Below are 144,179 nucleotides of genomic sequence, written 5' to 3'. Positions count from 1 at the left end.
CATCCCTAGCCAGATTAAGGCCACCCCATTGTGCCTTAGGCTGAAAACGGAGTCTAAAGAGCAACAGCAGGTGGAGGTGGAGTGCAAAAATCGTTACTACTGATGGCTGGCCACCTGTGCAGCTGGGCTGCTGGAGGAATTTTAAAGATGAAAGGATTCTGGGAGGGAGGGAAGGAGAGAGAGAGAGGGAAAAAAAATCTGGCTGTGAAAATGTGCAAGACTTGGACATGTTGAGGATTGATTCCCCCCTAGTGTGTATGCGACAATACAGTTAAGTGCTTCCTCTGATGTCTTCCATTAGCTTCAGGCTGCAATCCTAAGCATATTTACTTGGAGACAAATCCCACAGAACTCAATGTGATGTATGTCTGAAGAAACGTGGTCAGGATCAGGCTATGCACCGAATACAGCCGGACTTACTTCAGGCTGAACACACAAAGGACTGAGCTGTCCTTCTTGCTTGTTTCATTCATTTATTTATGCAGATTATAAAACTTCACTCTGCCCTCCTGATGCATATGCATTATTCGAGGCAATTTACATAGGTTCGAATTGCAACCTCGCAACAGAACGTCGACATCAATAAAATATAACAAATAAAGTCATGAGATTTTTTTTAAAAAATCAAATGTTATCTACACAGCAAGGATTTTTTTTTTTAAAAAAATAATAATTATGGTAGGTGTTCTGAAGTTGGTTTCAGGACTTATTCCCACTGGCCCCATATTATTGACTGACTAAGCAAAACTTAAATAATAAAAAGATGGAGCGACACGTCTGATCAGTCTGAGGAACTTTTGAAACTTGGACTTCCTGACATTCTGCTGCAATCACTTCTCAGGAAATAACCTGAGCGGCTGTTGGGGATGCAATTACTGCGAGCGAAATACTTGTGACGAAAGGAATGCCTTGGGGATGTGTGACTTTGGGCGCTGGGCACTGGCAGCAAAAATGCTCCCCAGCTGCCAGAGCACAAGCGGATTGTCTCACAGTGTAACAGAGGACTGAAGTGTGTCATCTGTCCCTCCCTCCCTCCCTCCCTCCCTCTGTGTGTGTTTCTGCACTAACACACAGCTGTACAGAGAAGACAGCACAGCACTGACATACTGTGTAAGAAGTCAGAATTTAAACAAACAGCATCTTGCTTGCTTTTTTGTCAAAAAAAAATTTAATAACTACATTTGTCAAATTTTGGCAATAGGACCCAGCTGTACAATAGAGATCTGGATTTCCCACAGTTGCAGTTTTGTTGGAGTAAAGGTTCAGTGATGCAGTGCGCAGCTGTTGCTCCTTGCATTTTGCAAATGGCAGCTTTCGTAACCGGCTAATTGGTGCACGAGGAAGAAGGCTAATCGAGTGGCATCACTTTCTCTGAGCTTGTGGCCCCCGCCCTTTTGTTGCATCAAATGGTACATAGTGGCAAAATAATATTCCACAAGATGTGCCTTTGAGATACGTGACTTTCAACATGGGGGCACTGACAGTATTGCTTTACAGCTGCCAGAACACAAACAGGACTTCTCACAGGGTAGCAGAGGGCTGAAGTGTGCCGTATGTTCTGCGTGGCCAGGGCTGGCAGGGACCTTTCTGGGCAGCCAGCTTGGCATCAGCTCTGAATCAGAAGCAGAGTCATAGCACTTGGTAACAGAGGGCATCATGTTAACACATGCTGATGAGCAACCTCCTTCTATGTGGGCCTTTGGCAGACACACACACACACACACACACACACACACCATGAAGAGCAGCAGAGAGAAATCTGCAACTCCACTGGTGTTGGGGGTGAACAGATGGAATCAATACAGTCGCTGGGTGACTTGCACAGAATAGATGCTCTAATCCAATATATCTCGCCCCTGACAAAACCCTGTTCCAGAAAAAGAAGGCCCTGCTGGCACTATTTGGTCTTCCTCTTGATTCACTTGATATCCAGTTATGGAAACCACTATTTACAATGAGAGGAGTAATAGCTACACAAGGCAGCATGTGCTCACTGAGCCAAGGTCTCCCCCTAAGAGGCTATGGCCATATGAAATCTTCATCCGTCACGCACTGACAATTTGATAAGTAGAAAGCTAATGTGATTTTTAATCTGTATTTACTCTATTGTTATTTTAACTTTTGGAATGTCTTAAATTATTGCTGTTACAATTTCTTATTGATAACTTTATTGCTTTTTTTTTGCAAACCACTTTGAGGGTTTTATTTTTACAATCAGGTCGTATATAAATCTTAAGAAATAAATAAATTTATGAAATAGAAAGCAAGGATGCTCTTCCTTGTTTAAATCTATGTAACCCTGCCCACTGTTCGCCACACAAAATGCACATCTCAGGCGAACAGCACTAACACTTTATAGTTTTTTATCTTGAAAAACTTTACTGCTTTTTATAATAATACAAAAATAATACAATAATACAAAAATGATGCAGGTGTGGATGGCAGGAAAGCAATAATAATAATAATAATAATAATAATAATAATAATAATAATAATAATAATAATAATTTTATTTATACCCCACCCATCTGGCTGGGTTTCCCCAGCCACTCTGGGTGGCTTCCAACAAAAGATTAAAAATACATTAAAACATCAGTCATTAAAAACTTCCCTAAACAGGGCTGCCTTCAGATGTCTTCAAAACGTCTGATGGTATAGAAAAGGAAAAGGGGGGAAACAGTTAAATAAATAAATAAATAAATAAATAAATAGGTGCAATGCATCTTTTGTAATGGAAGTCCAAATTAAGATAGAAAGTTTCTGTCTTAGGTTATTAGCAACATACCTTCCCTACAGAACACACACACATCAGACTGAACCAGCAGAGGCCGGTGGACTTTTGCTGCTGGCACCACTAACGCTTATGAGGCATCACCCCAATCATGCATCAGATACACATGCCCAACTCCACTTCTCTTCTCACTGCTACTATCTTCTCCTTGGGCTGGAAGAACATCAGTGAGGAAAAGAACTTTGAATCCTAGCATGGCACTTTCATAATCCTAATAGCCTAACACAGGAAGAAACTAATGGGATTAAAAAGAACATCATTGTCAGATCATGCTTTTCAGCTCATGGGTAAGTACAGAAGTCAACAGAGGTGGAGATGTCTCACATTGACATAGTTTCTAGTTTAGGACTCTGCCTGGAATTTTCAAGGTGACCTTCTGAATTCCTATTGGTTCATGCACATTTGTGTCATCCCATAGAATTCTGGCATGTGGATAGTGCTAATCCAGTCCTAAGTTTTCCATGAGCAGAGGTAGAATCATGTTGACCTGTTCTTGCCATACATGACATCTCCCTAGGGGTCACATGCAGAAGTTGTCAGCAAAGCCATCATAGGACCTTATCATGACTGTGACACAAACTCCTCTGCAGCCTCTCCAGTCTTCAGGAGCCAGGAAAGAATAACCTCTCTATTCTTAATCTGACGGAGTCCTGAAAAAGCAAGGCAGGAAGGCCCAGCACTACAAATAAGGGCTCTTGGAAATAAGAGGAAACAAGTGGAACTTGCAGCAAAGTATTGCAGCATGGAGTGCTCTTGTTAGTTAGTTATGCCTCCTTCACCACCACCCATCATTTTCCACTACAGCCACCACACATGCTCAGCCATCACTGGATTCCCCACCTCAAGGTATTTCTTCTGCTAAATATATTTTGGCACTGCTGCTACCCTGAGGATTCCTCAAAGCCTTCCTTCCCCTTGTGTGGTGTTATTTTTTGCTAATAAGGAGCAGCACTCAAAGTCTGAGCATTGGCTATGTATGAGATGTAGCTGATTGAGATAGCTATGTTCATCTCAAACATATTTCAAGGTCGCAGGAGCAGATTAGAGATCTTCACCCCACTTTGCCCCAGTTGAACCTAGTGCTGTTTCAGAAACCACCAGTTTCAGCAAACAGATGTGGTCAGCATATAAAACGCAGTTCTGCTCTTTCTTGGGGAACTTCCCAGCTGAAAAGCTAAGTTGGCATCAGTTCCGCTGGACCCAAAGCACAGCTTACTCCTGGTTGCCATCACTAAAAACAGTAGAAATGGGAAGCCTATAACAGCTTTGCAAGGACTGCAAATGAGCTGTTTTTCCCAAAATAGCAACACTGCCGTTCATGTGGCATCAGTCCAATTTACCGTACTGAAATCAGCTTGTATGGAGGAGAAAGCAAACATTTCTGCTGGCAAATAAGTTAGTTTCATTTTTTAAAAAGGAACAAGCCACCCTAACGTGTAACAAACATATGGAGAACTACAAGACATGTCCCCCTGCTGTCTGGAACCCAGGTCCACTTGATCTAAAGACCTCCTGTTTCATCCAAGATGCGTAAGAGTTGGCAGCGGCTGCTCAGGAATAAGGAAAAGGTACACAGCTATTGAGAGGCAGTGCAAGCTACACTACGTGTTGAGAAAAACAATCCAAGCTAACAGGAAATTCAGGACTTCCAGGATGACTATGTTAAACCACCAATGTTCTCTCCCACCCACCCTGCTTGGGATTGGATTCTAGATTCCCGAGCTGCTGGATTCTAGATTCCAAAGCTTTCAGGTCAGGAGAAACCAAACTTACCTGCAACAGCACCCTGACTCTGTAGCAGGAACGGGGTACCAGTGGTTGCTCAACCACAATATTCATCATCCTTAACCACTGGCCATGCAGGAAGGAGATCATGCAAGCTGGAGTGCAACAACATTGGGGACAAGGGCCTGATCCTATGCATGTTTACTCAGGAAAGTCCACTGAATTCAGATTCCTAAGTAAATAGGCACAAGACTACAGCCTCATGCTGCGTGTGTTTATTCAGAAGTGAGTCCCACTGAATTCAGCCTGAAGCATTCCTGAGTTCATCGCCAAGCAAGCCTGCCCAAGGGTTCGGCCTAAGACGGGCTTTCGCCACCCAGCTTCCCTAATAATGCCAAATGCTCAGTGCATTATTTTCTTCTCCCGTTTGTCTAGGTAATCTGAGCTGGATGATCACCTTATCCCACCAACATGTGGCCGCCTAGAATATTTCATTATTGCAGAGTGACAAAAATAGTTCTTAATTTTATTAATCATATGGATTGAATTCCTTCCCCTCAGACACAAGCACTGGGCATGAACTTAATCTGAAGTGACTGATTTAGCTTTAATGCTGCTTCTGTTTCCCACATTGATCCATCAGTGGAATAAATGACATGGATAATTGCTTTTTTAGAGCAGGCTTTTCTGCTGCTATGGCTGAGCCCACTGTTAAGCTTGTGCTTTTACAGAGCACTGTGTCTATTTGTTGGCTCAATAATGAGGAGGGGGGAAGACTCTGGTGCACCATTGTGCCATCTTACTGCTCTGTGGATGTGCAAAGCTATTTGCAAAGCCCGGATAGCAAATACAAAGTCATATACAGCTCTAGATGCAGCAGCAGCAGTAATTACATCTATAGATCAAAGGCACAATAGGGCTCAGCTGTTTTATGGGCCTCGGCAATTACAAAATTGACAACAGTAGCAAGCAATTGTAGAGCTGCCTCTATTGATGAAATTACATTAAATGACACTTCCATATGAAATCTCACATAGACAGGCCTTGCACCTTAGTCCCAGTTAAGAGAATTCCTACCAGACGCCGGAAGAAGCTTTATATAGCATCCCCAGATCTGCTATAGCAGCCTTTACGAGGGAGAACATTTCCCTGCATCAACACCATAAAGGTGCATTTTCATGTTTTGTCAACTAGACTCCGTTGGCCTCTCTCTCATTATGAAACTGGCCCTGGGTTGCCTTACACAAAAGATTCCCACCGATTTCATCAAGTGCGAGTTCACAATGGCAGCCACTGGTAACAATTGGATGCAAGGCAGGGAAGCTGCTTCTCAGATGTTAAAAGTCTCCAGGGAGATAAACAGAGAAGGGCTCAAGACCTATGGAAAAAAGCTTGCCTGGCATTGATTGAGCTCTAAAGCGCCAAGTCAAACCTTTGCCACCAACTTATATTAGCAGTTTTCAAGGCCACTAAGGGCCCCCTCCATACCAGGCTTGTATTTTTTCCAGGGAGGGAGGTATTCTGCAACATGTCCTTGGTGCAGTTAGAGTGCCCCAGTGATGGATTTATTCTGGACCATCCACACATCCTTCTGCTTTGTTGGTTGTGCACTGATGCTTCCCCAACGTTATCTCTTGACTGCCATCTGGAGGGGCACTCTTGCATTATAGCTCAACAAAAGAGGAATTGCAAATAAACGGGAACATTGTGGTATGAAAGGTTGCAGGATTTCAGACCAGTTTACCAACTGGGAACAAAGCAGTAGGTCCGCCCTGAAACATTTGCAGGCGCAGGCAGTAGCGAAAGTGGGATCATGTATAACATTCCTGATACCATCATGAGCACATGTGTCATGAGTGCACAGTGGAAAAGATATTTGGAAGGGCCTTTGCTATGTCAACTCCTGCAAAATGGGGACAATCAAACTGACTGAGACAATAGATGTATAAAGCACTAGACATCTGCTAAATATTATTTTAAGTGGTCTGACTTTTCCAACATTCAGAGTATATTATCGTTAAAAAGACAAGACTGTAATTTAGCCTGCTCAGCCTTAGCAGAGGAACATAACTGTGTCCTATAATACAGGAGATGGCTGAAAGAGAAGGGAATGGCTCCACCCACTGTCTGCACAGGACCTCTAAGGGAACACCCCAAGGTTATGTAGCCCTTGATAGGAAAAAAAGCCCCCACCCCTGGAGTATAAGATCAGAAGTCTGGAGCAGCCTTCCTGGCTGGCCTTTGATGCTCACATTTGACTCTTGCAACATATCACAGGCTTGGATCTTTCACCGCTTCCTGCTTTGAAAAATGTAGGTAGGCAACATTTCATTGCTATCTTGCTATTTCTCCACTGCTTGCCCATGCAATTTGTTTAGTTAGCAAGATTTCTATACAGCATAATCAACAAAAAGAAAACTTTGAGGTGTTTGTATAATATAAAATATCAATTTTAAAAATATAAAAGAAAGCAAATGTTAAAAACAGTAGACATAGTGTTATCAAAGTATAGATTTAAAACCATGCAAAATCAGGTTACAGCCCTGTGCAAGGCTGTACATTAAAAGCACATGACATCCCCCCAAAGAATTATGGGAAGTGTAGTTTACCTCTCACAGAGCTATGATTTCAAGCACCCTTAGCAAAATACTTCCCAGGGGAAGCTGTGTACTTTAAATGTATGGTGTGTGCACAGCCAAAATATATGGGTAGTCTTGCCTAATCAAAAAGCTCGAGTCGAACCCGAAACAATGAATAATTTCATCACATTGTCTAACAAATGTTATGCAATGTTAAACTAAGCAGTGGTGGTATGGTGCAAGTCGTTAGAAGATATGCGTTCCAATAATTACCTCACATGCAAATCAATTTGAGCTGTGCACTTGGGAGAAAACTGTGCCAATGTCACAAAGCTGGAGGTGCAGCTGTCAAGTACCACCATTCAAGTGCTTAAGATTTCTCTGAAGTTAAGCAACAGCTGTATGCTAGGAGGCCTATGCAGCTGCATAGCATCACAGAAAAAAACCTATGACTTTAAAATTTTGATATTTTAATCTTTTGAAAGCTTATTTGTATAGTAACCTGGTGTTCGGGTTTGTTTTTTTAATATAAGACTTGATGATATTTGCATTTTTGTAGGCTCAAAATGAGATACTTGCAAATGAAAAAAACTGTAGCTCTCCGTTCTGCTACTGCCATTCTGTTCTGAAATACTTTGGTTTTTAGTACATTTAGTTTTAGTAAGGTAGGAAATGGCTTCGTTGAAAGCAGGTCTGAAAATACATCCATCTAGCCAATTTCAGGTGTTCAGCCTGAGGGTGGGGAGGGGGGGCAGGACATCAGATGCATGCCCCACCCCAAACATCCCCACACATACGAGCTCAACTTCAGACTTACCTGTGCTGGGCATGAAAGCATGAAGGGGCCTTGTAAGTAAGTTCAACTCAGCCCCCTTAGAAGCACTGTCAAGTGCTTGTCCTTGTAGCCACACTGACGGGAATATTGCATTTCTTCACAGCCAGCGCTCATAACCTTCTACAGCGCAGGTGGAGAGCTGTGTTTCTTTGGCTAAGAGCGTTGCTTCTGTGCTGTGCACAGACTCCAAGAACAGAGGTTGCCGACTGTGGAACAGTACCAAGACCAGGGAAAAGCAGGGGGAACTATGTCTATGCAAGTCGTAGGAACATAGGAAGCTGTCTTTTACCAAGACAGTTCTCTGGGGTCTATCTCCCTCGGTGTTTTCCAACCTTGGGTGCCCAGATGTACCTAAACTACAATTCCCATCATCCCTGGCAATTGGGTAAGCTCACTGGGGATGGTGGCAGTTGCAGTCCAACAACATCTGGGGATCCAAGATTGAAGAACAGTGATTCTTGCTCAGAAAATTTTTAGTAGTAGTAGTAATAAGAAGTTACTACTTGTATTCCTCCCATTGCCCCAATTATTCTTGGAGGCTTCCAACAACAATAATAATTAAAAACACAGCAAGACATTCATCATTAAAAGCTTCCCAATACTTGCATAGGCTGGCAGCAGCTCTCCTGGAGATGCAATTCATTGAGTCTGCAGCCTTCTGCATGCAAGGCAGATGCTCCACCACTGAGCTGCAGCCCTTCGTCAAGTCATACTTGGGCACGGTAAGCCACACAAACGCCAGTGATGTTAGATCAAAGTTACACAATAACCTAGGGCTCAAGAAATGCAATGTGCTGGATGAGAAACAGAAAGCTGTAGCCATTTATCACCGAAAGGCTCCAGCAAGAAAAGATCCAAGTCATTTAAGGACAGATACATTCATGAAAAAATGGGAGTATAAGAAACCAAAGATTCATTAATGCCCAGTTTACTCTTAGCCAGATCACATCATTAGATGTTAAGAGTCAAGCAGACCTGGAATCCTCTACCTCTGCAGCTGAATTTACATCTCCAGCACAGAATGGGGAAAAGCCCAAGTGTCATGTTTGATTATGAAAGACAACCATTATCATGTATATTTCAGATTATTTATGATGTACTTCACTTTGCACTTACATTACGGCTCAAGTGTGTGCGCACATACGTTTTAATCTTCAATTTAGAACCCCAAGTGTGATTTGCGCTATATATATATTTGCCCACACAAGCTGTCCAAAATTTTACAAATGCACACTCAGACGGACTGACATAATGGATTAACTGGGGGCCAAATGAGACACAGCAGATTTATTAGGGTTTTTTTGTTTGTTTGTTTTACCAATTAGAATCTACAGGCTTTGAAAAACTGTGAAGAGGCGCTCTGGGAGAAAGTGTTGAATCCTTTCCCTGGTGTAAATCTCCCACCGCCAGCTGCTACTAGCCCAACTGGGATGGATGAGAGAGACCAGAAAGAGCATATTTATCTGTCTTCCCTTCCCTTCCCCTCCCCTCCTCTCCTCTCCCCAGAGGAGAGAACATGGAAAATCTGGATCACAGATTTGGGCCGGCTGTGCGCAGTCCACTCTTATAGTATGCAGCAATTCTGGTGATTTAGCCTGCTAAAGAATCTGCGGCTGCTTTTAACATAACCTTTTATGGACTTGTAAGCATAGCCTTGCAAAATACACAATGAATTGAACTGATCTGGTTAAGAAGGCACCTAATCATCCAAGCAACACATGCTTACAGGTTTTCTGCTCAAAATTCATTTTTTCTATATAGGGTGAGATTTGGTATTCAGAATACCTAAGCAATCACTAATAATATATAAGAATAAGAAGAATCATCATCATCTAGCACTAGTGATTAAGGAGAATGGCTGGAAAGAGGTGCACAGCTGGTCTTAGAGCATCCAGTGACTGCGAGGAAGTTAGTCAGTATGTCATGGGGTAGAAATCACCAGAGCCCCATCAGCAGCTACTATTTCCCCCTAAGACTTGCCATTTACCGTAATTTTCGCTCTATAGGATGCACCTGACCATAGGACGCACCTTGTTTTAGAGGGGGAGAACAAGGGGGGAAAAATTCTCCCCCTCTCTGCTCAGCGCCCCTTCAGTGAAGTGGCAGGAGAAACGGAGCCCCTTCCATTTCTCCTCCCGCTTGGCTGAAGGGGCGCTGCGCAGCTCTGCCTCTCTGCTGAAGCCAGAAGAGTCTTGCTCTCCCGGCTTCAGCAAAAGGAATCCCAAGCCTTTGGAGCACAGTGGGAACTCGCGCTGCGCTCCAAAGGCTTCAGGCGGCTATCCCTGAAGCCTGGAGAGCGAGAAGGGTCGGTGCACACCGACCCCTCTCGCTCTCCAGGCTTCAGCGAAAGCAACACGAAGCGTCCGGAGCGTGGAGGGAGCACTCCCTCTGCGCTTTGGAGGCTTCGCATTGCTATCGCTGAAGCCAAGGAGCCTGCATTCGCTCCATAAGACACACACACATTTCCCCTTCATTTTTGGAGGGGGGAAAGTGCATCCTATAGAGCGAAAAATATGGTAATTCTTGTTGCTCAACCAAGTTTGGGAATAGTAATAGTAGTAGTAGTAGTAGTACCCTGCCCATCTGATTGGGTTGCCCTAGCCACTCTGGGCAGGGACCACTGAAACAAGCTATAGTTGGCTTTAGTTTAGAAAAATGCACCATGATCCATACATCAGCTATTAAGGTACCTTAGCTCTACTTCATTCTATTGTGTAGAGATATTTTAAGCTTGGAGTGGCACACCTCTGCACATTCAAGTACGGCAGAGGAAGGAGAGATGCTTCCTTACAAGGAACTTTTTTTAATCATCAAATAATTCTCCAAACTCATTAAGAAACTTCTTTCTGACAGTAAAATACAACCACATTTAATGCAGATACGTGGCAGCAACGTTAGTCTAAATACAATAGAGCTCAAGAGTGAACGTAATGAGTAAGTTTGTGTAATGAAAGTGGGAGGATTTAAGTAGGCAGCAAAAAAAGAAGTTTGAAAATTAATTCCTGAAATTAATTCAATTACTTAGCATGTATTGTGGGTTAATCCACAAAAGTTTTAATACAAGCAATGGAGGGGAGAGACTGAACGAAGGCACCAAAGCGGTAAATGACTTGCCAAGCAACACACACCCTGAATGGATTGATATGGCTGTGGCCTCACTGCATCCCAGTTTAGGAAACAGCCCAAGACATTTAGATACCAAATCAGAAAATCACAATAGACCCTCTTATGTGGATGAAGATGTAGACTAAACCATTGTCAATCTGCTGCCCTTTAATGGTTTCCAAAATCTGTTGTTTGACACAGGCAGCCTGCCTGTTGTTAAGGCCAGCCTTGCACCAATTGTGTTTGACCAGATGAGCTACTTGGCCACGTTAGGAACATCTGATGCACATGATTCACCACTTCACTGTCTATTGCCACAGAAGGAGTGAGGACATAGAGAGCCCACGCCCTGCAGTTCATACAAAATGTTTCATTGTAGGAAATGGCCTTCACATATGTTGCTTTTATCATTATGTGATAGTATTATTGGGTGGGAAAGTTTGCATGCTGAGAACTCGCTTAATGATCACCAGAGAACTAGTCATGCGAATTCAGCCCCAAGTCATTGCTGACCTACACTTGGCACCATTTAAACTCTACTGAAGTCAGCTGAGCTACACTCCAAAGAGATGTGACCTAAGCACTGAAGCAAAGGATTGCTTGTAGTCCAGAAACTACCTCTTTTTTAAGCGCTACATTAACAAGAATGCATTCTTGCTTCAATCTTCAACCAATGATTGCTTAAAAGAACAGGACATGGGACTTTCAACTGAGCAACTATAAGAGACTAGGAAAATCAACAGCAGCTGGATGATGTCAGTTTTCCTGGAAACCTCGTGGTAAAAAACAAAAACAAAACCCAGACAGAAGAATGTGTTGGGGAAAACCCACTATCGGAAACGATCCAGGAAGCAAAATTATAAATGGCTAACAATGAAGCACATTGTTTCAGTGGACACACCTCACTGTTAGGCAAGTCACCTGAATTTCAGTTACTTTGGAAGTGTTCATTTGTTCTGAACACTTGCAGCCGCTACACAACCTCCTACACCAATCCTAAAACTCTTCTTGCTGCAAGGATGTAATCTATATAAGTGAAATAGGTTTTCTAGAAAGTACACACAGCACCCTGCCCAAATTGATTAAGGAAGCTATTGCAAGGTTAAGACAAGTTCCCAGCAATGTCAGAATTTGCATGCAGATAATCAAGAGAAATTTGAATTTTTTACTGTATATAAGGGTTTAAAAAGAAGCCTTTAGTGCATTAAAAAGGCCTTTAAGATAGCAATGCTGAGCACACTTAGCTGGAAGCCCAACTGCAAAAATGTCTGCCTACATTCAGGGGGGGGGGGGGATGACAGCAGCCTAAAATCACCAATAATATTACATTAATAAATCAAGTGCAAAATACATCACAAATCAGTATATCAGATAAATACATTGACAGAAACGACTCACCTCTCAGTGAAAGCTTGAGTTTTAATGGATGAGTTTTAAGCAGGCGTCTAAATGTTTATACCAGTGTTCTTCAACCTCAGGTCTCTGGGTGTTGGATTAAAACTCCCACCATATCCACCCATCGTAGCTGTGATGGCCTGAGACTCGGGCTCGGTGCCAGAGGAGTCTCAGTCCGCACCGGATCCTGGGCCACAGGCGGCATCTGAACCTAGTCTGGGGCCTGATTCTGAAGAGCCCCAGTCTGCACAAGTTTCCCTGCAACAAGCACCAGCTGGGCCGAGTCAGGGGCCTGAGCCTGCTCTGGTTCCAGATGCAAGGATTACCTCGTTGCCTTTAGCTGGGCAATCACTTACAGCTGCTCCACTACCAACTGGGTTAGGAGAGGCTGAGGCGGCTTCTGGGTCTAGTAACCCACCGACATCTCCCGAGCTGCAGAGACTAAGGTATGAGAAAAGGAGAGACCTTAGTACTCGCAGGAGGAGTGCTCGCCTTTAGGCGAGACAGGGAGGTGAGTCACCGGGAGATCAGGACCGACCGTTACCCCGATAGAGATAAAAGGCTGCTGGACCCCGCCCCAGGCTGCGGGAGCAACATTGCTGTTTGCCAGAACCTGCCTGTGATCCTGTGCCTGACCTTGCCTGGTTTCCTGCCTTGGCCCTGTCGGACTGACTCCTTGCGTAACCCTTGGACTCGGGACCGGACCTGGACCACATTTCTCGGGTTACCCCTGGGCCCAGCACAGTAGCCAAAGGTCAAGAACAAAGGGAGCTGAATTCCTGCAACATCTAGACACACTGGCCTATAATGTAGGCGCCTTCCTAATGTTCATTGGGAGAATATTCCAAAAGGCTAAAACTTCTAAACTAGGGGTCAGCAACCTTTTTCAGCTGTGGGCCAGTCCACCGTCCCTCATACCATGTGGTGGGCCGGATTATATTTTGGGAAAAAATAATAATGAACGAATTCCTTGTTGTTTAGTCATTTAGCCGTGTCCGACTCTTCGTGACCCCATGGACCAGAGCATGCCAGGTACTCCTGTCTTCCACTGCCTCCCGCAGTTTGGTCAGACTCATGTTTGTAGCTTCGAGAACACTGTCCAACCATTCCTATGCCCCACAAATGAATTCCTATGTCCCACAAATAACCCAGAGATGCATTTTAAATAAAAGCACACATTCTACTCATGTAAAAACACCAGGCAGGCCCCACAAATCACCCAGAGATGCATTTTAAATAAAAGGACACATTCTACTCATGCAAAAACACAGATTCCCGGACCGTCCGTGGGCCGGATTGAGAAGGTGATTGGGCCGCATCCAGCCCATGGGCCTTAGGTTATCTACCCCTGTTCTAAACGGACACGTATAGGATTGCACTGTAAGCGTTAGGCGAATTTGCCAGGTGGGTGCCAGGCATCTGCCATGGCCTGCCTTTTTCAGCCAGCCACTCTAGAGCAGGTGAAACTGGGCAGCTGATGGGGGAACCAAAAGGGAGCAATCAACAGACCCCTTCTCACTGCTTTCAAACAAGCAGTGTGGACTCAGATAGGAGGAAAAACAGCAGCAAGCTCAAGTGAGTTTAATGACATGTCTCTCTCACGTAAGGACATACCCAAGATCGAAACGTTGCAACGCAACGCTCTGCATGTTTGCTGAAAATCAAATCCCACTGACTCCCAAGTGAGCTTCTGTAAGATTGCAGGTTTAATGTATGTTGCTGAAGAGCCAGCAAGGAGTTTCTCAACAGAGCCCAAGGTTATCTTGGACACAGCGGGAGGGATGCTACAGTGTTACATTCATTATCCTCCACAGCTACAGATGCACATTTCATGGTTCTGCTGACAAATCCCATACAAATCAGCCCAGGCATTGCTTCAGAGTCTCTACTTACGTGCCTATCTGTGAAGTCAATTTAGTTGACGAGCACAAGAGATAGGGTCACTTTTGCAGCGGCTCCCCAGCTGTGGAACCCTCCCCCTCAAAGGTGTACATGGCTTTTATGCTGCAGATTAATAATTGTTTAATAATAATAAGCAGCTTTTAAAACATCTTTTTCAAACTGTCTTTTGCTAAATGCTTTTTCTGCAGAACTATGTTACAAAATATAGTTTTTCAGTTGTTTTATTAGTCTCTGAGACTGTTTTAACTGACCTTTATAATAATTTTGATTTATTTCAGACCATTGTATTTATTGTTTTTTATTATATCATGAACTGCCCTGGGTGGGCTATGTCCAAAAATGCAACATATAAATTTTATAAAGAAAGAAAATGAGCAACATTCTTTATTAGTGGGCAAGGATGTTTCGACTTCGCTGGTCACTGTTTGAAGAAGGATGCTACAATTAACTGGGCAGTTTCCCAAATTCTTTTTGTAGAGATGTGAGAACCTCAATCAAGATGCACTACACCTTTGACTCCGCATTATTTTTGTCCACTCACCCATTCTTTATCAGTTTTTTGTTAGAACTATGTGGGGGTTTTTTTCCTCTCTCTCTGTATAGTTTATTATCCTAATATTTTAGAAGCCGAACATACACGGCTTTCTTTTATCTTTTCTTGATAGTGTGCACAAAAATTAGTATGTCTATTTTATTTACCAACCTACAATTTATTAGTAAGTGAATTTGAATGATTCTATCTACCAAGTGACTAAGCATGACAATAAATTAAAATGTGTTTAATCAGGTTAACAGCTGCATTTAAAACCCATTAGACTAATGGGGCTTGTGCACAAAAGGCATGTCAGCTCAAGCTACAACCCCTTCACTCTGAACAGGAGAGATTTAGGATCTATTCTGTAGACAAGTTCCTGGGAATAGGCATTCAACTCAAGGCAGAATACAGTGTGCTTTAATTCTGAGCAGACTGCATAGGATTGCTCTGAGTTTATTAGTCACCTAATCAATGAGATCTGAGAAATGCTTGACTGGACAGTGGCATAATTTTTGAGGGCTCATTGCTAAACCAGCTCCTTTATACTAACTAGGTAACTAACCCTGAAGATAGTTCAGTACTCTGTGTAAAGTAGACTACAGCAGGTCTCAAAAGGCTTAATACAGTCCCTGGGCCTTATAGTTTGATAGCCCTGATCTGTAGCCTATGAAAGAGAAAAGACATCATCTGCCTTACTGATTGCTTAGTTTTGCAACACTGCATTTTCACACCAGGTTTTTGTTTCCCAATACATCCACCAAGTTCAATCCAAGTCCTTTGGCCTAACATACTAGAAGCTTGTGATTAATTTTTTAATAATACTTTTTATTTTTTTACAAAAAGTGTTGTGTAATAAATCTTAAGACACAAAATGCAATATGACTGCATTTATACAGACAGAATTAACAGATATGTAACATTCTATGCAACATGAGATACATAATGTAATATAAATGTACAAAATCAGATCTGCGTAGAATAAAAAAGAAAATCAAATAAATTTAATAGGTACCAACAATGGAAGAATCTGGAATTATAGTAGCATGCATATCTCTAGTCATATTTGATTTTTCTTTCAGCTTTGACTGGAGTAACGTGTGTTCCACCACGCCAATTCGTATGTCCATCTGAATAGTTTCTTGCTTCAGTTTGGTTAAAGCTTGTTTAATTTTTACTAAGGGAGCTGTTAAAAAAGAAAATGCAAAACAGTAGAGTTTCCTGTTCGCTTTCCACACAAAGAAAGGTATTGTTTTTTCTTCCTAATTTGCTCTCTTTGTTAATCGGAAGAGAGACTTAAAATGAACAAAAGAATGACAATACTCTGGAGGCATGACTTTATGGATTCATAATTTCACATGGAAGCTATATTAAAATAAGGTTATCAAATTTTTGACATTTTGGATCTCAAAATGTGCATTAAAGGGTACATACATTTTTTAAACATAGTTATAGTGACAGTTTTACATTTTGCACTGGGGAAGGAATATATCTTCTACAGATTTATTTTTCTGTATATGCTAGTACAGATTCAATCAGTTTCTCAAGAGTACCAGATGCAGCAGCCTTACAAATCCTGAGGCTAAAGCTATACACAATAAGTTTTTTCCTCAAGAATGTGATGCAAGCCCAGGTAAGGGTTTAGGCTTATGCGGATTTTAAAATGGAATTAAGCCACAACTGACAAGTCCTATATGCTTTATCTTTTTCCTAGCTGTGAGCATACCTCTCCCCATATGAATGATAGAAAATGCTCAATTAATCACTCCCTGTCTTCACAAAGGCCCCAGCACAGGGTTTCAAGGCCCAATAGGGCAGGAAATCTTTTGCAAACCTGCCATTCTGGTTTTGTTGCTCTGCATTAAGAGTTTTTGCTTACTAAGCTGCTCAGAAGGTGGGAGCTTTGTCTGAGGAAGGACCTGAAAGGCGAGCTTACCTCCATCAGTCATACTGCTTCCCTTTTCTTCCATTTCCTGCTTTATCTTCTCTAATTCTTCGGTAATCTTAAGAGAAACGTAAGCAATGAATCATTTGCAAAATCTAGAACACTCTGAAACCAAAGATATCACCACTGGTTTTACAAGGAACAACCTGAATTTAAGTGCTCACAGACATAAAAAGGTGAGAGATGGGAGGGTTCATTGTTCTGTGTGTGGAGTAAGGGTTAAGACAGGCATAGGCATAGACTACAATTCCCATCATCCCTGACCACTGGTCCTGTTAGCTGGGGATGATGGGAATTGTAGTTCCAAAACATCTGGAGGGCCAGAGTTTGCCTATGCCTGGGTTAAGATGTAATTGTGACAGAGGGCCTTTTATTCTTCTCTTCTTATGTATCCATTTCTCTACTTTCTTCCTGTTTTTCCCACTAGATTATTTTGGCTTTTATTGTATTTTATGTTGAAAACGTTTAATAAAAATCGATAATATTTTTTTAAAAGGTTTCCCGCAATGCCACAACCCTAATTTTTTAGTCTCATGGCTTTTGTAAAAGGAAGGTACCCATGCAGATTTTAATACTATGAGCCTTAGAATAATTTAAATACAAGCCCCAAAGTACAGTGACCAAAGAGAGGATTCCTATAGCGTCATTGCACATGGATAGCTCAGCTGGCTAGAGTGTGGTGCTGATAATGCCAAGGTTTCAGGTTCAATCCCTGTATGAGGAAGCTGCATATTCATAGCATGCAGGGGGGTGGTGGACTAGATGATCCTCAGGGTCCCTGCCAACTCCACAATTCAATGATTAATTGATTAATCTCTCTAGGCTACTAGTTGCTGATTGTTAAGTGCATGTCTGAAATGAAGAATGGCTAAACTCAATGTAGCCTCAGGATTAGTATCATTTTGCCATATTAATTATATATCAAGGTTTGCATAACTGAGGTGGATCTATCCAGGATTCTGTAAAAGTGAACTAAACTTGGTGGAAGTTGCCCTCCCAGCCCTGCGAGAAGTGGAGAAGGGAATGGGAGAGCACAATGTTTCTCCTGGGCTTGTCTGGGCCTGCCCTTGTATTGGAACACAGCCAAAGAGAGAAGGTTATTTGGCTCTCACAAGGCCATTTTGCTTCATCTTAAGACACAAACGCTAATAAATATTTGTCTGAACTGTGAAAAGTAAGGGTCATTTTCCATCCTCACATTTTGTGAAATAAACCTCAAGCACCCAGTCTCAATGTGTGCCCTAAGCTAAATGAACTAACAAATTATTATCAGCCCAAGGAGATCACTTTCAAAGATACTGTTGCCAGTGATGTGTGTTTACTCAATACAGTGGTACCTCGGGTTACAAACACCTCAGGTTACAAACACTTCGGGTTACAGACTCCGCTAACCTGGATGTAGTACCTCGGGTTAAGAACTTTGCCTCAGGATGAGAACAGAAATTGTGGCACGGCAGCAGCAGGAGGCCCCATTAGCTAAAGTGGTACCTCAGGTTAAGAACGGTTTCAGGTTAAGAACGAACCTCCAGAACGAATTAAGTTTGTAATCAGAGATACCACTGTACTATCCCAGCTGGATTTGTTTCACATACAGCCAAAATTTTCATTTACTCATTCCATAATGGTTAAAGGCAAGAGCAGAAAAGAAAATATAAATGTTCACGAAATCATGACAGTAGTGCAACCAAACCACTATTTTGTAGTTTAACTGGAGGTCTTGAATTGGATTCTGTTACTTTAATTACCTGCTCTTACAGGAGCCCTGGTTAAATTAAGGCTTCATACCTATCATTTCTTTATTGTGCCAGGTCTGGCATGCAGCCAAGATGAATATGCATGCTTATTCACTTTTCCATCCAGTATCATCAAGAATGCAAAATGGATTAAGGGAACAAATTCCATTAACTGTGATTTGGTGCAGATGAAAACACTCATCTGTGGCCCATCTTGTCATACAAAGTTATGCACTCCTGTCATTTAATATTAGTCATCTCATAAAAATAAAGATTAAAGCTTAGTGCTTATAAAAAAGTAATTTGAAAAGGAACGGTAACTCATTCAGCCTGAAAAACTTTACAGAAGTCAGCAAAGTAAACCACTTAACTAAGGAGTTAAGTGATATTACCTCAAATGAGAGAAATGCCTGATGAACTAGACTGATTAAGTCTTTGCTCTCAGTTTGTTTACGATTTCAAAAATACAACTTCTAAAATACCGAGTCTGTGTCCCTACTTGGGAGTAAGCCTTAGAACTAATTGCATCACAAACGTACTAACACATTAGATGAAGACTGAAATGTTTGTCTTGTCATTATTTTAAGATTTTCAGATTCTGGAGAGAAAACACACACAAAACATCTGGACTGTAAAATACCACCGAGAAAAGTTCTACCTCAGAAAGAACTCTAGCCCGCTCTGTTACTCCTCCACTTCCTTGTTGGTATTTCTCTTTGGCCTGTGAATAAAAGAAACAACCTTTTTTACCTTGAGAGGAAAATGAAGAACCCCTGAGATATGTCCTATTCCACACAAGCAACTTAAATGAAAGACTTGTATGATCTGATCTATAATTAAAAGGCCATGAGAGCAACCTAGAGAATTCTTTATGTTTACATCATTAATAGCACATGAGTAAAAGTCACAGCTTGAGCTTTAACAGTAGAAACCTAGAGTTAATGGTGGAAGAGGCAACACTACAGCCTCTTAACATCAATCCAAGACTACAGAAAAACAAAGAGACAGTCAGCTTGTTACCTCACTCAGAAGTGCCTGTGCAGAACGATACTCCTGAACCAAATGCTCCAGCTGGTTGTTGATATACTTTTCTCGACTGCTCACTTTTTCCAGAGTTCTGCTTATTTCATTGTGAAGTTTGTCGAGGTAACCCTGTCAGAGTTTGAAACGGGTCAGTTCTCACTGAAGGCTAGCAAGGATCTAAAGATCTACTCAAGAGCTTGGGCATGCCCAGTAGGACTTCAGACTCTCTTTTCCATTGACCATCAGGTTCTGATCCTATATGCAAGCAATCTTTTGGAAGTCCTCTCACTTTCAAAACTAGCTTGCATAGTTCTTTGGACCATGCCAATGTATAACTGAAGGAACATAGAGAGTTGGCAGGGAAAATATTTCAATTGCTCCTCCAAAACTAGATCCAAAGTTCTTAAGCAACAGCACTTCTGTTACAATTCAAGCTTGCATGTACCCCAAACTTCTACTGTATAAGAGGAGTGGCAGCTAACAGAGAAAGTCTAGCACAGGAGGAAACCAAATGCCTAGCAGCAGTTCATTTTACTAACTAGTGAATCAGAGGCACTTGAGACCGCACATACACACAAAGGGGAAGTTCTCCAATGAGAATTCCCTGTGTGGTCACAAACTCATAACCACCTCCATTGTCAATCAATCAATTTCCTTTATTCGACCGATAGTCAGAAATAAAACACAGAAATAAAACACAATACAGAATTATGAACTAAAACATCATGAACTAAAACATCATAGGGGTACATGAATAAGGTAGGGCCACAGCACTAAACCTCTCACAGATAACCCACATCAAGGCATTCAATTGTACGTTTCCGACGCTTGAGTGCCAGGAAAAGGAATTTAGCCACTGACAAAGTTGTTTTCCTAGAAGACTTATTTAGCAGATATGCTGTCTGCTTTCCTCTTTGTCGGGGACTAAGCTGGGGTAAGTATGGGGTTATAAGATACTGTCTTAAATCGTTGTAGAAGGGACAGCTCATTAAAATGTGCTCTGTGGATTCTACCTCACCCAACGCACAATGGCATAATCTCTGGTCATATGGGACTCCTCCATATCTTCCCTTCAGAACCGCCGAGTCAAGAACATTCAGCCTAGCCGCGGTAAATAGTCTGCGGTATTCCATGTAGTGGATATCCGCCAGGTAGCGAGCTGGAGCAGCTCGGTACATCTGCTCCCCCAGAAACAGCCCAGGTTTCACACGGGCTATGCCCTCCTGTCTCGCAATATCCCTTAATCTTTGGGCGATCACCGCCTTTGCGTGGCTATACGTCATGGACTCTATATAAAGGGAGGACAACCCGCACTTCTGCACTTCCTCCACTATCTCCCCTTCCCATGGAGATTTAAAGTTATCCCTCAGAATCAAGGGGGCCAAACCCACCGGTCTGAAGCAAAGCTTAAGCCAAAGCCATAACTTCGCTTTCAGGGCCACATACCTAAAGGCTTGGCAACCGGTTTCCAATCTCATGATCGCACCTGCCACGGAGGGGGGGATCTTGAGTATGGCCCTGAGGAATTGGGTTTGGATAGATTCCAATTTTTCAAAGTCCCTACGTGAGCCCAAGGCAATGCCCACCAGTAGAAGAGGGAGGACTTTCATTTTAAAGAGTCGCAAGGCAACTTTGACAGTTTGTGCCTGTTTCTTAGAGTACAGGGTCCTAATCACCAAGGCTGCTTTCGATGCGTTCGAGGCTATGTATTCTCTGTGCGCCAAGAAGGACCTATTTGATCTAACAACCTGACCCGGGTATTTGAAGCAGCTGACCTGCTCTAAAGGAATACCATTAATTGACCATAAATTAGGTTTCAGTCGAGCGGCAAAGACCATTATTTTGGTCTTGGCATAATTTAGTTGGAGCTCATGTTGGGTCACATATTCATGAAGAGCTCGAAGCATCCTCCTTAATCCGATGGGGGACGTAGCTAATAGGGCGGCATCGTCCGCATACAGCAGGACATTCAAGGCTCGTCCTGCCAGTTTTGGTGGATGGAAATCAGTATTTGCCATATGCACCACTAGCGAATTAATATAGAAATTAAACAGGGCAGGGGCAAGCAAACAGCCTTGTCTTACCCCCCTAGTGGTGGCAACCGGATTGGAGACTAGCCCCTTGCTATCTAGCCTAATCCTCAGGAAGGTATTTGTATGCAAATTAATAATCAGCAGGAGAAGGCGGCGGTCGATAGATGTCGCTGCCAATTTTGCCCATAGCTGGTTCCTGGGAATTAGATCAAAAGCCTGCTTAAAGTCTATAAAGGCGACGTGGAGGGCTTTTAGGCCATTGTCAGCATACTTGGTGGCCAAGTGATTTAGGATCAAGATTTGGTCTGTTGTTGATCTTCCAGGGCGGAAACCCGCCTGTTCCTCTGCGATGATGTTGTTGCTTTCCATCCAGGTCATTAATTTGTTAAGTAGAAATCTTGAATAGATCTTCCCGATAACATTTAGCAGGCTAATTGGTCTAAAATTGGCCGGGTCTGTGCGTGGCCCTTTTTTGTGGATTAACACAATCAGTGCAGAGTTCCAGCTTGGAGGAAATTGTGCTGTTTTGTTTATATAAGTAAAAAGAGCTGCTAAGGGTGGACAACACCAATCCTTATTGGCTTTAATAACATCTATGGAGATAAGATCGTCTCCGGGTGCCTTGCCCGCCTCAAATTGGCCTATAAGTGTTTCCACTTCAGAGCAGGTAACAGGATCCCACTCAGGCAAGGGGGCCAATTCTATCCTTTCTCCGCTGGCAGCGTGAGCTGCATATAAATCGGAGAAGAAGCTTTCCCAGGTGTCAGCTGAAATTTGGGGTTCTATCCTTGACCACGGTCTACCCAGGTATTGAGAAATTTGGTGCCAAAAGGAGGAGGGATTTCTATTTTCTGCAGCTTTTAGAAGGTTGTTCCAATCATTTCTTTCTGCCGCAAGCTTCTTTTCCTTTAATAGTGCTTTATACCTTCACATACACCTCCATTGTATGTGAATTACTTATACGTATCAGAGACTCACCCTGGTATCCTTTAAAGCATATTCAATCCCATCTTGGTGCTGGTGCATTTGATCTACATGGATTCGCCAGTCCTGCAAGTTAAATAAAAAGGCTTTATACAAGTGATATGCAAGCTTGTAATTTACTTCAGACCTGTCAAATCATGGCTTAGCAAGTTTGTGGCATACTTGTCTGCAGATTGTTGTTTGTGACGATTCTTGTTCCAGAAATAATTCTAGCCGAGTTCTCTGAACACTGACATTGATTCCAGCTCCACTCCTTCTGATACAAGAGGTTGAGATTGCATTTACTATGCAATCAAAACCTTCATTACAGCCTTCACTACAGAATAGTTCAAGTTTAGCACTGGCAGAATTTTAATCACTTTAAAACAAAATACTATTGTATGTTGTACCAGCACCAAGAGATCTCTGAAGGGAAAAGGACTGGCCAAGAGTAACACACAGCAGGCAGCATAAGAGAAGCTCTCCCAGACATAGGAGATGGATGCATATGGACAATCGTCAGATCAAAATAACCAGATAGAACTATGCTGTGTTGGAGATATCCGAATGTACTAGCTAGAGAAGTGAGAGAAGAAGAATAAAGGGGTTGCACAGCTTCTCTAAGAAGCCTCAATGTGTATTACAACACTTTAGTCTTACAACAAGTCATCACATTAAGATAGAGACAGACTGCTAGTGCCCTCCATAGATCAGTGGAAATATGAACCTAGATTTCTTATCTCCAAGCTCAACACTCTAGTCATTGTGCCACAATAGATGAACTTGTGTGAAACACAAAAAACAAGAAGCTTACACCTCTCTTAAACAGCAGATGAGGCGTATAAGTCTGTGTCAAAGCTGAATACTCATTGACTGTAAAGAAAATTTCTCTATACCTAGGTAGAAGGCTAGCTAAACCTAGAGATTTTTTGTATTTAGCAGCATTCAATCATGCTCACACACCCCTGTACACCATCCTGCACTCCTAAGTGGGACAGGTCAAACACAGGTTGACCACCTCATGTCCTGTTTATGAAAACAAGGTCTCTCAGGAGGAAGCGGAGACTGAGGGAAATAACTCAAGGTAAAAAGGAGTCATTTCAGGCTTAAGAGGAGGAATCCTTATAGCAACAGGGAAGCTACCAGATTTTAGCAGATGTACTTCGGAGAGAATGTGGAAGAAAGAAGAGCAAGACAAGAACTGTATTTGTTGAAAGAGTGAGGTGAAATTAGAGAATAATCCCTTTAAAATCTGAAATTTTTACTCTGCTGCTGTCATAGTTTTGTATAGACTGTGAGAAGATGTAAACTGATTTCAGCACTTTTAATTTGGTTATTTTATCTCTATTTTTTCTATCTACATTAATTGCAGCAACCATGAAAACTGTAGAGGTGCATGCTAAGAAGTAAGCTTGTATTTTTATATGTTTGAGAAACAGCATCAATCGCCTGGCATCATATAGGATATGAGAGGAGTATCTAAAGACAATCCCAAGGTTTTGATGCCTTCCAGACAGGATGTGGGGGGAAAGATGGAGGAAAACAATTTGGATAAGAAGAGCTCCATCTTCAGAAAGTTCAGTTTGGAAAAACCCATCAAGGAATCATGAGTAAATGTTAGCAATACATTTAAACGTAGCTAGATAGAAGTGAAAAGTTACATGTAGGTGGATAAATGACGGTAATTATACTCATGTATATGGATGAATACAGCCAGAGTGTTCGTGTTGAAGAAGGAGAGTAGAACCCTGACAGATTCCAATGAAGTCTTACAAGTGTGAACAGAAGAATTCAGTCACATGTGTGTGTGTATAATACACAAACTGCAGAGCGATCAATACTACTAAAGACAGCTGAATCCAAAAAGAATACAGATGAAAAAGAGGCCCTAAGATTTGGCAGTAATAAAATCAACAGGAATCCCTGATGGCTTACACTTTGCTTCAAGCAAAACAGATGCTATAAGCAGAGAACTAGATGGAGACTGGAGGGCTACACTGGGAGAAAGCTGATATAGCAAAATGGGGGCAGTAGAGCTCACCACAAAATGCAGAAGTCAAAGATGGTTTGATGCCAACTGTCCAACAGTGGGACTAATTTGAAGACAGTATCATTAAAAGCTGCTCTCCTCAGGAGAGGCTTAACCAACATAGATCTGAACATCCAAAGCATGGGTAGTCAACATTGTGCTCACCAGATGTGGACAACTCCCTTCGTCTCTGATTAGTGGCTATGCTGGCTGAGATTAATGTGGTTTGTGGTCCACAACACCTGGAGGGCACTACATTAGCTACCCCAATCTAATGTTTAGGTAGTTGAGGGAATCCATTTAATGCCCTCCTAAAAACTATTTGTTTATACATCTGCACCACTTTCAACAGGATCATTACATCTAAAAACTGTACAAACATGTTTATGCTGGGTTTCAAGTACTTTGCTTGTAGACACTAATCTATTTTAAGTGCTCAGATGTCAAGTAGCTTTAAAATAGCACTTCACATCGAACTGTGAAATTTTGCAGAAGAAAAGGCAACTAGGATCTCTAAATCAGATTTGGAAATGACTGTTTATAGTCATTTATAATGTGCTGATTACAGTCTTGGCCTTTAAAAACACACAAGGGAAGGTCATTCCAGGAATTTGGGTTACTGCATTAGCAGCAGCACTATAGATATTTATCTATCTATTGCATTTATATCCCACCTTTTCCTCCAACGAGTTCTCTCCACCCTTATTTAACCCCCACAACAACATGAAGCAAGTTAGGCTGAGAGGCAAGGTCACCCAGTGCGCTTCAAGGCTGAGAGGGGATTTAGCACTAGTCTTCCAAGTCCTAGTCTGACACTCCAACCACTACAAAACACTGTCGTTACTCACCTTATTATCAGTTCTGATTGTGACTTTCAACTGTGGTAGTACCCGTTCCACTTCAAGGTTCCACTCAGCTGCATCTACTGTGGATTCTAAAATCTCTTCTTGCTTTGATTCAATCATATCCTATCAATAAGTTTACATTATGCACATCAGCAAATGATGAAACTGCAAAATGCAGTAATACCAGAGAGAACACAAATTTCAAAACCTGCAGTGCCAGCACAAACATTGAAGATGATGCATACCAACATTTAAATAACTACTAATTCACATTATCATTATATTAATTATTATTATTATTATTATTATTATTATTATTATTATTATTATTCCACCCATCTGACTGGGTTGCCCTGACCACTCTGGGTGGCTCTCAACAAAATATTTCAAACACAATAAAACCTCAAACATTTAAAACCTCCCTGTACAGATGTCTCCTTTGCCACTGCTTGTAAAAGCCATCAAATAATTAACATGAGAAAACTCCTGAAATTAACTTTTGTATTACTTAAGCACAAATTATAATGCTAGTTTGATAAGTTAGCATGTGTATACTTGATTTGTAAGAAAGTAAACATAAGAGTAATACTACAATGATGTCTTTAAAGACTCTATGTGATGTGCATTCTATTATTATAGTCAAATTAAACATTGACTGAAATTGTTAACACAGTCAAGATGCAATTCATAACTACTACTGAGAAGTTGTAGAATTTATGGTACATAGAATTAATGGTATATTGTAGAATTTATGGTATATGGTAGATGGACTAAGCTGTCATGTGTGCTTCCAACAATGCATTACCGGTAAGTGAAACTCAAATTGCATGCTGAGGCTTTCCACATCTACTAACTCTTGTGCTACACACACACACACACACACACACACACACACGCAAATGGCTTGAAGAGTGTGGACATCCTTCAAAGGATTGTGAAAAGCTGTACACAGCGATGCAGCAGCAATGGGCACCATGAATAAGCAGAAGTGTCTTTCACTTGCACAACAGCACAATGTGAATTGAAGAGCAAGAACACTTACTGATTTGTAAGTTTGTGCCTTCAAAACGTTCAGATCAATGTAGTTTTCTTCATTATCTGTCTCTTCTTCCTTAAGAACATAAAAAATATTGTTCAGCAAGAAATGCAGAATTGTGTTTTAAAAACAGTTTCTGAACTGCATCACAACCGTTGCCAAAGGAAAAATGAAAAATGGTATTATGTACTGACCCAGGGATAGCTCAATCAGTACAGCATGAGACTAAATCACAGGGTTGTGGGGTCAAGCCCCACGCTGGGCAAAAAGATTCTTGCATTGCAGTGCACTAAATGACACTTGTGGTCTCTTCCAACTCAACAATTCTGTGATTCTACTACCCATGGAGCTTTTTAGGAGAACCACTCTTTTGGCACTAGCTACCACAACTGCATTGCCCCCCTTGCGTTAAAACATCGCTGGTGGTTGGCTCACACAATAAATTTTGCTCCATGTATGAGCAATTCTGGACACCCACCGTACATGTATTTACATGAACAAGGCAACATGGCAAGGAAACTGAGCAATCATGGAGGCAGCAGGCAGAAATTCCTATGATTATGACAGCTGGAAAATTGCTGCCACATTAACACGAACTGTTGCAAGCTGTATCAGTCCTTTTCATTCTATATACTAGCTTTTGGTTCATGCAAGCACGTGCCACAGAATGGTGTGGACTGCTAATATACAGTACAAAACATATAGCGCATTGAACCCTTTGATTTGCAGCAATTTAAACTAGAATTTTCACAATTGTTTAGGCAACAATTCTAGCCTACTCTGCTAGGTTCTAAAGGTTTCCACCCCCCTCTGGGGCAACATGAAAAAAGGGGATCATCCAGAATGAACACTACTACCACACTCTGCCGCCATATGTAGACAAGCCTAACTGGCTTTCTAAGTGACAAATCTACTAAGCATATGTTATATCAAGAAAATATTCAGACTAGACTGCTGCTTTCTCAGACTGACTATTTACACTTCTTAATTCAAGACAGTACTACAGAGCTAACCATACTCATAAGCCTTTCATGTGGAACACAAAATTATTCCTTTATCTCATTTCCACTTCGTAAGAAAAGTGTCTTCACATTTAACAATAAAATTAATGTCAACAAAAAATTACCTATACCTACCGCAAATACTTCTTCCACTTTATTAAGGGTCAGTTCAGCATCATCTTCTGTTATTGCTTCTTCTTCTAGCTCCTCTGTTGGATATGTTGCTCTAAAACAATGAATGCAAGCCTCTGAGAATGTTACGACAGATATAGACAGACAGACAGACAGACAGCTAATGTAAAAATGCAGCTGTTTTGAAAGCAATACTAGGCAGTGATATGGGATAGAAAAATCTTCTGCTGCTATATTTTTCTGTGGAAAGTTTCTAAAAATACATTGTTTCATAAAAGGAATTTGAAAAATATGATATCCATCAAATAGGGCAATTTAAAAGTTGTAATTAAGTTTTTCAGATGTTTATGCCTAGGAAGCATCTATGCAAATACAATAAACATAAATGTATGGCTCTTTTGAGTGTACTAAAATTAGTATGTTAATAGCTCCAGTGCTTTAATTTCTTTTACTTAGAAATCTAAATAATATAAGAAAAGTGTATGCTATTGAATGGTCATGCCTTAAATTTTTTACAAGCATGGGGGGGGGGGGATTACCAAGCAAAGCATTGAGTTGGTTTGAATATAATGTTTAAACTAAATTGGTTTCTTCTCTTAATCAAATACCTCAGTTCAAATACATGGGGCTATTGGAAAGCTCCAAGATATTTATGCAGAATGTAAAATTAAAGTAATATGCTATAGTTTTATATTAATTATAAGTCAAACACGCCAGCCAAGCAACGCTAACTCCCAATCCGCATTGCCAGAGGGGTGTGTGTGTGTGTAGGTTTGCCCTTAGCTATCTCTGCTGGGCTCAAATGTGTGTGTGTGTGTGTGTGTGTGTGTGTGTGCACATGCTCCCCCAGTGCACAGGGTTCCCTGCATTCATTAAAAGCACGGGCTGCTGACAGGCTACTACTGGTGTAAGGGCCTGAAACAGGCTGTGAGGGGGTAGAGCAGGGCCAGCCATGGATCTGCTGGATCCTAAGCTACTCCAGCCCTGTCTGCTGCGTCAGCCTGGACCCGGTGAAGCAAAATCTGGGTATAATACTCCCCGCTTTGCACTCTGGCTGGTGGGAGCAATAGGGCTTTGGATGCAGCTGTGGGTCTGCCACTCCTCATAGCCCACTGTTCTCTGGTTAGGAGTTAGGATTGCTCCCTAAATCATATTCTGATTTAGAGCATTGGGAGGCCCATTATTTTTTTTTTTAAACATGCCTGCCTACTGCTGGCCTGCTTTGGGCCATGGTGTTGAACCAGGACCTTTCAAAGGCTGAGTCCTCCAACCACTGCAGTTCTGAGGAAGAGACTGATTTATTCCCATGTAGGTCTGTTGACACCAGAGCCTTCCTTAGCCCTGAGAAGAGACCTTTGCCACCAGATTTGGATGGCAAGACTGTAGATTCCCATGGGATCAAGAGAGTCTTGGAAGATCACCACAGCTGGAAATTCTGTTACCCCAAAGGAAGAATCGGCTGCAGCAAAAGGCACCAATCTTTTAACTAGCCGGTAGGCAGCACTCGTGGGGGTGGAGCCTCCAGTCAATGACTACCTAGCCCTGCTGTAAAACCCAGCCAGTTGCTTCAGGGTATCAGTGAAACAGCTTGGAGGTTTTGGTTTCACTGGCAAGAGCGCTATCCATGATATTGAACCCACACTTTGGATTAACTCCAAGGTGGCTTTGGAACAGGAGACTACTGACCTTCCCTTGCTTAGGCCATCACCTTAGTGGTGGGTTTCCATTTTAGAATAACAGTGATTAACTTTTTGTGCTTCTGAACGCTCACAGGGAAAAGGGAAACAAAAGCAGCTAGTTTGAAATCCGCATATAAATATTTCTATGCAATGCTCAACATTGCTCTTTTGCTATGAGTCACTGTTATTTTGAGAGGTGACAGAGACACCTGTTGTTGGGGGGGGGAGAGAAATCCAGCCCATGTCATGTTAATTTTCATCAAATTCAAGTAAAGGTAAAGGTAAAGGTACCCCTGACCATTAGGTCCAGTCGTGGACGACTCTGGGGTTGCAGCGCTCATCTCGCTCTATAGGCCGAGGGAGCCGGCGTTTGTCCGCAGACAGCTTCCGGGTCATGTGGCCAGCATGACTAAACCGCTTCTGGCAAACCACAGCAGCGCACGGAAACACCGTTTACCTTCCTGCCTATTTATCTACTTGCACTTGACATGCTTTCGAACTGCTAGGTAGGCAGGAGCTAGGTCCAAACAATGGGAGCTCACTCCGTCGCGGGGATTCGAACCGCCGACCTTTGGATCGGCAAGCCCTAGGCTCTGTGGTTTAGACCACAGCGCCACCCACGTCCCTAAATTCAAGTACAATCCATTAAAAGCAACATTTGTGGGATATCTGTTAGCCAAAACCATCAACCAATCTACACGGTGGATCATGGGAATATCTGCTTCTTGGTTTTGGGGTTTATTTAAGTTTGCAATATTTGCAGTTGCCAATAAAATATTGAAAATTTAAACCAATTTGTTCATGTTTGGTATATTTGACTTCTTCTGCATGCACCTTTAAATGATACTTTGTTTTCCCCCCTCTTTTTTAATGTGTACACCACTTTCACTGTCTCTGCATGGCCTGGTATACATTGCCTGGTATGTATTGCTGCAGCTTGCCTTTAACTATTATAGTATTGTAGCTATTTTGTATTTTAATGGCACTTGTACTGCAATCTTTTTGTAAATGGTTTTTTATACTGTAGTTTAAATGCTTTGTACATCATTTTTACTACCCTGGTATGAAAGAGGCAAAGAAACATATTAAATAAGATCTGGGGTGTGTGTGTGTGTGTTTGTGTGTGTGTGTGTATCTGTAACTGAATGAGGCTGACAAATGTTATCATTTCCCCAGAGAAGGAAGGGAGAAGACATCGAGAAACAGTGTGACCTGCCCAGTAAGCTTGGCACTGAGCAGAGATTTGAAATCAGAACCTACAACTCATGTTCTTAAGCACTGCCTTACACCAGCACTTGTGATGCTATGAGCACTAGTTGTTTGTTTGCAGAGCTGTGGCTACAGTGTGTGTGGGTCTTGGGCATGGACATGCCAGATTCAAGTCTCTGCTCAATATTTCCACATGAAGGTATTGAAGCAAGCAAGTCTAGCTCAGCCCTAACCTATTCCACTGGGTTATTGAGACAATAAAATGAGACAACCCAATATGCTCCACTTAAAGTTCCTTGAAGGAAGGGTGGGCTAAAAATTTGAGAGATAAGACAGTCGTGGAAATAGGTGTTCTTGCTAGGGAGAGCACTACAGTTTACCAGCATCAAAAATACTATGATTCACATGGTAGGAAAACAAAACATATATGTAATAGAGCCTCCATCATGAGAAGGACATCTGGGTCTCACACAACAACTGAGTAAAAAGTGCAGACTGACTGTGAAAACATACAAGAACAAAAACTAAAGTGGTGTGGAAACATAGGCATGTATCTCAAAAGACAGCATTAGAAGATGATAGTTGGAAATGACCTGCTTGCATTGCTCTGGCTCTCTCATTTTATACAATTAATGCCTGAATTCCCGGAAAAGAAGAAATGTAAGAGATTATCTTGTTAGGATACCTTTTCCATGCAAAGGATGTGTATTTTAAGGCTTCTTCAGCTAAACAATCAAGAACATAGCATGCCTGCTCTCCATAACCTGCCTTTAACTTTGAAGGAGGAAAATCCACAGATCTGCCCTAAAACAAAGATAGATATCATTACCAGAAATGCAAAATCATTACATCTACTAACTACATTTCTTCATTCACAAAGGAATTGTTTGAGTGTGTGTGTGGACACAGCACCAAGAAGCAAAAGTTTATGTGAGTGAGTCATCACATATGGAGTCAGTTCATACATTCAGCTGGAAATATCAGGTGATGAGAAATCAATTGTTGTACATATATGTGTGAACCAGACCTCTGATTGCTGCAATCATGATCCATACTGGCTTACATCTGAGTTTTCTATTTGGATGTACAGTCTAAATGTGAGCATGACAGCCAAAACATATAATAGTTTCTCATTGGCTTTTAAGAGACCTTTCCTGGCAATAATCCATAGCTACACTACTTGGATTGGTGCTTATTCAGTTTCATCTTTGATTCCTGGAATTACTAAAATAGCAATTTATTCAGAAACTAGGTGAACATTTTTCTCTCAGTACTAGTCAATTTACATACCACATCAAACGGTAGTTACATCAACTTAACTATGACTGGTAGGATGTCCAAGCTGAGAAATTATGGTTCTGAATTGGTTGGCAAACCAAAATTAGAAATAATAGTTTGCAGTGGGTTTCCCAACTACGGGTAGTGCTAACTATGATTTGGTGTGATGTCCGAATTGACACATCATAGTTATGGCCATCACTGTGCCTCCAGAAGCTTGCTGCACGATAAAAGAAAATTAAAACATAGTTCTAAAGTATGTTTGTCTGCTGTACATTTGGAATTGCAACGCATGATCTCAGTTTCAAGCTATGGTTAATTCCAACCACATTTTGATATATTGTTTACATGTAGCCAGAGGATCACTTAACACATGAAAAAGCGTCTGCTCGGGCTTTGTTTCGAAGAACTGAAAACAGCATGAGAATAAAAAATTATATTCAGAACCAACTCCCCCACTCACTTATTAGAAGCAACACTGAAATGAACTGGTGTTAATCACTCCCATACAAAGCAACTGCTGTTGCATCCACCCACCTGCTCCAGCAGAGAGACAGAATCACTCTTGTTCAGGAGGAGGCGGATGACAAGGCCCTGTCACTTTTTCCACCCTGCAACTCTATGATATGACAAATTGCACCTGCTGAGGTTCCCTCTTCCACACAACTATTCAAGGAACAGGAACTAGTCCTATCTTCCAACTAGTTGTCCTAACAGTAATAGTGTGGTTTGGGTCTATTTTCTAAGAAAACTTCTCATTTAGTCAAACTCTGTATCAGAACAAGCACACACATTAGTGGAAAAGCTTTCAAGAAACGAAGTAAGAGAAGAGAAGCGCAATTCTTAGTCACCTTCCTTTTAAAAATATAAATTCAACTGCAGTATACAAGCATCTCTGCCATGTTTTCATTTCCACTTGATCCTTAAAAACAATTCCATTTTTCTCTCCTCCTCTTTTTATTTCCAAAATCTTCAGTAATCCAAAATGCAGCCGACCCAATAGAAACTCAGCATGATTACTTCCAAGTAAGTGAAAAGATGGGAAATGGAGTGTCAATCACAGAGCACATACAGTATGACACTTGGGTTGTACTGATGAACTTGGGTGTTTGACAATCCAGTATGACACTTGGGTTGTACTGATGAACTTGGGTGTTTGACAATCATGATTTAAAATCAGCCCAACCACACATGATAAGAGTGACAAAACATATCCCTGATCCTAGACCATGGTCTGCAAAACCATTGCAGCTGTTTAAAAATCAATATAGTTCTACTTAAGGATCAGTTAGAAAGAAGTAGCATATAAGTCACCTACAAAGTGATTATGATAGACCAAAAAATTTCAGATACACACAAAATATGATCCACTTACAAATGACCGCAGTTCTGATAGTATGCTAGATATTGTTGCATTTGGGTCATCGTATTCCTGTGGCTGCTCAAAAGGATGCCCTGCTTTATTAATTAGCCAGGCAGCAAGGGTGCAGAACATGTAGAATTGTTCACCTGGGTTAATGGGCAATGCAAAGTAGTGCCTGTTTTAAAAGGGAAAAAACAAAAAACAAAGATTAGCCTCCCTATCTTGAAAAATCTTGTCCTTCTAGCTAACAGAACGTATCTGTATTACTATAACCCTCAATGCCCCCAAATTGCTTTTCTCAAGGATGACATTAGGGCTGGTATTTCACTGACAAGCAATTTCCCCGAAAGATGTGCTATTTTCTTTGCAGTACATTCAAAATGTTATGCCATAACGAGCCATGACTTCCATTGTGTGTGTACACCCTGCAGATAATTAATTTGAGTCAAAAGCTGTAAATGCAATTCTCAAGAGTATTAAAGCTGCACTTGAGAGTTCAAAAGGGATTTGATTATCAGGTAGTTTATAAAACTTTTTGCAGCTTGACCTTCTATGGAAGTACACAGCAGTTCAGACAAACGCACAATACTTCATATCGTCAATAAAACAGAAATTTACTTTAGAAATATTGTTACAAATAAGAAATGTTCAAATTGGGGCATGAGGGGCACATTTGTTGGCATCCGTCTGTCTTGAGAGACAGAGAATGTGCCCCTGGTGGTAAAGGCAAGCCACTGTGTTAAAAGCACCAAAGTGACCTTCCTGGACAGTACTGTGTATGGAGGTCCTGGGCTGCCCCAATGACAAGACTTCCCTCTCAGCCTTGCCGATGTGGTCCAAAAGAAAGTAGAGTTATACATCTGGCACCAACTTGATGGCAGGAGTTGCCAGAAGGAGGCGTACAAGGTGCCATTCAACCATCTTAGGGACTCCACTCAGATCTGTGTAGGGTCTATTCCTCAGCCTTTTCTTCTCCCGAAGATATCCCACAAGGCAGCAGAGGTTTAGGATGAGAATTTTCCTTCTCCTAGATGGGCTACACTCCCAGGCTGATGAGCCCCATCTGTCCAACATTTCCCTCTGCAGCACATGCAGAGACTGCCTTCTTGACCACTGGACCCACTATTGATCTTGTCCGCTCGATCCACCAGAGGCCTGTGTTTGCATGCAGAGAAAGGTCCTAACTCACTGAGGGTTTGAGACCCTTCGGGTTCCCCCACCTGGTTTAGTTGGCCAGTCAAAAGCATTCTCAGGGTGTGGCCACTGTCGCATGTTGACAGATTCTAAGAGCCACAAGTGAGAGCTGAGTGCAGGGTGGGGACCAAAGGTGGACAAGCTATTCCCAAAGCAGCATTTTCTACCCTTCCCCTAAGACCCCATACAGGTATCATTTCCTAAACTATAGTGTCCACAATTTACAAAGCAAAAAGAGATTAAATTTGGCCAACAAACCGTGCTATCTTAAAATGAAGTTCTATCTGCTAAGTTCAAACAGCAGCTTTGGAAGTATTTTGAAAAACCTGTTATTTTAGCTCACTTATGGATGCCAAGGTGATGGACAGTTGATTAATTTAGTACTAGTGACTATTTAAGGTATTCATTTAATGTTAACAGAGTATTTATATTTGTTTTAAAAATCTACTGTTACCAAGTCTAGGCCTTCAACATGGAGGATCCTAGAAACTTAAACAAGCAGAATGAAAAAAAGAACAACATATTAAAACTCTTTAACAAAAATGAGGAAACAAAAGATATCACACACAGGGAACATTAATATTAACAGAAAGCCCTGCTAATGGAATGTTTGGAGACAGCATACCAGAGGCTACGGATCTATAGATCCAAAGCTCTCAGGTCCCCTGAGGTCCAATAATCAAACTCCTTAGCTGTGCCACCTTGGAACTAGCACAGCAAACAATTAAACCACCAAGTGACCTTCCACCATCTGCCCTGGCCTGCATGGTTTTGAATAAGATAGTGCAGCTACTGCTTTTATTAAATAAAATGTAGTCAATACAGTGGTACCTCGGGTTAAGAACTTAATTCGTTTTGGAGGTCCATTCTTAACCTGAAACTGTTCTTAACCTGAGGTACCACTCTAGCTAATGGGGCCTCCCACTGCTGCTGCGCAGCCGCCGCGAGATTTCTGTTCTCATCCTGAAGCAAATTTCTTAACCCGAGGTACTATTTCTGGGTTAGCAGAGTCTGTAACCTGAAGCATCTGTAAACCAAGGTACCACTGTATCATATAATATAGTGGTACCTCGGTTCTCAAACGTCATCTGTTCAGGAAGCCTGTTTGGCTTCTGAAACGTTTGAAAACCAAGGCATGGCTTCCCATCAATTGCAAGAGCTTCTTGCACTCAGCGGAAGCCGCATCGTACGTTTGGGTTCCGAAAAACGTTCAAAAAGAGAAGCATTTGCTTCCGGGTTTCGGCGTCTGAGAACCGAAACGTATGACAATGGAGGTGTTTGGGAACCGAGGTACCACTGTATAAGCAAGTGACACCTTTGAACATGCCAGTGTTTTTCTTTTGGGGCAAGTATAAAGAGTTCTATCAACTATAATAACAATATGTACTTCTGCAGTGACATTCTTCCCAAGAAACAGAAACAATGACTTGTCTCTTTAGGCAATACTTTAAACTCCAAACTCCCAAATCCTGCCAGTATCTTGAGAACAGGATACTGTATAGCAATCAGTAGTATTAGGGGGCTGTATTACTTGAATCTGATTTATTCACGTGCAACAATATTGATTCAATTCTCATATTCTGAGTGTCTTAAATCTGCAATAAAAATGGATTATAATTTATTTCAAAGAACATCCAATTCGGAAAAAGAAAGTGTTTAATAACTTCACCATTTCATTAAAAGCATTTCCAAATGAATGCAAGTTTTCTATTTAAACTGAAGTAATGAAACTGTGCGACATATCTCAGAACTGTTAATTGGTAGATCTGCCATTTTTGCCCGCAACAAACCAAGTCTGCAAATCAGCTACACCAATATGCTAGTGAATAATATTCTTTTGAAAATCTGCTATTTTTTGGCACAATCCAAACCCTGGTTTCTGCCTGGTGGGGCTTAATGGACCAGCAGGGCCATCCATCCCTGCTGTGCAAGCTGGCTGGGGCAGAAAGGTAAGGGAGGGCAGGCACATATCTGTGCCAGCCTGGAGTTGGTGCAGCAATTAATCCCAGATGGGGGCTGATGCCATTACACAGACAGCAGTGAGACTGCCTTGAGATCCAAGGAATCTGGCTCAGCCCCATGCCACCCCAACACCCTATGGGGGGGGGAACTTTCCAGTCACCCACCCAGTAGACAGGCAGAAAGAGGAGCTCTGAGCCAGCTGAGTGACACTGGCATGACTCTGCAGGCAGATGCTTGCAGGGCTGAGCAGAGGGACACCTCTCCACAATTCAAACCCCTCCTATTCTGGGGGCCTGGACTGCCCCTTGCGTGTATGTGTGCATGATGTGGTGCAACATCAATGCTGATGCGAAATCATATTTTCTTCTGTGAGCCAGAATTTTTTTATTTCACAGAAGAGAATAGTTGATTTGATCTGGGTGTTATAACCTGGACTGAAGGGAGTGCATAAAGTGCAGTTTACTAGTTCAGACACCACAGGAAACTGTAGTCTTAAGAATCAAAGACAGCTTTGACAGAAGTGGACATGGGAGGGGAGGTGGGAAGGGGCAAAAGGAGGACTACACAGCTCATTTCAAAACAAACAACTATGGTTTGTTTATCAAGTGAAGGATAATGATGTCTGGAACAAGCCAGCATCTTATTTTGCATTTTCATCAACTATGCTTTGAAAAGCCAACATGTAAAATGTAGTTGGAAGAATATAGCTCAGCAAGGTGAGAACAAAGGTTTTACCTTCCACAACTCAGAAAACATTTTAATTATAGCTGAGTAGTCCTAGAAGTTGTAAGTTTGATATGGATTACACTGATGAACAAAAAAGGACTAAAATGTGCGCAACAATAATCAACTGATGCAACGAGGTGCTTTGAAGAGCTGTTCAAGATAAAGCATCGTCTTCTTCTTAACCTAAAACCTCATTCAGATAACAATTAGTTTCCGGCAGTGCAATTCCTTGTGTGTCTACACAGAAGTTCTGAGTTCAATGGGATACTCCTAGGTAAGTATGTATAAGTCAAGTGTACTACATATATCCTCAGGTATAAGGCCTAGGAACATTTAAAAAGAAATCATGAACACAGAAACTGCAAAAATTCTACTCTGCACAGCATTTGAGCAACATACACAAGTTCTCTGAACACAGCTTTCATCCAAACTGCAAAAGGATTGACACTAACAGTCAAGCTGGCAAAAAGCCTAATTGGCCACGCTTAAATTAAATTATTCCATGTTTACAGCCACTCTGCTAGAGTTACAAGAACAATAGGAACAAATCAGGCTGATTAATGAATGAATACTATTTTGTATTTTCTTTTATCTGTAGATGAAAAGAGTGCCACAATTTGAGGATGAAAATAAAACCCCTAAAACATGGCTTTGGTACTTCAAATATGTAACAGACTCTAGTCAGAGCTAGAGCTTAAATTCCTGCAAAACTTTCACCAGTCACAGCACAAACAATTCTGAGCAACAGTTACCCTTAAGGAGTGATCAGTAAGCCACAGTCTGATAAAGTTCACCTTTTATAACTTAAGACAATTAATTTAAGATCCATTAACAGTGTCTCCCACTAGGACCTACTATCTTTGGTGCACTTTGGAGCACTAGAATTTAAGGTGTATTACAGAGCAGAACAAAGAACAGGTCCAACGTTGTCTAAGGATCAGTCTTAGGGCTACAGATGAGGAAAGCGGAACAAAACAAATGGAAGCAGGGTACACCAAAGGTATAAGACTGCAATGAACAAGCAAGTTCTCTCCTCATAAATATGACCAATTCTGCTGACTCTCACAGAGAATCTGTGCCTGATGCACATCCAATGTACAACCTCAACACCACTCCCAAACACTAGGCAAATTTAGGTCACTGACATTACAGGATTGAGCACTGTAAATGGAACACCTCAATGTCTAAAAACCACTTATTCACCTAATAAAAAAATGACATTGTTTATTTATCAGTCTGAGAGGAAAGATTTTTCCTCACCAAGCAAAATCTCAAAAGTTCATCTAGAAAAGTCCCATCTTAATACTGGTTGGATCACAACCCCCTGCTGCACTAGATGGCACACTTTTATGAACAGATTCCTCCAAAGAAAAAGTTCTTCGCCTTCTAAAATTTAGAAGGGCACTAATGTCTCAAAACGCATACGTATAGGGGGGGGGGGTATATAAATTCAATAAATAATAATAACAATAAGACATCCAACATGTTAAAAACAAAAATCACCAACTCTTGCAGCATAACCATGTTCCATCAGAAGGAAGATCCACCAAGTTTAACAACATTTTAAGAAAACGTGCAGCCCTCACAGTCCTAACTCATCCAAAATGTAAGTTTTTAATCACTTAGCTTCTCAGGGGCTGCAGAAGAAAACGCGTGCCCTGGAAAACGGACGAAGCATGCAGACATGCAGCACAAAGCCTATGCACGTTTTATCTAGTTCTCTTCTGCTCCGGCGGAGTTGCTCACCCCGAAGTGAGCGAGGGCACAGAGACAAAGCACCCGGCGGCCCCGCTCTCCAAACAACATTACCCGTCCTGCACAAACTTCAGCGTGCGCCGCGGTCACCAACCGACTCACCTGCAGGGGGGAATCGCAAACCACCAGAGTTCCCAAGAGACAAACTCAACTGCCAGCCACCAAGAGGAGACCAACCAGGGGCAGGGCTGACCCAGCAGGGCGCGCGCACGTGGGAACCATCCCTTGCCGCGGACACGTGTACGCCTCGCGGGCAGGGCTGAGACTTTCGCTCTTCGGCCGGGAGCTTCCTCACCACCCCTTCCGCGCCGGCGCCCAGGCTGCTGGACGGGAGTTAGGCCCGCTTTTACCTGGAGGGCGGCCTCATGTTGTGGCTCCGCAGCGCCGCCTCCTCCTCGTAGTTGAGCAGCTTCAGCTTCTCCAGAAGGTCCTCCATCATGACGAACATGTGGTAAACCGCGCCGGGGCCCCGCTCCACGGCCCCCGCCGCTGCCGCGGCGTCGCCTTCCTCAGCGGCCGCCATGACCATCCCTCAGCCAGCCCGGAGTTGCCCAGCACAACAACACGCAAGCGGTGAGGCCGGCGGCGGCGTAGCCGGGGAAACAAACCCCGCCCATCCGAACACTCGCCCGCCAATCGCTTCTCCCCTGGTGCTTCGGACCCAATCGTTTCGTCGCCGCCTCATTGCGCGTGCGTAAAGCGGCAGGGCGCTCCCCTCCCTCAGTCGCCTCGCGCGCACGTCTCCCTCCGCTTCGCCTCCTTACCTCCCTTTCACGTCTCGGCTGAGGTTCCATCGTTGCCAGGATTCGCGAAAGGGGCGTGTCCCCGGAGGCGGATACGTGCGTTGAGTCCGCTTCGCCGACTCCCTGCAGAAGGAGAGGGAGGCTGCGATGTCCGCGGCCAAAGGGCAGCGCCGAGGCGGAGGCAGGCAGAGGCGCCGTGGCATTAAAGGGGCCGAAGGCAGGAGCCGTTTCTTTTCAGTCACGGCTGAAGGGAACTGGTTAAGCCCTTTGCGCGTTTATAACGGCTGGAGACGTGTATACGCATCGCCTTAAAAAGAGGGAACGCATCAAGCACACGCGAACCCCGCAAAAATTAAAAAAGCGGGTGCACAGATTTGATGTGCGGGGTAGAAATAAAATTATTATTATTATTATTATTACTTATTATTTGCACGAGCTGCATTTTATTCCCATATGCAGATTTAGAAGTCATGACTGTAATTTAAATAGATGTATTATAGTTCATGGTAATAGGTCTGCTGTCCAGGCAGGCACTGTTAGTGTGCAGCTTTCAAATGCCCCTGCTCTCCTCCCTTCTTATTATGCTTCTCTTTCCGCATTTCCTCTCTGCCTATGGAATGTTGCAACTGAAATGCCCTGTAGTTTTGAAGGAAGACTGACAGTTGAAATAAAAAGTTCAAGGTAGCTATTTTCTTATAATGCCTTTATGGGCACACTTAAACCATAGGAATATAATTTTACATGTTTTAGACTGCACTTAGACTGCACAGTGAGCTAGCCTGTAAGTTCCATCGAACAAAGTGGGACTCCTTTCTGAGTAAACTTGCATAACATTGCCCTATTAAAAATAGTCCCGATTTGCGGACAAAAATGGAGATACATCAAAATCAAGGCTTAAGCCCATGCTTTTTAGTGAATATCAACAGTGAGTAGGCTAATACAATTAAATTGGCATTGGACTGAATACCACTCCAACACTACCAGCATTGTTGTAAAAGGTAAAGGTACCCCTGCCCGTACAGGCCAATCTTGCCAGACTCTAGGGTTGTGCGCTCATCTCACTCTATAGGCCGGGAGCCAGCGCTGTCCATAGACACTTCCGGGTCACGTGGCGAGCGTGACAAGCTGCATCTGGCGAGCCAGCGCAGCACACGGAACGCCGTTTACCTTCCTGCTGGTAAGCGGTCCCTATTTATCTACTTGCACCCGGAGGTGCTTTCGAACTGCTAGGTTGGCAGGCGCTGGGACCGAATGACGGGAGCGCACCCGCCTCGGGGATTCGAACCACCGACCATGCGATCGGCAAGTCCTAGGCGCTGAGGTTTTACCCACAGCGCCACCCGCGTCCCTCAAGCATTGTTGTAGTAGATGTCAATTAAAAAAGCTAGTTGTACATTTTTCTCATCATTAGTGTCAGCACTCAGAGAATTTTAGGAACTCTTCAGCCCAATTGAATGCCATTCTCAATTCTAAACATAAATTTCCATCTGGGACTTGGATGCACATTCTTTCTGCAGTTGACTTGTCAGAACATGACAGTGCTGGTTGGCATGGTGTCAAATGACTTGGTTCAGTTTCTTCATTGCTGGAAAATGATGGACCACATCCTCTGCCAAATTTCTTCCTGGCCAAGTCAGTGACATTTGTTGGCCATCTGCATATGATAGCTAAACTGGCAGATAGCAAACTTCTGACTGCCTTCAAGAATAGTGTTCTTTTGTCAAGTCTCCATGAGCAAAGGATGCTTATCTAAGATCATATTATGAATACTGCTGAATACAAGCTGTTCATAGGTTTTGTTTTATATAGGAACATATATATAGGAACTTATACTAAGTCAGACCATTGTTCCATCTTGTTCTGACTGGCAGTGGCTCTCCAGGGTTTCAGACAGACATGTCTCCCAGCCCTGCCTGGAAATATTGGAGATTGAACTCACGACCTGCATACACAGCAGATGCTCTACCACTGAGCTATGTACCCTTGTTAAGGATACAACTTTTCTCAAGAAAACTAATGGCTTGGGATGGCTGGTAGATGTTTCACTAATGGGAGCTAATTGTTGTAAGATGGCTTAATGAGAATGATGGCATTACAGAGAAAACTGTAATGAATCCCCCAGCAGCCATTCAAACGGGGCTGAGATCTTTATCAGAGCCAAAAATAGTCTTCTTCCAATGACAACCTGGGCAGAACTAACAGCTACAAACATCAGAAAGGAAAGTGAAACTAAATAAATGTAGCTGCTTTGCCCCTATGGGATAATGTCATCGCTATTAAACTGTTTAGTTAGGCTTAGAGAACATTCCCAGATGTCAAGGATATGTCAGGATGCAACAAAAGGCATCACTTTGGAGAAGTCGTCACCCGCTCCAACTAAAGGAAAATATCTGTGGTTCAGTTCAGGGTAACAACAGAAGCAGTTTTCAAAGCAGAGTGAGCTTAAGTGTGAGAATAAACTGAAGGCACCTTGGGATGCAGGTACACCTCACATCCACACACTCATACAGGCAGATATACCTTTTTGTACACACACACCCCGTCCTTAGCTTAGCTGTTCAGATCAGCTGGAGGGCACACCATCCCCTTAACACTCCTTAAATGCTCAATCTAATGCACAGGGGTGCATTGCAGCCCTGGGCTCAGCCTACTCCAGTGCTCTGTGTACTTTACTTTTATTTCATTTCAACCTTTTCACTGCCACTGTTAAAACATGGTTGGGTCTTTCATGCCAGAAAGGTTTGCTTGGGGCATATTAGACCTCCAAACTACCCCTGTTCTACATACATATTCAGAAATAAATCAAATAGTTTGAACATGTCTAAAGTCTCCAACGATCTCTTCTCCCAAAGGAAGAACTGCTGCCCCTGGAAGTTTTCCCAAATTTGGGAAAGTGGGAACTTTGGGGCAGAGGGGAGGCACAACATTTACTGATATTTCATCCCCTGTCCTGGGCAAACAAGAAACCAGGGCCAAACTGGACAAGACAATCTGAGATTTATGATTTATTTGTTTTTTAAATGGTTGGGGCAGTGACTCGGGGCGAGACCTTGACCATACCTTTTCCTCATGCTATTTTCCACTTCAAAATACTGCTCTCCAGCACTTGTATGTTTCTATATATAGGTCAAGTAGCAGCAGCGGGGGCGGGCAATTTCGATTTGGAAAATGACATAGGGCGAAAGAGGTTTGAAAAACCCACCTCGCTTTGCGCTATGGCCTCCCGGGGCTGCTTTTAACTCAAAACAATTGATGGCAGGAGATTGAATCACAGATCTCTCACCATTTTGTCTAGTTGAGCCCTGAGAATGAGTATGTGATGCAACTGAAGCAAGGATGATGCAGCTGCCCGTCTCTTCCCCTTAATAATGTATTTTTAAAAGATGGAATGAAAAACATTATCAGAGCACCAACATTTAAGCGAACAAACAGTTCTTCCTCTGCACCATCGCATCCAGACGAATGGTTCTACTGGCAGGTTGCATTTGCAATTTGGGAAAGAAATGCACCATTTCTCTCTCTAAATATTTATATCTTTCTACATTGCCTTTTAAAGGCTGTAGGAAAGTAACAGGGCAATTGTCTGGAGACTATATGCTGCCTTGGTCTATTCTGGTAATGACAAAAGCAATTCACTGGAAGAAATGTGTCCCGCCACCATTACAAGCAAGATCAGCTCCTGGATCAAAACCCCAAGTACAAAAATTGAACAGCCCTTTTTCATGCAGAAATCCCTGAGGAAATGTACGTGCAAGCACATTAAAATTGCATGGCCCTCGGCTGAGTGACAGCAGCTTGTACAGCTGTTATTGGAACACAACTCTGGATACAACAGAAGCAATGGTTAAGCTGGGAAAACTGATAGCAGGCTGAATACACCTTAACTGCATTATACGTGTTGGCAATCGCTGCCACACACCTTGGGCCGTACATATCGCAGCATTTCAGGCATTCGGATAAAAAGAATGTAACTGGGGGGGGGTAGTGATACAGGAAGCACAGTGCACGGATTTTGGAAGGAATCCAATCTGCAAGGAATCCAACCGTGGACTTCCTGCTAGAATGTCATAGGTAGGGCTATTCTATGTAGAGAGTAGCCAAAATGTATGCAGAACTGCCTCACAGCCCTCTGTTGCAGCCATGTCTATGGAATGAGTGTAGGTTGGAGGTGTCTCTGAATGGATGCTCATTCATAAAAGAGCCCTGTTGGGTCAGGCCAAAGGCCAACATCACAGGGCCCAACCAGAAGCCTTTAGGGATTCTCCAAGCAAGACCTGTTGTAGTTCTCAGCCTCTGAATAAGGCTGGTAGCTGTTGATACTTATCTGCCACAGAATTGTCTAATCCTCTTAAAGCCATCCATATTGGTGACCATCTCGTGGGAGTGAATTTCATAATGCAACTATGTGCCATGCGAAGTACAGTGGTACCTTGGGTTACATATGCTTCAGGTTACAGACTCCGCTAACCCAGAAATAGTACCTCGGGTTAAGAACTTTGCTTCAGGATGAGAACAGAAATTGTGCTCTGGCGGCGTGGCAGCAGCAGGAGGCCCCATTAGCTAAAGTGATGCTTCAGGTTAAGAACAGACCTCCGGAATGAATTAAGTACTTAACTTGAGGTACCACTGCAGTGCTTTGTTTTGTTTCTTTCTTTCAGCATTCAGTTTCATTGGATGTCCATGGGTTCTCAAATATTATGAGAGAGAGAGAATAATCGTCTGCGCTTCTATTGTATTCTTCCCTACATTTTCTCCAATCTGAAAAACCTGAAACGTCACGACTTTTCCCCATAGGGGAGTTGCTGCTCCAGATCCTTGATCATTTTGGTTGATCTTTCCCACACCGTTTCCAGCTCTACAGTATTTTTTTGAAGTGAGGCGACCAGAATTGACCACAGCATTCCAAGTGTGGTCTCACCATAGATTTGTAAAATGATATTGCCGGTTTTATTTTCAATCCCACAGTAATATGGAATTCACTTTTCCACTGCTGCCTCACACTGGGTCAACATCTTCATCAAGCTGTTATCCACTGTGACCCCAATGGCCAGTTTTTGGTCAGTTACCCCCACTTCAAACCCCATGGACATAGATGTTAAATTTGGGGTTGGTTTGTTTACCCACTGTGCATCGCTTTAGACTTGTTTACATTGAATTGCATTTGCCATTCCACTGCTTATCCACTCAGTCTGGAGAGAGCCTTTTGGAGCTCTTTGTGATCGTTTTGTTTCAACCACCGTGAATGATTCGGTAACTCTGGGAAATGTGCCTACCCCAGTGCTAACCCCTAGCTCTAAATCTAAACGAACAAGTTAAAAAGCACAGGTCTGGATACTAATCCTTGAGGGGCTCCACATAATGTGCATCTTAATTCACATTAATGTGTTTTAAATGTGCATCTCTTTACACTACATTTTTCTTGGTGTTCATCCTAATGTGCGTGCAGCAGAGCCTCTGTATCCTCCACTGGCAGATAGAAGGGCCACAGCTTAGCTTTCCATACAGGCAATCCTAGATTTGATTCCTGGTCGGCTGGGCTCGAAGAGACCTGGAGGGCCACCGCCAGTTCATAAAACATTACTGTTCAATGGCCTGACTTGGTGTAAGGCACCTCTTATGTTCACATTGTATTTAATGCTTAGAATTAAGATGACCAGGAAAGTTCATTTCAAATAGGGATCTCTCACATGAAGAGATGTGTGATAATTGCATGGATCTAATGCCAAAACTAATATTACTGAAAATCCTCTATTACAACATTTTAAACAAAATTGGTTTAAATATATATTTATTTTTTTAAAATATATCCCATACTTGTGCATGCAAAGTTTGTTTCTTTTCCTTGTGCTGAACGCTGGCAATCTAGGTGTTTCTAAATGTAAAACAGACCCTAACAACATATATAGTGCAATTTTTGAGAAAAATAAACTGTGATTGAATTTTTTTGAATGCAACCTTAATGCTCCAACCTCTGCTGTATTTGCCAGATACTTTCGTTTTCTTTTTTGCCATTGATTTGCAATGAACTTTTATAGCTCGAGCACAGCTGGCTGAAATTTTTCGGAACATGCAGTACAGAAGTTTTCAATTAAAATGTCCCTGGGGGTATGTCCTATAGTACTAGCTCTAACAGCTCTTACTTTGTATTTGAGGGAAATGATCAGATGGAACAACATCCCTTGAATGAAAACAGGCAGGGAACTTCTTCAGGAAGCAGAATGACATTTTGAAGCCATTGGGGGAAAACACATTGCTTTCCAATTGTCATAGACAAAAGAAAATGCAGCCAAACTTCAATCATCCTGATATAATAGAGACCGCTACTACTTGTATATATCATATCATATCATATCATATCATATCATATCATATCATATCATATTATATCATATTGGCATTAATTATGTGAGATACTGAATATTAGATCATAGAATAGACTAATTGAAATCAATAGACCTATATAGCAGTGCATGGTCAGTAACCTTGTGGCCAGGCCCTAGTCTTCCCCTTGATTCTGGTAATTCGGTGGTATTATGCAACTTCCAGGTTCCCCTGAAGAAAAATCATCAGTCTTTATCAGAATAAGACAGATAACCCAGGCAGTACAGGTCACCAGTGCTCAGCCAAAGTTCAAATCCAACTCTGATCTACTTTTGCAAAAAAATGTTTTCAGCTACCCTTTATACATTTACAAGGGACTATAGCGAGGCAGATTATTCTCCTGCCACAAGGATCCATAATATAGGGCTGCCATACATCTGGAATTTCCTGGATATAGCCGGGATTCGTCTGTCAAAAATGGTGTCTGGGCAGAATTTTCAAAAAGCAGTTAAAATGTCTGGCCATATCAGAAGTGTCAGAAATGTCATTTTTTTTTGCCCAATTTCCTTTAAAAATAGCTTAAAAACAACTACTTTTGTGTCTGGTGTAGATGAGTGAACAACAATAATAACTACCTATACAGAGGAATAGCCATGATTGATTTATGTGCTTATTAGTCCCTTTGCATGAAGGAAGATTGGTGCAAGTTCATATAGAACCTAGGAATTCCCTAGTCTTTCTGGAAGTAGACACCCATTTTAACTCCTAAACCCTTAACTGCTTTGTCAGTCATTAAGAGCAGCCTTCCCAAACTAGGTGTCTTCCATATTTTTTGGACTACAACTCCCATGATCCCCAGACTATGACTGATGTAAGTTGTAACTGAAATCATCTGGAGGACACCAGTTTTGGGAATGCTAGTTAAGAGAAATGCTCTAAATTCTTTGCCATGGTGTGGAAATGTTGTCAGTGTGCGGTGTGCAACTCTGAAGTGACAGAGTGCTAGTTGAGTGCTGGCTCATATTTCAATGCAAAGCTTTAAAATCCCTCGTGGCCATTAGATTATGCATTCAAGCCACTTTGTCTACTGTCAAGGAAGAATGGAACGCAGTGACAGAGGTACACTTTCCAAAATGAAAGACTATGCTTTCTCTTTTGTCACTCACTCTCCAAAGAATCCACTAATAGTCTGAAATCATTAGTACATAATTACTTCCTCATGTCTTGTCAGAAGGCACACCTGACTTATGTTTGACAAAGTGGGTGGAAGAGCATTGATGCTGTCACGGCAAATCTGGCAAAACCAAAGAGGCTTCCACATCTTTGCCTTGGACCTAGTGGAAAGGATGGAGGCCTCCTTTTCCTTCTACTCTCTCCTCCAAACCCACCTTTTCTGTGGAGCATTCGGCACAACCACCTGCTCCCCTTGCCCTACTGTTACGAAACCTAAATACTTATACAGTCACACCATGGAAGTTGAACAGAATCCATTCTGGAAGTCCATTTGACTTCCGAAAACCAGTGTGGCTTCTGATTAGCTGCAGGAAGCTCCTGCAGCCAATCGGAAGCTGCGGAACCCCCATTGGACATTCAGCTTACAAAAGAACGTTCGAAAACTGGAACACTCACTTCCAGTTTTCGATCTTGCAGGAGCCAGAACGTTCGACTCCCAAGGCATCCAGGAGCCGAGGTACAACTGTACTATCTACGTATGTAATAATGCATATTCTCCCTGTTTACTGTGCTACCACTTCACCTTTCTTTCATCTGCCACTTCCCTTTGCAAAGTGGATTAAAAACCCTCTGGGCAAAGGCCTGTCCTTGACTATTAGTCATACTGACTGGGGCCAATGGAAGCTGAACTCCAATCACAATGGGGGTCTCAGGTTCCCTACCACTACTGTAAAGAGTCATGCACCCTGAAGCCACTATCTAAGATAAATAAGAAAAACAAATTAACCTTTTCTGTCCACCAGCTACTGGTGGCAGCCAGCTGTGATGGGAAGTTCCTTTGTAGGACTCCAGATATAGGAATGATTATGCCTGAATATATACTATAGATCCAGGCTATGTCCCCTTTCAATGAAAATCTTCAGCGGAAAGGTCAATGGAAAGCAGAAAATATAGTGTGACAAAATTGGTAACATGCATAAGCCTAATAAGAGCTATATTTCCCTTGCTGCTTTTCATGGAGTTCCTGGCTCCTTTATCTGAATGCCTCAATCTCTCCATAAACTGGGTGACTGCTGAGTTATTACCTATCTCTAACATCTTGTCATCTCACACACCTGCTCATGCGTCTCACATCTTTCCTCTGCAGCAGCTTCATATATAGAGGAGATCTGAAGCTCACAACATCAAGGAGGAGATGCTAGAAGATTTAGCCTGCTGGAATTTGAGATTGGTACAAGCCTTTGATTGGGAGTTAGGGCCATGTATGTGACAGACTGCTCTTGGCTAAGGTAACTCATTACAAAGTCTTCAAAGGGACTTTTTAAATAATAAAAAAGCTATAGCTCACCTTCTTTGAATTCCTTGCGTTTCCAAAAACAGAAGCTTGGCATGGGAGCATTTAGTATGCTTTACTGTGCCTTTAAACCAGATGACAACCTCTAGATCATGAATAAGAGGCTATCTGACTCATAGGTCTAGGGCAGTGGTGGAAATCTGTCCTGTACAAGTCACATCAAAAGGCAGTCATTAAGCAATTTCCAGATATTTCAATGGGGATTCCACAAAATGTTTTCCCGTGAAATCTGCACTTTATCTCCAACATCCTAAATACTAATAAAAAGTGCTGAAATTGTTTTTTCACATCCAAATACCAAGCCTTGCGAAACACAACTGAAAACACATATAACAAAGGCATCAGCAGATTTTAATTTGATATTTGTTTATTTGTTAAGATGCCTGTTTTCTTCTGCTTCAGCGGTGGGCTGCTGGTTTCTATGTAAGAACCAGTCTAGCCAGCAGCTACTCAAGGCATAATAGGTTTACTCCTCATCGTGAACCTGAAATACATTATAAAACATGACAACACAGTTTAGGCTCAACCAAAATGACTGCATGGCTTTTTAAAGCAACAATCCTTTACACACTTCCTAGAAAAGATGGCCCACTGAATTCATCCTGAATTTCCTATGTGGAATGCATTTTGTGTAGGAAAAATATACAATATAGACAGAAGTGCAACGCAGAACGTCTTACGAGGTTTCAAAAAGTACCAGGACACAACATGTCATTTGCACATAGCTAAGTACAAAATTAATAATGTACAGTAGCATCCATGAGGAATGGTGCACCACCTCATGGCTGTGGCATCCAGTGATGATTTGCATATAAAGCATGACGCTGAAATCCCATACCCACTTTCTTGGCAGTAAGACCCATTTTGCACAATGGAGTATACTTCTGAGTAGACATGTGCAGAATTGCTTTGTTCCTTGAACACCATTCCCACCGGAATCAATGGGATAGATTAGCCATAACTTCCATTAAGTTCAACTAATTTATTCTTTACTCTGGTCTGCTGCTTTAGCTCCCCACTCCCCGTAATTGGCCAGTTCAAATGGAAATTTTGGTGGGCAATCCCACAAGCCCTTTCAGCCAGCAGGGGAGGATTACACTGGCCAGCCATGAGTAAAATAATGTTTTCCATTGTGCCCTGGGGAGCGCTGGGTTAAGCTGCAACTGCTGCCCAACCAGAATCGAGGTGAGTGCCCATTCTCTTCTGGTGTGCAAGTCAGGGGTGGAGCTTGCTATCCCTGCCCCACACATGTTTGTTCTACCTGTTTACTTTACATGTAAGAGGGCCAAGTGTATAGGAAGCAGATGTATAGGTAACCAAGGGCTGCCACATGTCAAACCAATGAATTCAAGTTATAAGAAAGGGGATTCTGACTAAACTTCAGGAAGTACCGTATTTTTCGCACCATAAGACACACTTTTTTCTTCCTAAAAAGTAAGGGGAAATGTCTGTGCATCTTATAGAGCGAATGTGTGGTCCCTGGAGCCGAATTGTCCAGGGGTAAAAAGCAGATCATGCTTTTTTTTTTTTGAAAGAGGGAAGGGAGTGTTGAAATGAAACAGCTGATTGGCAAGCGATCGGGAGGGGAGACAAGGGACGCTAGCAATAAAGGAGGCTGCCTGGGAGGGGGGAGGTAAAGACAGGGAAGTTGCAAGGAGAGGAGACAGGAAGACTAAAACAACGAGGAAAGAAATTAGAAGAAAAGGAGGAGCAAAAAACCGCTCCAGCTAAGGAAAAGACACTAAGGCAAACAAGAGGGAAGGGAGTGTTGAAAGGAAACCGCTGATCAGCAAGTGATTGGGAGATAAAGGACACTAGCAATAAAGGAGGCTGCCTGGGAGGGGGGAGGTAAAAGGCCATGGATCCTCAGGATTTTTACATTGGGTCACCCCAAATTCACCATCAGATCACATAGCATGTCCATGGCTACAGCCTGCACCAAAAAAACCACACACCCACTGTTGCGTGGAGCCTCAATGGCACAAAAACGTGGTTACAAAGCACGGATCCACATGGATCCTCAGGATTTTTGCATTGGGCTATCCCAAACTCACTGTCAAATCACATGTCTGCGGCCACAGCATGAACCACAAAAATCCATACATCCACTGTTTTGTTCAGAATTTTTTTTCTTGTTTTCCTCTAAAAACTAGGTGCACCTTATGGAGCAAAAAATACGGTACTTTCTGACAGTAAGAGCTGTTTAACCGTGGAACAAACTCCCTTGGAAAGTGGAGGACCCTCCTTCCTTGGAGGTTTTTAAACAGAGGTTGAATGGCTGAGATTCGTGCATTACAAGGGGTTGGACTAGATGACCCTCGGGGTCCCTTCCCACTCTACAATTCTATGACTCTAAGTAAACTGCACTATAGGGAATGAGGCTATGAAGGGGACTTTTTGAGCCAGTCTGTCCACATACCATAGGAGGTGAGAAAGGTAGATATTCTGAAAATCTTTGGGCAGAAAGTTTTCCTGGCTTTAAAAGGGAATCTGTGTCTTTAAGAACTGTGTGGAATGGAGAGGCTGAGTAAGGGTCTAGTGTTGTGGTGATAAACAAAGTTGCAGCTTCCTCAATGTTATTAAAAAGCATAGCATGTTTCTCCAGATATTAGGTGCTGGCAGGGTTTAAATGTACGAATTATGAATAACCTCCGTTTTCAAGATATCAAGTGGGCTGATGTATTAAGAAGTATTTTTTTTTAATGTTGTGTTTTCTATTTGCATTTTATCTGCATGGATTTCTGCTGCCCAAACAAATGTGGAAAAGTAAAATGAAGGATAAATCTCTTTACTAAAACTTGGCTTTGGGTGTTTGGTGGAGTGTTGTTTTTCTTGTCGCCTGAAAAACTTCTGGAAGAATTCTATTAATATTTTTTGCATAATGATAAGCCTACCGTTCATGTGATTATTGTTTACTGTGTCACCTCTCTCTATTTGGGAACCCTAAAAGGCAAGAGCGTGATAATGACTTATAGCTACATACATTATGCTCATCCCACAGGATTTACTTCTAAGAGCAGAAGCAGGCAATGTCTAATCTTTTCATATGTTTGAATGACAGCATGTACACAGTCCCCCATCTATTAACCAGATCTTGCCCCCTGTCCAACACCTGCATTGAGCACTGCTTGACCTGCATGCGGAAAGGCACTTCTACTTGTGAGTAGCATTCTTTTGGTAATGTTTGAAAAACAGGAAGAGGAGCTAAATGGTTTTGATTGGGGGGGGGGGGGGAGTTATCCGCCTCCAAGTTTCCAAAAATTGCTAGGAACTGCCACCTCCACTGTGCATTACAAAATCACAACAGGGATTTATTATAGCGTTGTAACTGCCTGTAACAAGAAGCAACAGGCAATGTGGGCACTTTCCTCACCTGCAGTGGAAATGGTTGTGAGTCTCTGACTATTACAGACATCATGTGAAGGAGGAAGTTTTGCTGCTTCACTCAGGTTGAAAGCGATTATGTTTTCTACCTTAGTGTCACCCCGTGGAGCTCTCAGAATGGTGGCCATGACAACAGCATCATAGGATTATGCAATATGGATATCGGCCAGAACAGGCTTCCTTCTTAGCCTCTACTGTTCTATGGGGACTTTCATTTATATTAGTGAATAAGATTTTTCTCAATACCCATCATTAGAGAAAATAATGTTGATATAACCAGAAACTATGAGTTGCAGCTGCCAAAATAATGCAAATAAGCCAATGCCAAGGTTGTTAACTGCTAGTTTTAGCTGGTTTTAGGATGTAATCCAAATCCTAACAAAATCATTGTCAACCCTCCACATTGATTTTAATAGATCTGGATTGCACCTTTGAGGATTAATTCTTATATTAATTACAGTAGCTCCAAAGGCATCATTACGTGGGCAAAACATAGAGTTTGAGTGATTAATATGTGTTGGGCATTATCTGGTTTTGCCTTGACTAAATTAATATATTGATACCATGCAGTTTGGCTTGGAATAACAAGCATTCCACAACAGAATGGCTTCCTACAGTCTGCAGTGTTTCATTCACAGCTGTGCCTTTGTATTTGCTGCATACCTTGCTCGGCTGTAAACTGTCAAGAAAGATTCAGCCTTCAGTGCTTCTTGGCTGCATTTTGGGACCTCAGGAGTCAACCCATCAGGCTGGAATTGCTGCCCCTTCTCCCAAACTGGGCAGGCAGAGGAGAAATAGGAAAGACTATTCCAAGTACGTAGGCACATAGATGGGTTGTCTGAGATGCAGGCCCGCAAAATCCTCACCTCACTCCAATGTCCTGCCCTGCTTTTCTGAAGGTTCTACCAGAAACGTTCTCCCCCGATTCGCTTGACTTACCTTTTTAATGCCAATATCTCTGGACTTGGTCCTGAGCTTATTGACCTGGGATTCAGCTATTTCGGCTCGTTCTTCAGCATCATCCAACTCATGCTGCTGCTTCCTGTACTTTGCAAGGTACTGGTTGGCTTGAGCTTCCTGGTAGGAGGGAGAAAAGAACATCAAAAGTGCTTTGCCTCCATAATCTAGCAAGTGGTGGACCTTCCACTACTTGTGAAAAGCATGCGTGAGTCAATGGTAAACATTTCATGGAACTTTGTGGGATTTGCTACACAGGAAAGGCAATTTCATCTTTAAAAGTCTATCTGGGAGGCCATCAGTGATCAGTGAGAGAGTTTTGTAGATGGCAGGTAGTGATTTCAAGCCTTTAATTGGAAAGCAAACAGTGTAGAAAAATTCCACATTCTGTGGTGAAGAAATAGCAAATTGCTCTAGACCAGCCTTTCTCAACTTGTGGGTCCCCAGATGTTGTTGAACTACAACTCCCATCACCCTTAGCTAGCAAGGTCAGAGCTTAGGGATGATGGGAGTTGTAGTCCAAGGTCAGAGCTTAGGGATGATGGGAGTTGTAGTCCAACAACATCTGGGGACCCACAGGTTGAGAACGGCTGTTCTAGACCCTCAAGTTGTTGCTATTATCACAAAGGCCTCCAAGACTAAATAAGGCAAACTTTGATGCCCTCTAGATGTTATTGGACTACAACTCCCATCATCTGCAGCTAGCATGGCAAACAGTTAGAGATAGGGATGGAAGAGAAATCTGATTCAGTTTACATTTAAAAATGAGCCTATGAATTTTTCACTTTCCAAAATAATGCATGAACTGCAATACTCATCCTTTGACATTCGCACATATCCAACTTTGGCAATGCAGTTCTCCAGCCACGTAATGTGTACAAAAATGCATATAACTTGTAAAATGTCCATAAAAACAAATGCATTAGTAAACATAACATAATCATGCATTATATTAGGAGAAATTATTTTGTAAAAATGTGTATTTTAGGCAAAATGGCATATAAAAAATGTAAATTAGGAGAAATTCACACTAAAATGCTGGTGATCTTCTGCAAATATTTTTTAAAAATTGCAGACTGATGTGGAGATGTGGAACTCAAGAGAGAAATAAGAACTGATAGAGTCACCCATCTAAAGTCAGGGATAATGGAATTCAAGAACATCTAGAAGACACCAAGTTGGGAAAGACATATCCAGACTCCATAAACAGTTCCATAATCAGCCTTGTGACTTAATCCAGAAATGTAAACATCTGAGTTTACAGGAATGCTCAGCAACAGATTTTACTGCTGTAAGTAGGCCTGCCTCACCCTTTGAGAACTCTCATTCTAGGCAGAAAGCCATGTGAAAGTTGCTTGTACAGCCAGTGGCTGTGCTGTGGAACTCCAAATACGTTGAGACACTTTTAGTAAACACATACTACTCTGTTTCAGATCTTTAGTGCATTAAGTCAGAAGATCTGTCTGTGGTATTCGCTGAAGCGAAAACAGGAATACAGAGTGAAATGTTTTCTGACAGCAGCATCATTTTGTCAAGCACTGGAATGCCTTAGACAAATGATTCTGTACCAAAGTATCGTTCATTTTCCATTCTGTGAGATGAAACTGTATTTAGATTTGTTGTAGATAATGGAATGCAGCAGAAAGATCATCCTCTCTGTTTTTGGTAAGAGATGCAGCATGCGTGCTGTTGTGTATGAAGCCAAAACTGCACCACTCCCACGTAAAACGGCAGTATCAGCAGATGAGAAGGAACATGGAAGGTTCCAGGAGTACAAAAGATCTTGAGAAAGTAGCCTTTAAGGTTGCGAGAACCTATCAAGACGGCCTAGTCAAGACTGAGTGTGCCCAGTGACCATGAAATGTTGCCTAACCCTTTTTCCAAGGTAGGGGAGAGGTATACAAAGAAAACTAGCAGTGAGGAAAATGTGATGAAGTCTGACAGAATGAGGCATGATTGACAGTGAATAGGAGTGCTTCATAGTACAGCAATTTGCTGAAGGTCTGCATCCTTATTTCTTAGGGGGAGGAGATGGGATTTTTAAAAAAAATAAAAATACAGCAAATATTCCAAAACTGAAAAGCTTCAGTGCTGTGTTGTTGTTTTAACCCGTTTATGGAAACTGAACAAAATTAAGTAACTGTGCCTAATTTATTTGTATTTCCAATTCAAGTTTTTCTTGTTGTAAAATTAGATGTTTTGGAAAGGTCTGGTGTGGCTGAGGAAAAGAAAACCATTTTAAAAATTGGAGTTTGGAAACATTCTGGACTTAGGGTCAAAGCAATGACACAGCTCTCTGTGCCCCACACAAAATCATCAGTAGGAGATTTACATGTACTCTCTAAACTTTCCTCTATGCTTTTGAAGGTAGAAGAAATGTGCTTTTCAAAAAGGGAAGAGAAATTGCTGCGATGTTCAGGATTCTGAGGCGATTTGATGATACCTGTTTGTGCAGTGTTGTTGTCACACATCAGCAGTTATCTTCCTTTCCCGGTTTGAATAATACAACTCCAATCAGAAATTAGGTGAATTACCGGTACTGATTTGATAAGAGCCACACATTACACTGTACCAACTTACAGCTTCTTCTGCTTGATGCTTGTAGCTTTTCACTTTCACCTGCAGCTTATCAATCAGCTCCTGCATCCTTGTTAAGTTCTTCTTGTCTTCTTCTGCCTTTGTAGAACAAATAGGAAAAAAATGAGTTAAGTGTTAACTTGGCAATCATCCACTCCTCAGAGTTAGATAGTTTGTTTCACTGGAAATCTAGAATTATGGAACTAAGAGACTATCTAATTTTTATCCTAGCCTTCCTCCAATGAGCTCTGGATGACTTAAATTGCGTCATTCCATTTTATCTCACAGACATCCTCTTGAGGTTTCTGCTGATAGTAAGTTGCACAGTGAACTTCACCCAGAAAAAATGTGTGGTTGAACAAAGATTTCGAGCCCAAATTTTGCAAGTCCGGTACTCTATCAGCTGCAACATACTAGCTATAGGGATGCTTGGAGAATTCCATTGACCTCTCAGCTACCAATCCTCATTCTCATTCCCTTGCTTCAGTGTTTCCTAGAATGAGTCAGAGGTTCAGGCAGAGGAAGAGACAGAAACTGAAGAGTGCTGGTGAGATAAGAACATTTCCTCCTTTGACTCAGACATCTCTCTGTCCTTCATCCCACAAAGCTATTTTAGTCAGCATGGAGATGAAAGAGCCAGAAGGAAAAGAAAAGTGGTAGAGAATCGCCTGCAGGCTGTTAGCTGCTGCTTATAATATATAAAGTCTTTGGTAATGCTGCTTTACATCAGAACAAGTTTCTGTGATTGGAAATTACGTGTATTTGTCCTAGCGCAATATTTCAGTTCACCCACTTTAGTTATTATTACCTGGTATGTCAGCTCTTTGATGCGCCTTTCATATTTGCGGACTCCTTTCTGAGATTCCGTATTGCGGCGGGCTTCTGCCTCTAGTTCATTTTCCAGCTCGCGGACCTGCAGCAGAATCAAAAGCGTTTATGTGCTCCTGTTGGGCTCTGCCTCATAGGAATAGCTCAAAGAACTTAGTCTTAGCAATAGGTCTTTAGAACGTGCTTTATAAATATATATTCAAAAGCTTTTGGCACGTTTGTTGAGTGCTCTTTTACATCATTCTCCAGCACTTAGCATTTCAAAATAAAACATTACTACTCTAGCCAGAACTGAGCTCCCGTTTTAAAAATGAACATGCCAACCATTTTCCAAGGAGGCTGGCAGAACAGGTTCTAAAGGTGGACTCTTAGAAGCCTACCCTGGATTCCAGCTTTTGAATCTGCTTCTTGCCCCCTTTTAGAGCAATTTGCTCTGCTTCGTCCAGTCTCTTCTGTAGATCTTTAATGGTCTGTTCCATGTTCTTTTTCATTCGCTCCAAGTGAGCACTGGTGTCTTGCTCTTTTTTCAGTTCTTCAGCCATCATTGCTGCCTATAATAACATAAATGTGTGAAACGCCACCCCAAACAAACAATGAGTCCCAATAATTTTGGCGATTTGAGACAACTACAAAATCCTGGGAAATATCTATAACAGGAGGAAGGGCTACAAATCCTATCATGCATGACCATTGGACATGCGGACTGGGGCCAATGGGAGTTGGAGTCCAACAGCATTTGGTGGATCACAGGTTCCCTCGATCTGGAGAAAGTAATGAACCATTTCTAGGACGTAGGGCTCATCCAGACTTGCCTTTGCCCTACCACTTCCCCCAAAAAAAATCTGAATTGGAGCAAACATAAATACATTTTTCTCAAGATTGATGTTGCCTCTGATTTATCGCCGAAGGGTGTGTTTTCCAGGGACAAAACCGCTTGTACCCATGCTTCCTAGGCATGGGACAAGCATAAGGCTGGATGAGCCCTTAGTCTAAAATATAATAATAATAATAATAATAATAATAATAATAATAATAATAATAATAATTTATTATTTATACCCCACTCTGGGTGGCTTACAACAAATATTAAAATACCGTAATACATCAAAGATTAAAAGCTTCCCTAAAAAGAGCTGCCTTCAGATATCTTCTAAAAGTCTGGTAGTTGTTGTTCTCTTTGACATCTGGTGGGAGGGCGTTCCACAGGGCAGGCGCCACTACCGAGAAGGCCCTCTGCCTGGTTGCCTGGTTCCCTGTAACTTGGCTTCTCGCAGTGAGGGAACCGCCAGAAGTCTCTCGGTGCTGGACCTCAGTGTCTGGGTAGACCGATGGGGGTGGAGATGCTCCTTCAGATATACTGGACCGAGGCCGTTTAGGGCTTTAAAGGTCAGCACCAATGTAAGTCTTTCAAGACCAGTGTTATGTGGTCTCGATGGCTGCTTCCAGTCACCAGTCTATAAATTTTATTTATAACTTCATTTAGTATAATTAAGCACAATGTGAGTTGTTGTACATATTGGTATTATGCACGGATATCGCTTTATTATATCCCTACACTTGAGCCATTTTCTGTTTAAGCTGTAACTGAGCACATTTGTAATTATCACGAGAGTTGACAATAGGAAAAATCTGAAACAGACAGTTAATATTTCAGAGAGGCAAATGCTTCTCCCACCCACTGCTGTTATTCTACCAATTTTCACCAAATTTCACACCTGGGTTTTTGAAATGCAGTGAAAGCCAATCTGTATGAAGATATATGGGGAGAAAAGGTCACTTTCGCTATAAAAATGCCAAACGTTCTTCTGAATTATGACAGATGTTCTAACATATATGACCTCTGAAGACAACAGATAACCACTGCTAGTGAGTCTAAATAAATAAATTTTCACAATCCCTGACTTGCCAGCATGCAAAGCAGTACTTGACTCAGAAATGAAAACCATGGGCAACGAAAGATCAGCAAACCAGGAAGAATAAGACTGGACATCTGTGCAAGCAGGAATAAGCTGTCTACTTACATCAGTGATTGCTTTTTTGGCCTTTTCTTCGGCATTCCTGCACTCCTGGATGGCTTCCTCCACTTCATTTTGCATTTGAGAGATATCAGTCTCCAGCTTCTTCTTCTGGTTGATCAGGCTTGTATTCTTGAGTTTGAAAGGAAGAGGAGAAAGGGAGATCCTTCAGGGACACATGATCATCTTTATCACCTTCTAGGACTAGTGCTACACTGAGGCTATTAACACATTGTATCTGGGGGTGGGTGGGTATAATTCACAAATTATACTTGGGTGCACAAGCGAATGTGTCTCATTAACTACCTTTGGAGTTCCTAGGCAGACAATAGAATTAGAGATATAGAACAGACCAAAAGTATCAATAATGCCACGTTTTTGCTTTAAGATAGAATCAGAATATCTACCATTGGTCATACTCAGAGCAGACCTAGTGAAATGTATGGACATGCAGCTTAAAGCCATTGATTTAAATTGTCTACTCTGAGTAAGATTAGTATTGAATATTGCCTCAGAATTTATGAGAGAAATTAATTTAGTAGTGTAGGAATGTCTTTTGCTTTTTACACCTGATGTGAAAAAAATGACATTTGAAAGCATCCCTCATCAAAGTTACCCGGATATCACTTAACCCACTTCTCTGGGTAATTAAGCACACAATCAGTATTGAACAGATACTTTTATGCTAATCTGTGAAAGAGAGAGCTAGAGTGTGATTGAGCCAAAATGATGCATTTGTAAATCTCATTATTTCCATAAGAAAGATTTATAATTAACTGTTACCTGCTAAAATAATTGGATTTAAAGGTAGTTAATATTGGCTGGATCATGTCCTAATCTCAGTATGGTTGACAACAGCAATAAGGAACATAATGTCTGTGCCAAAACGGCTAATATTTTATTATAAACTCAGCTGTTTCATATTGGAAAGTTCTGAGAAGTAGTGGTCGGTGTCATATTTTTGAAACTTGGACATTGAAAACATTTTTAGCAATAAAGAAAGGCTATATTTATTGAGAACAGTCCACTCTAAGGCACAGTTCACTCTGAACAATATAGGTAAGGCCAATTTTAAAACAATGGAACCTGGGTAAATACTCTAAACTCTCCCTTGACAGGGATGAGTCTTTAATGTTATTGTAGCAGAGACTGGGATAAGCGAAGAGTAAAATCATGAAAGAGATCATTTTGACAGAAAGAGAGCACAACGGGAGGCAAACTAGACAATTTTAAAAGGTGGTAGATGTCACAGAAATGTTCAGCAAAGCCATTTTTCTTTTATCTAGAGGCTTTCAAACTATAAATGTGTTAAAATTACTCTTTTCCTCTTTAATTTCTCCCCCCCCCTCAAGAATGAACAGTCTTTGTGTACCCTTGTTAATGGGGTCATACTTTGTCTGAAACCTGCATTGCTCTGAATCACTACTCTATGTAAGAATGTCTGGTTTATGATCTAATGTGATGGGGGGTGCGGCAGGTTAGGGAAACAACATTTGGCATAACAACCTGGGTGTGCAGAAGGTTCACACGTTCAGTGGCTTCCAGCAGCTCCTGCTCTGCCAATTTACGGCCACGTTCTGTCTGGTCCAGCAGAGCCCTGAGCTCATCCAACTCAGACTGGAGGAGAGTGTTACGTCGGTCAGTGACTGCCAGCTGCTCTTTGAAGTCTTCATTCAGGTGTGTTGAATCATCAAGTTGTACTTGCAGTTCCTGGAGAAAAACAGCAGCATGGTCACACACTGGGCCCAGTGAAGTCAGGCTTTACTCCTCTTATGCAGAGAAGGAATCTTATAGATGGGATCCCTCATATCGCTGTCTTTCAGGGTTAGGATTGACCGTATTGTAGTGCAGGGAATCCTATTCCTCAACCAAGGGTGCACTGTGCTTTGAAGCCCTGGCAGTCAGCTGATGGTTGGAGCTTCAAAGGCACCCCTGATCCAGCCTTGCAAACAACTCAGAATGAATGCTCAATAAAATTGGTGTGGGGGAGAGGACAGGAAAAGGTTAAACACCTTCCCTCACATTCTCCCCAGGTTGCAAGTATTTCCCCAGAAACCACTTTAGTACTACAAGGGAAAGGTAACTTCTTGTTTGCCTTCTAACCCTAAGTTTGAAGCTGAAGGAGCGTCCCCATCCCCATCTTTCAGCCCGGACATTGAGGTCTAGCTCCGAGGGCCTTCTGGCAGTACCCTCACTGCAGGCATAGGCAAACTTGGCCCACCGGTCCTGTTAGCTGGAGATCATGGTAGTTGTAGGCAAAAACATCTGGAGGGCCAAGTTTGCCTATGCCTGTCTCACTGCAAGAAGTGAGGTTAAAGGGAACCAGGCAGAAGGCCTTCTCAGTAGTGGCACCTGCCCTGTGGAACACCCTCCCGTCAGATGTCAAGGAAATAAACAACTATCTGACTTTTAGAAGACATCTGAAGGCAGCCCTGTTTAGGGAAGTTTTTAATGTTTGATGTTTTATCATGTTTTTAATATTATGTTGGGAGTCACCCAGAGTGGCTGGGGAAACCCAGCCAGATGGGTGGGGTATAAATATTATCATTATCATTATAATAATTATCATTATTTTGAGTGCAATCGCTCAGAATATTTTTTGTTAATGCCCAGGTCCCACAAGCAACAAGAAATACCTTTATTTGAACCTGAAGGATGCGTGTGGTCTTTGTTGCCTCAGAGGCATGCCGGTTAGCATGGCTGAGCTGGATTTCCATCTCATTGAGGTCTCCTTCCATCTTCTTCTTCAGTCGGATGGCCTCGTTTCTACTCTTGGCTTCCGAATCCAAAGTGGACTGTAGAGTGTCTATGGCACGTTGCTGGTTTCTCCTGATTTTGAAATCATGTTATGTAAGCAAACGTGGGCACAGGCTTCTCTTTTCCTAATGTTTGACTTCAAGCAATGCCCTGTGCTGCTAGTGAAGTCTACCTTTTCACATACAGGTTTTTAGCATAAAGAGTAAATAGGAAAATCCAGCATTCCTCTCCATTCCCATCTCCAGATCTTCTTACTTCTCTCTATAAAATCATTTCATTTTGAATATCTTCCCTGAAATACTCTCAACTGTGAAAGATTCCAGGTTTTTTTTTGTTTATTGCCTCTTGTTTATTAATGTATCTTTTGTCAACATATTGTGCAGACAGTAATTATCAATCAGCCTTAACAACATTCTTGCAAATTAAGACAGCATGTACAGATGGCAAAACAGATACATAAGCAGAAGAAAATTGCCCTCTTCTACATAATGTGTTACTGCCAGGACAAGTTTGAGAAATTCTGGTGATTGGTAAGAGACACACTGATCATTTGTGTCTAGTTCTTAAAAAGAAACAAAAAAACTGTGTTGGAGCCAGACTACATTAGGTTCTATTGAATTCCATGGGGAAAGATATTCATGATTCAACTCCCATTAGTATAAACTGCATCTAAGTTCAGTTAACCTACTTTGGATGCTGAGAAATACTAAAACTAGAAATCTTGTTTTCTTTTAGATCCAACCCTGTTCTTTTTAAAAATCACACTTCATATATAACTTGGCTCTGTTAATTGCCTTGTGTGCATACTATACCTGAAATTATCAACTTCTTCATCTTTTTCTGCCAGTTTTCTTTCAAAGTCAGCTTTAATTTGGGAAAGTTCCAGTTGAAAACGCAATGTCTTGCTTTCTTCATGTTCCAGAGCCCCCTAAAATATATATAATGCATATTAACAACACGGAGATAATAACTTTGAAATATGCAGCCTAATCCTATGCTTCATTGTGCAGTGGAACTTACATAGGATCCAATTCTAGTGTCTAAGGAATGAAGCTTTCTGCAGCTGCATGGGTCTCTAGGAGTGAGAATCAAGGGATATCAACAGCTATGTTTATCACACCCTAACAGTGCAATCCTATGTATGTCTACTCAGAAGTAAGTCCCATTGTGCACAAAGGGACTTAGGCCTGCAATCCTATGTATGGTTACTTGGAAGGATCTCCCAATGAACTCGGTGAGACTTAACCCAAGTAGTCATCTATAGGATTGCACCGCATCTCTCAGGCAGGGTGTCAGGGACTGGTAGGACGCTCATGAGTGTCCACCGGTGAAGTATGACCCAGGAGAGGGGTACAGTGATGGCAAGAGTCAGAAGCAAGGGAAGTTTCAGAGCTAGAGGAACAGGTGGGTCAGAAAGTGAAGGGCTGGGTCCTTCCTCACCCTCTCTTGAACCACTGTCTCACAGAATCAGGAGCGGGTGAAAGTGAGAAGAGCAGTAGCAGCTTCCACACAGGTGTAGTCTCTGGCTGTGTGTGCACAGCCTGTTGGGGGAAGATGCATAAGCTGGTGGAGGGGACATGGCTCCCTGTTGCTGCAACTGCTCCATAGAGCTCAGACCTGGGAATAGCTGCCTAGATGCTAAACCGGCCTGTGTGGTACTTGGAGCTTACTGTAAGTGTGAGCTTTGATTGACAATACAGAGTTAACTATCGGCTGTGTGCATTCCTTTGGCTAGGGAGCACCCTTGACTCAGGGCTAGCCCTAGCATTAGCTGTGTGGTTCAGGCAGCAGATGAACCTGCCATTGCCACTGTCACCACTGCAGTTGCCACCTAGCCACCAATCCACCATGAAGCACTTCTGCTTTTGCTTCTATAGCAAGCATTAAATATCATTTGCCACTGCAAGGAAGTGGAGCCCAGGCCTACATCTCCCCTGCCTAAGATTGCGGCAATGTGGGTGAGGTGGCCTAAGGTAGCAGAGATTCTTAAATTTTCAAGCAGCAATGGGAAGTCTGTGGCCCCCCAGATGCTATTGGACTACATCTTGGGCCATTGACTGTGCTGACTGGGGCTTGCTGAAGTCCAACACCACCTGGAGGGCCACAGGTTTCCGTAAACAGTAAAGGTAAAGGGACCCCTGACCATTAGGTCCAGTTGTGGCCAACTCTGGGATTGCGGCACTCATCTCGCTTTATTGGGAAACCAGAGCAGCGCACAGAAATGCCATTTACCTTCTCGCCGGAGTGGTACCTATTTACCTACATGCACTTTGACGTGCTTTTGGACTGCTAGGTTGGCAGGAGCAGGGACCGAGCAACGGGAGCTCACCCCGTCGCAGGGATTCGAACCGCCGACCTTCTGATTGGCAAGCCCTAGGCTCAGTGGCTTAACTCACAGCGCCACCCACGTCTGTAAACAGTATTCAGCCGTAATTTCTACCACTGCGGCAAAGCAGGGGCAGCACAAGCACTCTCTGGGGCCACCCAGCAAACAATGCTTTGCTCTGATGAAGGACCTCTTTCTTAGAGCTTGACACTGAGGCGTGTGGTGATCCCGGTTATCTTAGAAGTGTTTCTTATGCTGCTGTCAGCAAGTGTTTGATGAGGTGAGCCTGCATGTTAATGTGGGACAGGAGGAGGCAGCTGCAGTGGAGGCAGATGAGGAAGACAGTGGCAACAGCCCACCTCAGGCGGTGCAATGTCTTGCACCGACGCTGTTCTCAGGTTAATGAGCATTGGGTAGCAACCAAAGTGATGTCAGAGCAGCTTCATAAGTAGCACCAGCACAGCTTTGCTAGAGTATTTTCCTTCAGCAAAGGGTGCTCCGGGAGCTTGCCTCGTGTAAGACACTGCTTGTGTGGTTCTAGCATCTACATCAGTGGACTCAGGTGGGAGACTCAAGATGTAAGTTACAGTCTTTCAGTTTATTCCTGCACAAATATCCTCTTTAGCTGACAAGACTTCTTATTGATCCCCTAAAATATCAATATAAGAAAGTCTGGTTTTGCTATCAGAAGAATTGATGTAATTTGCTCTGGTTTCAACTTCTATGATATGGGATGTTGTAGCAGGCTCTTAAGAAGTAAGTCTGGAAGGAGTAACTTTTCCCCACAGCTACTGTTGTTAAAGTTGGAGGGGGGATTATATTAAATGCATTCACACATTTCGCCTGCAATCCTTCACATACATACCTGGGATCATTGCAATCAGTGAGTATTGCAATCTTATACCTGAGTAGACAGGTATAAGATTGCACTGTCGTGTTTGTTTTGGCCATCGAGTTCATCTCTTTCCCCTCTTCTTGCATAATCTTTTTGCAGAGTTTATATTAAACATGCATAAGAGTTCTCCCCTCCATCAGCTGAGAAGCAAAGAGGTATGGAAGGTGATAAAAAAAGAAAAGCTTAAGTGGTAAGGCTGGGGGTTTGGGGACTGACACTGAGATAAGTCAAGGAAGAACTTGGCATTTCTGCAGTCTAGGGACTGCAAAAGACATGGAGATTTGGTTGGACTGTGTGTGTTTGTGAATGTAAGAGTGTTGTGGAGCTAAATCTATACGGTAAATAAGGTTAATGGGTTATAGGGGCTCTAAGGGCTGTTTAATTCTCTTTCAACATCCATAAAAATAGAAATTTGTTCTTCTTTGTGTACAGTTTATGCCACCACACTGTGCACTAGATAATCATTGCCCACAATATGAAGATCAGTCAGGGTCTGTGGAATTCTTGACTATCTGGTCATCAGCAGATGCTATCCGGGAAATCTGTGTCATTCAGTTATTAGCAAAAGCAGTGCAAATGAAGCAACAAGTTTACCTGATTTAAACAATCTGTCAGACAGAATCAAATAAGGTCTTTATATAGTTATTGGATATGGTTTGGTATCTACTACCTTTAGAAATAAAAGACAGAGGCAATATCTGTCTGAATGCTGTCCAATATTGCTTTTGATTATGACAAAAGTCAGAGAATTTTGAAACGTTCTATGAAGGATAGAGGGGTTTTTTTTACTCCAGGATAATAGCCAACACTCACACACACTCACACTCACACTCACACTCACTCACACACACACACACAAATACATCATGCAGTATTTGCATAAGTAATATTTCACTCATGCGCCTCCTAATAAAAACCCATTTGTGCAAGAGGGGAAAGGAGGGGTTTGTACTAATTTAGCATCAAAAGCCACTTAATATTGGCTGCCTCATATCCTAAGCAAATAATTTGTTCTTGGTGGGTCTCAAATCATGGAAGCAGTAAGGTACATAATTCCTATACTGAAACTGTTGGTGATCTACAGGTGACTCAAGCTTTCTGATATTTGGATAGCGCTCAGAAGCAATGGCTGTGAACTTCCCCCATCTTGAGATAGCAAGGGGAAAGATGTATGGCTTAGCCGGGTTCCGATTTCTGTACAACAACTACCACAGCAGAGTAATGGGGCTTTTGGAGAGGGAGAGCAGGGTGCTGGTAGAGTTTAGAGGATACGTGGCTTGACTGTATCAGGCCTTTGGAGCTGTTCTCTTTAGTGTGGATGGCCAGGAATACCAGACAACTGGAAAACAAACCCCCACCTTTGTAAATAATATTGAATGTTCCCAAATGGCTTGCAGCTTTCTTTGGTGTTTCCAAGCACCAGCCCCTGGCCCAGAACCACCACCACTACTAATGCGCAGCCCCTGCCAAAGACACTTGAATCCCAATACTGACACAACAGAAAAGCAGAAATTATGCATCAGCAAAGGCCAGGGGTTGGATGATACCATATGCAATCCAAACAGCTAAAGGGCTGGGAGAATGGCTTGAAAGCATTTCTGCAGTTAATGGAGACCTATAGGATTCATCTGTTAGTATGACACACTGCTTAAGAAGTAGGGAAGAGCAAAACACTTCCCCTTCCATTTTGTTTACAGATCTGTGGCTGTGCTGCTTTTAGCACTAATATGCCATGGCACATTCTAAGGTGATCTGTCAAGGTCTTGAACACACCACAAGCTGATGCATTATGACCAATCAGCTAGAGTATAATCGCAACATATATTATATATAAAAATATAATATATCTATCATCTATCTATCATGCTTAGCTATTCAAAGCAGTGGGATGAAACATGCTGTTCCTCTGCTCTGATAGCAACACCTTTTTATTTGGAGGGGAAATCCCTGCAAAGTACAAAACAGCCTGCAAGATGGAAAGAAAGAAAGAAAGAAAAGATTTTGATAAAAATTAAATAGCGTAAGCTAAATCTTATTTTCAAGTATTCCAAACATTTCTAACAGATGAAGAAATGGAACGTTTAAAAAACTAATTATGTGTGATTCTTTAAGGTTAATTCATGAAAATGCCCTTGGTGATGTTAAATTATTCCACAATATAAACAAATCATGTTCCAGTGAACTGAACAAACCTCCAGATATCACAGCAAATGCAGGTGCCAGGTGGGGAAGCCAAAATGTTTCAGGCGCTCATGAGAATAACTGATGGCTTTTAAGAATATATTCACTCTAGCTTCATAAAAATAAAAGTGATTTGGGGGGTATATTAGCTTTCCAGTCCTCACATTATCCTGATGGCATTGGCTGTATCGTAGTAGATATGAGCAGCCATTTTTCCTCCCTCCAAAAACACTCCTGGGAATGAGGCTGATGGATGACTGTAGTTAGCTTGAAACAGTGGCCAGGCATAAAAGAAAATTAAAAGAAAGGAGAAGAGAAATCCTAGGCTCTTATTTCTACTCTCCCCAAAAGGTGCTAGAATTTTGCCTGCATCAAGAGTCCTCAAATATTCAATCTCATCCTGCTTGTGTAGGGAACCAATGATCTCGTGAAAGTCTTGGGGGTACATTCAGCGTATCTTTTTTAAATTCCATGACTGAGATTCTCATCTCTTTTTAACTAACAGCAGGAGAAGTTAAGTTAATTCAGATTGGGAGCATGGTATCAGGGGGAGAAAGATTTAACAGTTCCACCAGCCCCATTCTGTTTTCCCAGTAAAATTGGCCCCTCATGCCACTTATTTGAGGCTAACCAGCAGCATTCAACAGTGTTTTGTTTTTGTTTTAAAGGGGGATTTCCAGCAGGCAAATGGCAGGGAGGGGAGATCAACGTCCCTACATCTGCTCTAAAAAGAGAAAGAGAATCCCAGTTATGAGATTCATATAGTTTGATCCTCAAGATCACTTCATTCTCTTGACTGTGTCTGAAAACCAGGAATGGTCAGCACCATCGAGCTGCAAAACGTTTGCAGTTATGGAGAATGTGCTGTACAGCCTCACATTACATCCAGATAGGTCCATTTGCATATTGCATATAAAATCCAAATGAGAGATGTGATATGAAGTGTAGAATCCCTCTTCTTACATATGTGTTTGTTTATTATGGTTAAAAAAAGATTTTTTTATTGTTTCTAATGTATTGTGTGTGTGTATCTATCATCTATCTATCATCTATCTATCTATCTATCTATCTATCTATCTATCTATCTATCTATCTATCATCTATCTATCTATCTATCTATCTATCTATCTATCTATCATCTATCTATCTATATCTATCTATCTATCTATCTATCTATCTATCTATCTATCATCTATCTATCTATCTATCATCTATCTATCTATCTATCTATCTATCTATCTATCTATCATCTATCATCTATCTATCTATCTATCATCTATCTATCTATCTATCTATCTATCTATCTATCTATCTATCATCTATCTATCTATCTATCATCTATCATCTATCATCTATCTATACTATCTATATCTTAATTGCATTGTGCAGGCACAGATAAATAAAACAACACTTGAACATGTTTTGGCAGGGTCACCAGGGACCAGAACTTTGCTTTGGGGTACTGCTGCCTACAAGTCATTACTTGTCCATCCCTGTCCAAAGGAATAGTCTTTGTTGATGCAGCACTCTGTACAGACTTGTAGTTCTGGCTCATCACCATATGCTAACCAAGGACAGGGTTCCTGTGGTGCTCAAAATGTTATGGGACTACAACTCCCATCATCCATGGCCATTGACCATGTTGACTGGGGACAAAGGAACTCAGGATTGGGCAATATCTGGAGGGCTGCGAGTTTCCCATCGCTGCCCCAGAACATGCCCAACACCCCCCTATAGCTGTTTATTACAGGGTAAAATAGGTAATGGTGGAAAAGCTACCTTCAGGGAAACTTGTCTGCCATTTCTGGTACACCCAAGGATTTCTAGAGTCCATAGCTCAAATGTCTAATCTGACTGGGTTTTTCCCCCAAAACATTTTTTAAACTCACACTAAATTCAAACGAAAACTTCAAATTGTGAAAGTTGAAATCTTTTGAAAAGTGTACTGCAACAGCACTGGTACATAGCCTACCCTAGGATCCCTACGTAAAGAGAAGGGGAGGAAGAAATCTAAGTAACAATAATATTCCATATAATAACTACTACATCATTTTACCACACTTTGTTTTCCCTGCCTATGCACATGAAGCGAATCTTTGTTTCCCATGTTTTTCTTTTGAGTGGAAAACTGACAGCGATTCTATAAACCTCATTCCTTGTTCCAAACCTTTGTCTTACCTCAGCTTCTTCCAGGGCTAGCTGGACTTCCGATTTTTCTTGTTCAATCTGCTTCTTCATCTTCTCCACCTCATGAAGGTTCTTGTTTCCTTCACTGATCTGATCAGTTAGATCTGAAATCTCCTCTAAATTTATTTTTAAAAAGAAAGAAAGAAAGAAAGAAAGAAAGAAAGAAAGAAAGAAAGAAAGAAAGAAAGACCAAAGCGTCAGAAAGTCCTGAATGCACCAAGTTATCTCTTCAAAATGGCAATTTAGTTTTTCCTATCTTGCTAAAAACTGAGAAATTTATGTTTATCTATTTATTTAAAAATTGGTGGGTGCGTGTCATATAGAACCATCAAATTTATTAAACAGGCTTATGGAGAAATGAAAGCTATCAGCATTTAACATAGGTTAAAACACGTTCATTGGCCTGCTTTTGTGAGGGAATATTTATATGATTTTTTAAACGGATAATGTATTCTGTATGTACTTACTCTGAGGCTTATTTTTGCTTTGTTATGTGTGTATTGGTATGAGTGTGTGCATGCTCTAGGCCTAGTTGGTCAAAGAACAATGAAATATTTCTTATATTTATGATTGTTTTTTGATAAAAAGTGATAATGATAACAATACAACCAGTCCTCTAGAACTGGGTTTTGATCTCCTTCCTCTATGGTTCCCAGTTCCTGAAAACAAGGTGAAAATTCTTATTCAACACAGCTGAAATCAGGGAAAGCTACATGGCTACATTTTCATCCTGACAGAACTGCTTGGAGCAAACATTGATTGGTTGGCTCCTGCTCTGGCAGTTCTGTTCACAGTTGCAGACAAAACAGGATGCATGCCAATCGACTGGAGCAGGGTAATTGCGGTGCCAATCTTTAAAAGGGGGCTTAGAAATGATCCAGCCAATTCCTGCCAGTAAGTCTTCTTAGTACATTATAAGCTAAACACTTATACAATAAATGAATTGACTAGATAGAAGCACAAGGTATATTATTTAATGAAGGAGCTGGCTTTAGACAAGGCCAGTGTATCTTATATCATTGCTCTCTACTACCCCATTCAGTTGAGAAGTATATTCAAACAAGGGTCAATTGACCTGAAATCTGCTCTTGCCACAGTGGCCTGTGCAATATAGTAGGATAAACGGACAGTTACCAGTACTCCACTCCAGGTGGGATAAATGGCCACCTTACCACTTCATCCAGCACGCATCAGGGACTCAGAGAGGGGTGCACACAAGGACCAATTATTTTAAAAATGTGTTTATTAAGTTCCAGTCTCTCCTCTTGCAGTTGTCGATTCTTATCCTCCTGATTGTGTTATATTCTTGCAATAATGTCTTGCTCTCAAAAACTCTGCTTAGTCCGGAAAGGCTGTTACAAATCTTGTTAAGCTCATTATATTAATGAATGGCTTGTAATTATCATTAAGATAGATTCTATCTGGCAGAGGGCAAAAGATCCTCCAAGCTCAGTTCAAACGGCTTCCTTAAAGTTGGGGAATATTTTGAACAATCACATGCTATTTTATTATAAAATGGTCAATATGCAATCGTTATTAAAGAACATATTCTGTGGAAGGACAAAATATTGAATGTATTGTGTCAAAGTGTTTCAGTTTAGTATATAAAACAGCATTAACATGGGTCATAGAAGAGGCAATGAGAAGACATTCAGGTTTATGTATGCACATCCCTGTCCCATCCACCTGTAAAGCATGGCTGGATATCTTAATGGATATTGAAATGGGCTCATGGGTGAGAACAGCTGTGCCTTCCATCCTACATACACTGCCTCACATTCTAATGTTCCATCACTTCAGGACCTTTTCTCCCCAGCCCACCTAACTTCTCCTATTGGGAGATAAGAGAGGCACATGCACATTTTCAACTCTTTTCACCTGTACACCCCTCTTTGTATTAAAACAAGACCCATGACTTTATATGTGAATGGGGCAGGCAAATGAACAGCATGGCCACATCTAGTTTGGCCCCTAGCTATAAGCAATCTTCAGAGGTGGTCTTTAAGTACTGATAAGATTAGTTCATGCCCCTAGATTATTTTAGACTTTGCAGGAGATTTGTCCAAGTCCCATCTTATAGGGACAATATGATACTAAGCCCATACATTACTGTATTGGTAGCCTTGCTGTAGGAGAAGAAATAGGTAACTGCAGTGTTATTCCTATCCATTCCTCACTCCCATTCATCATTGCTATCATATCTGGTCACCACCCTCTCACCCACCAAGGAAAATTAAGGTTGCCCATGCCTGCTTCAAGTGAACCACTTCATGTGCTTCTGAATACCAGTTGCTGGAAGCCACAGGGGAGGATAGTGCTGCAGTACTTGGGTCCTGCTTGTGGACTTCCCATAGGCAACTGGTTGGTCACTTTGAGAACAGGATGCTGGAATAAATGGGCCATTGATCTCATTTTATGTTCTTACGATTACATCTATGTTGCCAGTCTTTGAAATAGCAGGAGGATCTGATACCAGCTGGTCTCACTGGAGAAAAGCTAGGCTCTTAGACTAATGACAAAAGGCATCTGGCCCCAATATATCTCTCAGTCCTCAGAGCAAAAATATTTTATGATGTAGAGACTGTTTCCTTGCCTTGTTTGTCTTGCGCAATGGTGAAGCTAAACTGCTAGGACTCATGAGCTCTCTTTCTTTCACCATCTGGCTTCCCCCTCCACTCTCCGATTCAACTCGCTTGACTGTCCCACGTCTCAAGTGCAGGACGTACCTTGGAGATTCTTGTTTTCCCTCTTCAAGGTCTCCAGATTGTCCATGCTCTCTTCGTACGCATTCTTCAGCTTAAATAATTCCGTGCTGAGGCTTCGGGCTTCCTTCTGGGCACCTTCAAGCTCTGCTTGGGACTCCTCATACTTTTGTTTCCACTCATTAAGGATCCTGTCAAAATTGCGCTGCTTCTTGTCCAAGGACCCCGCTGCTGCGTTGGACTTTTCCAGATCAATCATCATGTCCTCCAGCTCATTCTGCAACCTGTGCTTTGTCTTCTCCAGAGATGAGCATTTGGCATTGGCTGCCTCAATGGCTTCCTCAGCCTCTTGGAGACGAGCTGCCAACTTTTTCCTAATGTAACAGGTACATGGTAAAACGACCCACAGTGAAAAGGCTCTTAATATTACCAAAATCTAAACAGCATGAATTTCCCTTTGTGGCATTGTTATTTGCTACATTTAAGCAGTCAGAGTGGCTTACAGTTTAAAATAGCAGCTTACAGCTTAAGATGCATGATATAAAAGGGGAAAGGAAGGGGGTGTAAAGGATGAAAATAAGCAAATTTGTTTCCGTATTTCATGTTTCTTTCTTTATTATTGAGCATTCTTATATACCGCTTTGTGTAAAACACGATAACCACCTCCAAGCAGTGTACATTGAAACCAAGAGTACCAATAGGGACCACACACATGCACACACAAGATGAAGAATACAGTTAAAACCCACCAATAAAATAAAATCATGTTACATTATGAAGCTACATTGTGAAACTGCCAGAGACAGTTCTGGGTCAAGAGGAATCAGATGGCCATTGGCCCTAGCCAAGCCAACAGAGGGGGTCTTGCTGTCTCATCTGTGCCTCTCAGGCAGCCAAGAGGAATGAAAACTGGTAAGACATTTCAAGGAAGGGAGGAGCCAAAGGGCAAGCTGATGGAGAGGGTTTTGCTGTCTCATCTCTGCCTCCAACGCAGCCAAGCAGAAGAAGAATTGATGAGACATTTCTGGGAAGAGAAGAGCCAAATAGCAGTTGGGCCTAGCTACCCTTCAAACGGGACCTCACACTTCAGCGGGAGTGTGTGCCACAGATCAGGAAAGGTGCCATGAGGATGTCACCTTGGTTAATGAGCAGAGTTAAAGAAACTATTAGAGGTGAGAAGGCTTCCTTCAAAAAAATAAATGGAAACCTTGTCCAAATGAAGAGAACAAAAAGGATCACAAATTTTGGTGAAACAAAGTGCAAGTGGACAGCTGGGGATGCTAAGATATTGGGCACATTGCTAAAAACATTGATTTGACAACATAAAGTTCTTTAAATAAATTTGAAGTGGAAGATTGTCTAATGAGGCAGCTGAACCCTTGAATGTCAAGGGAATCAAAGGTGTGCTAAAGGAGGATTAGGGGAGAAAATGAAATAATTCTTCGCATCTGTCTTCCCAGTGGAAGATATAGGGTGATCCCAATGCCTAAACTAACTTTTGCTGGAAAGGAAACTGAGGAACTGAGGTGGATAGTGGTGATAAGGGATGAAGCTCTTGGTCTAACAGACAAAATAGAAACTGACAAATTACCAGCTCCAGATGGCATCCACCTGAAAGTTTCCAAAGAACTCAAAGGTGAACTTGGTGATCTTCTAACAAAAACATGAAACTTGTCCCTCAGATCAACCTCCATACCTGAGGACTGGAAAGTAGTCAATGTAACATAATTTATTTTATTTTTTAAAAAAGGGATCTGGGGGGATTCTGGAAATTACAGGCCTGATAGCTTAATGTGTGCCCTGGGAAAACTGGTGGAAAGTATTGTGAAAGATAAAATAACCAAAAACAGCCAGCATGGCTTCTGGAGTGTCAACAAGTGCATAGGTAGATGCAATCCAGTTGATATCTTGCACTTGGACTTTTAAAAAAATTCAACAAGGTACCTTACCAAAGATTCCTGAGTCAAAAAATAAGAAAAGAGATCCTTTTGTAGATCAGGGATTGGTTAAGCAGCAGGAGAGTAGGAATAAATGGGCAGATGGAGAGATGTAGAAACTAGAGTCCCCCAAGAATCAATATTGGGACCTGTGCTTTTCAACTTGTTCATAATCAGTCTAGAGTTAGGAGCAAGTTGTAAAGTGGCCAGGTTTGCTGATGACATGCAATTGCTTAGGGTCATTAAAACAAGAAGAGACCATGAAGAGCTCCACAAGGACCTCTCCAAAATGAGTGAATGGGTGGTAAAATGGTAAATGAAACTTCATGGACACCTGAAAGATAGCAGTGACAGGGCAAGGGAAAAATGTCTAGAGTGAGTTCTTTAACTGGGGCACCACACGCAGCCACCAGTCTTACCACCCAAGTCAGGGATGCCTATCTCAACCTGTGGGTCCCCAGATGTTGTTGGACTACAACTCCCATCACCACTAGCTAGCAAGGCTAGAGCTCAGGGATGATGGGAGTTGTAGTCCAACAACATCTGGGGACCCACAGGTTGAGAACCGCTGCCTTAGATGAGTTTCTCAAGTAATGAGCAGGCTCACATTTGTTTTCCTGATCATCCTGGATTACTGACATGATTGCAACAGGAAGCCATAAGAAATAAGACGTTGATATGTTTGGATTGTAATTTATAATCACATCTGACATGGATGCTTTAGCCGAGGTTCCTGCATTGCAGGGGGGTGGGTTGGACTAAATGACCTTTGGGTCCCTTCCGGCTCTAAGATTCTATGATCTCACTGCATTGAACTGCATGCAGTCTGTGATCTAGAATGTAACAGTTTAAAACAAGAATACATGTGGAAACGTAGGATGGCATCTCTTGCATATCTTACTTGGCATCTTCTAGCTCCTCAGTCCTTTGAATAGCATCGGTTTCATATTTAGTTCTCCACTGTGCCACTTCCGCATTCCCCTTGGAAAGTGCCCTCTGAAGCTCCGCCTTGGCTTCTTGCTCCTCCTCAAATTGCTCCCGTAGGAGGTCACAGTCATGGCGGGCAGCTTGCAAAGCATGGGCGAGGGCATTCTTTGACTGTAGGAGAGGGGGGGCGCTGTAGTTAGCACATCCAGCTGTGGACAAAGCAGCTACTACAAGCACTGAAACTCGTTCTGATGGTGGGTTCGCCACCTGGAAATTTCCCCTTTTCCAAACTCTGTATTCCTATTTCTTCCATCACACTGTCTCAGTCCTTAATAGCAACCACAGCATTTCCCAGTCATACTGCGACTATTGTATCCCCAGCAGCCTGCAATTCACTAATATCTACAGACTGAGGCACATCCTCAGCTTATGCACTTAAGTCCCATTCCACTGCACTTACTTGAGCGCATGTGGTTCCATACCTGCTTAAGGGCAATACCTTAAAACCGAGTCGTCGTTTCAAGCTGAGTCAGAATCATGTTGGGAGCCTCAATCAAAGACTTACCTTGCTCTCTTCCTCCAGCTGCCTTTTAAGCTCTTCTATTTGTTGAGTGAAAGACAACTTCCCTCGGGAAAGTTGGTTTATAAGCGATTCTTTCTCTTCCAGCTGTCTTGTAAATTCACCTGCCGGAGGGGTAGCACAAAAAAAGATGATGAGCATCAGCTTTCCATGACAAGGGAGGAAGAGGGCAAGGAGAAGATATTCCCAGGAGTTCTGAATAATTGAAAGTAACCTGTGACCCTTTTGCCCTTCAGGCATACAGGGGTGGTTTGATGAGGTAAATTGGGGATTTTGTGGCATTGGACATAATTAGCTATGTCCACATTTTGCCTATGCCAGCATGACAGGTGACATCCTAAGAAGTCCTCTGGACACAGCCAAAGGAACTGGGGAAACTGTAGTATTTGATGATGGACTTGAAACATGCATGGGAGAGTCCCACTGATCACAATATTAAAGTGCTCATATGCTATGCTGCACACTCTACTGTAACATGCTCTATGCAGTGCTGCTATTGAAAACCATTCAGAAACTTCATTTGGTGCAGAATGCCGCTGCTAAAATCTTGGCTTCTGGGGTCATGTGATTCCCCCTTATTCTGTCAACTCCCAGTCAATCTTCTAGGGCCGTTTACTGTGCAGTCACTGTACCCGCTGTGCTGAGTCTTTAATCTGTGTTCACATGACTTTATCCAAAATGCATCCTGTACTTTGTTATAAAATACTACTGTTTGATGTGTTGTTTTCAAACCAGCTTCATGCCGACCGGAGTCTTTAAGCCATTCCTAATTCATCTCTAGCCAAGGGGTGAACACCTTTGCATAGGGTACAAACATCCCGGCCCCTCAATGTCTCCCAGTGTTTACACAAACAGAAATGAATCAGAAGCTAATGATGCATTCAGGTGGGGGGCAGGGGGGAGCTGGAAATGCACCAGAAAAAACAATACTGTGAACACATGATTCAAGGTGCTGGTTATTAGCTATAACAACCTAAGCAGCTGGGATCTAGCTTGTCCTGTGTGAATCTGGCTGTCCTTTGATTAGCTAGCACACCCATCTTCCCTGCCTTTGCCTTCTAAGGCAAGGGTAGAAACAACATGCAAGAGGGCATTTTCTATGGTGACACCCCATGTGCAGAAGTAACTTCCTCTTGATTTGTGATGCACCCCACTCCAGCAACTGAAAACATTTCTTTTTTTCAAACCAAGTTTTGTCTCCTCTGTTGCTGCTTGTTAGTGCTGTTCTTTGCATTTTTGCTTCTTGCCATGTTGTTGGATTTCTCAATTTGTGTTTTAATGATTGGGTCACTGTTGTTTTCATGTTTGCTTTTTATTTGTAAGCCACTTTGAGTGAGTCATGTCTGAACATGCCCAGGAATCTAATAAAATGATATCATCCCGTCAGGAAAAAGAAGTTGCCAGTTGGGAAAAGATCACAGAAAGCTGTTATTGCAAGCTGAACCGGAATGAGTCCTTGGTGGGCAATGAATGGAGTGTTGTGGAAAGACAAGTGCATGTTGCATCAGGAAAACTTCTACTGAGCATCCAGCATAAATCAACAGCAACAGTAAAGGTTGGGAGTCAATGTGATAAATGTTGTATAGCCATGAAGCTGGTCCTCCCTCCCTTCCCATGTTTCATCATGTGGACAGGTATATAAGGAGAGGACAGAAAACTAGATGGAAAGGAAGAAGCAATTGACCAGCAGATGAAAGGGATCTGTTCTTATGTAGGGGAAAGGGAGAAGAAAGAGACATGAGTTCCTCATGAAAATATTGCACATGTGCAATTATGTGGGGATGGGCAGATCAGTGTATTTCTGATATACTTATTTCTCATAAGTTTTAAAAAGAACAAAAAGGATGAAATTTAAAAATGTGTGTTCATCATATTTCTGGCAAATCTTTATGTATATTATGTGTGTGTGTGTGTGTGTGTGTGTGTGTGTGGAGTAGAAAATTTCTCACAAAATTTGGAGAAATACAGTATCTAAATGATAATTGCTCTTCATTCCACACAGTGGTTCAGTGAGTGCAAATCAGATTGTTCTGCAACCACATAAAGATGCGGACTGAATTAAATCTTCAAGCATCCCGCCTAACTCATATAAGGTGTTGCCATGCTCACACTTCCTATGGCTATAACAGTGTTTGCCCAACGTACCATTTTCAGTTTGCAGCTTCCCTTTTTGGGCAGTGAGGTCATTCACCACACGAGTCATCTCATCCACTTTAGTTTTTGCCTCATTGAGATGGTCTTCCAGAGTACGACAGAGTTTTTCTGCATTTGCCTAATGTGGTTAGAACAAAGGTAATCAAACACCCAATCCCAATCAAAGTGCATTGCTCATCTCATTTTTCCCATAAAAAGACCAATATCTGACAATTAAGAAAGATCATGACAATCTTTTTCTATGTAACAGAAAGATAAAACTTGGCATATGCCAATTAGTCTAGAAACTCAGGAGGCAAAACATAAACCATCCAACATTAGGGCCACAATTTCTGTGCAAAGTGTAAAATTTGGTTTACAAAATTTGCAAAAATGAAAAGGGCCCACCAACAATTATAATTAGAAAAAGAGCAATAGCTGCAATGATATATTTTTAAAAGCATTTTTATATGCATATACCAAAGATTCAGTTTACTGGAAGGATTAATAAAAACAGATTCTTTTAAAATAATTAATTGTGTCCAACAGTTTCAAAGTACAGTAAGACTTACATAATCTTGCACGCAAGACTACGACAACCTTTTGTCTTTACCACATACATACTCACCAGTTTGCTTCAGCTATATAATATATTTTGACAACAAGAACATTATTTTTTGTTGTTAATATCTTACTGGAGTCATACAAAAGCAAAAGCAAACACACTGAGCTACTATATGATTGTTGTTTGCACTGAGAGTCTTGTGGCACCTTAAAGATGGATAAATTTATTATGACATAAACTTTTGTGGACCAGAGTTCACTTCATCAGCTGCAGTGTTCCCTGTAGGCCACGAAAGCTTATGTTAGTGCTTAAGGTGCCACAAAAATCTTTGTCGTTTTTGCTACAAAAGACTAGCACAGCTACTTCTCTAGTAGAAATCGTTACATGACAGTGTGTGGCAAATGGAAGGGAATCAATCATGTAATTAATAACAGCTCTGAATTATTGAACTGAATTGATGCGATAGAAAAAAGTTCACACTGAAAATTACACATCTGTGAGCCATAAACACATCCTTCTTAAGAGATTCCTTAAGAGTTGCTTGGGAGTTAAATATCCCCAGAGAAGTATTATTCAATTGTTCTGTATATCATTTATAAAACCTACGCAGGATGAGAGCTTTCCAAAGATCATAATGTGGAAAAAAACATACTCCACCTTCATTCCCCCTCCTGCCAAAATCAGAAAGTATACTAGTTTAGCATTCTGTATGAGAATAGTGTGATCTGCAAAGCCATCATAAATATATCAGAATATCTATGAATTATTAGAGGATGCAAAAGCTTGCATGCTATTTGGTGATATTTGGTTGGCCTAATAAATATATTGCCCTAATATGGATTTTGACATTTATTAATAGCGATGCACTATGGTTTGCCAAAAAGCTAGTACCAAGTACGACTGGAGGAGTTTTAGAAATGATTACAGAATGATTTGTGGAGAAAAATTTGGAAAACCCAGTGTCTGATTCAACAGGGTGAATATCCTAGAGTTGTAAGGCATAGTAAGATGAGCAAAAGTAAATACAGTGGAACCTCGGGTTGCAGATGTAATCCGTGATGGAGGCACGTCCGCAACCCACAGCATTCGCATCCTGAAGTGCCGCGTCTGCGCAGGCACCGGTGCGATCTGGCGCTACTGTGCATAGCACGATTTAGCGCTTCTGCGCATGTGCGAGCAGCGAAACCCAGAAGTAACCCGTTCCGGTACTTCCGGGTTTCCTGCAGTCCACAACCCGAAAACACATAACCTGAAGCATCCGTAACATGAGGTATGACTGTATATAATTAATTTAAGAAGTTAAAATGGACACTTGAAGGCTAGGAAGTTAGGCAAGCATGATTCTTAGAGAAGGCAGGCACTCAAGGGAGAAACTTATTGTTATGAGTTTGTGGTGGGATCAGACTCCCCTAAAAGGGTTCAAATTTCAGCAAATCCTTAAATTCCTGGATTGAGCAAAGGTTGGAAATAACGCTGGCCAGCTTCCTCATGAGCTAACCACTTGATAATGGCTGAGTCTTTAACCCAACCAAAGGTACCAGATGGATCATCTGGAGATTCAGTGCCAGACAGCCAAATGGGTGAAGCCCCTCCCCAGGCTCTGATTTTAGTTAATAAGACAAAAAGCTAGTGTTAGTTTTTTAAGGATGGCAATTAGTAAGGATGTACTGGCAAAACTGTGAAGGGAGACAGAGAACACGGCTGATTTCTGTTTAGATCCAAGGCTGTGGGAGAAGCAAAAGACTCTCTTGAAGTGTAATGCTGGAAACCTCTTCATTGTTGGTTCCAATACTATATATGTGTAAATAAACCATATAGCATAAAAACACTGCAGTGTCTGCTGTGCCTCATTTCCAAAAGGAAACATAAACCCTTGGTAAGTGCCTGGACCCCTGGAATCTCATACTGCTCAGAGATTGGCGTGGGACGTAACAATATTTTGTCATTGCATCTCCACACACACTGTACTTCCTCTCTTACTCCTTCCTGTGATTCTCAATTGCCTGCTTTACATTTGCAAATTCTTGGATTGAAAGGTTTCCCCTTCTGAGAGCAAAAGGTTCTTCTGCTTGTATCTGGGAGTTAGTGACCCCCCTGGCTACAGCTCCCCTCTCCCCCCAGCAACCCCCTGAAAAGCTGTTCCAGCAGATCAAGAGACCCTCCAGTGTGTGACTGACACATAAGGTGACACAGGAGGGCTCAGCCAGGAAAGAAAATCAATGACATCCCCACATGAACAGAGAGATTTTTGGATCCAACCATTTGTTATATTTTGCTCCATTGTTTAACCACTTGGCATTTCTGTGTGGCCTTTTCTATATGCATACCTGATGTATTGCATGAACATTGTTTGCAGTTATTCAAAGAATGCAACTCCCCTAAGAAATGAGTGAATGTGACTAACTTGGCTCTATTCGTTTCAGCGAGCCTACTCCCAGCAGAACTTGGCTGGACAAAGCCTCCTATTTTTGATTCACTGATCTGACTTTGTGGAACTGAATGGTTTTAGTTTTGGTTGTAGCTAATCCAGGTCGGCTTGAAAAACCCCTATCTCCATCCGGTCTGACTTCACAGTAAACCCCAGAGGCTTTACCTTTCCCTTGATCACTTGCTCCATAGTGGAAGACAGATCGTCCACTTCCAACTTCAGCTCACTCTTCTCTTTCTCCAGCTTTTGTTTGACCCGCTGCAGGTTGTCCGCTTGTTCCCCAAGCTCCGCCATGCTGTCTGCGTGCTTCTTCCTGAGTGTAGCTGCGGTTGCCTCGTAGTGCAGCGTGGCCTCTTCAAGGTCCCGCCGCAGCTTCAGAAACTCGGCCTCCCGCTTCTTGTTCATCTCCAGCTGTGCCGCAGTGGCGCCCCCAGCCTCTTCCAGCCGCTCACTCAGCTCTTCCAGCTCTCGGGCCAGGTCTGATCTTTGCTTCTCCACTTTTGCGCGGGCAGCTCGTTCTGCTTCTAGCTCTTCCTCTAGTTCCTCTATGCGGGCCTATCAGACAGAGAAGCATGTGAGCATAACAGTATAGCCCTAGACACCACAGTGCCTCCATCTTAAGACATTGGAAGTAACCTTTGTGGTAACCCTGAAGCCTCAAATTCAGAGTGTTCTCTCACTCTGAATTTGGGTCAGAACTTTAAATCATGAATTACAACTCAGTTAGATGTTTTTAATCATCTGGGGAAATGTTCTCTGCCATCTTTCCAAGACATCAGACACCCAGACCGCAGTCCTACTTACACTTACCTCCATTGCCCACTGGGAACTACTTCCAACTAATATTGTGCAGGATTGCTCCAACAGTATGGCAAAATAGACATTTTTAAAAGCAAGATAATATTGGAAGTGGAGTATTCCGTTACAAAGAGTGTCCCCTGCCACTTTAAAATTGTGATTAGGGGGTGAAATATAGGGTAACAGCAAGCATTTGTGGTCCCTTTCCGTAATTCACCTCTGTACTAGAACTGTCAAAACTGGTTAGTCACACATTCTGCCTCTGGGCAGCAAGCAAGTTGCAGAATTATTAATGCCACATCCCACCCCCTCCAGAGGGAAGAAAGAGCAACTTTGGCAGCTGCAAAACCAAGGAGGTCATAGAACCTCCATAGATCAGCAGCCAAAGGGACTGTTTTTACTCTTGACAGAGTTTCTTACTTCTGTGCAAACTTTGTTGCCAGTGTTAACACATCGCTGCAATTCACATTGTCTTCCTCTGAGGTGTATTCTGTTCTTTTACTGACTCGCAAGCCCCTAGGTGCTTGTAACCAAGGACAATACAGTCAGAGGCGAATGTTCCCTTTCCATTAAGGATATACTGCCTAGAAGCCAATTTCCCTGCTTCCATCGCCTTCTTCTTAAATATCTTTCCTTCAAATGTGTCTCTTATTATCTTTCCCAACCACCAACTCAACAAGGCACCTTCTGTTATTAGGATTCTTGTTGCTCAAGAATGGAATTTCATTTAAGTCTGCTTGTGATCAATGGTTTCACCCTCAAAATCCAGCACAACAAGCCCTGTGAAGATGTTCAGTGAACACATGCTGAGAAGGGGAGAAAGCAGACTCGTGCCCACTCTCAGCCTATAGACTAGGGATGGGAAATCTGAGGACCTCCAGATAACGGTTGGCCACAACTCCCCTCATTCCCAAGCCAGACTATGAACTGGAGCTAATAGGAGTTGGAATCTAACAATATCTGGGAGGACTTAGGCTCCACATCCTTCTCTACATGTTCACTTGAAGGTCTGAAAAGAGCCAATATGCGTAAACAATTAACACACATAGCCTCCAGCTGCTCTCCAAAGAGCATCTTATAAATTTTATTTTCTGTGTTTGTGTAGATTTGGTTTTAATTTTTTAACCTTTTCTGAGCCTTTAAAATAGGTTAAGAAATAAAAAAAAATAGAAAAGGCCAAACCATATGCCCAAAAATCTTTCTCCTCCTCCTCATTCTTTACGTAACATAGCTCTTCACATGACACGTAACAAAGTTATAAAATTTGCTAGTTTTTTAATCCTCATGAAAATTCATCAGAATATTGTTGTGAATTTCTCTGAATTAAACCCATTCTTGTATACAGTTTTGATTGACCTACATCTTTTGCAAGGATTCCCCTAATAGAATGAATTGTTGTGTTTTATTTTCACTAATATATTCATGTTTATGCACACTTTCACTTAATAAGACACATTTTTGTAAACACTGTTTGGTTGAAGAATTGTATCACAAAATTCAGAGAAGTGTGAATTTTGAAGGCTGGCTGTGTTTCTGTTCTCATACTGTTTGGAAATATGCAAATTAGGTAGGTCCACCTTTCAATGCACAGTTAATTTAATTTCTCCACCATCTATAAGGTAAAGGTACCCCTGCCCGTACGGGCCAGTTGTGTCCGACTCTAGGGTTGTGCGCCCATCTCACTTAAGAGGCCGGGGGCCAGCGCTGTCTGGAGACACTTCCGGGTCACATGGCCAGTGTGACGAAGCTGCTCTGGCGAGCCAGCACCAGCGCAGCACACGGAAACGCCGTTTACCTTCCCGCTGTAAAGCGGTACCTATTTATCTACTTGCACTTGGGTGCTTTCGAACTGCTAGGTGGGCAGGAGCTGGGACCGAAAGACGGGAGCTCACCCCACCACAGGGATTCGAACCGCCGACCATACGATCGGCAAGTCCTAGGCACTGAGGTCTTTCCCACAGCGCCACCCGCGTCCCACCATCTATAGTCACTGGCTATTGGTTCTGGCAGCTAAGTGATAGCTACAGGTTTGGTGGTAGTAGGCCACTGAATACCAGATGCTGGGAAGGAGGAGGCCAAACAATGGGAGAAAGCTGTCACCTTCAATCCCTGCTTTCAAGATTTCCCAGAGCTGTCCACTCTGGAAAACAGGGTGATGAACGAAATGGATGTCTAATCAGGCAGAATTAGACTGATCCCTGTATTGTATAAATATAAGTTTGTAGGGAGGTAAAAAGAAATTATACAAGAAATATGTAACTGTACGGCATAAAGTAATGGATAGACAAAGGACAGTGAAATTAATTGGAAGTCAGTTTTAAATTTCTTTTCTATAAATTCTATAATTGTGTTCAATACCAGGAGTATATATGATGATAATTATATTAATCTTCTTATATCTTATAGTGTGGTGGTTTGTTTGATTTTTCTGTTATTTGTTTGTTCGATTGTATGTTTGTTTACTTGTATGTATGTCTGTTTTTCATAAATGTATTTATTTTAAATTAATAAATATATATTTAAAAAGAGAGAGAGAGAGGTGGATGTCTAATCTGACCCAGAAACTTTTCTTGTGACCTTAAATATTTCTAATAACCTGGAATTCAGATCAAATGGGATGACAACCTGTACAAAGCCCAAAGCTTTCTTACAATACAATGTCCAGTATATCCAGTACTGAGAGAAAGAGAGCAGGAGTAAATTACCTGAAGCTCTTTTATCTTCTTTTGGAGCTGCATCACTATGGCCTGCTCATCCTCAATCTTGGAGCTCATCTGACTGATTTCAAATTCTTTCCTATTAATGCAATAGATTGGGGTTGAATACAATGGAGTAATTGGTTGCTTTTAAGTAGAAATGCCATCTCAGAACAAACAATCACCATAGCCCTATTCATTTTTTAAAAATAATTTTTATAAAGTTTCATATTACCAAATTAAACACATCAAACCAATTAGTCCCAATTATAACAATACATATCATATAATCCAATTGTTTTCCAAATTATAATTTTTTTGGGGGGGGGGTGCCCATGCTTCTTGATTGGCAGGAGTCCAATCCTCGAATATTTGTTCTGCTTTCATATTAAGAATGATGTTTCCAGTCCCCTCTTCTCAATCCTTGTCATTACTCATTTTCCTTTTCATTCTCCTCTGAGTTGCTCCGCAAGTGGGTTGAAAAAAACAGTCACTATAGCCCTATTCAGGTGTTTGCATAGAGCAACACATGCATGCATGACTAACCTCCCCCCCCCCTTGCAGGGAGGGGTGTTTGTGTGTACAGCAGCACATGTGAAGCCTTCTCCCCAAACACACAGAATTCCAGGTTGGATGGAGGACCAGCCATCACTGTACATTCACAACTGTATGCAAGGATGCCAAGGACAGGGCTAGTAGTCAGCACACACTACGAAAGTGGGACTGGCTACTTAGTGTGGCTCCATTCCTTACCCGTCTGATGCTCCATACAGAAGCTATAATGCCTGAATATGACTCATTCCTGCTACTTTTCAAGGTCCTTAGGAAATTGCTGCCTGCAAATTTGCAGTCTAAGTAACACAGAGATTTGGTACCTGTTAGAACTCTGTTGGAGGGAAAAGCTGGTTAAGTGAACTACATTTTGATCTGCCTGCCAAAGCCCAATCTGCTATGACGTGGAGCACAAAACCATACCAGATGGAAGGAAGAAAAGCAGACTGGAGCATGGGGAGTTGAATCTGGCTGGCTGCCCTCCACTTGGAGGTAGCAAATTTGGTCTACCTTTCTATTTTCTATGTTGTTACTGTTTTATGGAACTGTCTCACTAGGCAACCCTATTTCTAGTTGTGGTGTGTGTGTGTGTATAGCAGGCCTACAGAATCTTTGACCCATCAAGCTAAACACACCCACCAGCCACATATGGCAACTCACCAGGGACTAAACAAACCTCATGTTTTTGGCTGCTTTCCTGGGACTGAAAATATAGTGCCACTGCAAGATATTATTGTTACTCACTTCTTGCGTTTTACACAGAGTACAAAGCATCATAGGGCAGTGAATGTTTTACAGTATAAAAACAGCCTCTGCAGCTAAGAAATCTAACACCACCTTACTTCTTTAACTTTTCATCCAACTGCAGCTTATCATTTTCCAAGTCCATGACACTTTCTTGAGTCAGCTTCAAGTCACCCTCCAGTTTGCGTTTGGCTCTTTCCAGATCCATCCTCACTTTCTTTTCTTGTTCAAGAGAGCCCTCGAGCTACAGAAATGAAAAGGGACAGATATGGGAGAAAATAGCCACTCAACTTTTCAAGTTCTTGTCAGACCACAGACGTTTGGCAGCATCTTCAGGTACTGTAAGTTTAGAGAAACCGAATCCTCTTTTTATTGATGTATACAGACTGACCTCTTTCCCCTTAAGGAACATGCTGAACAAAATACTAGAAAGGTGTGTGGAACTACCTCCCGCTCCCCACCATTCATAGGAACATATGAAGATACCATGCTGAGTCAGACCACTGATCTATCCAGCTCCAAATTGTCAACACTGACTGAGTCTGTTGGTGACTCTCCAGAGCTCCAGACAGGAGTCTTTTTCCAGCCCTACCTGGAGACCCAGGGATTATACTTTGGTGTGCTCTACCACTGAGCTATGGCCCCACCACTGCATCTCTATGTGAAACTTGGAATGCAAATGAATTCCTTGCATTTATCTTCCATTCAGAAACTGAACAACAGATCGACTTTCATTGTCACCTATTTCAATAATAGGTCCAACATTTATAACAGGACAACCAAAGCCACTTGAATGTCCAACCCCGACCCCCAAACAACCTAGGTGAACGAACAGCAGCGCAAACATACATCATCAACTTGCTGCTCCAGTTTCACTTTAGCCTTGCTCAGCGTGTTGACTTTGTCCTCCTCTGCTTGCAGGTCATCCAAGGCCTGCTGGTGAGCTTCCTGCAATGACTTCTTTTCCTTCGTCAGCTTGCTGATAGTCTCATCAAGTGCTGCCATTTCTTCTGTCAGATTTTTAACCTGTTGGGGAAGGAAGACACAGGCCAGAGGTTTTTGCAAAGAAATCTTAGCTCAAAGGTTTCTCTTCCCTGCCCGCACTGTGGTTGAAGTGGACCGAGTGCTATGTATGAATGTGGGACTGATTCCTACAAATAATTTTTCATCCATGCAAGTGGTGCTTGGCTTTTTTTGGATATCTGCTCATGTGAACTGAATTCCAGATATCAGGTAGGAAAGCAAGTAGCATACATCAGGTGTCTAATGTGGTACTGTTCAATTCCCAGTTCTTAAAACATGAAAATCCGGGTACCAAATATAGGGCCAGAAACAACTTGCACAACAACTTTCTAGTCTAAGGGACATGATGTAGCCACCTTGTGAAAGGTAAGCAGGTCTGGGTCTAGTCAGTACCTAAAAGGAGATCTCCTGGGAACCACATGTACACTGTCTTGAGTTCCATTGTGAGAGAAAGACAAAGTATAAATATATTAAATAGACCAGGCAGAAGGCTGCTGATAGCAAGATCACAGATCTCCTGGTTCATAAATTGCATCAGTCTTTCAAAGAATCCCTAGACTGTTCCCATGGGCAAAAATATAGCTGTCTTCTTATTAACCTGACATAGTACGGGCAAAGCATGTAGCCAGATCTTTTCCCAGCCAAGAGTTTTGGAAAATTATAAACTTGCATATTGATCACTGCCATAAAGCTGCTCTGAGGGTGGATTTTTTTTTAATGGCCAAGTATTAAAGCTACCTTATTTTCAGTGGCATGTTTTTCTTTCTCCACTTTTGCCAGTGTTATTTCAAGGTCATCAATGTCCTTCTTCAGCTCAGAGCATTCATCTTCCAGCTTCCTTTTCTTGGACGTCAGCTCAGAGTTCATCTCCTCTTCATCTTCCACCCGCTCAGTCAGCTCTTTGACTTTGGCCTCCAGCTGGATCTTAGATTTAATCAGCAAGTCACATCGTTCTTCTGCATCTGCCAGGGTGTCTTGCTCCTGTCAGGATTTGCAAGGGACTGCGTTAGTGGCTAGGGAGAAAACTTATGTAGCAAACGGCTTCTCATCCACGAATTTTCTCTCTTCTGAGGATGCATGTGCTCTCACACATTGCGAGATTGATATATCAATCTCACGCACAGACGAACGATCAGATATGAACAGCTTGGGAGATAATTGACATTAATTGTTCCGCGCATTAATTCTGGGCGCCTTCATAACCCTGTAGATAGATAACAGGCCTGAATGACTGGTATTCATTTCTGCCCCCTCACCAAATGTACCCATTATGAGTCCTCTTGGTAAAGGTTAACAATGAAACACACCACTGGAAGATAATGTAACAGCTGAGCAGAGACTATACAGTGGGATTACATCTGTGGCAATCCAGATGTTGTTAGGCTACAGTTTGCATCAGACCCAGTCAGCATGGCCAATGATGGGAGCTACAGTCCCATAACTTGTGAAGAGCCACAGATTCCCCATCTCTGCTATGCAGCAAAATAAGAGGTGTTGGGCCAAGAGAGGACCCATATCACTGCCTCTATCAACCCTGCAGGTGACAGAAAGGTTCTTCTGAACATAATTGTTTTCCCTAACTCCCTGAAAAAGCCAAAGGATTGCTAAGCAAGCCTTCTGAGGCAAGATGTTCCTCCTGGTGAAAAAGGCCTGCTTTAAATAACAACAACAGCATCTCTGAGTATACATAGACATGAATGAATATATTAGTGACATAGGGGATGCTTCCAGATGGGGGCCTTGGATCTAATTTTCCTCTGTGTGCATCTGCTTCCACACATTCTCATTTTTCAGTCATAGCTATTCACTGCTATTTCACCACTTGCCATCCAAACCAGTGGGCAGAGCTGGATGGAAGTTATCTGGATGTTTGTTTGCTGTCCCTTCCCTCAGTTGCTCTTCCCTTGCACTCCACTACTTCCCCCACCCTTCTGTACTGCCTACACATGCAAATATTTCTACATGAAGAATGAAGTCTACAAGAGCAAATGTTATCAGCCTTAGTCATCATGTTTCACAACAGGCAAAACGGAAAGTTGCCCTTTGGGTGGAGGGGCAATACCCATTTCCATTTGTTTTGTTAATATTGATGTTTTGTGCTAGAGGGCTATTTTATTTTTAGCTAAGTCTTTAGCTAAGACTGACACTAGAATAATCTCATGTAAGACCTCTGCATTATTTAAATAATAATATTTTTAAGACCATTTCAATTACAGTCTCCGACAGAATCCCACAAGTTCTGTGTGGAGATCTTGAGAGAAGAGCTCCTTCTGGCTTGGTTGCTGAAATCTGAAAGTGCCTTCAGCATGCAGCAATTAGGGGAAATAAGCACACTCAGACTGTGTGGTTTGTCGCAAACAACATAGCTAGGTGGTTCACAGGTGAGGAGCAAATGGCAGTAGGGGTTTGCATTAGAGGCCACTGACTGAAATGTCACCACCTATGTGACAAACTTCTCACCACAAAAAACACACAACCGAGTTTACACCCTAGTAGTGACTGCAGATATACAGTATAATGGGTTATTTTTATGGATTTTTTATGGTAGGGGGAAAACTGATTATTATTAAGGTATGGCCTGGCATTCTGACGACAACATTGTCATGTAGATGTTGAAAAAGACTTGTGTACATGAGTAACACTGATTGCACAATAAGCTGCCATCTGGAAACAATTCAGTTGACTGTTTCAGCCACAGTTCCTCGTCTTTTGAATGAAAATAATAGTGTCCCACAAGGGATTTAGGAAGATGAACATGATAGTGATTACAAACCACTTTATGTGTTAAAAACATTCTGTGTACTAATAATAAACAGTCACTCAGTTTGGAATGTGCTGTAAGCTCTCAAAAATTTAAAATCTGCATTCTTTGTCATCTTTTCAAATAATTTATTTGCTAGTTCAACAGCATGCTTGCAAATTGCATGTAAAATGCCACATCTCCCAAGTTTAACATCTCCTTGCTTCAGTGGTTTGCCATGGTAACCAACTCAACTGATTGGAATATAGATGAAAAACATTAGTATTTATATCCAAGCCTTTTAAGTATTGCAGTTCTTTTATTTGCATGTAAAGTAATGTAAACTAATGCAAAGCAAAACTAAGACGCCAGTCCTTAGTTGAACAAATTATGGAAAGCAATTGTTATTTTCTTTTAATGCACTTATTTAGAGATAAAGATTCCCGAGAAGTCTAAATTTAATACAAAATATACAGGCTGACATCTCACAACTGAATATGAATGTTCCTAATGTCTGTCTTTTACTGTGAGGAAGAAACTTTCTGAATATTTAATTATGAACTTCAATACTGTAATATAAAAAGAACTTCTTTCTTCCAGATTTTGTAGATCAAAAGATTGACAGTGCCCCTTTGTTAATTTCTACATATTATCATGGTTTTGCTAGGTAGTTTGTACATCTCTCATTGCACATGTCCACAGTTTTAAAGAGACTTTCCAATATGATTGCTCTGAATATAATAAATGCAAACATATTGCTTGTTTCTTTGCAGGAGAATTGGAGTTTATGTTTCAAGACAGCACATCTGTTGCAGAAAATCACATTCTCTCAACATTCCTATTGCAATATTTAGTCACTAGAAAAACTGCTATTCTTTCCTAAATATTGAGATCATAATGTGATGGTTGTCTGTCTGTCACAAAGACCTATGGAGCAATCCCTGTTACACCACCAATGAGAAGTGGCATAATTGACAGTGCCCCTTTGTTAATTTGTGTAATTGTGTGTGTGTGTGTGTGTAATTATAATATAATATAATATAATATAATATAATATAATATAATATAAATCACTAGGGAATTATATATGTAACAACTTTTTAAAAATAAAATAAAATTATGGTCTTTATTACAGCAAGTCTACTTCTACTGCAATGCCCCATCGTTTTGTTAAGTTTTAGGGGGGTTTTTATTTGGAGTTCTGTGAAAAAGCTTGGTCAATTTAACTTTGCACCTAGACTTGGGGCTGGTTCACACATGTATGTGCTCTCTTGATTTTGCCTCACTTGATTACTCTAAACAGATGCCTCCTGGTGGAATGTGTGAACCAACTCTAACAATAATAATAATTTATTTTTTGTACCCCACCCATCTAGCTGTGTTGCCCAAGTCACTCTGGGTGTCTTCCAACAAGGTATGCAACACAACAGAACATCACACATTGAAAGATTCCTGATACAGGGCTTCCTTCAGATGTCTATGGAAGGTTGTGTAATTGCTTATCTCTTTGACGACTGATGGGAGGGCGTTCCACAGGGTGGGCACCACCACCAAGAAGGCCCTCTTCACTCCTTGCAGTGAGGGAACTGCCAGAAGGCCCTCGGAGCTGGACCTCAGTGTCCAGGCTGAATGATAAAGGTGTTCCATGTCAATTCTACTTCTCCACTTTGGGCAGAAAAAGTGAAATTGATAAAGAGTTCATCTGAAGGAACTCAAACTGTTTTTTTTAAAGGTTAATATTTGGGAATCCTAATTATGTTGCTGGAGCCATCCTTAATCTGGAAGCTGGCCTGAGCTCTTCAAAGTGCCTAGTGCATGTTTATTCTATCCATTTGGGGCTCCTTTGCTATCTTGCATTAATTCCTTGGTATTTAAAAAGCAATGTTTAATTCTATTCCTGGATCCAGCAAGGATTAACAGCTAATGGAGGATCCTATTGTTGAATGAAGCAGCCAAGGACCCATAAATATGGGGGTTTTTTTACCATAAGAAAGTGGCTTTGTGCCAGAGGGCAAATGAGAGGGGGCCCCTCCCTCACCTGGTTGGTAGTGAGAAGCACAAGAGTCAGAGTTGTGTGTGAGCTGGACTAGAAGCAAGCAGGAATCTGCTTAAATTCAAGGCTGTGGCTAGAGGGAAAGCTATGGGGTGTTGATGTTGTAAGTTAATACTGTGTAAAGAAACCATATATCATAAAAACACCACAGTCTCCGCTGTCCCTCACTGCACAGAACCCCTGGAATCTTGCATTGCTTGGTGATTTGGGAGGCGTGCAACACTTTATTTATCCCTAGTGAATTCAGTATGGTGCTGCTGGTGCTGCTGCTGTTAACATTATGGGGTGATATTCTGCCTACTTGTTATAACCTTCTGATTTGACACCTCATCGGGGAACAAAGGGTCATTGGAGGGAAATTGCCCTCTGAGCCAACCTTGGAAGTCCCCACTGCCCTGGAAGTTCCAGCGGATGAGGAGTCCATTCTGTCAACGCCTGAAGAGGACCTTTTGTCATCCTATGACTCTGATGCCTCCAGCCCAGAAGACCTAGCAGAACCACAGTCTTGAAAACAGGCAAGCCCCTTTGAACTAAAAAAAGCTTCCATTATTTATTCATTTCATCTATGAATTCCTTGCTACAAGGCGTCCCAAATAAATTTGTAATAACCTGGGGCAGAGCTAACCTCCCAAACTGTGTAATATTTCTATTTAAGATTCAGTCTGAGTTTACCTGTTGGCAACCCCTCCCTTGATTTCTACTGGAGCCATCATCACCTACAGCATGCGGACCACTGCCCCGGGCCACCAGCAAACGAGTCAAATCAAACAGAAAGTGTTTGTTTTCCCCTTGGCATATCTGGAAAGGTTCGAGTTATCTTCTCTGTTCCATCCTCCCCCCCCCCAAAAAAAATGCGGAAATGTTTGGCAATCTGTTCTTAGTCAGAGCCAGTTCTTGTAAACAACACGAGTGCCTGTAGATTCTATTTTTACTAGATACTGAGCAGCATATTAATAATTGCTCGGGCTACGTCTTTAGAGCTCTGTTTCACTATTCATTCCACTTTATGATTCATAGCAAGTGCCATGCAATAAAATGTTATATGAATTGTATTCACCACATTGTTGTTGTTTTTTTAAAAAGTGTGATTTTCCAGCTTTCAAGTGAGGCTCGCACTTTGCTTCTGATGCTGCTGCCCCCAAATGGGTCTATATTCCAACAACAAAATCATTTTGGTCCACTTACTGCCTGCAGCTGAAGAAGCAGGTCATTCTTCTCCTGCACCAGAGATACTTGCTTTTCTTCAAGCTCCTTCCTCCTGGCTTCAGATTTTTCCAGAGCCTCCTTTAATTTCAGGAACTCTTCTTTCATATTGGCCATTTCTTTTTCAGTTTCTGCAGATTTCAGCAGAGGCTTGATCTTAAAGAAAAGCTTCATCCAAGGCCAGTTTTTCACAACCATAAAAGCTCGGATATTCCACTGGATCACAAGCAGGGCATCCCTGGTTTAAGAAGAATAAGACACTCCCCTGAGCATGCTTCATAGGATCTCTGTAATGGGGCAAAGGTATCTATGGGGTGAGCCCCATGACGGGGCAGCAAATACATCCCAGCAGCTCTAGAAGTTTTTCAAGCCAAATCTTTGACGCAGATACTTTACGGGGCCCAAATTTGGACGGGTAATCGTTGTAGCATTCTTGAAAACTGTCCAGTCCAAATTTTTAAAGACAGGGTAAGCTCCCTAGCAGTTTGAAAGCATGTCAAAGTGTAAATAGATAAATAGGTGGGAAGGCAAATGGCATTTCCATGCACTGCTCATGCTGGGCACATGACCTGGAAAAACTGTCTGCAGACAAACGCTGGCTCCCTTGGCCAGTAAAGCGAGATGAGCGCAGCAACCCCAGAGTTGTTTGCGACTGGACTTAACTTTCAGGGGTCCTTTACCTTTACTATGACATAAGCAGTCCATACATAAATACCTTCGCTCTACGATCTTCTGGAACTCAATGCGCATCAATCTGCCTCGGGCTCTTGCTTGAATTAGTGTTAAAATCTTGGCTAATCTCTCATCCCTCATTTCTTCCAAATGTCCCAGAAGACCAGCCTTAAAGAAGACCTGAAATGTACATGAACCTAAGACTTACAAATTCAACAAACCCTTGACATGTAATATGGTCCAATTCAATCTTAGATTTCCAAAACAACAGTGCTAACTGGGTCAGATTACTAATGACACAACTTATACTGGCTGGTTTTGAATAGTGTAAAATCTTGTACCAAGGGAAGGTGAAGTGACATTGTAGTGTCCTGTGTGCTCTGTTGCTCCTCAAAACAGCTCAAAGCTCCAATCCTACCCACTGACCCCTTTCCTGGTAATATGTAGCACTTAGTTCTGTGCAGACATGGCTAGGATTGCATCATAAATTTCTGCAGAATTGGACAAAATAACAGGCAGGATTCAAAACCTGTGGTACCAGAGATTTACAGAAGATTGGAAGAAGTATATGAATTATTTGAAGAGCAACTGTAATCAACAAATTACGCTAGTAGGACTACAAGAAGTTTTGTAAGGAGAAATATACAAAGTGTTACAAAGTAGAAAAAGATAGAGATATTGGTTATGAGTTTGAAATGTAATAGGGAAGATAAGAAATGCATACTGAGAGATTAGATTGGAAAATTTTCAGACAGGATTGATGGAAGTCAAAAATTTGAATAAGATGTAAAAGTATGTTTAATTACTGTTGAAAATGATATGTTAAAAAAACTAATAAATTTTTTATATATATATAAGATTGCATCATAAATTTCTACAGCTCTATGCATGTTATTTTGTAAATGCTTCCAGATGACCTGTTTACTGAACTCTCATCCTGATGTGTTTGCAGAGAGATTGGACAGCACTGGCTATTTAATGAGCATCCATTCTGTTTAGTTTACCAGGAGATCAGATGATGTTGCATCAAACTGTTTCCCCACTTTTTCCAGTGAATTATACCACCCTTTTCCTTATTGCAAAAAGTCTGGGGTTGGTTGGGGGGGGGGGGGAGATTTGTTGCACAAGGCTTCCCAATCAACTATAATTGTGCATCCTGAACTTACCAGTATGCAATTGAAAATAGCGACAGACTATCCTATATCTACCCTATATTACAATACTCCAGCTTGCAAAAAGCATGCCATATTTTTAAAAAGTCAAAGAAAAAGAATAAAGACATATCTGGATGTTTGAAAGCTAGGGGGTATGTCTCTACCCTTGGCAAGGTTTTTAAAAAATATTATTCATAAAAGTGGCAATTAGTTCTATTCTTTTACATCAATTCCTTTGAAAAATCTAGCTATTAGTAATGATGAATGGCAATTGAAGCATTACAGGTACAATCAGAGCTGTGAATTATATATCCTTGGGTGGTAGACAATTGGTGGTATTTCTGATCTACTTCCTTCCTGTTTTATAATTTGATCTGACATTCAACATTATGGGGTGCATTTATTCTGGCCATTTAATCTGAAGTGCTAGAAAAGGTGTTTCCCTTACTTCTTCACATCGGTTTTCTGAACAGTGCTAGAGATTTTAGCATGAGAAGAGACCTGCTGGATCCAGAGGCAGTTTTAAGGTAGCATAATTGGTGTGAGCTGCAGGGGGCCCCCCGGTGTTGGACTGCAGGGGGTCACACAACATTGCCATAGAACAGAATGTGAGAGGCAGGGGGCACCAAATTTTAGTGTTGCACAGGGCACTGATGAAATTTGAGAGCCCAAAGTCCACCACTGACTGGATCAGGCCACTTGGTGCAACATCCCATTTCTCACTACGGCCAACCGTATAGTGTCTAGCACAGAACTAGAACACTTCGCCCACGAAAATCAACAGCATTTCTGGCTAAGGTTTATTGAAATGGGGTTCCTTTTGCAAACCAACTTCCTTGCATGAGCCCAGGTCCTCTGCACTCTAATTCCAATAAGCCAAGCAAGCTGCCTGTGAAGGCAGCAATGGTGATTAGATCAGGGGTCAGCAAACTTTTTCAGCAGGGGGGCCGGTCCACTGTCCCTCAGACCTTGAGGGGGGCCAGACTATATTTTGAAGAAGAAGAAAAAAGAACGAATTCCTATGCCCCACAAATAACCCAGAGATGCATTTAAAATAAAAGGACACATTCTACTCATATAAAAACACGCTGATAACCGGACCGTCCATCGGCCGGATTTAGAAGGGTGCTGGATCCGGCCCCCAGGCCTTAGTTTGCCTACCCATGGACTAGATAGCCTTCTTTGTGTGCTTTGGAACACTTGTCACATGAGATACCATTTGCCCCTCTCTTTCATTTCCTTAACTAACTTGTATACTGTTCTATATTTCAGTAGAAATTTTAAGTGGTTTACATAAATACAACACAGAACGGAAGCGAGAAAATGGCAGTGGTGCCATTCTCTTGCTGTTTTCTGTCACTTAGTGAAGACTGTTTTACTCCAGGGGCCATTTGCCAGGTAATTTTTTTGCTTTTAAGGTTGTTTTTATATGCCATGCCTGGCTGTGCTGACTGTTAGTCGTGCTGCAATTTTATTGTTCAGGGGTTGAATTCAGGGGGACTAGGAAGGCCCAACCTATCTAGTTGTTTTAATGGGTGGATCCACCCTGCCTAGTTATTACCATGGGGGTCTCTGTATTTAGCCTTCTACCTGCATTAACCTTTGTTCTTATTGAATATTTGTTTGGCTTGCCCCTTGGCCTGGGTGCTTAAAGATGAATAATGACACACAAGGAGCCTCAATTTGGTGTAATGTGTTAGGTGCCACACATCATCTGTGGGGAGCTACCTTCTTGATTTCTACGATTGTCATGTTGTTATTTTAACTGATGTAATGTGTATGGGATTGATTAACACTTGTGATTAATCAATGCACAATTCTATACAAGGCTACTCAGAAGTAAGCCCCAATGAGGCTTTTTTATTTATCCTTGGGTAAGTGGCTATAGGATGATAGCCTCTCTTTAACCAGATGTCATTTCCTACTTCCCCACAACCACCACTCTTTCATAGATGGGACAGAATAGTGTATATTGATCTTCGAGTGATCATCCATCCATCCATCCATCCAGGCCTTCAACAGTGTTTTAGCATCAGATTCTTTCAGATGATTAACTGACCTCAAGGAAAGATTGAAACCATTGCTTTACCTTTGTGTGTCCAAACTTGTACTGGTTATGATCAATATCTAAAGAGGCGAGCAATTTTTCAGCAGCTTTCCTGCTGTCTACAAACTTGTCCTCGGGAATTGCAGAAGGATTCAGAATGCGGTACCTGGCAAGAATAGATTAAAAAATGTGTACGCAGGTGAAAATCTGGACCAGGTTGCTATGCCTCTCTTTACACTGGAATACAGGAGGTATGTCAGAAAGAAGACCAGATTCTCTGCCTTTCTACCCATTATATGGGGGTTTCTCTGGGTTTCAGGCTGAAGCCATTTTCATCAGTTGCTACCTACTTCTTTAAACTGGAGATGCCAAGGACTGAACACGGGACCTTCTGAATGCAAAATATATGCTCTGCCACTGATCTATGGCCCTTCCTCAATTAATGCACCCAATTAACCAGTGAAGTCAGAGCAGTCATTTGTTTTTTTCCCCTCATTAACCCAGCCCCCAACACATTAGCTAGATAATAATGTAAAATAAGGAAGATTAGGGTGAAAGGAGATAGCTTTGAACTTCCAAGGCTTCACCCCAACAGCCAATTGAGCAAACTTTGCCCTGTAACTTTAAGTTATAGAAAGCATTTAAAGCAGCAAAGGGTCATAAATATTCCCTGTAATAGCATTGCTATTAACAAAACAAACTTAAAAACATTTCTGCTTCCGGAATCTAAACATAATGAGCTTATCTCTCTCCAGATGAAGATTTATATAGCTGTAGCAGCAGCAGCAGTAAACACTGACAACTTCCTTTTTCCAAAAGGAATGGCACAGACGTTTAATTGTTTCCTCAAAACTAGGGTAGATAACACTGATTTTTTAAAATAAAAAAACGACAACATAGAGGCAACTGGGTGCAATCCTGTCTAGATTCTTACCCTCCTGCCCAACTCCCAGGTGCGCAGTGGCTGGAGGCAAAGAGACATATGCTAAGTAAATGTTCAAAAACATGCATTTCACAAGCTACAGGGTTAAGGCAGGCATGCTAACAGACGCTGGGCCAAAAGAGAGCCCTGGCCAAAATGAAGTAGGTAGGTAGCTGAACTTCCATAACACCCAGTATGAACTGGTGGTCTAGAAATACTTTTATGAATAAATAAAATTCTGGGCCAAAATCCACACATCTGCCAAATTTCCAGCATGTGCAAAATTTTTGATTCAGCTCAGCTGCGGAAAGAACAATCAAGTAAACAAAAAAAGCCATCCAAAAGTGAATTAAGAGGATTAAAAAGGAAGGTTGCTTATTGGGTTTGGGGGATCAAAAGAAGTAAGAACTTGGCTAGGCCACTGATCTTCACGATACCTTTGTTTAAAGTCGGCATAGATAACCCTGTTTGGAAATCCCTTGCGGCAAATACGAATTCCTTCTAAGACACCATTACAACGAAGCTGGTGAAGGACAAGGAAAGGGTCCATAGCACCTGGAAAGAAAACCCAACGTGAGGATTTTATTTTAGAGTGGCTTTATCACATGTCACCGGAGATAATGATTTGTATTGTGAGACCTAAGAAAAGTGCATCGTTGAAATGTAATAAAGCCAATAAAATGATGCTGGATTTGCTTTACCTGGAGTTTTTGTTTCATTGGGAATAATGCAGCGCACAAAATGGGGAGATGTGGACTTCAGATTAGTCATCAGTTTGTTTAAATTTTCCTTTGGAGAGGAAAGGGAGATTAAAACAAGCAAAATCATGGAACATTCCAGAACAACAAGCATCTGATGAGCAAGTCACCCATCTCCATGGGATAAAGAAGTGATTCAGTAGGCAGGTACACACACTGGGACTACTGTAGCTCCTTTGTTGCCCACAACTTCCGCCTGGTTACTTCTTAGTACACTTGCTTCACAATCACTGCTCTGGTTTGGATGTAACACTAAACCATAGTTTAAGCTACGTCAATGAACTTGCTCAAGCACTTGCTTCTCCTCACCTCCCATCTGATGTAGTCATGAGAAGGAGGCTGGAAGCACCCAGGTCTTGGTTTAAATGAAGCACAGTTCGCAGTTACATTGCAAGAGGACCAAATTGTGGTGAGTTTAAACTATGGTTTATTAAACTGTGCCAGTATCAAACTGTAGCTTCTGATCCCGATCCCAAAATAAGCAATTGATGTTGTCAAATCCAACCATGCCAACTACCTGCTAAGTTTTGGATACAACTTCTAGAGGGCTAGCCATATTTGACCGTTGTTGCAAATGCAAGAGTTGACACTGTTTGTCTGTTATGGTCCCTTAAAGGTTAACAAGTTCATTGTGACATAAGCTAAAGTATACTCTATTCCCTTAAAGTTTATGGAATAAAACCCTGTATTTTTTTGAAGTCCTCCTGGATGCGTTGGTGGTTGTATTGAACCCCATCCTTGATGAGCTATGACAGCTGAGTATAGTTTACCCATCTGGTTTCAAGTGCTGAATCCGAAGAGGAAATCAATAAAATGTACAGCTAATGACTTAAGGAAGCTAGACAATCAGGTCTTGTAAGGAGGCCTGTTTCTACTATTTTAGGTTCTCTGTTAGGAATATTCCAGCTCGTTGGTGTAAAATGACAAAGACAACAGACAAGTTACATTTAAAAAAGAAATGAAAAATTACTTTATGCATGGATGACACAGTTTGGAAGGAAGCACCTTTCTTGCGTTTCTTCTCTCCACCTTTATCAGCTTGTGCTTAAAAAAAAAAAAAGACAGAGCAACTAAGTTAAATACTGATTACAGCACTGACATGAAGTAGAAATGTTTAATACAGTTTGCATGTTTATCAATGGCTTAGTAGGCCAGGGACAACATAGGCATCTAAACTGATTAATAAGGGGAACTTCATGGAGGGGACTTTCCATGAGGCATTTGCTTCGGTTTTAAGTTAAATATTACATCATAGGAAAAGTGTCCAAAGGAACATTTTAGAAAGGAAAGGCAGTTTTAATAGGTCAGCCATATATCCTGGTGCTTAACACCATGTGTGGGTTACAGATAACATCAAGAACATAATGTTGTTGTGGTGTAAAGTATCCTCTAAGCATACCCTGATCATACTCCAAACACTCTTGTCGGGTTAGTGTGATGTTGCCTCATATGCACCCTCACGGAGCTACAATTCCTAGAGTTCCCTGAGTTCCAGAGGAAGAGAGAATGACAGTCACACCACTTGGGAAACTGCAGCTCCAGTGTGAGGGAATAAGGGTCTCCTAACAACTCTTAGCACCCTTAACAAACTACAGTTCCCAGGAGTCTTTGGGGAAAAACCATGACTGTTTAAAGTGGTATGACACTGCTTTGAAGGTATACCGCACATGCGGCTAACTGGAGTCAGTTCTGAAGACCTGCAAAGAATCTGAGAGGACACCTGCTATTTTCTACAGCATAAAATTTCAGAACTGGGTGAGATCTTGAGGGTCATTTAGTCCAGTCCCCTGATCCATGTAGGGCCAACAATGCAGGATGTGACTAGAGAATCCCTGGCAGATGGCCATCCAGCCACCAGGGAAGGAGACCTCACCAGCTCCAGATGTGTTGGTTCTGATACAGAACGGCTCTCGGCATTAGGAAGCTTCTCCTGATAGTAAGCGTCCGTGTAAAAAAGACCTGAGTTGTGCCATGTGTTTCATGTTGATACTAAGACGGCCATGCCCTTTGGCAGACATAGTGTGAAAACCACATAACAAGTCCCAGGAATAACATTTCGTGGCAGATTAAAAAAACAAAAAATCCCCACAGGCAAGATGATGATTCCTAGTTACCTGCAATGAAGTGCGAGTGGCAGGTTGTGTTATTTTGGCTCAGCTCCTTCTCCAATTTGCGTTATGGAGCCTGCATTCTGGCTGCGTTTTCTAGACACCCTCTTATGATTCATGACAACTACATCTACTCATATGAGGTTCTTAATAAATATTCTGTAAATTGATTGTGGCTGTAGGATATAACAGCTAAATCTCTGTAATGAGTCACACTCCTACTTATTTAACATCATTTTATGGAAACCTGCAAATTGCTGCGGTGCCCAAAGAGGACAGTTGCAAATGCGGTTATTTAAGAATTATTTCTGCTCAGTGGAGCAGAACCTTCAAAACTAAGAGATTTGATATTGAGAACGACCATTTTCTTTTAATTATCAGGTGCACAATATTTTTTTATTTCCTGAAGCTGCATTTACCTTACTTTATACTAAAAGATAGGCGGGGTGTCGCAATTTTTAAAAACGCTTTATATTCAAATAAGTGACACAACATAGCCTATATACACAAAGAAATAATTCATACTATTCCTTTTTAAACTTTGGGTGACAGCCAAGTAAGCAATTCCCCTAGTGCAACCACCTTTGCTACACAACAGAGCTTCCTCTCCCTCTCTTCTGCCCATGTGCCCCCTAAAGATGTTCTGGAGGGTTTAGCTAGATGCTGCCCCTTCTTTCCAATCCATATAACCATTCTTCCATAGCATCTATTATAAGCATCAACTGCTGGGCTCAGGTGCAATGAGCTCACACATTACTTGTGCTCAAGGCAGTAACTTGCGCTCATGGTTGCTGATTCACACAACCAGTTCACTATGTGCCCACTCAAACCCCAACAGAAGCCGTGTGCAGGCATTCAGGCTCTTATGTTCATCTTTGTGGGAATGGTGACATTTCAAGCAGCCTCATCCTCTAGCCTTTGCGCAAAGAGCACAACCACCTGTGGCAGTGGAGCCTTCACACGTACAGCACTACGTATGAAGGTTTCCTCGAAACATGGACTCCCAATGGTGCAGAAGCCTAGAACCTTCATGTGCACAGCTGTGGGCAGAAAGAGTCTGTTGTTACAAATGGTCATGCTTTTCACATTTCAGGACTAGCGGAAGAGGTTAATTGGTGGTTCCTTGCCTCCATGTTGATGAGCACAGGAGCATTCATGCCCAAGTAGGCCGTGACTGAAAAATGACAAGGCCCCAACTAGGATATATAATTCCAGTGTGTTGGAAAATGCATACTATTTGTGTGTAGTACAGGTGTCTTCCCATTTACCGGTATGTTACGTTCCAGGGCCCGCACGCATAAGTGAAAATCATGTAAGTAGGGAGCACTCTCAAAAAAGCCCATTTTTTTTCCTGCCCTCCAGCTCTCTCTGCCTCTCAGCACAACTCTCTTCAACTAGAGTTGAAGCTCTGGGGATGGCTAGAGGCTGGAGGATGCGAAAAAGCGGTGGCTACTGCACGCATCATCTGCTAGGAGGGGAGATTCAGCAGCCTAAACAAAGCCCCACTGTGCCCACAGTCTCTTTGGGGCTTCCTCCACCCTCTCTGAAGACCTCTTTGGGCTCTGGGGAGGGTGTCCTCATGAGCCACAAGGACTCTCCAACTCTCCCGCCACTTCCTGGATGGAATATATCTATTTATTTATTTCCCAGCGCCATGCATATATGCGGTCACACGTGTGTCAATCTCACATAAGTGGGGGCATGTCTGTAATATACATTTGCTACTTCCAGTATTTTCATGATTCATGGTTCTGACCTCCCACAGTACTCCAATCTGTTCTTTCTAGAGGTTATTTCACTCATTACACAGTATCATTCCCACCAACGGTGTATTCATCAGGAGTGTTAAAGACATTCCTAACTGTCTAGCATTTAAAGATGTACCTATAAAGCATTTTATGGGTGCACCTTCAAAATGTAACTCATAGTGCCTATGGCTGCAGCTGAGTGATGTACCAACATCTGAGCCAGAAAGAAAGCTGAGTGATGCACCAACTGTTTGAATCAGTAGAAATAGTCATCCCACAGAGATGTTATGGAAAAAAGTACATTTAAGGCAGCAAGACCTTCAGATCTCATGAGATGGTATATTTACTCAACATTTCTGCTAAGCTTTGATCTAGGAATTAAAGGGAAATGGTCATTCGACTTACCGCTGTCAGCACTGACATAATTTTCAAATAGGCTTGCCAGAAGTTTGTTGGAAGATTTTTGAAAAGTGCTCACTACAGTTTCATTGAGTGGGTCTTTGTTTTTCTCAAGCCAACCCATAATGTTATAGGGCACCTAGTGTGTGTGTGTGTGTGTGTGTGTGTGTGTGAGAGAGAGAGAGAGAGAGAGAGAGAGAGAGAGAGAGAGATGATAGACAGACAGACAAAAGGGAAGCAAAACAATAAAACAGATTAAATAATCAAGTCTAATGCCTTTTGCTTTTACCTCACAACCATTATAATTCTGGTTTATCTATCTATGTATTTATAAACTGCAATTTCATTAAAAAAATGGAAGAGAAATGCAACATCTGAGAATAAAATCAACAAAAAGCATACATAAAAACATAATTTAAAAAAACCAGTAAATACTGGTTGGTTTGAAAAAAGAACATTCATATTGCAAAGGTCCGTCTGCACAATATAGTTTCCAAATGACATCTGAAAGAAGGGAGGTACCGGTAATTAAGGGGGATTTTATGGGTCACTTCAGGAGTCTTCCCAGTAATATATTCATCTTAATATCAGATCTCCATTTTCCTAAATAATCACCACATCTTTCTTCCATGCATCCCCCCAGTCTTTCAGTTCCTCCTATCTCTTAGGAACATGGGAAACTGCCTTCTACTGAGTCAGACTACTAATCCATTTGTCCACACCACAGCTAGCTAACATGGTGACAGATGTTCTTGGATTGCAACTCCCATCACTCCTGATTCTAGGGTTGCAGATTGGGGTCTTTCCTAGCCCCACCTGGGGATGACATGAATTAAACCTTTTGCATACAGAGCATGTGCTCTACCACTGAGTTTCAGTCCTTCTTTGTACAGACAATAATAATAATGATGATGCCTAGAGATGAAGACCGGGACTCTGTGGTTGAATTCTAAGGCATATGTTTCAAGAGCAGAAAATTTCAAACTGCTTCCAGCACACTCAGAAGCTCAACTGACTTCACCCTCAAGTTAACTTTTCAAAACTCAAAGCGTGGCATTCCTCTCGTGCCATTGCAACCACTTTGGCCCATGGCTCCATTCATCCCAACAGGGCTTCATGCTTTGAGGTTAATGCCATTGTCCCCATTTGCAAATGCCAGAAACTTACCGCTCCAGCATAGTGCAGGAGTTCAAAATGAGCTTCATATTTCCGTTTTTTGTCAGGCCTGGGTTTCTGCAGATTGGGTGACTTGCCCAAATGATTGTCGTACAGCTTGGCTTTGAAGGTCATATCTGTAGCCTTCGGGAACATGCATTCTTCTTCTAGGATAGACAAGATCCCCAAGGGCTATGCACGGCAATAGGGAGATAAATGTTAGGGTTTTGTTTTCCAAGGATGTCATTTAGGTTAGCATGAATGAATACTGCATCTGCAGAATCTCCCCGCTCCCAATAGCTGTTAACATATTACTCTTTCAAACTGCTATCAGACTTGACGACACAGTGTGAAAATATTATATTTTATACAGATTGCTGACACAATATTGATGCTTTGGTTTTCAAAAAGGCTTGGATTGACTTACTTTTCTCAATAAATCAGTCAGAAAACAACCCAGCGTTATAATAGCTGAGGTCTATATAACTTACCATACAGCATAATGAACACATACCACCAGCTGTGTCTCGTGGCTTGCCAAGTTACTGACACCCATCCCAGTCTTTTTCTGCAGTTCTTGCATTATTAGGCAACATTTGCCTTGGTGGGGCAAAAGTTGTTTAATGGTCTCTCCTAACTAATGGAAAAAACTGGTCAAGAAGATTTATTTGTTTTGAATGTGACTGCTACATCTCTGAGCATGGGCAACTATGGAAAAATGAATAAATATAGATATATCTGTATCTCCAGCGGAAACATCAAAAATCAGAAGGTACCAGGTATATTGCTGTTGTTTAGGCTTGTCATGGTGCTAGTAGAAGAAATCAATCTTCAAAAGTATGTTTGCATTCCTTCTTTCCTTCAGAGAACTCAAGCTGGCATACATTGCTATCTTCCTCAATTTTATGGTCAAAACTAGCTTGTCAGGTAGGTTATGCTCAGAGGCAATGACTGGCCCATGGGTCAAGCAGTAAATTTTACAGCTGCACAAAGACATAACCTAGTTCAGGGCCTTGTCAGACATGCTAATCACTACATCGCATTACTGATAGACCTTGGGGTCTCAAATTTCAGCGGTGCCCTGTGCAATGCCAAAATTTGCCCCCCTCACATCTTGCCTTCTGTTCTACATCATTGTTGTGGCGCCGCCTATGGCATCCCCAAGTTTCCACTCCCAGTGTGACCAAACCAGTCGCGCTCCCCTAAATTCTCCCCAATCTCATTGTCTTTATGGTAAGCCTTTCCTGCTATCAAACAGAAATCCCAATGATGTTTTCCATACCTTTTCAATGAGATCAATGCAGGCTTGCAAATCCAATCCAAAGTCAATGAACACCCAATCGATGCCTTCCTTTTTGTACTCTTCTTGCTCCAAGACAAACATGTGGTGATTGAAAAACTGTTGCAGTTTTTCATTTGTATAATTGATGCAAAGCTGCTCAAAGCTGTTAAACTATGAGGGGGAGGAAAGACATAAAATTAAATTTACCGAGGAACAAGAACGAAGGCAAATATATGTAAAGTCTGTTAGTATATGATCTGAATTCCTTTAAGACTAACTTCAGTGCTAATGTGCAGAACACAACTGCTTAATTTTCACATATGGACAGAAGAGTGCCACTGAATTCCCAAAGTATGCCAGGCATAATATGCCAGGCATTTTTTTTGAAGCCCTGATTCAGAGTAGTTCCCCTTGTGCCTAAGTCCCATTGGAACTGCTGTTAGATGAAACTTTGAGCAGAACTGAAGTCAAAGCCTAACCAACATTTCCTGGATTGAGGCTGAAGTAGACTCATTATGAAAGGTATCTGTCAAAAGGCAAATATTTTCCACTTTCCAGCAACAGAAGAATTGAAGTCCTGCAAATGTTGGGGCTGTTTGCTAAGAACATGAGAAGTAAATTTGTGCAAACTATGGCATTTTCCTTGGAGTGGATGGTGCTAAGTTATATAAATACTATCCACAGTTCATTGACCCTTCTAATTTTTATGGTTAAACATTTATGTGCATCTTCTCTGCCTTTGTGTGTGCATTTATATGTGCATTCCTACTGCCCTTGGGTGGATCAAATAAATTAGGTCAGCTGAACACTGGTAAGCCTGTTGCAAGTATAAGTTTGCAACTTTCGTATGAGAACTTGACTACTGCTTATTTCTTACCATCACCAAAAGATCAATATCATAATACTAGTTACAGTTCCTTGCTTTCCAAGATGGGTTTGGGAGTACGTTCCTCATGCTCTTATCAATGATAAATAAACTACACCTATACATTATTGACTAGTTCTCATTGCTCCTGATAAATTCAGCAAGCTGTACAACACAGATGTGTAATCTGTGGCCCTCCAGATGTTGGACTCTAACCCCCATCAGCCCCACCCAACATGGCCAGTGGTCAGGAATGATGGGAGTCAAGCAACATCTGAGGTGACATTCCTGCTAATACAACATTGATAACTGATTCTTTCAACAAACATTATCTTCTAGCTAAGAGACATAATAATAATTTATTATTTATACCCCGCCCATCTGGCTGGGCTTCCCCAGCCACTCTGGGTGGCTTCCAACAAAATATTAAAATACAGTAATCCATCAAACATTAAAAGCTTCCCTAAACATAATTACTTTAAATCAATTTGGGAGGCAATTACTCACATCAAAGATTTCAAAGCCAGCAATGTCCAACACCCCGATGAAGAACTGTCTTGGCAACTTGGTGTCCAAGGTCCTATTGATGCGAGTAACGAGCCACTTGAACATCCTATCATACACTGCTTTGGATAAGGCCCCAACAGAATAGGAAACCTGTAGAAGAGAGGTATAACAATCACACAATACCATAATAATCCTTGTGATCAAAAGTCTGCAGAAGGTACTCCCTTTGAGCATCCTACATGCCAGGTTCAGATCTATTGACATTCTGGGTTTAAACCTAGCATACAATTATTGACCTAAAACATAGATCAGTGTAGCTCAGTATAGAGGGTGTTGGACCTGGGATACTTGATCCAACTATGCAACCTTGATAAAGCAAATCATTTCTCACCCTTAGTCCCAGACTTATAAAACAGGAACAAATATAGCTACATATGAAATCTGCAGGGGGAATTATATTTTTTCATCACCAAGCAACATATTTATTGGCTCAACGGCAATTTATCTAGTTCCTTTTGCACTTGCATAGTTTACTGCTTTGTCCAATGGCAAGGACTTCAGTGTGGTAATGTGTGCTTTAATAATTGCCCAAAGCCATAGGTTTTGCAGTTTCAACTCAGCATAAACATGCTCACACAGCTGCATGCAAGATGGATTTCAATATAGCTTTGGAATCTTTGAAGTTGGATTTACAGTTTTGTTTTATGAAAATTCAGCTACGTACTTTCCTGTTTCATGTCGTGGGAGGTTTTAAAATTTTCTACATTAAGCCCAACTAACCCATATCAAAATCAGTAGCACTTATTTCTGAGGTAAGGAAATGTGTACTGAAGAAAGACAATGGCTTGTATCCAAATAGCTCTTGCATTAATTGTTTTTTTGAGTTTGTTTGTTTGTTTGTTTTTGCTTCACTTATATGCTGTATTGTTTTTTTCATATGCTGGAAATGTTGTTTGCTAATTTTTAACACTTTGTTATTATTGTGAGCCAATCTGAGCTCAATGTATTTGTTGGAAAGGGTCAGACAAATAATAAATTGAATCTCAAAAGAGTCCCCCACCCACTTTTAGCTCCACTGCTGGCTTCAGCACCCCCAGTAGCATGCAGTCCCAGACAGATTGCTCCCAAGGAAACTGCAGCCCTCAAAAGAATGATGGTTCTCCATCCCAGCATATGGGTTTGGTATCATGCTGGTTTGGTATCAAGGCTGTATTTTGTCTCCCTGCTTATTTAACTTATATGCAGAATTCATCATGCGAAAGGCTGGGCTGGATGAATCCCTAGCCGGAATTAAGATTGCCGGAAGAAATATCAACAACCTCAGATATGCAGATGACACAACCTTGATGGCAGAAAGTGAGGAGGAATTAAATAACCTTTTAATGAGGGTGAAAGAGGAGAGCGCAAAATATGGTCTGAAGCTCAACATCAAAAAAACGAAGATTATGGCCACCGGTCCCATCACCTCCTGGCAAATAGAAGGGGAAGAAATGGAGGTAGTGAGAGATTTTACTTTCTTGGGCTCAATGATCACTGCAGATGGTGACAGCAGCCACGAAATTAAAAGACGCCTACTTCTTGGGAGAAGGGCAATGACAGGCCTAGACAGCATCTTGAGAAGTAGAGACATCACCTTGCCAACAAAGGTTCGTATAGTTAAAGCTATGGTTTTCCCAGTAGTGATGTATGGAAGTGAGAGCTGGACCATAAAGAAGGCTGATCGCCGAAGAATTGATGCTTTTGAATTATGGTGCTGGAGGAGACTCTTGAGAGTCCCATGGACTGCAAGAAGATCAAACCTCTCCATACTGAAGGAAATCAACCCTGAGTGCTCACTGGAAGGACAGATTGTGAAGCTGAGGCTCCAGTACTTTGGCCACCTCATGAGAAGAGAAGACTCCCTGGAGAAGACCCTGATGTTGGGAAAGATGGAGGGCACAAGGAGAAGGGGACGGCAGAGGACGAGATGGTTGGATAGTGTTTTTGAGGTTACCAGCATGAGTTTGACCAAACTGCGGGGGGCAGTGGAGGACAGAGGTGCCTGGCGTCCTCTGGTCCATGGGGTCACGAAGAGTCGGACACGACTAAACGACTAAACAACAACAACAACATCATGCTGGCTCATGTAGTTTAAACACCTCCTTACCTGTTCCACACTTTGGCCTTTGGTGACATACTCATTTCCAACTTTCACTCTAGGATGTACCAAACCCTTAAGCATATCAGAGGAATTAATTCCCATCAGGTAAGCAGCTTTGTCAGCACCTGATAGAGAGTTACAATATTTCAACAAGTTCATTGACACAGGATAGGACAGGTTTAGATTTACAGATCACTCATTTACTGGGATAGACTCTAGCATTTTTTAAACAGCAACAATGGAGCATGAAAATCAAATTGGCTATATAAACCCTAGCTACCCTGTACTAGAATTTAACATATTTAAAAGATGGCAGACCTCCACATCATAGATCCTTCCTGAATTCACTGTGTTTCTCTAACCCCAAGTACCCGAGTCTGAAAGTCTAGCTGCTGCTCTTGCTGTGTTTTGACATTTATTTTCCCGCAGGAGAGTAATATCAACATCATGGAAAACACAGAAGTGTCATATGTATGTTCCAATCACATGGAAATGATAATCGCAGAAGTGAGAGGAATAAAACTTGAAGATTATGTATGATCTGAATACAGATCATACAGCAATAACAAGGCTTATTCACATGTTTCAATGAACACAGGTATAAGCTGGCCCTACAAATGTACAAGTGTTTGTGTGAAAGATTGTACCCTTGATGTATAGCTATTGTGTGGACAGTCTGTACACTTGCTGAACATTACTTGTGAATAACTGTACATGTGCACAGCTCAACTATTTGTGTACACAGATTGTGCACTCGTTGCATGTAACTTGTGAACATCCCTGCAGTAATTTAAAATAGACCTTGCCTTGCAGCGTTGCAGCTCAACACAGGGCATGGAACATTGTGAATGGGCAGATACAGAAGAGCTTACTTTCAGTGCCATCAGCTTCTGCCTGCTCCTCCCTGGGTCTCTGTTTAAATTTCATGTTTCCAAAGTGCATAATGGCACCAGTGAGCTTGTAGGCACCATACTTTTCATCCGCCACAAAGCCCAAAATATCCATGGCTTGCTGTGGAAAGTAAAAGAACAGGACATTTTGTCACTTGCCTGTGAAACAACATGCAGCTTTATTTTCTAGAGCTCTTTCACGGCACGGCTGATGTTTGTGCTTGTTCTGGTATTGATCTTTCAAAAAATAAACTAGAGGAACAAGAAGCCTCTGCTATTTATTTTGAATCTGCCCTATTCCTCAAAAACAGAGAATAGTTCCTACCACTAATAATCTACTGAAGAGAGAGAGAGAGAGAGAGAGAGATTTTTCATGTTTAAGGTAAGCAAATAAAACCATCAACCCAAAAAATAGCCCAACAACTGCAATGGCATGACAGCTGAACATAATAGTACTACACACCAACCCAATCTACGCCGAGCGGCTGCTTGAGGTTCCAGGGGTTCCAGGAGCTCAGCCAGGGTTGCGTTTCCATTGGGAAATCAAGGCACAGTCTTGAAGAAATGTGGTTTATTGTACCCATATTTACACCTGGGTCTACTTTGAAGAGAGTTCAGAGCATTACATCACAAGAGGGACTTGCTTCCCACAGCAGCACAGCATTGGAGTCTCTGTCCCAGCCTGCCAAGATGGTTCTGCCCTGCATGGCTTCTGCCTGGAGTTCTGGCTCCACCCTTCTCCTTCCCAAAGACCCTTGCTAGGAAAAAGCCCCCGTCTCATGTTAAACAGCTATTTTTTTCTGTGGGCACAGCCCCACCTTCCCTGTTTTCCTATTTCATGGAAGCTGAAATCATACACCTTTCTCCACCCACGGTAACCATGGGAGCTTCCCACTAGGTCCTTGTCAGAAAATCTCTTGCCCTGTTGATGGTTTTTATTGATGGGTTAATGACTCACTTCCAGCACCTTTTGCCATCCTTAATAACTTCTATCTTAAGTGAGGCCCTGGCCTGGCATCTTTCCTTCAATACTCCAAACATTATCTAAATTCTATCATGTATTGATTTCTAGCACTCACTAACTCTAGCATTTATGGGTCCCCTTGCATCCCCAAACTCTGTTGCCCCAGACCTGTAACAATATTCTTTTTTGCTATGAGACTAATACAGAAGAAGACAATCACTGCTATCATATTCATCAATGAGAGAGATTTAAGGCATCATAAACAATGTTGTTTCACTTGTCTCTGCTTTCTCTTTTTGAGGAGACGAATAAATGTATTAATACAACAGTAGTGAGAATCTTTCTAGTCCAAACTTAGTGAAATTTACAAGGTCTATAGGACTAGATTTATGGTTTAGCAATGTACGAATAGCTCCTTGAGGAGAAAATAACCCATGATGTAGCAGTATAGAGGGGAGAAAAGAAGCCAGATACGTTCTGTGCCAATTAGTGGCCATTTTTTTTTACACATGTGGAATGGAGAACACAATGTTGGCTGCCTCAGCACAGATCTTGATTTCCTGGCTGCTTTCTCCTTGTTAGAACTATGTTTGTGTATGTCTTGTCTCCTTTGATTGATGGAGATGATGGTGATGATATGATATAGAAGATCCCTGCTTGAAGGACTGACAAAAATAGACAGTAAATGCATATGATTGAAGAGCATACAATATAATATGAACAAGAACACTTACTTCTGGCAAGAGGAGGGTGGACCCTTTATCACTGTGTGGATTTAATTGTGTCCATTTAATATATATTATTGGAAAATCAATTAAAATATGGGGGGATAAAGAATATTGTTTGTAATGCTTTAAGTCACCCTGATTGACAAATATAACAGTGAGTCTTCTCCTGTATTCCACCAATGAGAATTCCCCACAAACTTAAATCATTGATTGTTTTTTCCTAAATCACTATATATTGTCTTGTCCTGTTAATCTTATTAGCATTTTTTAAAAAGCTACTCCTTTCTGTAAAAAAAATAAAGGGTGCTTTGTTTTGTTTGTTCCTTGATGAAATGGATTTGATGTATAAACTTTTCTGCAATGGTAATTTCCCAAGATTTACTGTAACCGAGATATACCATGAGAGTCCTATTGCTCATTCCACAGTTCCATTATCACAAATCTTTCAGCAGCTAAAATGAATCTAAATAAGCCCTTAAATACTACATTCCCTCTCTCCCCCTCCAAAAAAATTCCGCTTAGTTATAATACTCTCATTGAGTACCCAAAATCTCACTATATGTTGCCACTCTCAGCCCTGACCACAATCCTGCCAATGGTCTGGAAACACTGTGCCCTGCATGTGTGTCAGTTTCACTGAGGTATGATACCACATGTGGCCTATTCTAATGTATTCCCTTTAACATATGCAGAAACCAGGGCCCTCTGATCATTTACCGTATCCAAAACTACATTCTCAAAATGCCCGAGTCCTCTGGTTGCTTGCTGCTCACTTGGTCTGTTGGAAACAACGTAATTTATCTGATGGATACTAAGCAAGTAACTTTTGCATTGGCTTATCTTTCTCTCAAATTGTTGTTCCCATTGTTCAGATGAGGGGTGTTAATACAGAAGTACCTTAGCCAGTAAGATCCCTTACCTTTCCAATCCCTAAATACACTATAAAAGGATGGATGGTTTAATACCAATATCAGGGGAAACTTATTTGGAATATTCTAGATTGCTATGTTCTCCATACCAAAAATATGCATTATGTGCAATGTGAATGCATTACAAAGTACTTGAGAACATCAAAAGCGTAGGGAATAGCATTAAAAACACATTATAGGGTAGCATTAAAAATCCATTATGGGATATGTGCGTATAATGATGTCAATATCTTGTGAATCCCAGAGGAATGAAATTTTACAGCTCGGGAGCAGTCACCAAGAGTACCTCAGTGAGGCACCATTCACATTTGATGGGAACTGTCAAAAGGTTACTTGAGGTTGACTACAGAGATTGCAATGAGCAAAATAGTTGATCTCTACATAGATATCTACATCAAGATGGAGAGCCTTCAGCCCACGCACAACCTTCTGGGGCCTCCATGCCAGTTGTGGGCAAGACAAGAGATAGCAAAGTGAGTGGGATCAGAGACAACAGATTTGATTCTTAACTTTGTACAATAGGCTACATTCCAGCCACGTGTCTCTCCTTCCTCTATGCAGGCAAGCAAGAGGCATTATCACAGCCCAGACACTTGAGGAGGCTGCAGAGCATGGCCTACTCACAGGCATAGTCTGCGGAGAGTCCCAAGGGCCACATTCGGCCTGTGGCCTGGAGATTACCCACCACTGCCCTACATCAAAATGGACTTCTTATACCTGGTGTGTTTTTCTTAGTGCTGCTTAGTGTCTATGATTCTATTATATGACCACCGCTTTGTATCAAATGTTCAATGGAAATCCCTTGTGGAACAAAAAGTTTCATACCACCTACTGTCTCTGCCAAGTTTTAAAGAATTATTAATGCTGATACACAGATTTAGTGTTACTTTTTATAATATCTGTATATATAGAGATAAGAATTATTTTCCTAAGTACTCAAGACCTAATGGAAACCTACAAAGTGTAATGGAAACCATAGCCCTAAGGCTATGTCTGCATTTCCCCACTCTTCCTACTCTGAAAGACTTAAAACAAGAAGAGAGGTTTGACTAAAGGGGACCCTAGGCTAAGAGCATCCTAAATACTGAAATGCACCAGATGTCCTGACTTGGTAGCACAGTTGTGCTCAGCTACTCTATGCTACAGCACATTTCCCATGTGCTGGGTGTGCAGTGCTTCAAATCTTCTGCCACAGTTTCAGTGAGAAGAAAAGAAATATCTAACCACAGCAACGTCTGCAACAGATTATGGCTTGCAAGATTTTGCAATCTTTAATCAAAATGAATCATATCTTACATCAGTTGCCAGCAGCTCTTCCCCATCATCCAGATTGTCAACAGTAACTACACCTTGTGAGCAGAAGTGGAAGTCGTAGGGATTTGTTGACACCAGGAGCATATCTGCAAATAAGAAAAATTAAAATAGCTTCTCTTCTTGAGATCTGGTCTGTTACTGAGTATACCTCATGAGCCAACATGTACCCATAAATGCAATGTCATAAGACAAGGTTTATGGTGGCATCACAGTGACCTTGAAATATTGTTGGAAGAAGTTAGACCTCCAGAAATGTGTAGAGTTTTAGCTCCTAAATTGGATCACTTATAAGTGCCATATGCATGACTTCCACAGGAAAGACCAGGAGAAAGAAGTTGGACACCACCACTTGAAGTCTGACAATTATTTCTTCTGAGCCAACCTGCTATTTGTTCACAAAAGTACATAAAAGTTTCCTCCACCACAAACCACTTTGATATGGACTAGGGAACTTGTTGCTCTTCAGATGTTGCTGGGTTAAATAAGTAATCCACTTCTGACATCTTGCAGTGCCTGGATTTCATCTTGAGGTGGAACTGCAAATGATCTTTATTTCTGTGCTCAAATCAAGGGTGGTATTCAACTCTGTTTTACTCAGAGTAGACCTGTTGAAATTAATGGACCTTGCCACTCTTGTGCTCATACAGCTAATTCCATTTGGCCAATAGCCCCCAAGTCTCACACCTTGGTCAACTTGGTATCATACAGTGCCTTGCTTTCAGATCCTTCCTCTTCTGCAACAGATAAAAGGCAAGAGAAATTGCACAGGGCCCAACAAACTCTAAGTCAACTAAAGAGCCTCAGCTGATTCCAGTGCATTGATCCCCTGTAGAAAAGCACTGGAAATTCAAATGACAGTCAAGAATATTAGCCAAAAAGCAAGACTAAAGGAAGACTCAGGAGATTTGTTAAGACAACAGGATGTGTGTGTACTATAAACATTATTACCGACAGTAATTTCTCTCTCTCAGTAGGACTACTTATGAGCAACTGATTGTAATTGTTAAATAAAAAATTGGGTGGTGACTGATGCATGCAACCATCTCTGCAAACGTGTGTAGCAGAGGAATAAATTCACCATGGAAGGTACATTTTCACAGTACAATATTTGCGTTCAAATCCTGTTAGCACAAAATTACTTTGAAACAGTTCCTTTAATCTTCCTTAATTAGACCACAGCAAAGGCTAACTGGGTTAAGGGTTTAGCAGATGGACCACTCTGCCGGGATAACAAGAACTCAAATGAGATTATTACTGCTTTTGCCAAGCAGCAATTTAGCGCATGGATAAAGGGATGCTTCGCTATATTAGAAGAAGCACTGCCTAGCTGGGGATTTCTAGCAATCTGCATCAACTCACAATCAGCATGTATAAATGTCACGAGGCAAAAATGTGTCTTAGGCAAAACCCTATCTACAGATTCAAAGAGAATAATATATTAGAGAATAATATGTAAGAACATAAAAAAGAAGATGGCTGGACAGGCCAATTGCCCACCTAGTTCCAGCATCCTGTTCTCACAGTGGCCAGCCAGATTCCTCTGGGATACCCACAAGCAGAACATGGGCTCCTGAGCACAGAACCTCCCATAGTTTCCAGCATTTCTTTATTGAAAGGAATTCTAAACTGCCTGATAGGAGATAACGCCCTTACAAGGCAGTGTACAATTCTAAAATGAAATGAAATTATATATAACATTATCGTTTGAACCCATGTACACATTAAATTGATCCCAAGTATAGCAATTAATGAAACACAGAATTAAAATGGTTTTTGTTTTTGAAAATATATGGAAGGGAATCAAGCAAGGAGATCCACCCAATGGGGTGGAAGCCAGATACTCTGGGAAGTTTTGTTGATTTCTTTGTTTAGCACCAGCACCAATAACATTCTAGGACATGGCAAAGCCCAAAGGCATTTTAAGGGTATGTTCACACAAACACTGTCTTATTATGTTTTTATATCTGTTGGAAGCCACTCCGAGTGGCTGGGGCAACCAAGTCAGATGGATGCGGTATAATAACAAACAAACAAAAAAAACATAATAGTTCCACATCCAGTGTGCTCCCACTATTAGTATGCATTAACACAACATTAGTGCCAATCCAGATCAGCCCTGTAGCTTCTCAAACCAGTTTCAATCCAATTAGAAAAATTAAGCCACGTTTGTTTTATACTGCAGAATGGTTTGAACATTTGAGACAGCCATTGCACAGGTGACAGCTTCAGTGGTGGGTTGGGGGGGTGATGTTGCAGAGACAGGAAAACCAAAAAGCTCATGAGTATTGGGTGAAGAATTATCTCTTAGGTGAACAAAACCATGTAAACTGAGGCTTCAAACACAGCAGGGGGGGAACGACCTTGCCGTGTATTGAGCTGTCAATGTGAACATACCCCAAATGAAAAAATGAAAAGCAGTGGGGCTCACTCCCATAAAAGTGTGCATAGGATTGCACCAACAAGCAGTTACAAAAAGAGTAAAAACAACAACCCACTACTGAACCTAATTGTGTTCTGCAAGTCATCTGTCTTTAGTTTTTCATTCTTTAATGCAGCAGTGCTGATCATAGTTGCATTTCTTAGTTTGCACACACCACTTTCTCTTACCTTGTAGCTCTGCTTTTTTCCCAGACAAGATCTGGTAGAAGATATGGTAGTCTCTTTCACCTGGTTGTTGGAAAATAACCCGGGATTTCTCTAGCAGATCTGGTTGGGTAATGAAGAATTATATTGAGAAATAGGTTGAAACATGCAATCTGAATATATAGCTCAAGTAAGTATAGAAATTAGCATGTTGCTTACAGATTTCAATATCCGCTGAAGATAGCTTGCCTGTAGTTCCAAAATGGATTCTGATAAATTTACCCTAATTTGTACAAAAGAGAATATATCAATACACATAACCGCAACAGCCAACAGATAGAAAAGGAATATATAACCAATTAAAATTATGAACAAAAACCAAGGGTGGGCATCTATTTGGAGATGCTGTAGATATTGGTTGTCATGGTTTAAGGTTGGGGGGGGGCTAAATGATGAGAGGATACATTCAAATAATTTTTAACCATTCTTTTCAGGTAGGCAAGGTTTATCACCTCACATGTACGAAGTGAGATTAAGGGGGACCAATGTAATCTGCTTGAAACAGATTGTGCAACCTTCAGGTGTCTAAAGATTCTCATATCTCTGTCTTTGTTAAGTACATGAACCGGGAAACTGCAGAGACAGACTATGGTTTCAGTAGCTTTGCATTCCGCATACCATAATTATAACAACAAATTATAACCCTTCTGTTGACTTGTGACCAGCTTGCTTTGCATCCTTTGGGCATTGTTCTGCATGACTTGTGTGCTTTACTTAACACAGTGTTACACAAGAGCGCAGCGGTAATTGTGCTGTGCTGCAGTTGTTATCTGCATCCCACTCATCCATTCAGAAGATGTACCGTAACCACCTTCCATCTGCTGGACAGGAGGCTGCAGCACTCAGTTCATTGATACGTCATTGCTGTATTTGATTAATTGGTCAAATTATCCCCTTGACAACCTTCTTGCATGGATATATGCACCTTTCTGCTTTCTGACATTTCCTGTGGTTTATGCATGCTGCTATGTCCATCCCTTCCTAGTTCCAATTAGCAAGCTCCGTTATTTTGCTGTGAAGTGCTCCAAAAATATCTGTATGGAGGATGTAACGGGTGCTTTATAAATATCAAGTGATTGTCCAAACAGAACTCAAGTCCGCTGGCTGACATTCAAAATATGTACAATGTGTTCAATAAACACCTGTTGTGAGAGGGAGAAGCAAGATCATGGCAGCAGCCTCCAGACAAAGCCAACCTGTGTTCAAAGCTTGTCCGCATAATTCCTGCCTCTCAAGTTTAGGAACTCTGCACAAAGGCCATGTCTTCAGTTGTATGGATTGTGTAGTTGGCTGGGTGAATGTTTGGTGAAGACCGGGATTGCTGCTTCAGTCCTGTTCCACCCACTACACGGCAGAGACTACTGCAAAGTGCTTAGTCAGAAGGGCAAAAGGTGGGGCTGGAAGCAACATCTGTAGATGTTTCAATAAGTGCCTTTCCACACTTACCATTTTATAGTGGAATAGCTAATTGGGGATTTAGATTTGGGAGCATATTGCTAGACAACATTGGTATCATTCAGCTAGTATCCCAGAATAATGGCCTCACAACCCCATATTTCTTGGAATGCAAACCACCACTCCCCCAACTTTTGTGAAGATCCAGAATGGATTCTCAATATTTTCAGTTGTGTGGCATGTGTGCAAGTAGCATCCCAGTTTCTGTGAGGAGGGTGGGTGGGGTTGGGAAGATGCCTGTTTCATGCCACTTCTGACGGGTGCAAGCTGTTGGTATGCAAGCTCAGTTCAGAGAAGAAATGTGGCAGAAAGAGATGGAGATAACTGAGGCAAGATACTGGCCATGACAGCAGCAGACCAAATTTCATCAGAGGAACTAGGCTTGCTATCGCCTCAGGCAGGCATGTAGTTCCTCTTCTAAATACCTATACTTCCACAAGGTTGGTATTCTGGAATTAGTTAATTAAATAGCCACGAAAGAGCTATCCCCATGCTCATGCTCATAACTCTGACATTTACTGGCTGGCAGAACACGAGAGTTCATTAGGGGTGTGACTACAGTTACTGAACTTTTCTCAGCTCAGGCACAACCTGCCAATCACGTTGACAGGAAATCCCTACACTGCTCTCTAATAATAGCGAAGTGTGAGCAAAAGTGTCGATAACTAGCTACAAATTCACTCTTACAAATGTCAGATCAAACAACAACACTTTCACCATAAATGGTAGGTGTGAAAAGGCCCTAAGTATCAGCCGTACAGCTGTCTATGTTGAATGCTGAACATTTTTTATAAATACGGTATTACTAATGAAGGCAGACTGGTAAAGTACCACAGCAATAAGGCATACTTACAAAGCGTGAGGAGTTGTCATTTCTCAGAGTTTTGGCATTCCCGAAGGCTTCCAAGGCTGGGTTGGCTTGGATGATTTGATCTTCCAAAGTCCCCTTACAATGCAAAATATGGAAGTACATTTAGGGCACAACCCTGCACTCATAATTTGCCAACAAAGGGGCTTTAAGATTTGGTGGAAACTCCACGATTTTGGCAGCATGCATGTTTGCCATTTAAAAAAAATGCAGCTGTGGAAACTCCCAAATATCTATTTCATAAAATTTATGCACTGCTTGACTGTTAAAGAAAGAAAGAAAGAAAGAAAGAAAGAAAGAAAGAAAGAAAGAAAAAAACCTAAAAGTGATTTACAAAGATGCCAAATGTGTGGTCTCTTTGTATGCTAAGGGAAGTGGGGAACTTTGGAAGCAATTTAGAAGGGGATATTTAAAAAGTCTTACAGGCTATCTTTCCACACTTTACTTTGCTGTATATTTTGTGGTTTTAAATCTCTGCTGAGGCTCTCTCACCAGAGAGTACTTGCCCAAACCTGAATCTCAGGCATCCAGGGAATTCTCCTTTTATTTTACCTATAGTACTTTCCCTTAAAATGAAATACAAAATATTAAAAACCAACAGATTTGATGTGTAGTCTAATGCCTACTGGAAAAAATAAAGTCTCTTGCCAGCATACTTTATGCTGAAGACATGCAGCGAAGCTGAAGGAAAGGGAAAGAAGGGGCAAGTTTGTGTAAAAAGGAAAAACAACAACAATCATGTCACTGAATGAAACCTGTGCTAATATTCTCCAGTTGAAATCAGCAGAACGTAACCACTTCTCGCTTAGGCTGACCCCGGCTTCACAAAATGAAAGAAACACTAAGTATAAAAGGATGCAATAGGATTGGTCTAGAAAGCTAAAAATGTTTAGGATCATACAGTTAGATTGCTCAGAGCCAGTTTCTATGATTTTGAGTTGGCTTTGTAACAAAAATTAATTTCAGCTGAGTTCTTCTAGGTTTAGAAGCAGGGCAAGTGCAAATGAAGTTTTACATACACCTCTGAACAACATTCACGGCACGTCAGCAAAATCTGTGAAATACAAATTCAATTACAGGAAAGTCATCTACTTACCCCAGTCTTGGTTGCTGGTTGCTTTCAAAGAAAAATGAAAAGACAATTAAACAAACAGTTAGTCTAAGTGATTAGAAAATATCATTTAACATTGCTTATCAATCCCGCTCTATTTGTGATTTCAGAAACCTTTTTTATTCTGCAACTGCTTTTCTACAAAGACTTCTAGAGTAAATTTCCCAACACTTCTAAGCTGCTTGTCCTGAACCAAGAGGCATCCAGTCCTAGGATCATATGTGGATCTTCTGTATGGCTGCAAAACCAGCTTCTATATCCATACTCCCCATTCTTCCCCTTCCTTCACATTCAGAACCCAATTTTTTTTGCACATGCTTTGTTCCTACACCTATCAAGTTGTCCATTATTGCTGTCGGTATTAAACCATCAGTCCCTGCCATGTTTTAGATCCAACCACCCAGAGTCTGAAGTCCAGCCACTGACCCAACATACTAGATTTGCAGGGCTCTGTCCCTATCCACACTATACTACTCCTGATGCTTCGCCGTGTGTCCAGATGACTCTGTTGCAAAGCACAGGAAAAAGAGGTGACAGATCAGAGGTGGAGAATGCTTGTGCTAGTACAGCAGAACCAGGAATGGCTATAGCTGTTAATGGAGCATTACCAGTTACAGCACTGTTCCATCTCCAGGTCCCCAGGGTACATTTACACTGCAGGCTTGAACTGGATTTACAATCATTCACTCTTCCCTGGGATCTGTCATCCTGGAAGAAGGACTAGAGATCTCTAATATAAAATTCTTAGTAACCTTCTGGAACAAAATGGACGTAAATGTACCTACCCACTGAAGCCTAATCCATCAACAGCACTGAAATAGAAGACTGAGCCTTACAACTCACAGATAAAGATACTATGCAAACTGTAATAATTAAACAGAATTAAAAGCAGCTCAAGTGGACCTTTGTCTTCTGAAATACTGAACCAGTTTCAATACCCCTACTCTCCATTCTGCCCCTTTCTTCACATTCAGAACCCCCCAAAAATAAATGATGATATGATGATAAACAACAGCCAGACTCATTGGGCAAACTCCCATGAGCTCTGCTTCCCCCGAATCACTTTGAAATATTACAGCTTCTTCTCACATATCCCCATGCAATTAACAGTCATGCTAACTGGTGCTTACAGGGCCTTGGAAACAGAATGTCTTCCACCTGTTGGGTAATAAATATTATTTGCGCAGAAGAAGAAAACAGTCATTTGAATATTTACATTCTTTTTTCCAGGTTCACCGATTGCTGCTACTGTGGCAAAATACTGAATGACACGTTTTGTGTTCACAGTCTTGCCAGCACCAGATTCTCCACTATGAAACAGAAGGAAGATGACATTATTAATCTCAAGCTTTTCACTTCAATCAGCCTTATACATTTGCATTTTTTTCCAAACTCTAAACTGTGCTACATTTGAATGAATCATGTCCAGCAACCTCACCTTTAAGGAATTCATTTTTGATCCATGTTTACAGGTAAGTCCACTGGCGCTGATTCAACACAGGCTTGTCGTGATGGATGATTCCCAGCAGGCGGGAGGCCAGATAGGCCTCCTCGCCTGCCAGGAAGTTTGAATCCATGCCTGCAGCCAAATTGGCCAATGGTGAGCAGGCTAAAGGGTGGGTGCTCAGCCAGGGAGCAAACCCAACTGGCAGCACTTGGGTCTGCTCCTTGAGTATAAAAGGAGGCCAGTTGTGACCTTATTTGACCCAAATACACTGCGTTATGTCTGATTTTGTTCTCTAAGTTGGGATGCTGAGAACCGTGGCGTCTGGGCACACAAGAGGATAGGAGTATGGAAAGGATAGCGCTATCAAGCAGTATCCCACTAACTCATTCCATCAGTGCAATAATTTACATTTGGAACTTTCCCCCCCTCTCATTCACTTCCTAAATCTCTTATTGGGCTTTCTCCCAGCCTTCTGGAGCAGATTTGAGGAGGGCAAGGGGGGGCAGAAAGAGGGGAAATAGAATTATCCGAGGGCAAATCCTTGGGCTAAGGGAACAAGTTATTCAGCATTACATTAGATACAAGCCTTAGTCTTATTGATGGCCATGTGAAACACCACTGAATAGAAGATGGTGGAGGCAACAGTGGGCTACTGAAACTCTCCTTGTGAGTCTTCTCAAAGCCACCTGGTTGGCCACTGTGGGAAACTGGGCCGAGACTTAGTACGTCTTTGGTCTAATAAAACACAGCTCTTCTTCTGGAACAAAGGTACCAACAAAATATACACTGACTAAAACATGAGTATCAGGACCTGAGTTGTGACGCAACAGAGCTGTGTTTCTTAGAAACAGACTCAAGGCACCTCAGGTAAATCCAGTCAGGAACAGCAATATTTAAGCACAGTAGCCAGGGAGCCCTGGTTAATTCTTGCTACCCAGGCCCACACTGCCTTTCTGCTCACACTCACCCCTACCAGGCATTCCCTTTTTAAGTACTTACTCTTGGCCTAATAACTAACTTTATACCCAGAACCCAAGGGTGAAATTTACTTCTCTTAATGCCCATGCTGAAAAACCTTGCAAACAAGTTAGCAAAGGTGAATATGTGCTTTGAAATAAAATGTCTTCAGTTTTGTGTGCTCTCGTAAGCATACTAGAAACCAATTGCTTTTGCTGATGTTTGAATTTGCTGATGTGAGGCATCTGAAAAGATTGGGGTGGCTATGTGTCCTATTTTATATAGAACAGTCCTCTTCTAAAGGAGTCCTCTGTGTGAAGGACCGTCTGATCAGATTTGAAGAGAAGAAGGGAGAACTGGGCCTTGAAGTAACTATAAATAGTTACTGAATAGGCACATAGATCAATTGGTCACAATCTTTCCCACTGTGGTGGGATATATTGAATTTTTATTTATATTATAGCAATTATTTCTCGATTTGTATCTATACTGTAATTAGCATATAGAAATGTTAAGCGAATCTGTGTCCTCTTTTGCCCTTCTTTTTGAAGATGCATTTTTCCTTTTTTGGCATTGCATAAATAACCTCCCTAGAAAAAGATCCACTTACGTGATCAGCATTGACTGGTTCTCTCGATCTGCGCAGAAGGGAAAAAAGGAACCTGTAATTGCACTTGCTACGTAGTCACCAGGGAATAATTTCTTATACAAACAGAAATAAACAAGAAGAAACCCATTCAGGCAAACTTCCATCAACATGGGAAATATCTTGTTTAGTATATTTTGAGTGCTTTGGCAAAATGCATTGGCCTGCAAAACCAATTCATTTTGGGTTCTTTCCATTATTTAGTGCCATATCCCTGCTGTGAAAGTAGCTGCAAAAGCCATTGCATGACTCCATCACAAGCAGAGAAAGACAATTTAACCAGATCAGTTTCTTGGTAGAAATTCCAAGAGCAAGGTGTGCTGTTGAAATTCATTGGGCTCTTCAAAGGAAGTAGGACTGAAGAGAGCAAAGAGAAACAAAGGAGGGATGGGTTTTTGACAGGTTGGGGTTAATTAGCATATCAAAGGCTCTGTAACATGGAAAACACATTCAGCTAAAGACATTCAGATTAGAGGGTTTCTAAACCTGTTGTGTTAGATGCTTCCCTTCAATCTGTTCTATTCGTGTTACATGGAAGAAACGTAGTGAAGTTTCAAGTTTTGCATTTAAACCAAAAGGTTTGGTTGCCCCGCAACAATTTCGAGAGCATGGGGCTTCTGTTTGCTTTCTAATGAAAGGGCATGTTTTGTGAATTAAAAGGAAATCAGCATTGGCAGTCCAATTGGTCAGGGCAAGGATGGAGAACTTGTGGCCCTCCAGCTGCTGCTAGACTACAAATCCCATATTCCTTGACAACTGGCTGCGCTGGCTGGGGTTGATAGAAGTTGCAGTCCAATTTCTAAAGGGCCACAGGTTCCCCTTCTTTGGCATAGAGATTGTCTCAAAGTACCAGCTGTGTAACATGTCGGCTTAGCAATCTTTTTTGTTTGCGAGTGATTTGAGAGAGGAGAGAACCTAGAGGAATTTATGTTATATTGGGCAAGCATGTGCTTTATTTGCAAATGACCGTCGATGGAATTTGAAGTACTTGCCTCCCCTACCAACCCTGCCCAGAATGGTCATTCCATACAAGAGTAGCAAACAAGACCCATACAGCTGCGGTATTGCACTGACCTGATAGGGTGAGGGAAAAGTTCTTAGTTCAGGGGATCTAGACAAACTAGCTCTGTAACAATAGTGCATGCCTCTTAAGGGCAGGCACCTCGCATTTAAAGATGCTATAATTATAAGGACCTAGAAAGCCCAACACATTACTGTGCCAAGCATAATTACAGATTTTGCTTGGCTTTTTATGCTTCAACTATTATTATAACTCAGCCAGCTCCAACAAAAAGCACAAGACAGGAAAATGTCTCATACTTTGATATATTATTTTAATGTTATCAATGGCAGTATACCTATTGTGCTCTGTGCAGAGTCACATTTGAAACAGATGAGCACAAACCCCAAGCTCCCTTGGTAACGTTCCAGAATGTCGATGGCTGCACAAATATTAGTGCTCCAGATAATCAGGCATGCATCACCACTGCCCTCTGATGGAAGAAATCTGCTGCTCGGACATGAATTTGCAGTGTGCTCCAGTTCTGGTGGCATGATGTTATATCACTGCTCCAGTGCTTGAGGGAGGCTAGAGTCAGTGGCCTTTAACATTTGGCTGTAGTGCAGCCAAAGCCAGGCAGTTTTAGCACACATTGATTTCAACAGGAGAGCTAAGCGCACGCTCCTTCTCTTAAACAGCTGCTCCAGTTATTGAGATCACTATTTCTGCCTTGTGGTTTCTGTTCAAAGAAGGCTCATTTGTTACAGCACATTCCTTTCTTTCAGCTAAAGGGTAGCAGGACTGTAAAAAAGAAAAGAAAAGAAAGTGCCCTGACCTACTGGCTGATTATTTCTCTGTGTAAACAGGGAGCAGGCAGGGGTAGGAGCAACAGAAAGGTGCACATAGAGATTGAAGCAAACCAAGGTTTGCCATTCACTTTACTGTCAGAAAGAGTTATGGGGCTACTGAGTACACAGATTCACCCTCTGACAATGATGTCCATGGAGAAATTCTTGTTTATGGGTGGTCCATGTGAGCACAGGAACACAGGCAAGGTGACCTGGATCATTGTGTTGTAAGATTGGAGGTTTTGACAAAAGAGTGTTAGAGACTAGAGAGCAAGAATGACTGCTGAAGCTCCTTTAAGACACAGTTGCAAAACCTTTTTTTAGGCAGATTGCTAACTGATTGCTCTTGATAGATGGATCTCCCTTAAGTCTTCTGAAGTGGGTGGGTTCTTTCCCTATCCAGCTAAGGATGGTGTATGCTAGGTCTGTGTGTGCCTGGGAAGTGAACAAAAGGGATAAAGTCTAGTTTCTGAGAGACAGGCACAGAGAGCTGAGTTTTTATGAGCACAGTAAGCAAACTGTGTCAGGGAAGTTGGAGACCTGACACATGACAATGAATTTGGCTTTCTGTTGGAATATTAAATCTAGATCTGCACCTGTAAATAAATTCAAATGCTTAAAAACTGTCATAACCTTTCATTGATCTTCTTCCAAATAAATTAACTCAGAGTGAGCGCTGCACATCCCTGGAGTTTCTCACTGCTCAGAGACGGGAAGACTGTGTAATGATGGTTTTAGTGTCTTATAAAACCTAAGCATTACTGGGGGTGAAATAAAAAAATCCTCTCAACAATTTCTCTTTCTTTCTTGTAAACCAGGAGCGGGGAACCTGTGGCCCTTCTGGCATTGTTAGGCGACAAGTCACTTCAAGGATATACAGTTCCGACAGTCAGGAGTTCAGTAGATAGTATCCCTAATCTGAGTGGCACTGAAGATCATGGATCTTACCATCTCCAGGCTCTTAGCTCATGATATAGTGCCTAAATGTCCTTCCTAGAAGCTTCTCTTGTCAGCATTTGGAAAACATTTGAAAGCAAGATTTAGTTGTAGGACAAACAAATAAGGGCCATGTGGGCAAATGACGCTACTTACTACGCAGCATGTCATGGTAAGCATTATCAGCTATGGAGAAGATGTGAGGAGGAGACTCTGAACGTCTCTTGCCCTTGTACGCTGAAACAACTTCTGTCTTGTAGACAGGAAGCCATTTGTAAGGGTTTATTGTCACACAGAAGAGACCCGAATAAGTCTGGAAAGGAAAACAGAAGAAATCACTAAGAACCTTGGTAAAGAACATGAAGATTTTGCGCTGTGTCCTAATGCCAACAGTGCAGTTGTTCTAATCCAGTTCATTTGTAAGGTTTGTCGTTGTTGTTTTTAACAAAAGATGGCTTAACAGAACCAGACTGCACTGGCATGGAAATTGAGAAAGAAATTTACTCATATATTAATACTAAACACACAAAATGAAAGTGAATCCCATTGATAGCAGAATGGTTTGTATCAAAGTTGTCTGTTTCATTTTGGAGCAACGGATATGTTGGCCACAGCCAACCATTTGTAACTTTCAGCTCAAGATTTCCTCGTACTCCCAGCCTCCAACAATTCACCTGAAAATGCAAACCTCTGTAAATATAAATGATAACATTTTGAAGGGAAAGCAACATTAGTTGAATGGGACTTGTATAACGGTAAAAAGATGGGGAACATGTGGCCCTCCAGATGTTGTTGGACTACAACTCCCATCATTCCTAGCTATTGATTATGCTGACTAGAGTTGATGGAGTTGGAGTCCAACAACATCTGAAGAGCTACGGGCTCCCATAGATGGTCCATAGTCACTTGATGCAGCAACCTTTCTAAAACTAAATGGGATGGAAAGCCACCTGAGAATCATATCCATGCCACCTGGAATTCTACTGAAGAAAGGTGTGATATATATGAAGTATCCCCAGACTTTGATGATGTGTAGACTGAAGCCCACTAAGAAAATCTCACGAATAAAAAACCTCATTTAATTAGTACAACTCAATTAGAAATTAGTTTAACCTTGGAAATGAGGAACATGGTCAGTAACAATGAATTGCGTTGTAAACTAGTATGCATTGGAACATGATTTTCCAAAACCAAACACTTCATCTACTACAATAAAATTCTGCACAAGGCATTTAGAAAGGTACGCAATCTTCACGGCTAATAATATTTGTTGAGAAAGGCGTTCAACTCCTGTTGCAATCAGAACTGGGCACACGCCATGCTATAAGCATCCAGATTCTGCAGCAATTATCCAAACTTTGCACTTTAAAAGGAAACTACTGCATCTTGATAATATTATGCAGCATGTGTCTTTGCTTCATATGCCTACCGTAGTTTATTCTGCTTCTGCTGGTGTGTAAAGCATGAAAAGCTATTGTCCAACCAAAGTGAAACCAAGAGGTAAGGGCTGGCTAAACCACAGAGACAAAGTAAACAGATGCCTGGTGTACCCAATTTATAGGGGTGCCCTCATTTATTCAAATATCTTAGAAAGAGAGCTGCTCCCTGCATATTTAGAGACTGGGTACACAGAGGCACATTGTCTACTGTTTGACACCACCTGTATTTCAGGAACATTCTGACCTCTATCAGCTGCCCAAGGCACAGACGCAGTCATAAAATGGGTGAATTAAGGATGTGACAGACATTAAAAAATGAAAAAGTAGCCCTCTAGTCAACCTTTGATCATTTAATGAGCTACAGCATCTGATAAGACACAGTGACAAAAATTTAATTCACTTACGGTGATTTAAAAAAACACTTTAGCTTGCTAGAGGCAAGGTTACATGTTAGTACAGTGGTACCTCTGGTTAAGAACTTAATTCGTCTAGAGATCCGTTCTTAACCTGAAACCGTTCTTAACTTGAGGTACCACTTTAGCTAATGGGGCGTCCCACTGCTGCTGCGCTGCCGCTGCACAAATTCTGTTCTCATCCTGAAGCAAAGTTCTTAACCCGAGGTACTATTTCTGGGTTAGCGGAGTCTGTATCCTGAAGCGTCTGTAACCCGAGGTACCACTGTACTGAGCATTACGAACATGGGAAGCACCAGAGGGGATACAGGCGGTTAGCACTCCAAACAAGGTGAATAGTCATCCTCCACCCCTACCTTGGATGGTCATTGCAAATAACATAGACTGCTATTGTAATTTTAATTCAGAGAACAACTCGACCAGCTAGAAATATACTTTGCTTCTTCTATGCCCCCCCTTTTTCTGGTGACACCACAACATTTGAGACAGGGATGCTAAAGAAATCACATGGGGGCAGTCTCATTCCTGTCTTCTTCCTAGTAGGCAAAACCACATGAGAAAGGTAATGGTTCTGAATACCAGTTGCTGGAATTTTCTGGACACCAGTTTCTGGAAGCTGCAGGAAGGGAGAATGCTATAGTGCTCAAGTCCTGCTGCTTGCAGGTTTCCCATAAGTACCTGACTGGCCACTATGAGAAAAGGATGCTGGACTTGATAGACCACTGGTCTGATCCAATAGGCTAGTCTTATGTTCTTAGGGGGGTTTACATAATAGCAACCATTCCGTAATATGCATTCTGAGTAGTTGTAAAGGCTCGAATGACAGATAATCCATGTTCAAGAAGTTGCCGGAGAGCTCATACAAAATTACAATTTTATGACACAATCTACCACTCATTTTAACCACATACTTGACACTATGTGCAGCAATAAGCTCCTTACCCCTTGACAGGGGTATAGAGAGCTAACCTACTTTTGGGGGAGAGAACTGAACCCAAGGGGATTTTGGTTGTCTGCCTGTCAACGGTTATTCTGGAAACTTCTGACCAGCACCGTACACCAGAAACTCAGTTTCAAAGGAAGATCACAGAAGTGAATATACAAGGGAGCAAAGAGTATACAGAGGAGAGTCCCTCATGCATAATAAGCCAGGAGCAGGAACCACAAAGGGGTCAAAGGTCAGAATGTCCATCTGGCAGTATTGATTCTTATCCTGCACAATGGATACGCAATTCAACATGCAGTTTTAAATGAAAATCAATGAATGACTCATACATAGATCATCCAGTTACTGTAGCGTCTGTTCAAATTATGCAGCACAGATGCCTCGTTGAGGTGGGTCAGCATAGCCATATCTTCAATCATGTCAAACTTGGGAGGGTTCATCTGTTGAACATCATCTTCCTTCAAAGTGACTGTCTGCAAGAAAAGGGAACATTGTAACCACAGCCTTTCCAAACTTCCTGTACTACAGAGCAATCTGACAACACTTTTTTAAAATTAAAAGATGGTTTAAGGATTACTTTCAAGAACAGGCTGCCCACAAATGGAAACTCAACTTTGAAGGCTTCTGTGCAACCCTAAATATCTGGTCTCTTGGGAGACTGATCGAAAGGAAAAAAAGAAAATGCATCTCTTATCCATTTCAGTTTGTTGGATACTGCCACCCACTGTTGTAAGCAGTAGAATACATGATTTTTAAGAAAGCAATAATGATGATGGCCATCTGAAGTTTAAAAAGCAAGATGGAGAAAGTGGTCAAACACTGAGAACTGGTTATAAGCTAAATGCTATCCCAATTTGCCTATGAAGGATGTAGCAAAGCATTAACCTGAAGCTGTTGTGATTTTAAAACAAAACAGGAACCAATGAAGACATAACAGTTACTAAGCATTATAGTTTGTAGATAAATTACTTGTAGAGGGGTAGCAATATTAGACCATGGCAGCAAAAACAAGGAAGACCCTTGTGGCATCATAAAGAATAACAAATTTATTATGACAAAAGAGTGTTGTGGGTGATGGCCCATTTAATCAAGTACATTAAGCGTTATCCTGGGTTGTAGATAGATATACAGGTGGTGGTGGGATAGCAGTGACTGTAAACAGTGAGGTCAGAAAAAAAATTAAATGCAGAAAGTACAGACCATGACAATTACATGAATAATTTTCATTATTCACAAAGGACAGTTGTTGATATCAGAGACATCCTAGCATTGGTAAGTCAATTAACTCACACAGATCTGATTCACATGTAATGCCAAGTCAATCCATGGCTTCGTACAAGCCATGACCAAATGTGCAGGAGCAAACGTCATGATCCCGGAGAGAAGGTCATGATCAAAGCAGTAGCCCAGAAACCCACGTTTGCTCGCTCATGCTAAGCCATGGTTTGGCTTAGTGTCATGTGTGAGCGGGACCATGGTGTGGGGTAGAAATTTAATAAATAAAAAAAACCTATGTCCCAATTCAGTCTACAGGTCATAGCAATGATGCGTTTGGTGAAGCTTAATTCAGTGCATCTGTTTCATGTATACCTGAAGAAGCGTCTCCACCCCCATCGTTCAGCCCGGACACTGAGGTTACAGGGAACCAGGCAGAGGGTCTTCTTGGTAGTGGCGCTCACCCAGTGGAATGCCCTCCCTTCAGATGTCAAGGAAATAAACAACTATCTGACTTTTAGAAGACATCTGCAGGCAACCCTGTATTGGGAAAATTTTAGTGTTTGATGTTTTATCGTGTTTTAAATATTCTGTTGGGAGCCACCCAGAGTGACTAGGGTGTAAATAAATTATTATTATTATTATTATTATTATTATTATTATTATTATTATTATTATAATATTTTGCAAACTCATGACTAAACCTCTCTCAGGTTTTATTCATTTGTTTGTGTCAACAGTGATTTTAAAAGACTTTCTTGCTTAATCCTTTGGGTCGATGCATACAATATAAAAACAAATTAAATATACTTGTTCATGTATTCCATAGGAATCACAGAGAGATGTTTGTGGCTTCCGTATGTGTCACATATTCTCAGTCACCCCAGCTGCCATGGGTAGAAGCTTAAACAAAAATGCTTTCATATAAATGCAGGGGGCTCCTCATACGCTACCCACATGCAAGTACCACTAAATGACATATCTGTAGGGTCGTCGTCCCCACAAGACTGAGTCTCATAAGCTCATGTGCACCTATAGGCAATTGCTTATAGGCTCCTGGATGTATGAAGATAACATACACACAAAGAGCTAGGGGGCTTAGAGAAAAATATCCCATTGTGAACTTTTTTGCCTAAGCTTCCTAGCTATACTGGAAGGGGGGGGAGAGGATTTTCATCGTGAACATGGCTGGGGGAAGAGAGATAAGCCTCTCTTTCCCTTGTGCTGTGTTCTGGATAACTATCAGGCTCCTCCTCACACAGCAAAAATGAATTAAACAAAATCTGGAGGTGTAGCTGTATATATATGCTATATATATATGCTTAACATGCATTTTGGCCCTTGGTTTTAGAAGCACAGTGAGATCATACATAGCGAAGCAGCAAGGAAATCTCCAGCCCTCTATATGGTTCTCTCTTGTGTGATCCTCCGGCCCTTCCTCGGATTGTTGCTTCTTTCTGTTTAACTGATTCTGGCCTAAGTTTGTACGCAGCAAAAACTGTTTCTCTGTCCTCATTATGTCTAGAATGCTTTATTCTTGTGACTAATCAAACAGGGAGGGGGGCTCTTTACCTTCCCGTCCGCAGTCTCAACAGTGACTTTGCCACCGCCAGTCTCTTTTATCTCAGCTTCAAGATAAGCTTTCTTCTCATCTGGAATCCAGCATTTCTTCTTCCCTAGCATAGAAAAACGAGTCCTTCATTGTTATGCAAAAATATTTGATACTCAACATTGCAAAATAAGTTACAAATTGTATATAATAGAATATTAATTAATGGAATAGAATTGTGTTGGTTTTGTATGGGTTCAGATTCACAAACTCAAGTAATCCTTACAACAGCCCTGAAAGGTAAGATGGCGCTTTGACCCTCCTTCAGATTGGGAAGGTGTTGAAGCGGACAGTGGCCTTGAACAAGACCAGGCATAAGGAAACTCGGCCCTCCAGATGTTTTGGGACTACAACTCCTATGATCCCTAGCTAATAGGACCAGTGGTCAGGGATGATGGGAATTGTAGTCCCAAAACATCTGGAGGACCGAGTTTGCCTATGGCTGCACAAGACCATCATTTGTGTTAGCAGCTCAAGTGAGATTTTAACTAGAGATGTTCCAGCTCATAGTTCATTTTCCTGAATACTATATTTCACTTACATTGGTTCTCCCAGACTGAAGATGAATAACCTGTGCCTACTGCACACAGCAAATGCTCTGGCACCATTTCTGCACTACAAAAAAACAAAAACAAAAAAAAACCAACCCAAATGTGCTTTTGGTTAACCTCAGCAAAATGCAAGGAAGTATGCAATTCACAGGTTACAATTTGATTGTTTGGAATTTGAGTAATTTACAAGTATGTTCCACTCCCCATTGCTCCACCCTCTTACACTAGCTTACTTTTTACTTGAAACGCTTTTGGAGCATTTGCTTTTATGAATTGCTCAAATCAAAGAAGCCAACAAACTCAAGCTGAAAATTCAAAAATCAGGGATGCAATAATTGACACATTTGCACATCATCACAATGTACTAGTGCCAAATCTATCATACCACAGGGTAGAGTATATACTTCATGGATGCACTTATACTGTTGATCTTGCAGTATGCAGTGCAAGTCATAAGAGCTGCAAATGACCTCAGCCATTTCTTATCACCCTAAAGGCGTGGCATCACGCTCTGAACTCTGTTGCTTTTAAGTTTTTTCTGGTTCCAGCTAGTTGATGCTTATAGAACAATGCCTGGAAGCTGTGTGTTCTTTGCTTTGATGTCTAAAAGCACACACTGCAACCAGACAGACCATATGTCACCCACATGCAATAGACGTACTTACCTTCTTAAAATACCATTAAGAACAGTACATGTCCGAACTGGCTAAGAGCTGCTGTGCTATTTCCAGACAATGTTACTTTATACTTTGAGATGGTGAACATCAAAGTTCTGCAACCCTTCTTGCAAGATCTTGACATCAGAATAATCACAACATCAATGGGGAAAAGGGGGTCTTGCCAAGTAAAATGGAAAGGCTACCTATTATATATTCAAATTGCAGTGCAGTTCAAGTATTAAGCTACAGATGGAAAATGCAGCTGGTCAGACCAGCAGAATAAATGCACATTTTTTAAAAGTGCAGAAGTATAAGGGGCACCAGTCTAAACAGACTGCTGTGAAGACATTGGTCCTTTACGATAGAACTTCCAATCATAAGCTATAGAAGTATGCCTCATTCAGCCTTCCTGGTCGATGGCAGAAGCAACAACTAACACCTTACCTTCAAAAGCCACAGTCTGCAACACCATCAACTCCTTGTCACTTTTCCGGAGGAAGGGAGCAGCTTCCCCGAATTCCGACATGTCCATCATCTTGGCGAGCAAGCTGAAAGTTGTACTCCCCAAAAGAAAAACAACGCAATCTAGCCTGTAACAACAACAAAATTACTATCTATCTATCTAATATCCAAAGCAGAGCGATATATAGCACTTCCACGTCGCAGCTGTTTCCAAGGAAAGCTGAACTATGCATGCATTTATTTTTCAAATGTGTGTCTTGTCACTCTGTTCTGCAGAGCTAAAAGCTGCCTCCAATGTGGTATTTGAGAGATAAGTTGTAGCTGTACAGGGTTACAGAAAATTAATCCCACACATGGTTTGTTGCATGCCCAGGTAATGCTGCTCACCACCCTCTTATCCACTGCAATAATTAAAGCAAGGACTCAGAGAAGCATCATGGGTTCAAATTAGACCACAATTTGATTGAGTAAGGATGCAAGTCTGGCATGGCATTGAGCATCTCAGCCTGCCTGCTGGTCAGTTACCGGTGGAGTGGGTCAAACCTGCTAAAGGATGACCTATGACATACATCAAATGGATACCATCTGACAGTTTTGCCATGCTAGGGAGTGCTATGGCCCTTAACTGCCACCTGGGTGTATGGTCAGAAGCTCCTCCGCCTGGATTCATTTAATAGAATACCTCACTGCCACAGAAGGGTCTTCCCCTTGGGCAAAGACTAAGGATCAAACCCAATGCCATAACCACCCAAGTTGTGATGATTGCAAACAAACCAGACAGGCCCAATTAACCTGAGGATGAAATTCCTCCCTGGCCCCAAATACGGAGACTGAAGCAATCCATAGCAAGGTCAATCGAACACCAGTACAAAGAAAGAAGACAAGGGACAAGGGAAGGAGGGAGGGAAATCTGAAAGGCAACTGCGGTGCCAGGCAAGGGGGTGGACCACTTTAAATGGCCAGGGAGCAGACCTGAGTAAAGACTTCCTCTGGTGTCCCAGTCAGGTCCACCCACCCCAGCACCACCTACAGGCCCACTTGTTATTGGCCAGTTGGCAGGCAGGCCAGTTTTATTTTCTCAGCTGATGGGAGAGGCAGCAACATCTCCCATTGGCTGTGGGAGCCTGGCACATGGAAGCCAGAAGGTGGCAGCAGGGTTCTGCCAAGCTGCAAATGCTGCCCAACTCTCAGGTGAATGAGTGGAGATTTGTGGCTTCAGGGCTGAAATCTGACCTGGAGAACAGGTTGTTTCTTGGATCTGATTAAGATTTGCAAGAAATAAAGTGTGTGTTTGTGTGTGTGCGTCCTTTCTGAAGGCCCTTTCCTTAGCCATGAATGCAGGAAAACTCTGTGATCATTCACTGGTGAAGGAATTTTAATTTATTTCTTTAAAATATTTCTATTCCTTTCTCTGTTTTTTGCTGCACTCCTATGCATATTTATTGTATTTACTTATTGTAATTAATCTTCACTGAAAGCTTTAATTCATTTATATTCAAGACAACTCACAACATATGCAAAAGACAATTCAACAAACATAGACAAAACAAATGGCCTATCATTTTAGCTTGCGCTCCGAAAATTCGTCTCTACCTTATTCTAAGTCAGATCATCAGTTCATTTTGCCCAGTATTTGTCTAATCTAGACTGGTGCTGGCTTTCTAAGGACACAGGTAGAGCTGGCAATATAAGGCATGAACACAATGATCTTTAAGAGATCATCAATTGCTCTCATGGCTCAGCAATACATAGACTGCTTGATAAGGAATCTGTGTGTGATTAAAGGAGTTCACTTTTTTAAAAAAACAGTAGAGCAGGCCAAGTTGAGCAAACCCTATGTTTGTCTCCCATCCAGTGCCATATCTGGTAGATTTCTCAAAACAAGTTGCAATAGTGTTCTATAGTCAGAAAATAAAGAAATGCTTCTGGAAGGAAAAGGGAATCTTACCAAGGACTGATTGATTGGGAATAATCAGTTTTCTCTGCATGCAGAAACTAAGACATTTCCCAAACATGCAGCCCTTAAAGAGTAGCAGATTAATGGCATTAAGTTTATTAACGGTACAATCCTAAGGGTGCCTACTTTGAACAATGTCTTGTCGTGTTCAGTGGGGTAAGTATGCACAGGATTGTCACCTTTAACAGGTCCTTTTATCTTATTCATCCCAGAATACTTGTGGTAGTCATGGGCGGGGGGGGGGGGGAGGATCCTTGTGTGTTTTGCTTTCTAAATAATAAAATATTTAATGCTTGGATAGTGAGCATTCTGTATTTAGTGATGCAGTGTACAGGTAGAAGGTCAGACGAGCAATCTGGGGGAAGATAGTTAACTTTAACCTTCAGTTAACACAAGATTCAAGACAGAACAGTCTGTAGTCATGCGATACTTGTGTTTTTCCATCTATGTAGGCCAGCAGAGACCAGCTAGAATGAAAACCATTTACAGGTTTATAATGGAAGTGCTGAAACATCACTCTCCCTGTGCCTGAAATCACAGCCATCTTTAAATGAGAAGTTTCATTTAAAGGGAAATGAAATAGCCATTCGGCTCTCATTCATTTTTGTGCATTATTCTCATCCTGCACCAAAGTGAATTTTGTATTAAAACTGTCCCTTCGGATCTTGCTGCAGCAGGTTCTAGCGCTGTGATATATTTTCATCTCCAAAATCAAGTACCAACTGGGAGAAGGGTTGCATTGGGAAACATTAAATTGGCACTGGGTTTTTCTCAAAAGATACTGTATTTGGGTGCAGCGAATGCTATTTTATTACTGAAACAACTGAGCAAAATATTCTGGCCCAATTACAAGATATATATTTTTTCTGTTTTGAAGTGTACATGCTGCTGTCATTCCTCCTTAACTTTAGACAAATGCTCTAGCAGTCAATGCATGATGTTACAACAAGACAGCCTTGTTAAAAACTAGAAGACAGAAAGCTCACCTAACCTCTATGTACCAGAGGCCTCATTAACTTCAGACTACATCAATAGCAATTGACCCAAGCTTGCAATCTCATTACCAAATATAAGAACACTCTGCAGGATTTATTTCTCGTGTCTTCACTGTCTCAAATCTATATGTGTCCATGCATCAGAGACTGAAACTGCACTCTTAAATGAGTCTACTCTGAAGTAAGTCCCAGTGAGTTCAGTAGGGTTCATTCTTAGGTAAAGGATTGCAGACTGAACCACCTGGAACTGAGTTGACTCATAAGAGACTCTCTCATGAAGCCTTTCCATTCATTGACGCTCTTCAGTATTAGTCAAGTTTCACAGATTCCCAGGGAATAATGCATTGCATACACAGCATGAATGATGTGATGGTTATATAAAGTTTAACTAGGGCATACTTCCTCGGCTAAACAAGTATTGGGCATGAATGCTGGTGTGGGTATGAAAGCTCAGGACTGAAAGGGGGAGGATTAAAATTCATGGGGCAGCCTATAGTCTCTGAAAGAAATAAAGCCTCTGGAGGGGGCGGGGAGTGAAACACAACGAGAAGTTAAAAGGAATGATTTCCCCACTGAAACCCAAAGCAAAAATTTGTACTTTTTTGCCCTCCACAATCCCAACTGGTGTTTTCTTGTCTGCAATATCACTGAAAACTGGCTTAGGCTGTGCATTTTCTAAGGTGCTTCAGCCTCGTTTTCATCTTAGCATGTTTTAGCTAGCTGATCCACCAGAGCATTTAAGTTGTATAACTGAAAAGCTCCCTAAGGTATTTGGAAAGATAGAAAACATGACTTGCATATAATAAATGATCAATCCATCCTCAGCATACCAAGGACAGGAATCTCCTTTCAAAAGGAATATGGTTCTTTCCAGCTGATTGAGCGTTTGGCTTCGTGGGTCTAGCAGAAAGATCTCTTCCTGGAGCCGCCATGCTGGCTGGCAGCATCACAGAGCTACTTAAACACGGCTATCAGAACTAAAACCTTTACATCTTAGCAGCATAAAATACAATACTGAGAAAAGGTTACAGCACTCTGGACTACAAATATATATATAGAAGAGAGATTGGTACCTACCCTGAAAAGTAAAGGACCAAGTAAGGGGTTTGTGCTTGCTCTGGACTTTATATACACCTTCTACCAAGGTCATTGATGATAACGTTGTACAGGGCATCAACAGTTCCCCTTGTTTCTATATTTGTCTTCTGGGCCCTGGAAGAAGAAAAGAAAAAAAACCACAAAGCACTTCAGCATGTGTGGCATTCTAAGGGGAGTGGTTTGCTACTTGATATGTGGTTTATCTTCAGCATCCTTTCAATAAGCAATATACATTGTTTTTATTTTTAATTTGGGGAGGGGGGCAGAATTTTGTCTAATCATAGCTCGCTTCAATAGAAAAACTATGAACTGCAAGCCAGTAACTTTCAAGGATTGTTGAGATGTTACTTTTCAGGAAGGAAAGCTCACAGCCTTCTACAGACAAACAGCTCAATGAGAGAACATGCATGCAGGAGAGGAAAGAAAAGCATGTCAAAAGACGACCCCTTCCCCAACACACACACACACACACACCCCTACAAGCATTCATTAGACTGCATGAACAGACCTACATGCATATGTACTGAAGGACTGTCTAACCCTGTATCACTTTGATCACCTGGGGAAATTCTACTAGTGGTACTGCAGTTTACAGAATAGCATAGGAGGGTGACTTGGAAAAAGATGTTTTCCAGGGCCTACTTGGAACTAACAGCACACCAGTTTGAAAGAAACATCCTTCAAGCTACTATTCATGTGCCAGAATGTGGAGCATTCTGTTGCTTCCAGTCCAGAAAAGTGGGTTTTGCAAGAAGAAGTCATATCCATATCCTGATATGTCTCTCTAGATTGGGATGAACAAGTGCGCTCCAAAATAGTTTATAAACTTTCAAAGCCGTTGGAATTTAATACACGCAAAGTACAAAGTGTTTTATTTACTAGTAAAGTCAGAGAATTGGATAGTTAGATGATGTAGATCTGACTGACATAGAGGACCTGTGGTCCAACCTCTGGCCACATCCCTAGAGTACCCTGCACATAGAAAACAAGCCTATGAGGAGCAAGTCTGGGCTCAAAAGTACCATACGTTTTCTGTGCAGGGGGCATGTTTCGTATGGTACAGTGTTCAGTCAGGTGAGCCCTTATCTGCAATGGTAGCATCCAGACACAAATTTACCTTCTCAATGAAAACTTATAAAAATGTAAGCTCCAGATAAGGCTGCCATTGGCAGACCATTCAAAGATGGTAGAAAGCACTCATGGCCACTGATGACGTGCCATTAAGGACTTCAGAGGTACATTTCAGACCATAATAGCTCCTGGTCCAAAATCCTTATTAATATAGAGGCATTCAAGTGTATGAGTTTCCCACATATTTGAATGCCTTAGGGTTCATGTGCAGTCTGGATGTCCTGTTGGAATGGAAATACTGCAAGTTATGTTAAGTTGACTAGAAGCCGAAGTGCTAACAAGGCTCCAAATAGTCTGCTTGTGCAAACGTTGAATGCTGCTAACAGTAAAAAAAAAGAGAGAGAGCAAAGGTTAGATGTTCTATTCCTAGATTCTACTCAGAAAGGCAATTAGCTATTTTGAGCCAGCCAAGTATAAAGCCATTGTTTACGGATTATATCTGCTCTTGCTAATGTGCTCTTTAAAACATCTTGCCCAGGGGAAAGAGTGCTTGCCACAATAAAGATTTGCAGAAGATAGGAATTTCACAAAAAGTGTTGATTCAACAGGCTTTGAGAATTGGTGACCCAATAACAAGATAATTAGGTTCAGTAGGAAAGGGACTGGATCTCTTTGAAGGAAGTTGTTATTTACTTTTTAAACTGTAGCCACCAATTACTGGCAGGATTCATGGTGCAGACCTTTCACACAATAGCTGAAATAGGATTGCATGAATGTGCACCTGAACAGGGAAGAAGCCACATTCTCTATAATCTATCTCCACAATTTAAATGCTCATCGACTATACTTCTTTCTCCACTGAAAACACAAACTCAAAATAATAGCTTTTTTTCTTTTGCATTCAAAAGTGCCTTAAGCAGCCAAATTGATTCAACATTATTCTACCAGAGGAATGTCCAGTGTGACGTAACCATGAAGTAAAAGCAGAGCAGATAAATTAGGGAAAGCCAGTGTAAATTAAGTAAAGCCTGTTTTCAATATATTTCCCCTAAGCATGACTGGATCCAATGTCCCTGAAAGCAGCCTTGCAATTGAGATCCATCTCCAGTTAGGTTGTTAGAAGTATCCAGAATGTGCTCAGAGCCAACACTCCTTCATCCGGTTTTGTAAAACCCAAAACATTTTATACCAAAATGTTGCAGTGTAAAAACAAAGTATTCCGCTGGGTTTAGGAACTGCTTATAAGCAGCTGAGCTTCCCACATGGCATGGTTACATTCTTCTTTTTAATGAGCTGAAGAGCTTTATGGATGTATGAGAAGTTCCCCTATTGTTTGCAGAAAACAGCATAAAAAACACCAAGTTCCATATGCGCAGAGTTCTTTGTGAGTCATGTACACCCCTGAGAACACCAGAGCCACAGGGGGAAGGTATCCCACTCCAACATTTAAACACAAACAAACAAGAGGAGATGAAATATTATTTTCTTATTCTCTGATCCTTTAAGTTATTCCACACACCCTTCCCAACTTAGAAAAATCAGGAATAGAGAACTTTATTTCCTTTTATGGGTGTATATATATTTATACTTTTTATTCACCCTGTTTGAGAAACAAATTATTGATCCTGTGAGAGCTTGATTAAATGGTGCTACCTCAAACAAGATGGGCTGCATCATCAAACAAGATGGGCTGCAACCCCCTCGTTTATAACCAGGAGGACATTGTTGTGAAGGCAGGGTGTGAGACAGAAGCCCTGTCAAGAAGTGAAATTAACCTGTACTTCCACAGATGTGCCTCAAGAAGGCAGTCTTCAAAAATAATGAAAAGATCCCCACAAAGTTCTGAAATCTGATTGGCTCCACCAAGTTCTGAAGAAAGACAATCCTAATTGGTTGGCCACCTTTGCCTTATTTAGATTTGCATGTGTGCAAATAATGCTCTGCTCCCTCCAGTGTGTCACCTTCAGTCCACTTTTAGCCCTCTGTGAGTTCAAGGTTGATTTTATGAAGGAGAGCCAGTGTAGTGTAGTGGTTCAGAGCGGTGGACTCATAATCTGGTGAACCGGGTTCGCGTCTCCGCTCCTCCACATGCAGCTGCTGGGTGACCTTGGGCCAGTCACACTTCTTTGAAGTCTCTCAGCCCCACTCACCTCACAAAGTGTTTGTTGGGGGGGGGAGATAGATTGTTAGCTGCTTTGAGACTCCTTAGGGTAGTGATAAAGCGGGATATTGAATCCAAACCCTTCTTCTCTTCTTTTACGCATAGAGACTCTATACAATTTAGAGTCTAGAACATAAATTGCTCTACTCCACAAGTGGTGAGAGGTTTCTTGCTTCAGTTGCCCTCACTCGGGGTTGACGACTGACTCAAGGGGGCAGGACTTTGCAACACACTTTCTACTCTCCCTACATGCAAGTAGTCTGAACGCCCAGATGGGACCTCTAATCATCAACATTTCAAATTTCAAAAGTCAGTATACAGCAGCAAAGTTCTTAGACTTAGTATCCACAGGATGTTTAATGCAATATAGTGAGAAAATCAGATACCGCACAAATAAGTACAGCTGGTGGAAACATTTCTACCATTTCCCCATACTGAGATGATAAATGGTTCCTTATCTGTTGGCATATGTATCATTTCAAGTTCTAGCTGCTGTCAGAAATGGCTAATTTGCTTTCTTTACTAACTTTGGCTGTTTTCATTGTGATAATATTTCAGTCATATTTTTATGTTTCCTGTTGTTTGAACTAATTCATGTGAAAGGTGACTTTTCTTTGTTAAATTTGGAAACAAAACAAACACCATAACTAATTATGTGGAAAGGTCAAAATTCCTTTAATTGGTAGGTTAAAACAAGAGCGCATAAGAAATGCTGATAAATTATCCTGCAACTAGTTTAGTCTATTTTTAATAACATTGCCTCTTGGAAAAAGAATGTAATAAGATTTATCTTCTCTAGGCACAGAGATAGTGTGAAATAGAGTGCCACAATCTTCGAGTGGTTGTCTGGATTGTGTAAAATCTACTTATGACACCTTACTCCTTTCTAAATGAAGAACTAGATGCAATTTTTTAAAAATTGGTAACTGACGTCAACAGTTTTGTTCTTTCATATAATGCCCTGGGTATAAAACATCTGTTCCAGAAGCAAGACTGGGTGCTGAAGCATGTTTTTTATTAAAAGACCAGCATGGAGAAACTGCAATTGCGTACTATTGTCAAGCATTGTCCATGTCAGTCTGGACTGCCAGTTCATTTCTATGCCCAATTCAAGGTGCTTACATTACTGTTTAAAACTCTGAAAGATTCAGGCCCCCACTATAGGAAACACCACATCTTTCCCTACAGATCCTCTTGAGGGCCATCTTGGTAGTTGCACTGCCCTCATGTGTTCGAGGGCTGGCATGCTTGAAAGAGGGCACTTTCTGTGGTATTTCCTCAACACCGAATGCACCTGGTACCATCATTCTACAGTTTCTGTCATATGCTGAAAATGTGCCTCTTTATCCCGGTCTTTGGCATGTTTTCAGGATCCATCCCATTCCTGTGATTATACAGTGGTACCTCAGGTTAAGAACTTAATTTGTTCTGGAAGTCCCTTCTTAACCTGAAACTGTTGTTAACCTGAGGTACCACTTTAGCTAATGGGGCCTCCTGCTGCCGCCGCACAATTTCTGTTCTCACCCTGAAGCAAAGTTCTTAACTCGAGGTATTATTTCTGGGTTAGCGGAGTCTGTAACCTGAAGTGTCTGTAACCTGAAGCGTCTGCAACCCGAGGTACCACTGTAATTTGTTTTGAACTGTTTTGAGTATTGAATTTTAGATGGTTGTAGCCTCCTTCCCTGGGACCAGATAGTGAAGGGCCCATGAAAAATTGAAATAATAGTTGTAATGATGATGATAGTGATGCAAGCCACTATATCTTGAAGCAGCACATGGAGATGGAGAAGCACTTGGTGACAACCAGGCCTAGTGGCAGATGTGAGTAGATCTTTGGATAGGCCCTCTCCTCTGGGACCTGGGAAGTTTACTTCATAGAGATGGCAGTGGTGGCAGCCAGCATCAGCACTCTGAGCAGCAACCAGGTGCCTAGCAGCTGCCATTTGAACCTCCCAGAACCAGGGTTGGCCCAAGACATTTTGGAACCTGTTCACCAAGAGGCTGCTGCTGGAGAGGCAATATTTGGGGGGGAGGGCCTGCCAAGGAAACAGCAGGTCCTTCCTCTAAGGAGCATGCCACAGCTGTCACGGCCACCATGGCAGTGGCAGGCAGTGGTGGCAGCAGCAGAAGATGCATTCTGGATCTGCTGCCCCCATGCATTCTGCTGCCTGAGGTGGTTGCCTCACTTTGCCTCATGGGTGGGCCATTCCTGCTCAGAGGGATGCTACAACATAAAATTTAAATGACAGATAGACTCAGTGACCAGTGAGCCAAAATAAAAATTAAAGGTGGGTTCCACACAAAGCACTGGATCTCTGGCAGCTGCCTAAGGATATCCAGTGCTGATGTTGGTCCCATTTGCTATGATCTCTGCATTTTAAGTCAATCCCCTACCCCTTGTAAAAATACAAAACTGTTAAGTGTGGCTTTCAAACCAACCATATGGTTAATGCTTAGATTCAGGAAAGTGTTCTCCTACTCATTCTGTTGAGTGGTGTCCTGGGTCCTAGGGCCTCTGCCTCGAAGTCCTGTTCTGGCAGCATGATTCTATTTGAGCATCTCTTTAAGGCAAAACCTTAGGGAGAGAGGTCCATCCACAGTAATGAAATGGCAGTATTTTGCTGGCTGATCATTTGGTAATTTGCAGATCACCCCTACTGCAGGTAGTTGCCAAAAGTCACAGAAATCACAGAAAATCTGAGAGCAGCCCTCCACCATTTCCTTTGGTTTAGTCCTGTGAACCAGGCCATCTGTAGAATCGGCACATGCAAACCTTGCAATGGAGTCATCATAATTAGCAGTTTTCGCTCACTGTGAAATCAGGTCAGCTTGTCACTGAGGCTCTCCTGGGCTCTTTACTCAGCCTATGAAAAATGCATTGAAATGGTGCCCAGGTGGTGCCCGGATTTACTCTTGAAAGCCACCTATCGAACGCCTGATTGACAGTTTGCCCTGCGTATGCAAAAGCAATTAGATCTGTTTCATGCCGTGTGAAAATGCCCTATTGTTCCTTGGCCTCAAAAAGGCCTACAGTTTGTAGTTGCGTCAGGAGAAGAGATCAAAAGAAACTCTCAGGTCGCAAAAGGAAAATAATGCTGCATACTTCGCTGGTTCCAAGCAGACAAAGGCACGCCTAATCTCTAATGTGTTTTCAAGTGGACAAGAGTGCTTGGCAGCATAGCACACAACTGTCTACTGAAACACCCTATGCAAGTGCCACTCCTCCCTCCCACCAACCCCAGCTATTCCAGTCTAAGTAGGGATAAATTTCAAAGCTGTCATTACTCATTCTGTCCTGCTGACATTTGATCATTATTGTATCTTAAGAACTTCTAAATAGGTCATGCCTTTAGCGGGAGAACTCAGTTGCAGGAAGCGAGGTTGATGGAGCTCTCGGAGCTCTTATTAGTCATCACCAACACTCACAAAGCAACTACTGGGCTCCAAGTACAGAAGGCAAAAGCCAAAGCTGGATCCAAAGGGACGTGTGACATTAACCCCCACCCCCACCCTGCAAATATTGGTAGGGACCTGGGGGATGAAGATCACCGCTGATGTTAATCCAAGAAATCCATTCATTTATTAAGTATTTGGGGTTTGCCATGTGTATCTACTTCTCATGCTTCTTGTGGTTCTTTTAAAATGAGATTCAGAAGCAAAACAAAATATACAAGTGAGTGAGAAGTTTAAAGATTTTATTCCAAAATAACAAGCAATGTGTACATACCAAGCAAACACTTCAACCTGCCACCTAGAAGCCCTCAAGAAGTGGTGAAGTGACTCTCCCAGGTAACCTTAGTTTACATGCCCCTGCGGCCAATCACTCTGTGCATGAGCTTCAGAGAAACTCTGCCCAAACCATCCAATTTTATAGACAGCCTGTGGGGCTTCCAAGACTGGTTACGTGCAGATCGTCCATTAGCCACCTCCTCCCAATGCCTCACTTTCTCAAAACAATGTCCAGCATCAAAGAAGGTACCCAGTATTATCTTCCACAACTGATTAAGGCAGCTGTGTGGGGGCCTTCACCTCCTCCCAACGTTCTCAGGACATTAAAGACTGTTCTCATATCATCAAAAAACTTAACAAGTGTGCGGGAGGGGGAAGGAACAGAGGCAGGAAGTGCTCTGTGTCAGGTCACTAACTCCTCAATACATTTTGTCGTCAAAATGCATTTCCCATACACTTATTCAGCCATTTGGCAGAAGAATCCTAGCTAGAGTGCCTAGCTAGATCCCCCAGCCCTTATCAGAGAGTACTAGTCGGGGGCTAGCCGGGTGGAAGAGCCAAAACATTATTTTTCTGGTTTTAAATCTGAGAACTGCATGAGTTGAAAAAGGCCTTCACATATACATGGAAAACAGTCTGTGCTGCCTGGGGCTGATGGTTGCCTGAAGGACATCATGATGGTGAAGGCTGTCCTTCAGTTCTCTTTCTCTTAAGGTTAATTTCATATCATGTTCAAGAATGTAGCAAAGGACAACAATATACGTTTTTGAATTTTAAAAAATTAAACCAAAATTCTATTGTTATTGCACATTGTTAAATTAAACAAAACAAAAAATCATAATGATGTACAGTAATATTTCCATGTGCATTATATAAAAAAAGACTCAACATGCCTCTTTAACACATGTATGCCAACCGTGAGAAGAGCCAACTTAGCCATAGGCCACTTCAGCCTTACAGGTGTTTCATCAAGCTGCACATCATGAGTATTGTGGGCAAGATATTGCTAGGTGCAATAGGGATATCAGGTGTGCCAGAGGTTCTGCCCCACATTGTGGGTGTCAGCCATCTGCATGTGATGTCACACATGTCACACAGGTGACATCACACGGCATGCCACAACATGCGCATGACAGTGTGCTGTGTGACGTCATGTGCATGCTGCATTCGGTCGACTAGCCAGGCACCCACAGTAAAAAAATTGTGGGTGTTTCGAAACTTAGGGTCCCCCTGAGTTGATGCCTATGAGGGGTATTAATTAGGTCAAGAGCCCAAGACAAAAGGGACCCCTTGGAGCTGTGCCAGCATCTTGTCCACAGAATTCTGAAATAAAGGCGATAGACATTCCAAGCAGCTGGTATGGCCTGATATAAAGGGCTGCTATTTAACTGAAAGACATCAAACAGATGCACAAATCCTTACAGAACAGCAGGTCTGATTGACAGGTTGGTTCTGTGCAAATGAATTTCTATTCATAAGTTCCTATAGGGTTTGTTTGGGAGGTTTTTTTGTTTTAAAAAAAGGAAATAGATTTGTGCAGTCCATTCAAACTGAAAAATATTTATTTGCTATAACTTTTTTTTGTCAGCAAAGATGTTATTACACTGAATGGATTTTATTTCTGTTTTTAAAACTCATCCAGTCAAGATTAGAATTTGGAGAAAACAGCTGATCTGTCTAATCAAGAGGGAGAATGTTTGCGTCTGCATTGCCTTAATCATCACCCACTGATAGTGCCCTTGTCTATTGTTACCACAGTGTCCCCCACCCAGTCATGTCACATGCATCTATCACCCGCCAGTCACCCACCACTTGAGTTTTCTATTAGCTTG

General features: G+C 41.7%; 2 protein-coding genes across 3 annotated transcripts; both read right to left on the bottom strand.

The window, feature by feature from the left end:
• Window positions 1–15,671: 15,671 nt before the first annotated feature.
• Window positions 15,672–39,379, bottom strand: IFT57 (intraflagellar transport 57). The gene is made up of 11 exons (XM_083737046.1): window positions 39,121–39,379; window positions 33,146–33,308; window positions 31,178–31,296; window positions 27,608–27,698; window positions 26,478–26,546; window positions 25,439–25,558; window positions 22,577–22,648; window positions 19,563–19,694; window positions 19,201–19,263; window positions 16,801–16,867; window positions 15,672–16,050 (listed from the first exon to the last, which is right to left on the bottom strand). The coding sequence occupies exons 1-11, from the start codon at window positions 39,297–39,299 to the stop codon at window positions 15,869–15,871; spliced, it is 1,257 nt and encodes a 418-aa protein (XP_083593172.1). The 5' UTR covers window positions 39,300–39,379; the 3' UTR covers window positions 15,672–15,868.
• Window positions 39,380–48,710: 9,331 nt separating this feature from the next.
• MYH15 (myosin heavy chain 15) lies at window positions 48,711–141,452 on the bottom strand. Of its 2 annotated transcripts, none has more exons than XM_083735824.1 (44): window positions 141,058–141,452; window positions 135,366–135,500; window positions 131,319–131,464; window positions 129,628–129,731; window positions 127,170–127,313; window positions 124,199–124,355; window positions 121,223–121,250; window positions 119,425–119,518; window positions 118,194–118,214; window positions 117,083–117,175; window positions 114,934–114,997; window positions 114,739–114,837; window positions 112,114–112,217; window positions 108,179–108,317; window positions 107,313–107,431; window positions 105,167–105,316; window positions 103,795–103,965; window positions 102,525–102,704; window positions 101,364–101,496; window positions 98,073–98,146; window positions 97,046–97,133; window positions 96,782–96,899; window positions 95,465–95,588; window positions 92,265–92,401; window positions 91,532–91,787; window positions 86,292–86,534; window positions 85,380–85,556; window positions 84,629–84,774; window positions 83,244–83,334; window positions 79,906–80,295; window positions 76,760–76,886; window positions 74,600–74,718; window positions 74,009–74,205; window positions 71,195–71,544; window positions 68,460–68,584; window positions 61,692–61,807; window positions 60,759–60,951; window positions 59,629–59,832; window positions 58,129–58,254; window positions 56,488–56,658; window positions 56,088–56,192; window positions 55,283–55,378; window positions 52,685–52,822; window positions 48,711–48,845 (listed from the first exon to the last, which is right to left on the bottom strand). In XM_083735824.1, the coding sequence occupies exons 3-44, from the start codon at window positions 131,407–131,409 to the stop codon at window positions 48,828–48,830; spliced, it is 5,820 nt and encodes a 1,939-aa protein (XP_083591950.1). In that variant the 5' UTR covers window positions 131,410–131,464; window positions 135,366–135,500; window positions 141,058–141,452; the 3' UTR covers window positions 48,711–48,827. The 2 variants fall into 2 exon arrangements, with proteins under 2 accessions (XP_083591950.1, XP_083591951.1); XM_083735825.1 differs by having other exon boundaries at window positions 131,319–131,434; window positions 141,098–141,423.
• Window positions 141,453–144,179: the final 2,727 nt, after the last annotated feature.

This window comes from Podarcis gaigeae (genome assembly GCF_964106915.1).
Source record: "Podarcis gaigeae genome assembly, chromosome: 4".
Classification (NCBI taxonomy): domain Eukaryota; kingdom Metazoa; phylum Chordata; class Lepidosauria; order Squamata; family Lacertidae; genus Podarcis; species Podarcis gaigeae.
The sequence above is the reverse complement of the archived record's forward strand: the minus strand, read 5'-3'. Positions and strand labels throughout refer to the sequence as shown.

What these genes read in the sequence shown, in the direction of transcription:
- MYH15 (XM_083735824.1), bottom strand. Translation starts at nt 131,409, where the DNA reads ATGATGGACATGTCGGAATTCGGGGAAGCTGCTCCCTTCCTCCGGAAA. An exon ending in CTGGCTTTGAAATCTTTGAT is followed by an intron (nt 103,966 to 105,166) that starts GTGAGTAATTGC and finishes TCCCCCTCATAG; the next exon opens with TTTAACAGCTTTGAGCAGCT. An exon ending in TAGCCCTGGAAGAAGCTGAG is followed by an intron (nt 61,808 to 68,459) that starts GTAAGACAAAGG and finishes TATATATTTTAG; the next exon opens with GGGGCTCTGGAACATGAAGA.
- IFT57 (XM_083737046.1), bottom strand. Translation starts at nt 39,299, where the DNA reads ATGGTCATGGCGGCCGCTGAGGAAGGCGACGCCGCGGCAGCGGCGGGG. An exon ending in CAATCAGAACTGATAATAAG is followed by an intron (nt 22,649 to 25,438) that starts GTGAGTAACGAC and finishes TTTAACTTGCAG; the next exon opens with GACTGGCGAATCCATGTAGA. An exon ending in ATGCTTTAAAGGATACCAGG is followed by an intron (nt 19,695 to 22,576) that starts GTGAGTCTCTGA and finishes AAACTCTGACAG; the next exon opens with GGTTACCTCGACAAACTTCA.